This window comes from Emydura macquarii, unplaced genomic scaffold (assembly GCF_026122565.2).
Source record: "Emydura macquarii macquarii isolate MOO-44397 ecotype Brisbane River unplaced genomic scaffold, CSIRO-AGI_Emac_v2 contig_295, whole genome shotgun sequence".
Lineage (NCBI taxonomy): Eukaryota > Metazoa > Chordata > Testudines > Chelidae > Emydura > Emydura macquarii.
The window spans coordinates 7,436,732-7,580,910 of NW_027130432.1; the positions used below are offsets into that span (position 1 = coordinate 7,436,732).

General features: G+C 39.9%; 1 protein-coding gene and 2 long non-coding RNA genes across 7 annotated transcripts; 2 read left to right on the forward strand and 1 right to left on the reverse strand.

The window, feature by feature from the left end:
- Positions 1-2,658: 2,658 nt before the first annotated feature.
- On the reverse strand, positions 2,659-86,216 carry LOC137155228 (uncharacterized). The gene is made up of 3 exons (XR_010920389.1): positions 86,093-86,216; positions 12,880-13,061; positions 2,659-2,921 (listed from the first exon to the last, which is right to left on the reverse strand). It is a non-coding gene; the product is annotated as an uncharacterized lncRNA (long non-coding RNA).
- A 1,452-nt stretch (positions 86,217-87,668) lies between these two features.
- IRX6 (iroquois homeobox 6) lies at positions 87,669-94,062 on the forward strand. 5 transcript variants are annotated; one of them, XM_067551373.1, is made up of 7 exons: positions 87,669-87,778; positions 88,803-89,060; positions 89,450-89,559; positions 90,167-90,474; positions 90,818-91,441; positions 91,871-91,984; positions 92,643-92,780. In XM_067551373.1, the coding sequence occupies exons 1-6, from the start codon at positions 87,734-87,736 to the stop codon at positions 91,981-91,983; spliced, it is 1,458 nt and encodes a 485-aa protein (XP_067407474.1). In that variant the 5' UTR covers positions 87,669-87,733; the 3' UTR covers position 91,984; positions 92,643-92,780. The 5 variants fall into 5 exon arrangements, with proteins under 5 accessions (XP_067407474.1, XP_067407483.1, XP_067407455.1 ...); XM_067551382.1 differs by having other exon boundaries at positions 92,646-92,779; XM_067551354.1 differs by having other exon boundaries at positions 87,678-87,778; positions 91,871-91,979; positions 92,646-94,062.
- A 2,174-nt stretch (positions 94,063-96,236) lies between these two features.
- LOC137154043 (uncharacterized) lies at positions 96,237-97,523 on the forward strand. The gene is made up of 2 exons (XR_010920040.1): positions 96,237-96,517; positions 96,608-97,523. It is a non-coding gene; the product is annotated as an uncharacterized lncRNA (long non-coding RNA).
- The last annotated feature ends 46,656 nt before the right edge of the window (positions 97,524-144,179 follow it).

Here is a 144,179-nt window from a genome sequence, read left to right on the forward strand (position 1 = left end):
ATTTGCAGGACTGAGCCCATCAGAAAGCTGGAATGTCTCATAATAATGAACACAGTGAATACTGTCTGTATGACTGGCGATGAACAAACTAGTACCAATAACATTGTCATCTTTTGCCCCAGAATCCAAGATTAAGCTTCTTTGAGATATTTAGAAAACTTCTCCCCTATTTTTGCCTTTGCACTTCCAGATGCCAGTCACCACCGGAATTGCCAAAACTCCAGTCCATGAGATGAGTTGTTATCACAGCATTTCATGCCAGGATGGGACGTAGAAGTGTCAAATCTAATGTGAGAACAGACTCAAAAGCTCTGGATAGTTTGAATAGGTCCAGGATCCAGATCCAAAGCCTACTGAAGTAAATTGAAAGACTCCTGCTGACATAAGTGAGCTTTCAATTAAGGCTTGAGATGAACACCTTAACTTTTGGATACTTGTTAACATCAAAACAAGACCTAATGAGAGTCATATATTGTTACTTACAATACTGCTGCATTTTACCTTCAAGAACCATACATCATGACTGCCTGAGCTAATTTGAAATCCAGAGTTTACTACCCCTATCATGTACTCCTTTCCATATCTGCACTTCAATCAATGTGATCAAATCCAAGGTGGATAGAGAAGAGAGGGAAAATGGGACTATAAATGCTACTCCATAGCACTCATACCTTGTGGTTAGTTAGTTGATTGTATGCTTCAATTCAGAGTTTTGGCCTGATATTTTCTAAATGTGTCTAAGGGAGTTAGGTACTCAACTTCTTTTGAAAATCTATGGGATTTGAGCAATTAACTCCCTCGGGCTCCTTTGAAAATCCCAGCCTTCTTTTGGGATGCTAATTATATGCTAATACAGTATGTTAGTGCCTTTGTTTTGTTGCTGTGAAGCCTTGGTTTGCTGAGAACTTTAGAGCTTTTGTTATCTTTGGGATGTTCAAATCTGTGTTAAAAAGCCCTGAGCTCTCTCTAGAACAAATTAAAGTAGTAAATACCCAACATACTAACTGAAGGACCACTCACACATGGATTTTAATATCTCCAGACAATTTGTTTTGTTGATTATTGCACTATTTTCCAATACCTTTTAAAAAAATCCAGATTTTTGTTCCAACAGACAAATTTCTTTAGATCCTAGTAGCCTTGACGGTTGATTATTTTATAAAGCCACAGAGAAAGGAGTTTACAAGGAACCCAAATGGCTAATCATTATTCTCCATCAGCAATGAGCTGTGACTTGTGTAAATTGCATAATAAATTAGGTATTTTGAGATAAATGAATTTACAATAAACAATCACAGAGTGAAAAGCTCTACTTCTTGTCTCCAAAGGCACAAGCTCTGGTAAAAATCAGCCACAGGTAGTTAAGTGATTATAAACTGTAAAAATAAATCAACCTGATATAATTGCTCTAAGGAAAAAATTACCAACATATTTAAAATTTCAGCAGTGCACCCTTTTCCATATCCATTCGGCATTATCTAATTACCTTCACATTTCATTTCCATCAATGATATGACCTGCATTTTCCTTTTATAACTGTCAGGGAGGGGTAGGAGGGTGGACTGAGGGACCATGGTGATAAATCAACCTCACCATTAGGACTGAAATGGCTCATCGCTGCAGCTCTAAATCCAGGATTTATAAAGATGTCTAGGCCATATAGCACACTTGTGGACACCATAATAAATTCATGAGCACATTGCCAAGGCAAACTACTTCATTATGTGGCAGGCTGCTGGCCATTAATCTAGCTGAGAGAGATTCCTGGGAAACTGAGACTGCTTGGAAATTTATGCAGGCCTAAAGTTACCCATTTCATTATGGATTTAATCTGCTCTTTCTGCCAGAGTGCATGAAAGGTTTTTACAGTTTAGATCAAGTGCTTGTAACTCCCTATTTTATATTATTTCTTCAACAATAATGTCCTAATTTCCTCCTCAAAAAAGTGTTCATACTGAATGACTTCACGCTTGCCTTCTTCTAATATTACACTAGATAAAATATTTATACAATCAATTGACAAAGAGCAATTTTTTCTTAAATGTTCCATTAACATGTAAATTTTCATATGATCTTTATCTCATATGCAAAATGTGCTTTGCAGTGCTCATCCTCTCCCAGACTGTTAACCCTTTTGTTGGCTATAAAGAATCCAGATGAAAACGGATTCAGTGGTATTATTCATAGAGCTACTATGAAAGAGCTACTATTCATTAAAAGGAAATGTAGCTTATAAAATAATTTGGCTCTCTCTTTTGCTGGCTGATTGTACGTGTGTGTGTGTACGTGAGAGACAGACAGAGCGACAGACACATTTGAGTTGTAAAGTCCTATATTCATGGGATGTAGACTTTATGTCTATGACTTAATAGCATGGCACTATTTAAGCAGAGTGTTTTAGTGAACACTGTGAATCTGAAATATTAGATCATAATAAAGAAAACAACTATAAAATAATCATTTGCACTTGAGGATCTCAAAACTGTTATTTTTAACAAATATTTGTTCAGTCTGAAAATACCACTATTAACAGTTTATCATCATTATACCTACTTTACTAATGGAGAAACTGAGGCACAGTGAACCTAAGTAACTTGTTTAATTAATCATTAGAAGGACACAGGAAGGAGACTAGGACAACAAATAAGTAGAAGAAAATGTAATGATTTTCTGTTTCTTTTTATTTGCGCCATGAGTTACTACTTTTACAATCCCAATAGAAGGACTATATGTCATCCAAAGGGAAAGTGCTCCAACTTTTTGGAGGTGGTTCTGGAAAAGTTTTCATCATTGAAGTTTCGTGGTGCTTTTATTCAAATGCCCGCCGTTATAGTTGATTGACGAGTTTCACATAGGCTTCTTTGACATTTTGACGGCAACATCCTCTGCTTCATTTTTGTTACCAGTCCTGATAACCTGCCCTGTAAGAGAACAACACATAAAATATTTATAGATTAATTATTGATCACCACAGGAGCCAGCAAACAGAGCTGAAAACAGGGGAGTTTGAGTGGGCCTTAGGGGCAGTGGGTGAGTTGTGTGGAGTTGTTGTCTTTGTTTTGTTTTGTTTGGGGTTTCCCCCCCCCTTCAGTTTGCAGGAGCTGATACTGGGAGGTGTATTGAGATCACCTGACCCTATTTAGGGGTCGGGGCTTCCCTAATTAGAGGCCCTATGAAGGCAGCCAATCAATCAGGCAACGGCACAGGAGCCAGCAAACAGAGCTGAAAACATAGGAGTGGGAGTTTGGGGAGGGAGTGTGTGGTGTTCTGGTATTGTTGGGGTGCTCGTTGGGGGTTGTTTTGATGGGTTTTTTTGTTTTTGTGTCTCTCACAGACAGGAACTAGGGGGAAAGGCTATGACAGATACAGAAGTGATAGTGGTAGTCACTCAAGCAATGGAAGAGACAATGAAGACGACTGGATGTGGAATGATCCTGTAGGGGGTACCTCCAAAGAGCTTCATTTGTATGAAGTGCAGCCTCATAGAGCTGATGGAAGAGAAGATTTGAGGGTTGGAGATGCAGGTGGAAACTCTGGTTGAGTTTAGAAGGGGGCTCGAGCAGATGATGGAGCAAAGGAATGAGGAGGCTGAAGAGAAAAACTAGACCTGCAGATGGAAGCAGGACCAAAGAACTCTGAGGAGAGAATGCTGGGTGAGGAAAGTGGCCAGTGGAAGTATGTGACTGCAAGAACCCAGCAGAGGAAAAGATGGGCTAGTGAAGGAGAAAAAGAGCTCAGAAACAGGTTTGCGGAGTTGGAAAGTGAAGAAGGGGCACAGCAGGTGGTTGCTGAAGGTGGGAGAGCAAGGAAGAAGAAAAGAGCAGCTAGTCCTATATAAAGAGTGGATGAGCCAATGGAGATACCACCAAATAAGAGGCTCAGGAGGATACAGGAACGGTTGCAGAGGATTGCTAAGGAGAATAGTAGACAAGATGACTTGCAGCCAGAAAGAACAGGGGATAGGCCGAAGAATCATACCATTACCAGGAAAAGTCATGATTTGGGGACTCCCTGCTGAGAAGAACAGACAGGCCTGTAAACATAGTTGATACGGAGAACAGAAGTGTGTGCTGTGTGCCGGATGCTAAGATATGGGATGTGGACCTGAGGCTGAAGGGGATTCTAATGGGAGTGGAAAAGAATCCACTGATTGTCCTCCATGTGGGTACAAATGAAATAGCTAGATTCTCGCTGAAACATATCAAAGGAGACTATGCTAGGCTGGGGAAAATTCTTAAGGAAACTGAGGCTCAGGTGATCTTCAGGGAGTTTCTGTCCGCCCCTAGAGGAGAACAACAAAGGCATGACAAGATTCTGATGATCAACAGATGGCTCAGGCAGTGGTGCTATAAGGAAGGCTTTGGGATGTATGGTCACTGGGAAGCATTCATGGACAGAGACCTGTTCTCTTGGGATGGACTTCACCTAAATAGGGAGGGAAATGCACTTCTAGGATGGAGGCTGACACAACTGATTAAGAGTGCTTTAAACTAGGGAGTTGGGGGAGATGCTCAGGTAATCTCCACACCTGATTTTAGCATTGAGAGGGAGGGAAATGAAGCAAGAAAGGACACAGCAGTGGGAAGCAGAATGGACATTAAGAGAAAGGATCATGTAGATACCGGTCTAATAGGCGATATTGGCAGTAGAATAACTGTGCCAAATCAGGTAAGGAACATGAGCGAAGCCAAACAGCAAAATTTAAGATGTTTGTATACCAATGTGAGTAGCCTAGGTAACAAAATGGAGGAACTAGAGCTACTGGTAGAGGAAGTGAAACCAGGTATTATAGAGATAACAGAAACATGGTGGAATAGTAGTTACGACTGGTGTACAAGTACTGGAGGGTATGTTCTGTTTAGGAAAGACAGATATAAAGGCAAAGGTGGTGGAGTAGCAATGTACATCATTGATGAGGTAGGCTGTAAAGAAATTAGAAGTGATGGAATTGATAAGACAGAGTCAGTCTGGGTAAAATCACATTGGGGAAGAAAACTACTAGAGTTTCCCCTGGGATAGTGCTTGGTGTGTGCTACAGACCACAGGGATCTGATTTGGACATGGATCAAGATCTCTTTAAGGCTTTTAATGAAGTAAATACTACTGGGAACTGTGTAATTATGGGAGACTTTAACTTCCCAGATATAGACTGGAGGACAAGTGCTAGTAGTAATAATAGGGCCCAGATTTTCCTGGATGTGAGAGCTGACAGATTCCTTTAACAAATAGCTACTGAAGCATCAAGAAGGGATGCCATTTTAAATTTGGCATTGGTGAGTACTGAGGACCTCATAGAAGAACTGATTGTGGGGGACAACTTTGGTTTGAGTGACCATGAGCTAATTCAGTTCAAACTAAATGGAAGTATAAACAAAAATAGATCTGTAACTGAGGTCTTTGACTTCAAAAGGGATAACTTTAAAAAATTAAGGGAATTAGCTGGGATAGTGGACTGGACTGAAGAACTCATGGATCTAAAGGTGGAGGAGTCTTGGAATTACTTCAAGTTAAAGTTGCAGGAACTGTATGAAGCCTTCAGCTCAAGGATGGGGAAAGAATTCATGGGCAAGAGTTGTAGACCAAGCTGGACGAGTAAGCTTCTCAGAGAGGTGATTAAAAGAAAGCAGAAAGCCTACAAGGAGTGGAAGATGGGAGGGATCAGCAAGGAAAGCTACCTCTTGGAGGTCATAACATGTAGAGATAAAGTGAAAAAGGCCAAAAGCCAAGTAGAGTTGGACCTCGCAAAGGGAATTAAAATTAATAGGAAAAGGTTCTATAGCCATATAAATAGGAAGAAAACAAAGAAAGAAGAAGTGGGTCCACTAAGCACTGAGGATAGGGTGGAGGTTAAGAATAATCTAGGCATGGCCGAATATCTAAACAAATATTTTGCCTTCGTTTTTAATGAGGCTAATGATGAGCTTGGGGATAATGGTAGGGTGGCTAACGGGAATGAGGATATGGAGGTAGAAATTGCCACATCCGAGATAGAAGCCAAACTCGAACAGCTTAATGGGACTATATTGGAGGAGGGGGGAGGAGGGGCTGGCTAATCTTCATCCAAGAATATTAAAGGAACTAGCACATGAAATTGAAAGCCCATTAGCAGGAATTTTTAATGAATCTGTAAACTCAGGGGCTGCACTGTATGACTGGAGAATTACTAACATTGTTCCTATTTTTAAGAAAGGGAAAAAACGTGATCTGGGTAACCACAGGCCTGTTAGTTTGACCTCAGTAGTATGCAAGGTCTTGGAAAAATTTTTGAAAGAGAAAGTAGTTAAGGTAGTTAAGGTAATTGGGATAAAATACAATATGGCTTTACAAAAGGTATATCATGCCAGACCAACCTGATCTCCTTTTTTTTTTTTTTTTTTTTGAAGATAACAGCTTTTTTAGACAAAGGGACTGCAGTGGATCTAATTTATTTAGATTTCAGTAAGGCATTTGATACGGTTCCAATGGGGAATTATTAGTTAAATTGGAAAAGATGGGGATTAATATGAAAATTGAAAGGTGGTTAAGGAACTGGTTAAAGGGGAGACTACAACGGGTCAGACTGAAAGGTGAACTGTCAGGCTGGAGGGAGATTACTAGTGGAGTTCCTCAGGGATCAGTCTTGGGACCAATCTTATTTAACCTTTTTATTACTGACCTTGGCACAAAAAGTGGGAATGTGCTAATAAAGTTTGCAAATGACACAAAGTTGGGAGGTATTGCCAATACAGAGAAAGATCTGGATATCATACAGGAAGATCTGGATGACCTTGTAAACTTGAGTAATAGAAATAGGATGAAATTTAATAGTAGAAAGTGCAAGATCATGCATTTAGGGACTAATAACAAGAATTTCTGCTATAAGCTGGGCACATCAGTTGGAGGTGACAGAGGAGGAGAAGGACCTGGATGTTCTGGTTGATCACAGGCTAACTATGAGCCACCAATGTGATGTGGTCATGAAAAAAGCTAATGCAGTCTTTGGATGCATCAGACGAGGTATTTCCAGTAGAGATAGGGAGGTGTTAGTACCGTTATACAAGGCACTGGTGAGACCTCATCTGGAATACTGTGTGCAGTTCCAGTCCCTCATGTTTAAGAAAGATGAATTCAAACCAGAATAGATGCAGAGAAGGGCTACTAGGATGATCCGCGGAATAGAAAACCTGCCTTATGAGAAGAGACTCAAAGAGCTTGGCTTGTTTAGTCTAACCAAAAGAAGGTTGAGGGGAGATATGATTGCTCTCTATAAATACATCAGAGGGATAAATACCAGAGAGGGAGAGGAATTATTTAAATTCAGTGCCAATGTGGACACAAGAACTAATGGACATAAACTGGCCAACAGAAAGTTTAGACTATAAATTAGACGCAGGTTTCTAACCATCAGAGGAGTGAAGTTCTGAAATAGCCTTCCAAAGGGAGTAGTGGGGGCAAAAAACCTAGCTGGTTTCAAAACAGAGCTTGATAAATTTATGGAGGAGGGTAGGATGGGACAGCCTCATTTGGCAATTGACTGATCTTTGACTACTGGTGGTAGATATACCAATGGCCTGTGAAGGGATGTTAGATGGGGTTGGTTCTGAGTTATCATAGAGAATTCTTTCTTGGGTGTCTGGCTGGTGAGTCTTGCCCACATGCTCAGGGTTTAACTGACTGCCATATTAGGGGTCAGAAAGGAATTTTCCCCCAGGGCAGATTGGCAAAGGCTACAGAGGTTTTTTGCCTTCCTCTGTAGCATGGGGCACAGCTCAATTGCTGGTGGATTTTCTGTACCTTAAAGTCTTTAAACTATGGTTTGGGGACTTTAATAACTCAGTCACAGGTCGGGATCTATTACAGGAGTGGATGGGTGAGGTTCTGTGGCCTGTGTTGTGCAGGAGGTCAGACTAGATGATCATATTGGTCTCTTCTGACCATAGAGTCTATGAATCTGTGAAAAATAAACCCATCCACAATTGACAATGCCAACCTAATGCTATGATGTAGATATAAATATTGCATCTTTCTACTTAGCATGGTAGAATGTAAAGAAGTAATCAGGCATTTAGAAAACTTATGTGTCACTAAGAGAACAAAGCACCACGGTTGTTTTGGGTTTTTTTTTATTAAATCCCTTCATTTTTTTTCTGGCTTGTGAGACAAAATAACAGGTGCTCCTGCCCACACAAATACATAAACCGAGAAAGTTAATGCCATGCACACACAGTGATGGTTTACCATGGAATCACTGTAGATCTATGCTATGGAACATGATTTTTAGTGGAGGACATTAGCATTTCTGGCCATCCGATCCCTCAGGTACACAGACTCTCCACCCGACATACTGCCAAGCCTAAAACTAACCCTCAAAACTAAAATATCTATTTGATAAAATCTAACTTCTTGGGGGAAAAAGCTTATCTTATAGAATACACATGGACTGAACAGCCCAGTGAAAAGAAAATAATTCTCTTATTTCTAAACAGTGCAAAAAGTGGACCTAACCATATTGCAAGAAGTCAATCTGAGGCCTGCAAAGCCTGAAAAAATGAAAATTTAGGTGGATCCACATTCCCATACCTTACAAAGAAATCAAGAGGTCACTACAACCACAGACCTTCCAAAGAGAATTTTGGTCCTAGCAATTGTTGAGTCTCCATAGTAATGTATATTTCCGTCCCTCTGCGCAATGAGATAAAGGTTCAGACTCAATAGGATCTGTATCTCTGTGGGTTCCAATGACAGCATAGTCTACTTGAGGTTTGGTCTCATGCTTACTGTAATCTCTTCAGAACTCTTTCATGTGCACTTTTTCTTTCTTATCGCCCCAAAATATTAACTAATCAAAACTTAATAATCGGGGAGGAGACTTCAATATAGGATCCTACTTATCTGTTAAACTGGGTCATAAATTGAATAAACTGACCCTAGGCTATATCATTACTGTACAAGAATCTAATCACACTATAGAACACCAAGAACCACTTAACTGTGAATCAAACTGTTCATTAAAGTTGTATTATCTTTTGTTTATGCTATAAAGAATTAGAATTTTAGATTATAATAGCATATTAGCTACTCAATTAGTAATTACACTCAGATTATATAGTAGATCTGAGTTGTGTAAGGTTAATTTCCCACATGCATGTGTGATGGCCACCATCTTGGCTGACACACCAGTGGATGAATCAGAAACATCTAGAACTAAAAGCATGAACACAGCCGGAGCTGAAGAGCCAAGACTCTGTAACTGGGGACTATGGCAACTCCTATTCCCTGTGGATGGGGCACAGGGTGGACCTTTGACAAAAATCACGGCACTGGGTTACACATGCAACTCGTTGTTGCTTTTATTAATATATTTAGTTAGCTAAAAATGGGGTGAGAGGGGGGGTTGGAAGCTTCTCCTAATACATTTACATGCACTATGATCCAAAAGTTTAACAATTGGCTGGACAAGGTGGGTAGGGTAATATCTTTTATTGACCAACTTCTGTTTGTGAGAGAGAGAAATTTTTGAGCTTACACAGAGCTCTTCTTAAGAGATGGGAAACATACTCCAAGCATCACAGATAAATACAACATGAAATAGATTGTTTAGCAGAAATAGTTAACACATATTTAAAGGGATCATTCAAGATGAAATGAAATGGATGAGCTTGGCGATATGTTTGGGGTAGATATCTGAGGGACCAACCACATAGACACTACATGACACTACATCACTCAGCCATTTCATCCCCACCCATTGCAATTTTATATTTAACAACAAATCCTTTGTACAAGCCATGGGAACAGCCATGGGTACTAGGGTAGCTCCCCAATACGCCAACCTCTTCATGGGCCACCCTGAAGAAGAATTTCTGGACAAATCCAACACAAAACAAATAATATATCTGAGATACATCAACAATATTTTCATCCTTTGGACCGACAACCTAGCCTCTCTCAGATTTCTACTACAATGTCAGTAACCACCACCCATCCATTAAACTCTCTCTAGAACACTCCCACTCTAGTATCAACTTTCTGGACACCACTATCAACTTCAGTAATGGAACCGTACTGACAACTATATACAAGAAACCCATGGATCATCACAATTACTTTCACAGATCCAGTATCCACCCCAAATACAACAAGAAAACTGTTATCTATAGCCAGGCACTCAGATAACACAGAATATGCTCCAAGGAGAAAGTCCAAAATATACATCTTAACACCCTAAAACCCCCTTCAAACAAGGACACTTCGTCAGAGAAGTAGATTGCATCATGGAATAGGTCACCAAAATACCCTGAGAGAACATGCTTCAATGCAAAAATAAACCCCCCTCCGACTGCCTACCTCTAACTGTCATCTACCACCCCACACTGGTACCCATACAGCATATCATTAAACATGCCATACTCAATGGGACCACATCCTGAAATAAATCTTTCCTGAAACCCCTCTTTTGGCCCTCAAACAGCTCATCATCAAAAGCAAGCTCCCCACAGACCAGGACACACCAGCTCCAAGCAGCACCAGACCCTGCCAGAACAACAGATGCAAAACCTGTAGATGTATTTCCGCTGCTAAGATGATCTACACCCTCTCCCCCCATACACCTTTCAAGAGCCATGGGTCCTAGACATGTCTATCACAACATGTGGTGTACCTCATCCAGCACACTAAATGACCCAGTAACAACTATGTGGGTGAAATCAGATAATCATTATGCTCTCAAATGAACTCACACAGCAAAGTGATAAAAGACAAAAGCGCCATATCACCTGTGGATGAACACTTTTTACAAGTTTATCACTCTAACTGTGGAATTCTGAGTACATTTCTCATATATGAAGAAAAGTTCTGAGTAAGCTTGAAAGCTTGTCTCTCTCAATGAGAGGTTGGCCCAATGAAAGATATTACCTCACTCAAGTTGGTATCTTGGGACCAACATAGATACTGCAACACTGCATATAAATGGCTTCCAAACACATTAAACATCTGACAAAATTATTACATTTAAAAATCAGACACATTACAAATTAGACAATCTCTTGCAGCATGAAAACATACAAATGAACAACTGCCTGACAAAATGTATGGAGACTTTGGAGCAATGATTTCAAAGATGGAATTGTTTTCTAAAACATATTCAGAACAGTTTGAGGGACCTCTGCAGGTTCACTCTCATATTGGACACTGTCTAGACTTCACAGAACGGATACTATCTACTCAAGAAGTTGTTGGAAGTGTTCCCAGTACTGATAGACATGCTTTGGGAATGAAAGATAGCAACTCTTTTCTAAGGTAAAACCTAGGGAGAATTAATTTTGCATTGAAGTTAGATCTCACTCCATTCAATCAATTGTACTATATCTAGGGAAATAGCTCATATAATTGTGACGCATCAAATCTGAAGGAAGTGTTTCCTTAGTACTACACTGCCAGCAAAAACAAAACCAGAACAAACACACATCTTAGCTGGATGCTTACATGAGCTTAGCTTACAGAATAATGGATTAACTCCCTGTTGGAGACAGTATAATTTGAAAAAAGTTAACTTCACAAGATTTAATGATCTCTGTATTAGCAGATGGGAGGACTCTTTTCAGATGTATACTGAGTAGAACTTAACATTAGGAAATATATGTACACTATGCTAAAGACAGACATTCTTATTAAAGTATATACTTGAACTTTTATATCTTCTCCAATAATATCCTTTTAATCATGGTCTGCTTGGAAGTCACCTGGATCATCTGTGGTAGCCATCACTAATTCCCTGGTTCTAGCGGGAGAGAGAGATACACCCACATCTTCTTTCTTGCTTTTCTCTTTCACTTTCAATTTCACAATTTCACTTTCAATTTAGATTTTCTAACATCTCTAGTTTTGTTTCTAATCATTTAAGCATGACATATTTTCATTAACAAGAAAGGCACCAAAAGCCTGCTCCAAAGTCCACTGAAGTTAATGGGAGCTTTTAATTTACTTCAGTGAATTTTGGAGCAGTGGCTAAGACAGAAAGCATATTTGTACTAATGCATACGTGTATATTTTCTTCAACTATCTGGAAAGGTAGTTATAGAGTTAACAAATTTAGCTTAGCAATGCATTTCCTACTTTAAAACGTAATAATATTTCATTTTTAAGAAAGGAAGAATCTACAGTCATTTATTATATGTTTTCTTTGAAAAGAACAGAACTTACCTCTCTCAACCGTTCTGTCTTACTGGCTTGGGCCTGTACTTCCTCCTTCAAATTTTCAAGCTTCTGCTCCATATATTGTGTTTGGGTTTCTATAGTTTTCACTTTCTTCAGCAGCTGATCAAACTTGGAGTTCAGGGAGTTCAGCATAGAATTCATTGTCTTCAATAAGGCAGAAATCTGGCGATTTTGAATACTCATGCCAGCAACCTCAGAACTCACAGGCAATTCCGGAAGAGCCTCTCTATCAGGGAAAGGCATTGTTTCATGTGACGGGGAGGAGGCTCTGGCTCTAAGAAAAGTCTTAGTGCAGGCAAATTTCCTTTTTTGTTTTGACATTTTGGTACCTTGCAATAATCTCTCAAATGTCTGTGAAAGTCCAAAAGCTAGCTAATTTCCTGGGGTGGGACAGTGGGTATTATTATTATTGCTATTATTATTAAATCATTTGATTAAGAAATTTCACAGGCACAAAATTTTTGTTAAATCCCAATATCAAATCTTTGTTGAGTCAAATGTTACCAAAAAAGATAGGTCTTCTGAATGAAAGAGGTGCTTTGTGGATGGTTATAATCTTTTTCTTCCTAACTCTTTGGGTGATCCATCAAAGAGCTCAAACACAAACCAGAAACCCACAAATCTAAGACTTAGCTAGACTCTCCCCATCTCCCTGGATTCCAGTGACATCACAGTCTAACTTACCCTTGCTGTGACAAATACCTCATTGGAACCCTATGATGTGCCTTTATTGGATGCAGTGTAGTTTGTGGCTGCATCATTGGATTGGGATTCAGGAGACCTGGGTTCCGTCCTTGGCTCTGCCGCTGGCCTACTGGGTGAACTTGAGCAAGTCACTTCACTTCCCTGTGTCTCAGTTTCCCCATCTGTAAAATGAAGATAATGAGATTTACCTTCCTTTTTAAAGTGCTTTGTAAGCTATAGATGAGAAGCCCTGTGTAAAACAGCTAGGTATTATTATTTATAGCCTCAAACCATTGAAACTCACCTTGCTTTTGGAGTTTCTATGCAAAAAGCAAACATATGCAACGTTCTTAGGAACCTCTAATGCAAGTTAATCAGCCTGGGTCAGATGTCTGCACAAATCTGTTAAAGGATTTTCATGGTAGTAGGCCATGCGGAACCATCCCTTTCCTCTGTGTAATCTACCTTCAGCAAGCTATGTGAACTTGTCCCTCAGGATCCTCCTTCCCTGTAACAGGCTCTCAGATTTTCTCAAACAATTCCCAACCTCTGTCTTTTATTTTGAAGTGCCTCCTGGGAGGGCGGGGGGAGGAAAGGGCTAAAAGCCATCATCAGTCTCACTTCCCAAAGTTTTTGTGACTTAGGACCATGCTTCATGTTGACAGTGTCAGGATATGAACTGTGATACAGATTAGCCAATATGCTGATGGGCAGTCTTGAAAAAGAGAGGGTAGCAGCAAGCACTTTACACTGCCCATAAGGCCATAGTCCTGCAATAAGCTCTATCCTATCGACTCTGATGGGTGCAGGGGTGCACATGTGGTGCTCATTGTAGGATTGGGGTCCAATTCATTTCTTACTTATAGCACTGGCAACACACTCTGTTGCAGAAATGTTATGCCTTTGGGACTAAACCATTTCAAAGCCCTATAACATTGTGTTCCTAATTTGGGATGCCAAAAGCAAGCAAATGATTGATTTCTCTTACCAAACTCTTTATTTTCCAAGGCTTTGTGCACAATACAATAAAAATCAATTCCACCAGAAATGTGAACAAAATCCAAGCATTAGCTATCTTCGATCAATTCAGGCCAATACAAATACAGGGAAAATAATATTGCTCCACAGTATAAAAACATATAAAATATTCCTTGAGGCAGTAGCCCATTCCAAAATGCCAAGAATAATACATACAATAATACACATATTGAGTTTTTATGGAGACAGCACAACCCCTGAAAGACACAATTTTATTTTTAAACCAGTGCCACCAACTGTAGCTATTCTAAAGCATAAGGAGATTAGTTAGATGTCCTGTTGTGTGTACTTTGCCAGCGCAGTTCATCTGAGCAGAGTGGAATGTCTGGAAGTAAGGGAAGACAAGCTCTAAGGTGGGCGATACATAAAGGGTCCACATGAACTCACAAGTCCCAAATAGCCTGAGCCTGGCTAACTCGTGCATTCTTGCAATTCGTTGCATGGGAATCGACTGCTCCCTCTGCACAAAGCCTGATTTAATTGCAGAACCAGGGCCTAAGACTTACCTACCTCCTTACACTGGTGACATCTGGATTGACTGAGCTGGTCAGTCAGTCTTCCACTTAAAAACAAGGGTGATCTAGGTAGGTAGGTGACCTGATTATGGTCATCCTTGGCGCCACTCACCCTATTGCTCTCTTGCTTGTTTGATGGTATCACTTGTTGTTTCATGTCTACTGTCAGGTGAGGCTTCCACACCCTACTTCCCTACACTCCAGGAAAGAACCAGTCACAACCACAGTCCTTGGGCTCAGGGAAAGACAGGGACTGCTTCCTTCTCACACTGAAAACAGGAAGCCTCCTTCTCCACAGCAGCCCACAGAACAGGATGGGCCCTGAGGGGAGCAGTCTGCATCTCCACGTGCACTGCCTGCGCTTTGCTGGTGTCACAATTCCTCTCCATACCCAACACAAGCCCATGACTATTCCTGATTAATTGTGGCCCTTAGAGTGTAAGATCTCCAGGACAGGAAGGGTGTCCATTTGTCTGAAACATACTGAGCATGCTGTGGGTGCCTAGCAAACAACTCAGATGGTCACAGTGTTCATTTCCATTGATTGGTGCTTTGTGGACATTTGCTTGTATCTCCAAACTACTACACAATTCAGTATGACTGGCAGGGTCAGTTGAGAAGAAGCCCCGCTATGCCTAGGGTTGCATGGTGGTCATGGCTGAGGCCTTTGCCGAGCTGTGAGGGCAAACACATACCTTTCCTGTATTTACTAGGTTAAGTCCTGGTTTGCTCTGACCAGTGCTACTAGCCCCTCATCTAAATGAAGTATTAAATTCAGCCAAAGTGATAATGAAATAGCAAAAGAAATGGCACTCTTTAAAGAAATAAATACCCTTCATTTAAAAAAAATTTTTTTAAAGAAGAGCAGGTTGAAGAGGGCACTGTTTGAACTGTGTCCCTGTTTCTCTCTCCTCAGGTTGCCAGAGGTAGAGAGAACTGCTGCAGAGGTAGGTTGCATGGTAATTAGGGAGTGATGCACTTCTTGTTTCACAACAGCAGGCCCGTTAAGAAGTGACTCCGACAAGCTCCAAAGGGAACCCCCTGCATCATGTTTGCCGTGGCCTAGAATCTGTGATGTTAGGAAAACTGAGTAGAGCATCAGGCCTCCAAGGTGGATGCTGCCAACCCTTTCTTACCAGGGGGTAGAAAGCCATACTAATTTAAACATTTCATGTTCGATGAAAGTGGTGCCTTTAAACTGTTGGCAGAAATGGCCTTCCAGGTTGCTGAAGTTAAACTACATTGGCATTGCCAAAAAATAGCAGTAGAGCGTTCCAAGAAGTCTGTCCCTGGGTAGGCTGGTGGAATACAGTGCACATAGTCAGCAATATTAGGGGGGAAAAAGACACTGTTGATTAGATGCGGCAATGAGAATAAGAGTAATAAATTAGAAAGGGTTTATTAAAAAAGGATGCTCCCTTTTTTCAGTTTTGGGTAATTCCTGGAAACCAGGAAACAATTAAGTGTAGGAAATAGATGTACACAACGTGACTGAACACAACAAGACTTCTAGGCTAAGGCAAATGCATGTTAAATGAATGTGAATTCTGAGCCAGATCCTGAGCTGGTGCAAATCGGCTTAACTTCATCAACTTCAGTGGAGCTCAGGGGCACTGGAATGATGGATGCTGGGGGGTGCGGCAGCACCGCCTGGTTTGAAGTGGTTTTCATCATATGCAGGGTTTAGAATTTGTTCAATGGCTCTCACTACACCTACTATAAAAATTATTCCAATGCCACTAATGGAGCTATATATATTTACATCAGCTGAGGATCTCATCCAATATGGCTGAGTGTTGTCATTTGAATACACTTTTTCATCCATCCTCTTCTCTCCATGTTGATTTTAGGAGTCAATCTTTTCTCCAAAGACTGTTGAAAACATTAAAGAATCTCTTCTGCTTTATGGCCAGAATTTGGCCCTTAGGCTCATTCATCTCCCATTAAAGTCAATGGAAGCTGAGCAAGGGAAGAATTTGTATGTAGTTTTTGTTGCCTTCCAGTACTTGATTTGCAATTTTACTTCCATATTTATCTTGTATATGATTACATTGAAAAGTATATGTAAGTTTATCTAATTTCACTGGGACCTTTCAAAATGAGATGCACAGAAGTGCTTTACTAATCCACCTCTGAAACACCCTCACCTTTTGGGTGGAATGCAGTAGCTCTTTACCATTGCACAACATCCCTAGTAGAGCAGAATATTGTATCCCATTGAAGCTACACAGGAAATTTAGGGCTAGATTCCTGGTAGAACTCCATTGAGATCAAGAGAGCTGTGCCAATTTACTCCACTTGAGAATGTGTCCCCATTATCCAAATTAGAATTTGGACAGGACAGGACACTGGGACTAACACTTCACCACTGCTGTACACATGCATCCACGCCCACTCACCCATGAAAAATGCAGGATATTTAATGATTGCATAAATTATATAAATATAGTTAGGACTAGAACAAAAAAATGGGAAGAGAAATTATTAAGAACGTCCTGGAGATTGTTTTTAAGACTTCAACAAAAAATGGAAATTAGATAGAAAAGTTTCTCAATGAAGAGACTCACCCCAGGAGAGTCACACTCCAGTGATTAGCCCACTCCCCTGGAATACGGGAAGACGCAGGTTCAAATCCCTACATCAAATGAGGCAGAGCAGGGTTTTGAAAACCGGTCTTCCACATTCAAGGTGACTGCCCTAACCACTTGACTATTCTGGGGTGAGTCTCTTTTGCACGCATGTGTTTTTTCAAGAAAAAAAATTGGAAGGTTTCAGTTTTGTTCTGATACAGAATGAAAACAAATATTGCAACGCCAAAATTTTTTATAAAACAAAATTCTAATTTTCCAGCTAACCGTAGTCAGGACTTAGTTTTATATCTCATCTGGAAGGAGAAACTTCCATAGTATGGTGTTCAAATGCTATGCTGTGTTACTGCTTCAATACAGAGAGCATAGAGCTACGAAAGGAACCACGAAAACTACTTGCGTTGGGGATCTTCTATTAATAATAATGTAAATTGTTAGCCTGACCCTGCTAAGCCTGGGTGATCTGATAGGATTGGCAGATATGATAACACAATTTTCCTGTCATGGACAATTTTAAAATTTGCCTTGCTACCCTCCATCTCTTTTGAGCAAGTCCAGTCAGGTCCTAATATTTGTCTTCCTCAAGAAATGTTTTAGATGTCAAGCCAATCAAAGAGTTTTGAGCAGAAAACTGTAGATTTTTTTTTAAATAAATCACTTTTTGTCAGCTTCTGCCCCTCTTCACTCTCCTTTAAGTTTTCAGGGTTTTTTTGTTTGTTTGTTGGTATTTATATATTTTTTGTAAATTCTGCTCACCACATTTGGACTTGAAAGCCATAGTAGAGCACTGGCTGCTTTTTCTTGTGCAATCCCATAATACCACAGTTGCCATGAACTAATGATATGTGAAATGTTTCATCCCTGTAGATTTTCCTGCTCAAACATTTTATAAATAAATAAATAATTAAAAACAATGGCGTGCACCATGTTCCAGACCTGAATTCCCGGAGAAGCTCAGGTCCTTAAACTGAATAATTTGCCTCAGCTTGCGTATTGCAAAACCCATTCAGCAAAAGATTATGGGCCTTTAAGTGCCATCCAGGCCTGAAATATGACTCTAGGGCTTTGGGATGTCAGAACTGTTAGTGAATATTCTTTTCTGGCAGCACTAAAACTACCCTTATTTAGCAATCATGGAGCAAGTGAAGGGAGTGGTGGAGAGAAACAATCTGACAGAGGGGATTGAATATAGCTCAGAAGAAACAGAGGTGTACTTTTCATGTTTGGCCACATTAATTCTTTATGGAATAAAATGCATTTGTAAATCAAAAAGCAGATGCAGATTTATATTCCCACTTAAATCTCCCCAAAACACATAAATGATCACTGAGAATTCCTTTTATTTCAGGGAACCATTTATGAGGGTGCGTGAGTGGGTGCAGGTACTATACATGGAGAGTCTCCCGTAGAATGAATGGCTTCTTCTGCACTTTATCGTGAAGAAGAAATAGATTAAACTGAAAATTATTATCATCATCTCATTAAATGCAAAATCATCTCCATAATAATACGTCCATGACTCAATCTCTAAAAAATTCAGAAGGTACTTTGTAACATGAAAGCAAAAGGAGCTTTTGTCATTATTTAGGCCTGAACTGTGACATCCAGCCAAAGCTATGAGATGGAGGCAGTTCTGAGCCACCCATTCCAGTGGGAGCTCCCCCAGAATATTGCGCTTAGCCACCCTTAAAGAGACTGCAGTACCTCTTTCATGCCAAACCCAAACCTCTGCCTCCTTCCCTTCCCTTTAGTGCAAGTTAAGGCCTACACTGAGTTTAGTCCCATTGAGTCGTTGCATTCCCTGAGCACCAGGACTTCTATTGTTTCCAAGTTCCTGCTTGGGGAGTGAAAAAACGGGAAGAGGAAAACTTCTTACACTCTGATCCATCACCAAGAAAACACCAGCACTTCTATTATGTACTTAGGACCTTGCAATGCCTTTGGCTCTAGTTTTAGAAAGGCTGCACTCAGGAACTCAGTCCCTCGAACTGACTCACCGTCTCCACCCCTTTTTCTCTTCTCTTTACTCCATTTTGGCTGTGGGCAGCATTAGCTGTAAGCTATGTGGATTCTTGCAGACTCCTGTCAGGGCAATTTACACTTATACCCATTTACAAATGGATGAGATAGGAGGAGTTTGAGTTAAGATCCTTGTGTGGTCCCCAGCACTGTGATGTAGGCCTGAACCAGAGCCGGCCCAGGCCAGAGATACGTATTTGAAGCTTTAGGGTTAATCCTCACACTGAGAGAATAAAACTAGGCATTATAGATAGGGATGTTCCTGACACATTGATTGTTTGTTCATGCCACCCCAGACTCCATTATGATAATTGACTGCTTGAACATATGAGTGGAAACATCCTGCCTAAACATTTTGTGATTTAACATTTATGACACATTGGGGCCCTGTTTGTGAAGATCTATGTATGAATGTTTGGGGACATCCTGAAATCTAATTGTGATAATTTACAAGTGAAGTAAAGTGCCAATGCATACCAGGAATGTGGTGGATGTGTAAATCATGGGGCAATAAGAGAGAAAATAAGATTTCTTTTATTTCCTTTTAGTAAAATTGGTATTAATAGAATTGGTGTAGGTATAAGGATGTTATTATGTTAGTAAATAAGTATAAGAATGTACCAATGTAATGGGATAAGAATGTAAAGATTTTTAGTAAGTATGAATGCAGAATGAATTCAGTCTGAGTCTGCTGATATAAGATGGCAAGGAAGTAATTGCTGAGGTAATGGTTCTCAGCCTCCAAGGGCAGGAGGGAGAGAAGATGCTTTTGTTTAAAGAACTTTTACAACCCAGATGGCCGAAGATCAAGTTAACCCCAGAAAACAGGGGAGTAAACACCCAAGGACAGGAACAAGACAAAGTGTGAAACAGGAATGAAAGAATAATGGGAAAGCTGTCACACTTGCAATATCAAACGTAATTGACGATTACATGAAACAAGGAGACTATCTGATGTGACAAAATCCATAGACTTGAATGGGGATGGATAAGTATAAAAATAGGGAGAAGAAACCTGGACTTTGGGCTCATTCTACAAACCCCAAGGAGCATCATGTCGCGACCGACAAAGCCTGGCTCCATCCTTGTGTCTCAGTCACCTGGCCACTGATTGAGCTCGAGCAACACAGAAGCTGGTAATTATATCTCTCCTGCAGAACTGTGTGTGTGTTTGTGTGTGTTTTAGACAATTGCTTTTTCAAATATTTTCTGTATTCATAATAAACGCAGCATACTGCCTTGTCCCCTGAATAAGATCCTGCTGTTTATTTCATAAGTGTAACACTTGTGATGCCCGGATCTCCTCCTCATGTTATTCCCCTCCCTCACCCTGACTCTTGTTTAAACAGATTCTAAATGGGGAAAATCTGGACTTCTTAGTTCAAAGAAAGGGGCAAATTGAACTGCTTCAATATTCCTTGAGTATAAGGAAGAGTGAAATATGGTCTTAAACACTTAGCACATTTCCTCTCCATGTATGAGACACACACTGCTTTTGACTCAGGCTTTTAGGATTGTTGGACTGGGTCACGGATACACCCTTTTAAGCATTCTGAAGATCTTGACTATGTATTTTCATTTAACATTGTTTAATGTTTTAGTTACACTGTTGGTATTAGTGATTATTCTGTTGACTTTTTTATTGACCTTTAAGGGGATGTGTCTGATTTTTCACATTGTGCTTCAAGTGTAACAATCCAAAGGATAATAAATAAATTTTGAAACTGTTAAAAAAAATCAGAAAATTTACAACTTAGACCTGAAATTGTATATTACATTTGTCACTATTGCATATTAAATACAATATACACACATTATACCATGTATAAAATACAGTATATTCCCTGTGTCCTTGGAGAGATTCTATCCACTCAGAAGAACTTTAAAAGAGCAATCCACAATTTTAAGGTAATTTTTTAGAATATGAAACATCTGCATTTCCATTTCACAAAGTTGAAAACGGTCTAGCCCAGATAAAGAGTGAAGGGAGTGGTTGGTCTAAGATTAGTTCTGTTTATTTATTTATAACTAAATATTTATTTAGGAATTTTTATTAGTTCTATTTATTAATCTATTTTAGGTCTTGGGCCAAGATTTTCAGAAGGTACTGGTAATTTTAGGTGCCATTTTTGGGTGTCCAACATAAGGCATGTTACAGTGCCTCATTTTGAGAAATTGCTGAGCAACCACCTTCTGAAGCATCAGGACCCTTATAGGTGTCTCAGATTGGGCAAATAAAATGAAAACATCTAGAGTTGCTAATCACATCTGACAGTATATGCCAAGGTGCCAATTAAATATAACTCGCTTGCTGGACAAAGTATATTGGCTGTATGCCAATACAAAGCAAAATATTTGATCGTTTGGAGAAAGGAAATGAAGAAAAATCCCACATACCCCATTAAAAAGGAAGATGGAAATAGGTAGACAGGAAGTGATCACCTCAGAATTTGCTCAAGACACCCAGATTTACACATATATATGATACAAACAGTGCCAGTGAATTTTTAATGCCTACAAGAGCCCAGGTAACATGCACTGGTTCCAGAGGAAGCATGTCACCTGCTAAACCATCGACACCATTTCCTGAACCATGCAGATTTTCCTTGGAGGTCTAATATTCTGCTTAGCTCATGAGATCTAATGGGAATTACCACACAAAGCTACGCTTGACCTAGCCAATTATTAACTGCACAAATAGGAGTTTATCCAGGAAAGGCTGAAAGATACTTAACTATCAAGGATATCTAAGCAGAGAATATAATATGTTTTCCCTCTAATATGAAATTAATCTTCATGAGTGAAAGGTCTGATAAATCATGAGTTTGTGTGTGTATGAGCAGAGAAGCCATCAGATTAGTAGTGGCTGAATACTAAATTGGAAGATGTGGGATTTTCAAGGTTTCCACATTGCCCTGGTTCTCAATTTCTTTTCCAACATTTAAAATAGGTTTCTAAACTAAATTATCCACATCTTGAAGATTTTTTATGCCATTATTTCCTGACATTGATGCATCAAAGAAGTTAATAATCTAGAACAGGCACCAAGGGGAAGGTATGTTTTAAGTTCTCCCAGTCTTTGGCAACAGTTTAAGGGGATAGAGAAAGTCATAGCTGTATCACAGTCTTAACAGAGCAGAATCAAAATATGTGAGTTTATTATAATGTCCACATTAGAGCAAGTCTTGGAGTTTTATGGATTTTTCAGGGTTTTTTGGAAGTGAAATGTCAGTTTGCTATATATTTTTGTGCTGTAAATATGACAAAGCCACTTTCCCCTTTAATAAAAGCTCTAAATAAGTTGTATTTACAAATTGTGAGATGACTCACAGCATAACCCCATACTATGAAACATAAGGAACACAGCTGATCACACCTATTTGTAACAAAGTGAATGTTTTCTAATAAAAAGGAAATTTTCATACATAGCATTGTGTTGAAATAATAGTAAACTGTTTAACTTGTTTAAACTGATATGGTCAGAAAAATCAAAACAGTAATTTAAAACTATCCCTTAAAGGAAGTCTAAAAAAAAATCTTCTAAATATTTCATCCAGCAGTTTAAAAACAAAATCTGGTGACAGACATTTAGGGCCCATTCTTACATATACTTACACTAAAATAAATGAAATACTTACTGTATGTGAGTATGCTCAGATGCATAATTGTTTGCAGGATCAGGCCCTTCACTTGTTAAATTCATAGATACTAGGCCAGAAGGGACCATTATAATCTAATCTGACCTTCTGCATAACACAGGCCATCAAATTTCATATGTAAAATAATTAGGGTTCTCAGGTTTAACTGATAACAACAGCAACTACCCCATGGAGACTTTAAAAATGTGTCAGGCAAATTAACACACAGAAGTTATGCTTTGATGTGTATCACTGAAACATCATCAGAGCTAAACTAATTCATGCCCAGGAATTCCCGGATTTAAAACTCCGTCCATGACATTCTTCCTGCTCCTGCTCTGGGGAAGACTAGGAAGACTGTGCTATTGCTTTTGTCATCTATCTTAATATTCTTAAGCCTCTCTCCAGGCAATGGCCTAAGATATTTTTTGCTTTTTGTTATTTACTTGCCTGAAATGATTGTGATATGGCGCCTGAGGCTTCCACAGGTGCTCTAAGGAGTGAAACTGATGCAGCATTTTTATATATCTAACCCTCACCAGTGGCAATAGCCTCAATTTCTATGTTTTCTTCCATAGTTATTTATTTATTTTAACTGTATGAAGCTTGGAAAAAAATCTGCTGGTTAATTCTTCCTGAGACCCTTTAACCATTGTTACTTTCTAAAGCACAGTTCCACCTGCGTTATTGATAAAACTGGCTGCGTTATTTTTTCCACTCAAAAACTATTCCTCGGTATTTATTAATTCCATCAAATTAAAATTCCCTGGAGATATAGATCAGCAGATGAATATGCACAAAGATTTTATTGTAGAAGAGATGAACAAGCAAGAGACTCTGGATTGGCAGCGCTTTTTAAAAAAATAATAATTTATTTTTTAGTCCAAGTGTGATATTACATCAAACAAACATTGGAAAAGGAAAAAAGGAACATTTCTGGTGATTTCCAAGAAGACTACAATTCACATGGTTGGGCATGCTTTATCAGAGACTCGCCTTAACGGAGTCGATAACAGAAAAGTCACATTGCTTTGGGGCAAATCTGTCGTTCCTTCACAGTCACAAAATTCAAATCTGTGAAGCTGACAAAGATCTAGGCACATGAGCTGGCATGGGCAAAACTGAGGTATGAACTTAATCTAAACCACTCTCTGCATCGGTGAACTTTTCCCTTAGTGTCAACCAGCAACTAAAACTGTCCCACCATCTGGTCACATGTTTGTGTAACACAGAGCGGATAAATATCCATTTTGGAAGTGCCTATGCGCTGGGCCAGAATTTAGGTGCAGCTATCAGGGTTGGCAGTTGGGATCCATGTGAATTCTATTAGCACAAGACCACTGAATATTCATGAACTTCAGCTGAGGTTCATGAATTTGACTCAGACCCCAAGCCAACCTGCATTTGGTTGGGTTCAGGGTTCTAGCCAAACATTTCATACAGCCCTACATGTGACCTGATCTATTTAAATAGATGTCTTAAAAAATGATCTAGTTACTGAGGCCTGATATATCAAATTGCAACTGTTTTTTTTTTTATTTGCCCCAGTTATGAACTCCTGAAAAAAGTGGTTTATGGTGGAAATGCTGAGACACGGCTTCAATTAGACTATAGTGGTGCTGTCAGGTGCTGATACCAATGACCTTAAATGTAAATGTTTTAAGAAAGGCACCACTTTTGTCAGGACCAAAATGATTTCCAGCTTCCAGTTCATCATTTTAAAAATGGGGGGCCATAATTCAATTAAAGACAGAAACATTAAGCATACAGTAAAAACATCACACATTGATGATTTATATGTTTATATTGACTAATACTATCAGTGAAGTATTTCCCTTAATCAATATTAAAAGACCGCTACAATGATTTAAATGTTTAGATGTCAACATTCCAGTCAATATTTGCTTTCATTCATAAGCAGGCATGATAGAATTGGATTTTTGTTTTGTTTTGTTTTTTATAATTTCAACAGATAATACTGATGATTATTTTAAGTATTTTTTCCAGTAATTTAGCCATTTAAATTTTCACAGTTGAAGAAATTATGGGGGATCAGAAAATAATTATTCAATGACAGTAGACACTGAGATTCAAAAAGTTCAAATTTTATAACCATTACACAAATAGTCAACACATGTCAAAATATACAAAGTAAATATCCTTAAATTAAACTCTGAAAAGTTCTCAAGCAGCATTTTGCTTACTTTACCTATCTGTAAATGTTGGTTATTATCAATGGAAATATTTTCCTGTTAGTTTGTGTGTGTATAGTGAAATCAACATTTACTGATAAACTTCCAAGCCTATTCATAAGCATATTCTTATCTGTGAGCCATTCATTTCCAATTTCCTCAACAAATGAACTATTGCAGCAAAATGTTACCTTCTTGCTTATTCTTAGCCCTAATTACATTCAAATGTTCATTTTTTACTAACTAAGAATAAGCATTTTGCAGGGTCTGTGCATTTTTGCATAGGTGAATTTGATAAGATCAGCGGTCCTTCTAGTCCAACATCCTGTCTCTAGCATTGCCCAGCACCAAGTGTTAAGCCGGAAAAAAATTACAAAACTAGATATGGAGTAGCCAGAAAAAAGTTCCTTCTGAACCCCCATAGATTGGTATACGCCCTGAAGCTTACCCTTATGCAACACAAGAATATAATACTATCAAAGGCTTAAGCCAAGGTGATAAACATTGAGTGTATCTGCTGTTTTAGTTTTCTATCAACACTTTCATTATAGAACTAAGCTCCTGATCGTGGCAGGGGCTATTAGAGATAGTATATTTCATAATTAATATTATTTTTGCCATAAATTTGTTTTGTTTCTTCTGTTATTTTATTTGAACCTGGAACCATTAATCACCATAATACATTATTTGAAATAATGATATGAGGAAAAAGACAGATTTACTGAGCTTGTAGGCTATATGGGGCAGAGACTGTCTTTTGGTCTGTGTTTGTACAGCTCCTAGCACAATGGGGTCCTAGTCCATGACTGGAGCTCCCAGGTGCTACTGCAATGCAAATTAAATTATAATTAAATAGTGTAACTCTGATGATTTGTATGGTAAGCTGTATCAGTGTATATTATAACAAACAGAAACATATATAATAAAATATTAAAGAGTTACAATATTCCTATTTGAAATTGTTATTGTTTACATTATATTACAAACAAACAAACAAAAAATATACCCCTATCAAAAGGAAAACATAGTAAACTGTGTGAAGTAATTTCATTGCTTTTTATAGCATTTAATGTTGTCTGTTGCACCAAGGTAATTTTCAGAATTATTGAAACATATTTTTATCTTTTTTGCATTCATTCGTTCCAACATAAATGCATATGCATTTGCATGCCTAATTAGCATGTACAGTTATTATGATGGTAAGTTTAGTCACAAAATCCATACCAATGTGAATTTTAAATGAACCTGCTAAATCCCCAATGTAAGAATTAATCTACTTTGCTTGGAAATCTATAGTAAATCACCTACATTTGCTCCACCTATATTTGTTTCAGTACAAAGTCGGACAGGAAACATAAGTTGAGCAGGCTACTTTCCTTTTGGCACCTACATAGCTCCTGTCATTGGTAATGAATGGTAACGAACATACAGGAAGATAAAAATATCTCTCTACTTTACACCTCAATCTTGAGAAGTGATGAGCACCTGCTATTCCCATTGACATTCACAGGAGGAATTCATTTCTTGTCTATCCCCATAATACAACTTTTGTAATACAATACCAGCCAGATGTTCACCAGGCCCAGCCTTCCTGCTTACAGGTACAGTTTGTGCCTGTAAATTATATACCCATATTTGAACTCCAGCTGTGGAAGCAGTAGCCGCAAGTCAGTTATTGTGCTTTTAGTCAGCCAATTTGCACCTGCAAGACATGCCAAAATTCAAATGCAGAGGAAAATATGGTGGCACAATCTATGCCTGCTAACCAGGAGGATGGGCATTTTTACATTCTGTCCCTCAGTGATCAGCTGAATTGTAGGGACCAGCAAAACCAAACTAATTACTCTTGGGAAGGTTAGTTTTAAATAATGTATTAAAAATGAAGAACATTTACCGTATTTCCCCATGTATAAGACGCACCTTTTTTCGAAAAATTTGGGGTCTAAAAACTGGGTGCGTCTTATACAGTAGTACTTACCGGTGATGTACCGTAATACATTTATTTTCAAATTTTGGGCCCCAAAATTAAGGTGCGTCTTCTACATGGGAGCATCTTATACATGGGGAAATACGGTAACACAGATGTCAAAGATTTGTCCACAACGTTATCTTGGAGCTGTTGTCCCTTGTATAGCTCTGATCCTGAGAGGCAGCCACAGTGGTTTTAGAATAGGTGATGAATGAGTAAAGCTGATGAAGGTTCTGACGAGCTCCAACAAGGAAACTGAGGCTTAAACAAAATGATCTAGAATCAAGTAATTATCTTTTTCTTAAAGTTAGAAATTAATCTGAGGTAGATTGCACTGTACAGCATGTCTCTCCTATATAGTCTGTCTCATCCTTCTGCCTGCATGGAGTCACACTGAAATTAGTGAGGATTTGCAGATCAGATTGCAGCATGTGGGACCTAGTATTTCTATTTATTAATTTATTTATTTACTTTTGGAAATCAGACACAGTACCTTTTAATATTCTCCATTTTCCCCTTCTTTCATCCCCAATAACCTTGTGCTTGTCCAGCTTTTTGTTCCAACCATTTCAGTCCATATTCATCCAGGACTGGCCAAACAAGCTCATTTTCTTCCTCTTTTCCCCTGCACTGAATCTTACTATGGCTGTCTCTGCTAGCCCGAGTAGCAATAGACTATGGCCTGGTCTACACTGACAATGTAGGTCAATATAATGCAGCTTACGTTGACCACATAAAGTATGCATCTCCACTGGCATGTCAGTTCCACCGACCTTAATCGCAGTAAAATTAAACTTAATAAAACCACATCTGCAAGTGGTGTAGCGCTGAAGTCGAATTCTGTGGGTTGAAGGTGCATCAGTGTAAGCAGAATGCAATGTAAATCAATGTCATTGGCCTCTGGGAGGTATCCCTTAATGCTCTGTTGTGACCACTCTGCACATTCGCAGTCTGCTGCACTGTGGCCACGTAAACAGGAAATAGCTCCTCCCAGTAAGCCACAGGAAATTTTGAATTCCCATTTCCTGTTTGGTCAGCCTGGCAAGAACTTGCCAGCACAACTGATAATGGCAACTGCATGCCCCAAACACACTCCAGCCTGGAGTCGACCAGAGGTCTTGGATCTCATTGGTCTGTGGAGTGAAGAGTTTGTTCTGGCTCAGCTCTGAGCAAGCAAAAGAAATTTGGATATCTACGAGAAGATATCTCATGGCATGTTGGAGAAGGGGCACAACAAGGACACGCAGCAGTGCCATGTTAAGATCAAAGAGCTAAGGCTGGCTTATCAGAAAACTAGGGAAGTGAACAGCCATTCTGGCTCCTCACCCAAAACATGCCACTTTTATGAGGAGCTGCATGCAATTTTTGGCAGAGACCCCACCACTGTGCTACCAGGCAATATTGATACCTCGGGGGAATCTGAGGCCAAGATGAATGAAGATGAGTCCATGGATGAGGAGGAGGATGAAGAGAACAGTGGGCAGGCGAGTGGGGTATCCCTTCTCCTGGAAAGCCAGGAACTGTTTGCAACACAGGAGCAGCCCACCCAGATACAGGAAACTGTGACTGACTGGGATGTCAGGGAAGGCACATCTGGTGAGTATGTACTGCAAATTGCATGTCTTTGGTTATATCCCTAGTCCAGAATCTTGTACCATCAGGGAAAAAAGTGATGTGTTTGGTGGTGGGGCTGTGCTTCCTCGTACTTGGTGTGCTTAAGTATTGGGTTCACCCCGGAAAAGATTATTTATGTGCAAAGGGATGCTCTGAGAATCCTCCATGCATATCTCCAGGAAGCTTTCATGTAGGTACTCTGCAATCCTTTGCAAGAGGTTTCTTGGGAGGGCAGCCTTAGTTCTTCCACTGTGATAGGACACTTCCCCCCACCACTCTGTTATTAATTGTGCAGGCATCATCACGGAACACAGCATAGCAGCATAAGGGCCAGGCCTGTAGCTTGCAGCAAATCCTCCCTTTCCACCTGTGAGACCCTCAGCAGGCTGATATTACTCATTGTTACCTACAGAAGATGGCGCACATTTACAGTATCCGCCCAAGAAAATTTTTTAAAGTGTGTGTTATTGCACAGCTGGGGATGGTTCCTTGGTTCAGCATACCACAAGTCCCTAAGCAAGATGTTGTTGCTATGGGGCTTGGTCATTCGCAAACGGGTTCCCATTTTTTTCCTCCAGATGGTTAACCCATACCCACCCCTCACCCTTTCTACTGCCTGTTAAAAGCCTAATCAATTGGCAGCCCAACATCCATGCTGTGCTAGGGAGCATTGACTTGTGCAGCATGGGCCCTGGGGATTTCCCTAACATAGATGCACTTGCCCCTTACTTACCATGGCTGGAACAGCACTCCTATCCCTGCAATAGTCTGATAATGGTATGTGGATGTAGCCTTCCCTTGGGAATGTTCAGGGGACTTATTTTTACATTGTAACATTGCTTTGTGTCCATGAGACGAGTTAACAATGGGTACTTGTGCTTTGCTTCCCTCACAGTGGACAACGTGGCCTTCAACAAACCCTCATCCCATAATCCTGCAGAGCACCTGTCGCAGATAAGAAGGCGAAAAAAAAACCAGATGGGATGACATGTTTAATAAGCAAATGAACACCTCGGCAGCTGCTGACACAGAGCTAAGAGTGTGGAGGATTTCATTATCTGACAAACTGAACATGAACATGGACAACAGGAAGGCAGCACAGAAATACGAGCATTCAACACAAGAAGAGATGTTGCGTATAATGCGTGATCAGTCAGACATGCTGAGGCACCTGGTTGAGCTTCAGGAAGCTCAGTGGCAAGACAGACTCCCTTTGCAGCCCCTGCAAAACTCTGAGCTAACACATTCTTTCCTAGCCCCCACCCCAAAGAAGTCTAGGAGGAGATTGAGCAGGGTGCAGTGCATGCTGCACTCCTCGCCAGTTAAGGGGAGCAGAAAGAGGCGACAGCCCCTTTAAGAAGTGGGGATATGTGATTCTTTCATGTATGCACAGCCAAAATGGGCTCTGTATCCCTAGCCCCACACAATGCATGCAGAAGATTCCATTATCTTCCATTTCCCTCCTCTGCGAAGGACCTATTCTTCAGGAATTTATCTAATTCTTTTTTTAATCCACTTACAGTTTTGGCCTTCGCAGCATCCCCTGGAAATGAATTCCATGGGTTGACTGTGCATTGCTTTTGTTTGTTTTAAACCTGCTGCCTATTCAATTCACTGTGTGACCCCTTAGTTCTTTTGTTATGTGAAAGGGTAACCAACATTTCCGTATTCACTTTCCCCATACCATTTGTGACATTATAGACCTCTACCGTATCACCCCTTAGTATAGCTGTCTCTTTTCTAAGCTGAATAATCAGAGTCTTTTCAATCTCTCCTCATATAGAAACTGTTCCATACCCTTAATCATTTTGTTGTCCTCCTCTGTACCTTTTCCAATATTCTAATATATCTGTTTTGAGATGGAGTGACCAGAACTGCATGCAATATTCAACATGTGGGCATACCATGGATTTATGTCTTGGCATTATGATATTTTGTTTTATTATCTATCCCTTTCCTAATTTTTCCTAACATTGTTAGCTTTTTTTGACTGCCACAACACAGTGAGAGAATGTTTTCAAGACCTATCCACAATCCAAGATCTCTTTCTTGGGTGGTAACAGCTAATTTAAAACCCATCATCTGTATGTACAGTTGGGATTATTGTTTCCAATGCGCACTACTGTGCACTTCTCAACACTGAATTTCATCTGCCATAAGTAGTGGTTTGTAGAATTGCCCCTTGAAACTTATTTTTAATCTACTTTGGCAAACCTTCTTATTTTCCCTTGATTTAGTTGTCTCTGGGTCATGCACTGTAGCTCTCAGATACATTAGCCTGAAAGCAAGGGTAGAAAGGATTGATAAATCACAAAAATGGATTTCACTATGGATAACTTACATAGGAAAAAAAAGTGAGTTCCTTGTTTGTCTTGAGGAAAACACAAAGGGAGCACTTCATAAATCTCCCATATATTTATTTATGAATTAAACTCTAAATTCCACCTGATTTTACAGCTATAAAATGAATATCATTTTACATAATGGGAATTAACTCTTGTAACAGAAAGAAATAGACTAACTTCTTCATAAATGTAAAGTATACCTTAACTTAGCATCACATTACTTGTGAATCAAAACAATTTCCTGCTCAAGAGCAATGCAGGAGCCCATGACCAACCAGACAAAACCAAGTTTGTGGTGGAAAGCAAGAATATCCTCTAAAGAGCCTACAAATATATAGCTAAGTATAGCAATTGGAATACTCTTGACCAAAAGTCAAATGCAGAAGTTAAGTCTCTGTAACGGGTTACAGAAAGTTATGTTTTTGCTGCTTTTTAAACTACAAAACTTTCCTAGATCTCCCTGTCATGGTTTTGTCACTTGTAAATCTTTGGATCTTTTCTCATTCTTATGGTAAAAAACTGAAAAAACAGCTTAACTGGGTGCGTCTACTACATAATCTGTGGGTTCTGATTCCTAGTGAATTCATTGCTACTGGTATGGAATGAAAAGAGGGTATAAAATGCTGTCATATCATCAAGGAAGCATTTTGCATTCATATTGCATAGGTGTAAATGGCTACAGGTAGAAAATCAGGCTTCTGACATTTTAACTAAAAAAGGATAAAAGGTTAAAGTAACTCCCCTCTGCGTAGGGGACAAACTGGCTAAAGATTTTTTAAAACACAACAGGGAAAAATATAATCCTATACTCCCACAGTCAGTAACTGAGAGCTCAGAGGAGGAGCAGTCCTTGCCTGGGATCAGCCAGAGAACCAGTTTTACTAATTTGTGAAGGGAATGGAAAGCGAGAGTAAGAAAAGCGAGAAAAGATCTGGTTAGGTCTGAAGCAGGAAGGGAGCAGTCTAGGATTTGAAGGAAGGAGGAAAACGTAGATAAATTCAGATAAAGCGTGATCAATCAGATCTTTGGGGGCCAAAGGGTAATCTTAGCTGAACCAAACTATAGAACTATTGGAGTTGCACTTAGTGACAATGTATATTACTAACTGTATATTACTTTCCTTTATTTTGGCCCTGATCCTGCACAGACTCAGGCACGTGCTTATCTATATGCACTGTGTGGGTAATCCTATTGACTTCAGTGGGGTTCCCCTCATGCGTAAATGTTTTCGAGACTTGGGGCTTGATTTGCTTGCTTGCTTGTTCATTCATTTACACTCCAGGGTTGATGGGATTGGGACCTCAGAAGCTTTGGAAGTATAATTAAAATCCTTAATATCAAAAGATGTGCTGTGTTGTTTTCAATATCTAGAATTACCATGGAAACATCAGAGATGAATAACAGTCATATTACAGCAATGAACAGGCCTGAAAAAAAGTATGTGCAGTAAGTTTACAGAGTACACAGTGTGAGCATGTAGAGTGCTTTGGAATATATACACAATAAACACCTGAAATTAGAGAAAATGGGGGGGGGAATTAAAAAAAAAAACTATTTGGAAGTAAAAAACAATTACACATTTATAACAGTTACTTAATATGGAAGCAGGTTTTCCTGGCTAATGGAAATTCTATAGTGTTATCTTTCTTCCTTGTCATCATTTTAATATCTATAACTGTTTTTTTAAAAACATTTATCAGAAGTAGTACAGGGCTGTTAAGGATATAAATCAAGTTTGCACAGACATGTAATGTGTTGAACTGCAAGACATGACAAGGCATGTTTTATGGGGCTATTAATACTTGCCTTGGGTGCGCTGTGAGGTATGAAGCCCTGTAAAACACACTCTGGTGTGTGCCAATGCAATTAAAGAACTATTTTGGTTCTTAAAAGTAATTTGGGAATCAGTCTGTTTTGTTTTTCATTGTCACTGACTATCTAGTTGTATTTTCACCTGAGAAGCTAGGTCAGAGTGAAAGGACAGGAGGAAAAAAAAGTACATTAGGGAGGAGACTGGCACCACTCAACTAATGCAGTATTTATTTTAGTATTTTGTGGTCATTAATTTTGTTTTAAAGTGTTCAAATTGTTGGATAGACTCCTCTGTTCTCCAGCCCTTCGGCTTTGAATCTTATTATATTGCCTGCTCACTCAACTACCATTCTCAACAGTACTTCTGTCAGCGTTGGAACATTTCCAAAGTGTAGCCTATCGATGTCATTTATGTAAATGAGGTGTTGAGGATGAGGTTGATGATATTATCCCCATGTTTATTAAAGGTGACAGTTCTGCTAAAATAGCTGAACATACTAGTGGGCTAGTGCTTAGCGGTAGAGCTGTACAAATAATTGAATTTTGGTTCTTTGGCACTTCTGAAAAATGGAAAACATTTTTCATTTCAGGTTGACCTGAAATGAAATGTTTTCAAAATTTTCAGCACACCGAAAAGTTAAAAAAAACCACAAGCTGTTTCAGGTAGAACAGCAAATGTGTTTCAAATTTAAAAAAATCAAAACATCTCCTTTAGAGGATGTTGAAATGAAATGTTTTGACTTTTTCTGAATATTTTTTTTAATGAAAACTATTCCAGTATCAGCACAAATTTGCAAAATGTTTCAATCGTCCAGAACCTGTGTTTTTCAACAAAAAAAGTTTTGGCTGAAAATTTTTGCCCAGCTTTACCATCAGATGCAGCTGCAATTTGGAGGGGGATGGTCTTAGGGTCGAAGAGGGGCCTTTCACTGCCACCATGAAAATCTGCCAAGATTTGACTAGTTTATAAGCCTCTGAAAATCGCATGTGCACAAGCATAGTAGAACTTTTACAACTGTTTAAGTTTCCGGCACATTCCAGCTCTTGCCGTGCTGAACCACACAAGCTCCTGAATCTGCAGTGTTTCAGAACAGCCCTGTGGAGCTGTAGGAACATGTGCAAAATGCCCGTTGCTGACACCACTCCCACCACTATATCCTTTGACCTACCTAATGGCGAAGCAGGTGGCAAGCTGAAATTGCAGTTCTTGATCTGCTTATTATACCTATGATTTGTACACAGCTAGTATATGCAAAACATGTTCATCACACTGTCACCCTCCTCTTCCTTCCCCAGTTTTTTCTTTAATGCCGTAAACTCTTTTGGGCATGAACCATATTTTCCTACACAGTTGTGGAGTGACTAATATAATGGGGTGCTGACTTTCTTCACTGTAATACAAATAATAATAGTAAGAGAAAGAGCACTGGCCTGGAAGCCAGAAGAGCATGAGTTAGACTCCCACTAAATGGCCTTAATAATTCTCTGCCTTTCACAGCTCTTATTACTGAGCAAATTCCCATACTCTAGAAGGGAGAAAAAATAATTCCTCCCATTTTACAGGCTGAGAACCACAGAGATTGTACAAGACCACTTCTGACAGAGCTGTAACTAGAAGTCAAGTCTCTAATATAGTAGAATCAAATCACATCCACTTAGGGAAGGTCTCTATTTATAGCAACATGTAGAGTACAGACATTGCACGCCCAGCTAGCACGGGTATATATAGCGCCGTACACAGCAAAGCTAGTAGAGCACAGACATGCCGGAACTCTAGGCTATATACCCTGCATGGCTCTCTACATGCCCAAGTCATGCCTACTAAGTCTACACTGCTCTTTTTTGCAGCGTAGTGTCCTGCTGCCGGCCAGAGCCTTTCCCCACAGCAGTGAAAGACTGCTGGCAACAGGGAAAAACTTTGGCAGGGGGGAGAGGTGATGATCAAGGGGGTAGAAATGGGGTAACATCATTACACAACAAAAAAAAAAATATCTAGGGCTCCCAATGCAGTCCCCTCTCTAATCATTATACAGACAACACTCTTCTCCCCTAGCTAGGAATCCTAATTCACAGCTTTCTACTGCTGTCTAGCAAACAGATGCAGTATGATTACATTTCTTATTTTCCTTTTTTTTTTTTTTTTTTAAATGGAGGCTATTTCTCCTGCTAAACAGTTCCATACACTGGGGACAAGGAACCCACAGGAATACACTCCTAAATACTCTCCCCACCATATAGATTTCTGCCACTAACCAATAGAGTGGCTGCAAAGATGCTGTCAAAGATCAGTCATTTTGTCTTAATGAAGAAGTCCTTACTCCCTTGTAACCAGTGGTCAGATTTGGCCCTTTTGACACTGAAAACCATACCTCCAAAATGAGAAGTTTTGTGTATACAAAGCCAGAAAAACATTCATCACTTTCAATAAAGAATATGTAATTGCCTTTTGGGTGCACCCTAGATTGGCTGACATTCCTTGGGCTTAGTCAACACGTTGGAAAATCCTTCTAATTCCTAGCAGCTATATTCAAACTCCAGGAGTGGAAAGAATATTTAAATCTTTTATGAATTCCCATCCCACCCACTGTCATTTAAACAACAATAAATGTAATAAAGTACATCAATTTACATCACAGCCTTTTTATTACTTTATAATCAGATGGCAAGTATTTAAAGATTTATAGACAAATGTTGTTAGGAGGGTAATTATATTGTGATTTAATGAACAGTTGTTGTAAAACAAAGTGTAGCGGTTTTATATTGAAGATGTTCTAATAATAGATATTCCATTTTTAAGACTATGGACTTCACTGAATAAAAGGCCATATGAAATCTTGCATTTCCTATTCCTAAAGCTTCCTAAAAGCACAATAACTTCAATACAGTGCAATCCACAATCAGAGATCTCAGACACAGTGAAGCAGTGAGATACTTCCAAGCTGTTGTGGTGCATTACAATAAGCAAATTGAAATGATCAGTACAGAGAAATACAAGGAAGTAAAATAAAATAAATTATATTATCTCCTGTGACTCTAATAAAAATATAACTTAAAAAACCCCTGCATTATAAAAGAGTTATTGTGGATGTTACCTTGACATAAGACACTTTGGGCCAGATTCTCAGCTGGTATAAATTAGCAAAGGTCTATTGAGTTCATTATGTACATTGACTTCAATAGAGCTATACTTACTTACTAATTTACGCTACCTGATGATCTGGTCCTTTATGTCTACAGTCATACTGCTCATGTGCTAACTTTAATAGGATAATTTCAGTACAGCTGGTCAAAATATGCCAGTGGTTTTCTGTGGAAAATCTAATTATTATTTTTCAATTTCCTGCAAAAATTTTGGGTTTTTTGACAAAAAAATTGAACAACAATTTTTCAGTTTTCAAAAACCAAAAAAAGTTACTGAAAATTGAATTGCTTTTGCTTTGTTATTTTTTTTAAATGAAAAAAAATGTTTTGTTTGGTTTCCATTTTTAAATGAAAAAACAGAAATGCTTTTATTGCAAATCCATTTTTCATCTAAAAACAGTTGTGATGGAAAAATGTTGACCATCTTTAAGTACCAGTCATTCCCGTGTCTCATTGATGTTAAATATATGGAATTCCCACTTATCTACTGTTTTAGGAGGAAATTTGTGCTTGAACGGAAGCTGTTTAGGGTAACCAGTACTGTAATGTCTTGTTCCCTTTTGTGGCTGCAATTTCTTGGTTAGTCATGAGAATTCCTACAGTGTGCATTAATGCGAATGCCCATATGTCAGGAGTAAGAAAACATAAACAAGGGTGTGGAGATAAAGGATCTGAGTGCAAAAAAGTATTGTTTTGTTTCTCTCTCTTTGTCTGTTCATTACTCATCTTGACATACTGTGGATCTCTCTGTATATTTACATTTAGATTTTCAACATTTCTTCCCTTTAGCAACATTTAGGTTTCAATGAGTTCACAATCTGAAACAACAGAGAGAGCTTAAATAATTTGTTGGGACTGTCAAGTCATAGAGTTGAGGGTTTTGGGTTTTTTTAATTGTAAAATTGTTTTCTTACCATATATTCTACCAACATGGGAATTAGAAGACTCCATTCCTTTCCTTCTAAAATGTGGCTATGGATACAAATTCTTGAAACTATTATTGAAATTTCCTGCTGAAATCACTGGCGAAAGGAACTTTTGGTTATTTAACAGGGATTGGTGAGCTTCTTTGAAATTCCATTCACTTTTCAGTTTGAAAGCTTTCAGACATGTATATGTTGGCAACACTTTGCTAACTCCTTACTAGTACATGCTTCAATAGCTCCAGAATGAGCTACTTACTGGATTAATTTGCTACAGGTAAGAGTCCTACAAGTGCCACTACAAAGTGAGTTTGTGGGACGGGAGGAGAAAAAAAATAAACAAAGCTCATTATTCCTGCATTGTTGTCTTGGTCCATTAAGATGTAAGGGAACACATTTATTTATTCCCAAGAGAGCACAGGGCCAGTTTTTCAAGAACTTAGTATGTTGTAGTTCCTATTGTGATAATGATGGCCAGATTTCCAAGAAAGCTCATTCCCAATCTAGTCACTTATTTCAATGCTGAATATTTTGGAAATCTGGCCCACCAGCCTAATTATACAATCCTCCTACAGTCACAATACCCTATGGGGCTCAGTAGAGTTTGTGCCTGCCTATGGACTGTAGAATTCAGCTATAAAAAAATTCTTGGATAACATCAGAATTGCTAGTCAATGATACTGCAAATTGTATATCATGCACTACAGATGCTTAATTCAGTAATGATTCCTTAGAGCTACCTCAATTCAACCACTTAGGCTCTCATCATGTGATCACAGGATTCAGTGTAAGTTTTGCCTGAGTGAGGGCTGTAGAATTAAGCCCTTAGTTGAAATTACATGGAAGGTTTAAACAAACAAATAAAAACCTTTCTATCCTCGGAAGCAGTGACTCTGAGAAACATTTGAGGGTCGTGGTGGTTAATCAGCTGAATATGAGCTCCCATTGTGACACTGTGGCCAAAAGGACTAATGCAATCATGGATGTATGAACAGAGGAATCTTGAATAGGAGGAGAAAGGTTATTTTACCTCCCTATTTGTCACTGGAGCAACCGCTGCCGGAATACTGTGTCCAGTTCTGGTACCCACAATTCAAGAAGGATGCTGATAACTTGGAGAGGGTTCAGAGAAGAGCCAAGAGAATGATTAAAGGATTAGAAAACATGCCTTATAGTGATAGACTCAAGGAGCTCAATTTATTTAGCTAAACAAAGAGAAAATTAAGGGATGACTTGATTACAATCTATAAATACCTACTTGGAGAACAAATATTTAATAATGACCTCTTCAATCTAGAAAAGAAAGTTTTAACATGATCCATTGGCTGGAAGTTAAAGCTAGACAAATTCAGACTAGAAATAAGGTGTACATTTTTAACAGTGAGATAAATTAATCATTGGCACAATTTACCAAGGGTTAGAGTGGAGTCTCCATCACTGACAATTTTTAAATCAAGATTGGATGTTTCTTCTGAAACATCTGCTCTAGGAATTATTTTTAATGAAGTTCTATGGCTTGTGTTATACAGTAGATCAGATTAGATGATTACAATGGTCCCTTCTGGCTCTGGAATCTGTAAACATATAAACTGATAAACCAACAACAAAAGATGAAATGTGACTGATAAATCCATATCAATGACCTATTCCCTCTAAATTCAGGTACTGACATCTTTTGCAACAGAAATAGGCAATGTTTTTTGTTTTATTATTCATTTGTTACTGCCCATTGAAAAAGAGGGAAAATGTGCTAATGTGCACCTATTGTTCTTGTCTGTTTCCAGTAAATTTCTACATATTTTTCAGACACATTTTCTTTAGAAAGTTTACTAAGTGAACACTGTTAATTATTATTGCTAAGTTATTTAGTATTAGTTTTACAGTAGCACCTACAGGCCTCAGTGGAGATTGGACCCGTTGTGCACATGCATATGTTATTATACAGGCTGACTCATACTAAGGAGAAAGACAAAGGAAAGGGAAAGATTATCCCCATTTTACAAACAAGGAGCTGAGGCATAAAGAGGTTAAGTGACTTATCTTAGGTTACATAGCTCTGTTGTAGAGCTGGGAACTGAAATCAGTTCCTGAGTGCCACTCCAGTGCCTAAACCACAAGACTGGCCCTTCTGGTACTAATAAGAGAGCTTCTTAAGTATAAATAGGGCCTGCTTCTACCCCAGGAAAGTCAATGGGACTTTTGCTACTGACTTCAACAGAAGCAAAATTGCTACCATACAAATTAAATTTAAACCTGCCTGGACAGGTGTAGGATTGGCTACAAAGCAGTTTACTACTACTTTGCTGAACACCCTACAAGATCCAGAGATGACTGCCTGTTTGGTTATAGTTTTCTTTTCTCAAGTTCATCTCCATTCCCTAGTCAACTAACTCTTTACACCATGTGGGACACCTACATACTCTGGGAACTCTGTACAGTGACCTCTACTGGCATTAGCAAGGTTACAAAGATGTTGCAATTTCCAGATATAGATATTCATCTTCATTAATCTGCCACCACTGCCCACTAATCACAGTCTCATTAAATAGATGTCAAGTAATATCAATTTATTTGATTTCTGAGGTCCAATTAAAACATAAAATGTAGCCATAACAATTATAGTACTTTTTAATAAGAACTTAGCAGCTACACTCTTCCTGCATCCTATTAAGCATCTTTTACACCTATTAAGATGACACAGTGTGCTCTAAGGAGGTCAAAAACTTATAAAGGAAAGCGTCCAAAAGTCCGAGAATAGTGAAAATGTTGTTGGCATTTGACATAATTTATAACACTAAAGAACTAGGGAACAGGAAAAGGTTGATGTAGTAATAACATTAGCAGGAACTATAGTCCATGCAAGCCACTGTTAAATAAAGTGCCAATCAATAGCTCTTTTATTAGTAGGTACAATCAATGTACAGCAGACAGACCTAGCCAATTAAGCTTATCGACTGACCGAAGAGTAGCAGGAAACATTCTTTCCTCGGTTTTGTTTTCCTTTCTGTAAGTGAGAAATGAGTTCCAGTTTTTATCACTGGATTCCCACCAAGCCATCTACAGGAGTTCCTGTAGAAAGGAAACTCTGATAGAAAGCAGGCTTGAGCTATCTTGCTATCCTTTAACCTGAGGTCAACAGAGAGAGCCAATACAGTCAAGGGTCATTCACAAAGTAACATTTTTATTTATTTTTTTTTTTTTTCCCAAAGACTGAATGAAGCAAAAATGTTGTTCTTCTAGCTGAAGGGGAGAAAGGGAAAGACAGCACAATCCTGCAGGAAGGCTTCACCATTAACAGTCTTTTAAGATCTTAGGAAATGAAGCCTATTTGTTCCTAATTCATGTATGCACTATACAAACTCAGTTAATCTCCCAATGGGAGACCTTGAGTAACTTTCTTGGGGGAAGTAAAAAAAAAATGCAGCTCCAGTAAGGATTATACAAAATTTCAATTTCACAATGTAAAGGTTGCTGCAGTAAGCGGGACTTTAATATTCAACAGTGGCTAATTGTGCACAGGGACATAGGGTATTTATCAATTGTATCTCTCTCTCCTGTCAGTATCTCTTTCAAAAGAGAGAAATTAGTAAACCTGATAAGACTTGAATTCTCCAATATGACCAAGTATAAGGCCATGTGGTGTCCACCAAGGAAATATAACCAGAAAGAACAAAAGATGAGGATTGCACTGTACACAAATTCATGCTTAAAATAAAAAAAGTCAGATTCCAATCTCATTTACACTAATGTAAATCGGAAGTGACTATTCAATTTGAGTCAGAACCTCATCTGATGGAAATTGGCATAGATCTGTCGAAGACAATGGAGCTATGGCAATCTATTGAGGATCTCGGCCTCCAATTCTTGCAGGATACCAGTAACTAAAATACAGTCATTTTGGTTTGCATTGATTTAAGTGGGATCGGAATTTGTCACGTTAATAGCTGTGCACATATTTGTCACTTCCAAAATGTTGTTGTGTTGTCTTTCTTTATTTTTCTCAGCACGTTATACTACAGGCATGTGGATAGCTCAATTTGAAACATCATTTCAGACAGTTTCCCCAGTTTGTGTCCAATTCAGGAAATATTTTAACAATCTGAATAATTTGCCTAGATGTCAGTTTGACAAACCCTGACTTTGTGTCCCACTTCTTGTATTTTATGCTGTTTGCTCATTGCTTTATTTTCCTTCCACATGAAAATTTACCCAGAAACCTAAAAAGAGCAAAGTCAAGCAACTTGGTATCTTATCTGAGTCTATTAGGGTTCCCCGTTACCTAATACAATTCGAACTGCATTGTCTGGCTGCTCTGACTGCGACTCCATTGTGTATGCTATGATCTTAGTTTCAGTACCTTGAGCTCTGGTCAAATTCTTCATAGGTCACATTTGCGCAACTTGTTTTAATCCACTTGATCAAAAGCAGCCTGAAATACTTGCTTAATTATTTAAAGTTTTGCTTAGAAGTATAGACTCTTGAGCTACAGATCCCAGCGGGCCAGCAGTCACACAGCTTTGTTAGAGGGTATAACGAGCAGCAGAACACATGGCAGCATCTAAAATAGCAGGCAAACATTGAACTGTCACAGTTTCAGTCTTTCAGGAGTCTTAAAATAAACTCTTCTTTTTTTAAACTGGACAATACTTGTGCATTTTGTAATCAAACAGTGACAGTAGCACAAAGATTAACAACTTGATTTTCAGAAGTGTGGATAAGCCAGCAACCCAGCCAAGTCCATGGGAGTTTAGAGCACTTAGCACCTCTGAAAATCAGACTGTAAACCCACAGTCCTGGCGAGAAGTAACTTAATATAGGATAGAAAGCATATTTCAGTTATTTGGGGGTAACAAACCCTAAATCTGTTTCGCATAATCAGATTTGGATGTAGGGCTTTAAAAAAAAAACATTAAAAAAACTCTCTGGATGGGTGTTTTGTTCTCATGACATGATCCTATACAACTCAAATATGGTTAGTTAGGCCCAGTTGCTCTGCTCTCCTGAAGAAGAAACTAGTGGGAGTGGAAACAGGTCTCCTAACCCATTGACTGATTTGAGAACATGCTGCTCCCAAAGGGAGGGTTTGTAGTCACAATTCACCACTATGATACACCAGAGTAATTAACTTCATGGAGATCAATGGAGTTACACCTGTATGGAGCTGGAGTAACACAATGGTGAATCAAACCCACTGTGTGGAATTCTAGAACTCTGTGCGGAAATCAGTTCCCCACGCTATCCTGTGGCATCCAGGCAGCGTTTTGCTTCCTCAGTGTTGCTCCCTGACCCCTTCCTTCATCTCCATCCTGGCAGGTATCTAATTAGTGTACATATCAGACAGACCCAGTCAAGGCGCTGTTGTAACTGGTTCTTCCTTCATAGCTGATCCCTCTCCCCAAGGGAGGGGACAAAATAGCAGCAAAAACTGCTTTGTGGATTTCCACTTGGAAATCTACCTGTTTGCTAGAGAAACATCACCTATCCAAAAGTGAATCCAGAGCTTCCCCATCCCCACACCCAACATGCCTTGAGCTAGAACCTAATAAACCAGCACATGTGCTGGGGTTCCCATTCATTCCCTAAAGGAAATTCTCATTGAAATCCTTTTTTGTTAAATTTTTTTTTAACAAAAACTGAGTAGAGGCATCAAGATTTGATGCACTGTTTACCGAATGTTTCCTCTAGTTTAGAAGGAGCTTGCCATGGATCCCACCACTCCTCCTCCCTCTTTGTTTTCAGATCCTTTGCACCTTTTTATTTGTATTTATTTATTTATTTGGCACTGTTACATTCCCCTCCCCTCACTGAGCAATAGATGGAAGCATTTGGTTTTTAAAATGGGTTTATTTTCTGATTTCAATTTGTCAGATGTAGTTTGGATCTATCACAATATCATTCTCTAGTGAAGAAGAGACCTTGTGTTAAGCTTAATTATCAAAGGCTGAAACCCAGCAAGCAATCAATCATTTAGTGACATGTTCATGTTTTCGCTGATTTGAAAAAATATTTTTTTGTGGCCACTATAAAAAGAAAAACTGTCAGAAACAAAAACTGAGTCACTTTCCTAGACTATGGGGAGATGAGTGAAGAATGTTCATTTGTTTTTTCTGAAACTAAATCCAACTCCTTTTGGCATATGAGACTGGAAGTCATGTATGATATCTTTCATTGTAAACAATCTTTCTGCCGAGGTTTGCATTATAATTAAGGCTGATTTAAACAATTACAAAACTGTCATTTTTAAACTGCTTTCTTTAAGAGTCAAGTTTTTTTTCCTTTTTCTTTTTTCTTTTTTTCTTACTGCCAGATAAATGTTCTGTCAGCTGCATTCCTGTGGAACACTGCCATCCAGTGGTGAGTTGTGGTCAGTAGAGGGGTGAATTCCCCTTACAGAGTCAAGGAAATTGATCACATATAAGCTTTTCTATTGAAAGAGGAGGGGTCCAATAGTCAGACAATAACATGAACATGCCTTGTATTAAAAAAAGAATAGTGTGTATTTATAACATTCAGAGAACAGCAAACTTCAATGGAGTTTCAAGGAGCCCATGAAGTTGTTACCATATGACCTGGGGTTATATGCCTAGTTATTTTGTCTGCTAAATTCTCATTACAATGATCACTTGTTATTTTTGATGGTTTGCTAGTGAAGCCTAGATGTGTTTTTTAGTTCAGGACATGTTGAAACAATACCCACTTGTATCCACTGATTAGCAAATATACCATACTTTGCTTCTCTTTCTTCAGTGATACAAGATGATTTGTCCCATGTGTTTGGATAGTATAGTATTTCAAATGATAATCTACAGTAAACCAAAACAGTTAACAATTAACCTTGTTTTCATTGGAAAGAAAAGCTCTTTCTAAGGTCATATTGTGTCATCACCGAGCATAAAGGAAACTGATATCACCATATTAGGTCTCCATACGCTCTGTAGATGTACATATGAGCTTCCTTAATGATATCTCCATTAAACATTCATGTAACTTTCTTGAAAATGTGCTTGACTTTCACACAACTTTGATTCTTGTTTATGTTTAATAAAAAAGGATTTTTTGTTGATGAATTGCTTTAATTTTACCTACACCATGTTGTTTAAGAGTATGCTAGATACTGCAACAGAATTACAAGGATGCTAGGATTACTTCAGAGTACTGACTAAATTAAATCTGTAAAACTCTCAGTTGTAAGGCTGGCCAGAAAACAAGAATTCCGTTTCAAAAAAAATTTCAAGGTTTCAAAGTTTGCTTTCATTCCACATTGGAACAAAACCAAGACATGACTCAGAACTGAACCTGTCTCTCCCATATCCCAGGTGAGTGCCTTGACCACCAGGCTCTTGACTCCTACAGAATGCGTAGGCCTCTCTCTCCTTCTCCCCTTCCCTCTCTCCAGAAATTCCATCCTGGACCTGTGAAATCTTCCCATGAAAACAGATACATATTTTGCAAAAAGTATTGGTTTCAACAAATCCGCATTTTCCAATGAAAAAAAAATTAGTCAAAAAATTCCGAGCCACCTCTAATCAGTTATATTTACATTCAGTCTAGGAAACCATGGGCCAAATTCTGATCTTAGTTTCACTGATTTAAATCTGGAGTAATTCCATTTGACTTTAATAAGATTTCTCCAGATTTCCATCAGTGTAACTGAGATCAGATTCTGGCTCTTCATTCCTTACACTGTTACTATACTGGATTTTCCAATTGATGGATAGTATGATTGGCACTGTAGGCCCTTATTCAGGAAAACATTTAGGCACATGCTTAAATCCATCCCTACTCAGGACTGCACTTAAGCATGTCTGACTGATGTAATATTGATTTCAATCGGACTTAAGAACATGCTTACGTTCTGTCCAAAATAGAGAGGGTTTCCTGACTTAGGGCTAGAATGCGTGCAAAAAAACTAACAATTTTTCCTCTGAAAGGCTTCTATTCTGTATGTATTGAAGTCAACAGAAAACGATCTGCTTCACTGAGGCAAGACTGGGCTCTACCTCTATCTGACTTTTAGTATTATTTTTGGCTTTTCCCCCTCCCCCCACAAAAGGATAGGGACGTTTCAATGTAGGTCAACAGAATGTTGTTTGCAGCTTTGTAGTCAATCAATCAGTAATGTGTTGTCCTATTACACCATAATATCCTATTACAGTTTATCCAACTCTTGTTTCACAGGTCAGATGATGAAGAATCACTGTGGTATTTCCCCCACAACAACCACCAAACCTCTGCTCTTCCTGGTGCATCCTTCCAAAGTGAATAGTAGGAAAGGGCTCCAGCTCCTACTGCTAGCAAACTCTGTGGTTTCTTTTATGAGCTAAATGAAAGGAACATACAAAATGATCATTATGGATTTGTATGAAATGACTAGGTATGGAATGCAGTAAATCCTCAAACAAGCTTTAACTATAGCTTGTAAGACATAATAATCAGGTAAAACTGCAGACTCTCCTTTTGTAAGATGCAGTGAAACCTAATATTTTATCGGAAACCTTGATTTATGTTTAATAGCTCTGCTACCTACTAAAAAAGATCTTGTATTAGCAAATGGGTACAGATCCAGTCCATTAGCTTAGGACAACTGAAAAACTCAAGGGTTTTGTGAACTAATGCAATAAAATATCATTAAACACTGTAGCATGACAAGACAGACAGAAGGTTTGAGTTGAAAGTCAGGAGAAGTGTTTGAAATGAAGTAAAATGTACAATAGATATGTTTAGGTACATCTGGCTTACATTTGCACTAGGTCGTCAGAGGACCTTAGTGTCTGTGATGTAAATGAATAACAGAGCCCTTAACAATTTAACTGTCATCAGTATAAATGCTTTAACTGGCACAGTAAAGCAAAGTTCTGGGCCTCTTTTTAAATCTCTGTAAGATCCTGGTCTGAATTATAAACATGGGCTGTATTACCTGAAGATGAAAGCAGCCAGGTCAATTCACTTAAAACCAAAGAATTACCACTGCTAAGCAATGATGAGCAGCAATTGTGTTGGGCCTTTTCACATATATATGTATGTGTGTATATATATATATATACATAAAACAGACAGTTTCATATTCTAGAAGACAAGAAGAGAGCAACATCTGAATGGCTGGTCACTTGAAATCCAGTCTAGGGGAAAGTGAAAGGCACTTAGCAATCTTTTTTTTGGTTTAGTCAAACTTTCTTTGTCCCTTTCAGACAAGATGGTTTCACATTTACCCTTAGGAACTAGAACAATGGCAGGGGAGGATGCCCAAAGCAGACAAATCATTCTGCAGAAAAGTGAAGTGGGAAGCAAGGCCACTGTATAAACTGTATTAAGTCCACTATTTTCCAATAGTTTACCTTTGAGACAGCATGATCTAGTAGATAGGGCACTTGATTGGGCTCTGCCACTGACCTGCTTTATGACCTTGGGCAAATCATTTCACCCTTCTGTACTTAGTTTCCCTTCCCACCTTTTGTCTGTCTTGTCTATTTAGATTGGATGTTATTTGGGCTGAAGACTATTTCTCGCTGTGTATTTATACAATGCCTAACTGTGGGGCCCTGATCTCAGCTGGGGCTTCTACAAGTTACTATAAACATTTTTATTTATTACATGTATTAATCACCCTCCATTCGCCTAGCTTCTTATCTTTGTCATTAATTTTAAGGTCAACATTCACATACAGTAGTCTTACATTTCCTACAGACTGAAAGAAACTGATTCTAGAACTCCTAATGCAGACAGAAAACAAATGGCTATTACTGCTTTGGAAATGTGAGGGTTTTGAAGTAACTGAATCTAGTTTGGTTGGATAAGTAAAGGCAATTAAACTTCAGAAAGATGTGAAAAGCAGATAACACTGCTAACTGTGATCAATCTTTTTTCCTGTGACGTGGCCAAGTTCGCATAATGACACCAAACCTAAAGACCTTCTGGGCTCAAGATGAAATTGTTTTTCCTCAACAATTGCATAGGGTGTTCTCTTTTATAATAAATTCCAAACAAATTAATAGATTCCAACATGCTTCATCAAATTTATATTTCCTCCTCCACAGACTCCTACCCCTGCAAGTAATGCTTAAAATTCGTCATGAAGCTTTCAAAACAATTTATGCAAACAAACATCAAGCGGAGCTATTTGTATTGGCAGCACATTTCACTTAACAACCTACAACAAGGAACAGATGGTCTGAGCTCTGGAATCAGCTACAAAGAAAACAGTAGGAGCAAGTCCATCAGAAGCACTTTTTTCCCCCAATTTTGTGAAGATTACAGACTTGTTCTTGTTTATTTCTTTGATTAGGCTGTTATTTTATGTACTCGTGAATCCTTCCCTTGCATTTCATGGAACAATTCCACCAGAAGCACATTCCCCAACTGTGTACAGTTTACAGAAGCACTGTTTTATGAACTGAGCTATCTGCTCTTCACTGATCCGGCATTCTGTAAAGTGGCAGGGAAGGAAGCAAAACAACATGCAGATGTTGTACAAGGAATTGACAAATTTTCTGAGGCATACATTTAACAATTCATAGTTGCCTTTATGCCCCTGCCCATCCCCTTGTTTCAAATCTTCTTGGTTTTGAATGTTTAAATATTCATACAGTTGCCTTCATTATACATCACTTACAGCAATTATTGATATCACAAAATATGGAGTTGCCTTTACAGATCTAATTCATTACGGGACATATTTTGACATCCTTCCACTGATCAGGACCTTATTCTATACTAAGGATCTACTCAGCATGAGTAAAAGAGGAACAATGTACAAATCAAGGAACAGATTCCACCACCCTTCTTCACATTTAGTAGTACCTCACTCTATGGATAGCTCCACTGATTTCACTGGCATAACTCGAGGAGTAAAGTACTAGCAAATGTGAGTAAGTGTGGCAAAATTAGAACTCAAAGTTTCGATCCTTTTAGTAAAGCAGAACTACCATCTGTTAAACCCCTTAAACCTCTGTTAGCTCCTTTACAAACCTTACAGCATACTCATCGTCCAACCAAAGAACTACTAATATTGTTGATGCACCATGAGAAGGAATACACTATTGCCTTCATAACACATTTTAGAAAAACTTCACTAGGGGATTATGCTGAAAATGGAGAGAACAAAAAGAAATCACAAAAATGTCATGAAAATGAGGCAGAAACCATTGGAATTCTTTGTAAATTAAATAACTAGTAGTTTCCCCATTTTGCTAACATAAAAAACATGGGTGCATGTGCTGTGACACCAGAGAACAGTTCTCAACTGAGCTGATCTTCATAAAACCCATCCTCAGACCTCCAGTTTTTATACATGCCTTTTATTAATCATTAATTTAAATTAAACACTCACTGGGAGACCGCTGCTGGGTATGCTTTCACCATCAGTATTGTTACCAAATTCTTGTTCTCAGAGACTGACATCCAGAATCTAGCGTGCAGTTGCCTATAAAGTTTACACACCTCTATCCATCAAGCCAACCATCCGTTAACAAAAGTCAAAGACAAATTAACCCCTGGTTTTGACACCTCTGGAGTTACACTGGGGATGAATATGGACTATGATGTTTAAAACCCAACAAACATGAAAATCACTGAATCTAGAACTTTTGACAAAAGTCCAACCGCAAGCGTGACATCTTGAAGGTATTAGCTTGGCTAGAGGAAGAGACCAGTATGGAATAGTTTGGCATTATGAGAACTAAAACCATCTTTAGTTTTGATGAACCAAATTCAAGCAGGCGAAGTTGACAGTTTAAAAGCACCTTTTAACGTCTCTATTGAATAAATTCTGTTCCATACAGTACTATGTAATTTCTGTCTCTCTATGGATCAACTAATGAGAATGTGAAAACAGATCTGTACTGGGGATAACAGCCAACAGACTTGTTTTTTTTGGCCGGATCAATGAACCATGATTGCTAACTCTCATATACTGTACTTTTATTCTGTTATATAACTTAATATTGCACAGACTAAAATACTACTCAGAAAAAAAGCACACATATAAAAACATTTCCCCCATATATAAAATAATACATTTAAAACTTTTATACTGCCTAGAGTGAAATATGACAAGATGCAATGGCAAAGGCCCATTGATTCAACTAGAGCATCTACTTTTAACTTAGCTTTACCCATTACTCATCTGTCTACACTACAGGAAGAGGAAAGGCAAATTCAAGCAGATTGATAAACACTAAACTAACAGTCTGGCTGCTGAGTAGAAGATGTCTCAGGAAAAGCAGAAGGAGCACAGAAATGTGAATAAGCTTTGTCCTCTCTTCTTTCACTTTTCTAGGGTTAGTAGGTTTGGGGTTTTTTTGGGGTTTTTTTAAAACACCAAAAACTCAAAAGTTGATTTTTCAAGACCTGTACCATCACTGTGTAGTTTAAACTAATTAGAAGGTAGGTACAATTCCCTTTGAGTTCATGATCTGACCCCTGTAATGTGATATCCAAACTGAACAGCTAGTTTCAAGTTCACTTCAGATTTCTTCATACGGGGGATTAAGATGAAGCCCCTCCTGAGATGTCATGCTTTAAACAGCTAATGTTATGTGACGTCCAAATGCCTTTATATTATACATTCTAACGTTGCAAACTATTGGCTCCCACAATCTAGCAAACACATAACAGCTCCTCAGAGCTTGACATTCAGGATCTGATCTAATGCCCATTGATACCAATGGAAAGATTCTGATGGACTTCAATGGGCAGTGAATCAGAGCCTTATTCTGTATGCTCTGAATAGTGAAAGAGAAAATTAGAGCCAGGTGGGAAACAGTTTTCCCATCCTGAGATAAATTTTCCAGATTTTGAAATATTTTCCTGTCTGGAATTTGGACAAAAAGTAAAAATCTCAAAAATATTCATGAACCAAAAATCCCCCTCCCCCGCAAAAAAAATTTCAGTTTGGATCCATCAAAACATATGTGGGATGTGGAGGTTGGGTAGATAACACAAAAGTCAGGCTGTATCCAAAGCATATCTAAAAAGTTCAGATCTCTTTGGTTTGGAAATCTGGAAGTGCAGAAGTATGCAAAAAGAAAATTAACCAGACTTTACTGAAAAGAAGTAAAGTTTTAGTATGATTTTGATTTCAGTTTTCGCCTAATGTTTGTGGGTTTGTTTTTAATTATTTCTGCACTATTTCATTTATTGCTGCACTTATCTGAGACTTGCATCAAGGAACTTCACAATACTTAAAAAAATGACAAATTATGGTACAGGATAGTAACCAACTTTACTGCTCTATTTCAGTGTTGAATGAAAGTAAACCTGGCTTCTGGTTTTAAATCTGTCTAAACACCAGAACTAAAACTGTTCTCAAGAGCAGTTCAAATGCAGCCTACCTTTTATTAGAACTCAGATTTCCTGTTTCAGCTGAATTTTATGGAACAACAGTAGCATGCAAATGCTGATCAGGTTAACCACAAGGTTGCATTTGCTACGGACATCTCAGGGGCTATCGTCCAAACCCATTTTACTTAAACACTATCCAGATTTGAACTGTTCAACTTTAACCTGAACCTGGAAACAAGAGTGATGTAAACTTTAAAATAGCCTTTGTGTTTGTGAACTGGCAAGGGTTGTACATACACTCAATTATTTCAATATTTCTGAACTGTCTCGCATATCTGACACAGCAGGAAAACAGAATATAGTTAATAAGAGAGACTGGGTTGTAAAAGAAGTTGGGACTTCCACTTTTCAGGCCGATGGACAATCAGCAGTGTGCCATGGAGATTGTTATCCAGGCAAAAGTAAAACCTGAACTACTCACTCAGAGGTGCCCTGTGTCTGTTTGCTCATATCTTCCTGCGACAAAGGATCTAAAGTACTACTGCTGAAGCATATAAATGATAAAGAGGTGACTCCTGATTGTACTTTTCCTCTCCTTCTCCCATGCTCTGCCTAGACCATTTAACACCACATTTTCTACTGACATTTGCAGGTGAAACATACTGGTTAACACAGTATGCACTAGTGACAGAGTACGCCAACCAGTAATGTAGAAAAAGAACGTGAACTGGATTCCAGAAATCATATCAAATGAGTTCTAGACATGCCCCTTCCTCTCTGTTTTCAGAAGCAAGATCAACATCCACAGACTTTGTTGGCCATAGATTGTAATCCATAGAAGATGGTCTCTTTAGTGCTGTGTTTATCAGCCCGGTCCTGCAATAATTCCATGCACAAACCCCACAGATGTCAAAGAGCAGAAGGGCTGTAGGCCCAGGTCCTTTTTAGCTAGCTGGCTGCTCTACTGTTAAGAACCACAGGATACAAAGCTGTGGTTTTCAGCACTAACTAACTACTATAGTTCTCTTGATGACTATTTTTATTCATTCATAAGGAAATTGTAAACTAGTGTTAAAAGTCATTAAATAAATTAATTCACTACACACCAAGAAACTATTTGGTTTTAAAAGGGGGGTGATTTCTACAGGCCGTAAATATAGACAGAGATTACTCTCTCACTACTCCACTCTTAGGATGGTGCAACTCCACTGCAGTCACCAAGTAAGACTGGAGAATAAGTGGTGAATCAGGCCCAGGTATTTGACAACAGCCATAGGCCCTCTGGAAAACCCTCAGGTGCCCATTGAAGAGGATGTAGTGTATACTTCCCTTACCAAGTAAAACCAGATCTGTTGCCAGCACACAGAGCGTGTGAGTCATGGCCTCTTGCTGTCTGGAGAGTCTAGCACCATTAGTGGTGTTAGCCCCAAGTAAGTCCTTATATTAAGAGGACAAGGTGGATAACTGTGCCCAGCACCATTATGGGTGCTCAATGGTGGGGGAGAGTTCCTTTCCCGCTTGTATACTTACAACCTGGCTCTAATTATGTCCAGGACAACAAAACATAAATCCTGACTGATGTTAACCCAGTTCAGTAGATGACAGTAATTTTCACCTTCTCTCTGACTCTCTAACAACGTCCCAGTCATGTTGCTGAACACTCTCCGGTACATTCCTGACCGACTTATATTCTTAATATGTTAATTTTTGTTTTGATTTCAGAACAAAACCATTCTTTTAAAGAAAATTTTAACAGATTTTAAACCAGAAACACTGCACTCCCCTGAGGCATTAAAAAATGCAAACTGAAGACTTCCCATGTGTCAAGGTTATTACTTATTTCCTTCCAAAAACAGAAGAAGTGTTGCAACAGTTGTAATGCTCCAGTTCATTGGGCCAAGGAGGTGTTTTCTTTCTGCACACTCATTAACTGTGGTATGGAACTCAATAACTGTTCTAATTTCCTACTTTAAATGTTTTTCTTTCCTCCACTTTTCATTTTATGCTTTACCTTTACAGAAGAGTATATTCCACCACTTTCCTTGAGAGGCTAGTTGCTGTCAAACACAATAAAAGGAAAAGGGAAAGTGTTTGGAATCACAGTACCCTTAGTGTTGAAAATTGCAATTTTATTTCTAGAAATGAATGTAATCACTTAAAGCTTCCTTTGTCAGCCCTGGATCGGAATTGATAGGCTTTGAAGGCTGGCAAATATTTGCATTTGAACCTCTCAAATAAATATTTGTATTAGATATAATAAGGCAGTTACTCTATACTTCAAATTAAATACCAGCTAGTTATTAAACCCACTTTGACATTTAGAAGCTATATCAGATAGCTATAGTGCCTACAATAAATACTAATTATCTCATGGGTTCAGAAGTTCAAGCCTGGATAAGTATCTAAACTTTGGAATGTTTATCTGAACCTAACCACCAAAATGGTGCACTCCGTCAGTCATTTGTTATAGCTTCAGGTGTCCTTTGTATCTTTCCTGGCTTATAAATTGACTTGCTGTGTGAGAGGGGGCACATCATTTAATTTTTCCATGCCTCAGTTTACCATTCTGCAAAATTCTTCTCTAGCTCAGAAGGAATGTATTTAATCTGGGTCAAATACACAAAACTTAAAGTCAAATGTCTCCAAGCAAAAAAAATGTGTTTGACAATTGTGAGTGCAATTAGTACAATGCTTATGCTAAGTACCTAACCATCTGCTTGCATGTATGTAGTCTTCTTCTGGGCATTTACTCAATTTACACTCAAAAAGTAACAGCAAAACAATTTTAAGTACATCAGAATCAGGAAGCCTGCTAAACAACCACTGGATGATCGAGATCCTAAAGGAGTACTCAAGGAAAATAAGGCTACTGCAGAGAAACTAAATGAATTCTTTGCATCAATTTTCATGGCTGAGGATGTGAGGGAGATTCCCACACCTGAGCCATTCTTTTTAGGTGACAAATCTGAGGAACTGTCCCAAACTGAGGTGTCATTAGAGGAGGATTTGGAACAAACTGATGAATTTAACAGTAATAAATCACCAGAACCAGATGGTATCCACCCAAGAGTTCTGAAAGAACTCAAAAGTGAAATTGCAGAACTACTAACTGCGATATGTAACTTATCAGCTTCTGTACCAGATGACTGGAGGATAGCTAATATGATGAATTTTTTTTTTAAAAAAGGCTCCAGTGGCAATACCAGCATTTAGGTCCGTAAGTCTAACTTCAATACCAGGCAAATTGGTTGAAACTATAGTAAAGAACAGAATTATCAGACACATAGATTAATACGATTTCTTGGGGAATAGTAAAATGGTTTTCATAAAGGGATTTCATGCCTCACCAATCTATTAGAATTCTTTGAGGGGATCAACAAGCATGTGGACAAGGGTGTTCCAGTGGATGTAGTGTACTTGGATTTTCAGAAAGCCTTTGACAAAGTCCCTCACCAAAGGATTTAAAGCAAAGTAAGCAGTCATGGGATAAGAGGGGAAGTCTTCACATGCATCAGCAACTGGTTAAAAGATAGAAAACAAAGGGTAGGAATAAATGGTCAGTTTTTAGAATGGAGAGAGGTAAATAGTCCCCTAGGAGTCTGTACTGGGACCAGTACTGTTTAACATATTCATAAATGACCTGGAAAAAGGGGTAAATAATGAGCTGGCAAAATTTACAGATGATACAAAACTACTCAAGATAGTTAAGTCCAAAGCTGACTGCGAAGAGTTACAAAGGGATCTCACAAGTGGTAACTGGGCAACAAAATGGCAGATTAAATTTAATATTGATAAATGCAAAGTAATACACATTGGAAAACATAATCCCAACTATACATACAAAAATGATGGGGTCTAAATTAGCTGTTACCACTCAAAAAACATCTTGGAGTCATTGTGGAGAGTTTTCTGACAACATCCACCCATGTGCAGCGGCAGTCCAAAAAGCTTACAGAATGTTGGGAATCATTAGGAAAGGGATAGATAATGAAACAGAAAATATTGCATTGCCTCTTTATAAATCCATGGTACACCCACATCTTGAGTACTGCATGCAGATCTGGTTGCTCCATCTCAAAAAAGATATATCCAAATTAGAAAAGGTACAGAAAAGCAGCAACTAAAATAATTAGGGGTATGGAAAAGCTTCCATATGAGGAGACAGTAATAAAACTGGGACTTTTCTGCTTGGAAAAGAGACAACTAAGGGGGATATGATAAAGGTTTATAAAATCATGACTGGAGTGAGGAAGTAAATAAGGAAGTGTTATTTATTCCTTCTCATAACATATAAACTAGGAGTCACTAAATGAAATTAATAGGCAGCAGGTTTAAAACAAACAAAAGGAAATATTTCTTTACATAACACAGAGTCAATCTGCGGAACTCCTTGCCAGAGGATGTTGTGAAGGCCAAGATTATAACAGGGTTCAAAAAGAACTAGATAAGTTCATGGAAGATAGGTCCATCAATGGCTATTAGCCAGGATAGGTAGGGATTGCTGTTTGCTAGAGGCTAGGAATGGCCGACATGATGGATCATTTGATGATTACCTGTTCTATTCATTTTCTCTGAAGCATCTGGCTTTGGACACTGTCGGAAGACAGGATACTGGGCTAGATGGACCATTGGTCTGACCCAGTATGGCCATTCTTATGTTTACACTCTCACACATAATCACAAATAATCATGTGTGCAATCATGGGTCTGAAAAGACTGGGATTCAGAAGACCTGAGCTCTCTTCCCACCTTTTCCACAGATTCCCTGTGTGACATTGGGTCACTAAATCTCTCTGTGCCTCAAATTTTCCATCTGTAAAATGGAAATAATACTGCCTGATCTTACAGGGGTGTCAATTGATCTATGTGACATGGTCAGATACCAAGACGTTGAGCACCGCAGAAAAGCGAATAATTAATTAATCATGCCTGGGAACTCAATAGAACAGCGTGAGTTCAAATGAGCAAATCTAACTTAAATATCAGATTGCCCATTCCCTGTAACCCCTTGAATTGTGTGGCCAAACATCATGTCATCCTTCAGTGCAAATGGCATTCATTCCAGGCTCCATGCACAGCAAGTCTACTGCAGGATCCCTGTAGTACAATATAGCCTTGTACCTGCCATATTTCTCGTCTCCCCAATCTCTCTTGCCACACACTCAGACTCCTTTAGACCACATTATTGTGATTGTTCTTACCCAGAATAAAATTATTCCCAACGCAAAGAAATTATACATGGCCTTAGACAACCTTTAGGACTGCACTGGTGCAAAGACCCCTCTGCTTTGGATTGAATTTCATCCCCACGGAATAAATATATTGAAAAACAAATGACTAATTATGACCCCAATGTACTTTTAAAAAAATCTTTTGTTAGAATCCAGCCTGAGATGATACTCCAGCAGCATTTACAAATCCTGGTTGTTTTGTTTTTATTTGTTATTATCTGTTTGGATAATTTCATGACCACAATGGAAGCATCAGAGCATGCCTAGTAGCGGGATAATAATGCTTCATAGGTGAAAAGGCCTTAGTTTGTTCTTTTCCTCTAATAACTATTGATGATGGACCATTATCCCACCATGTTGCATGCCTTGTTGTGTCTTAATGTGTACACTTAACAAAATTAGTTATAAAAGCGCAGAACAATGGCTCCCTAATGAGGCGAGATCATTAATTTCGGAAGACCAACTTTATCTTTTATTACTGCGATATCATCACATGCTGTCTTGGCAGAGCATGCAGAATGTAAACTAACATTCTGATGAGATATTAGTCCTTTCCAAGGTGCTTTATTGAGTTTAGAATATAGCATTATTGATATGACGTGTTGAAAGCTATTTTGCATATAGTGATCAGATGACATCCCAAAATGTCTAAAAGGAAATGGAAAGAAGTGGACTTGCTTGTAATACTCTGGGGGGATGAGGGGGTTAAAATAGGGTATAGTCTATAGCCTTTACTCAGTCAAAATTCCATTAAAGGCCACAAGATCTGGCTGATTAATATAACTGGAGTATATTTTCAAACCAGTGAATTAAGATTCAACCAATAATGGTCCCTTGTGACCATGCAGAACCTCACTGAAGTCAATGGCAGTCAATCAAGAACCACCTGCAGGATCAGTGCCTGCAGCCTTGGTCCTGCAAACACGTACACATGAGTAACTTTAAACAGAGTAGCTCCATTGAACTCAATGGGACTACTCCTGTGTGCAAGGTCAGGATGGAGGCTTCAGGAAGAGCAATTTATTGTATGTGACAGGATGAATCCGCAAGTCCTTCCTCTAAACAGGAAGGAAAACGTAATCTTCCCGCTGCTCCTGAAAGAGCAAACAGAGGTGTAGGAGCAGAAAGTCATGTTCCTAAACTCTGAGCCAGCACATGGATTCAAGAGCGCAAAGAACTAGAAAACTGATCAGAACTTCCCACACGCAAGTGACATTGCAACAACTAGAAAAACATTGCTAGAACTAGAAAACTGAGCAGAACTTCCCACACGCAAGTGACATTGCAACAATGTCGCTAGTGGCCGGGAAAAGTTACTGAAGCGTCACCAAATCTGGAGATTTTTTTAACAGTGGGAAGACTATTCTGAAAGAGTAAATTAAATTATAGAGGCATTAAAGGAAGTTATAACAGAAGCAATGTTCCTAGCATTGACAGACAAACGTAATATTTTCCTCTGTTCTCCAAGATAATAAAACTGGAAGGGTACAGAGGCCACCAGACATAAAATTAAGAAAGAATTGTAAGAAAAAGGAGGTCAGTGGGAATAGCATTTTATTTCACTAAACACCTACTGTTGAAGTATACCAGCACACATCCTCTAAAGAAACAATGCACCTATAGTTATGTTAAATATGGTAAGTATTAATTATATCTTTATTAGCAATCAAAAATGTAATTTTCTTCTGTCACTTCTTGATATCTTAACTAAAGGCATATTTGCAATACTATTATAACAAGTTACTGTTCTAGCAATGGAACCACACGGCAATAATTCAGAAAAATGTACACTTTCATATGAATATATCATGCCTAACTAATGAGATTGCTCATTTCATAACTTCAGTTCCATTTTTATTATTTCATAAAACTGGAAGTCCTTATCCATTTTATGAAAAACACCAAACCTTTGTGAAATTCATTAAATAAGCATAAAAAATTCATTAAACAAGTGAATTGCATTCATGGCTGCTTTGATGCAAATGCCCTTTAAGCAATGTAAAACTCCATATTGATTTAACCTTTCATGTTCTGATATTTCCATGTGGAGATAGATATATATATATATATATATCAAATCTTTATTCAAGGAATGAAATTAAGTGCTGATCCCTTGATCTCCAGCCAGGGTGAGGTAGATTGGTCAATTTAAATAGTCACTGCTGATCAGCAAACAGCTGAGTTTGTATTAAAGCATAGCATCAATACATTTTATGTAGCATTGCTGACAAATTAAAAAATATATATTATCCCAGACCAATCAATATGATCTCTGAAATCTACTCTGTGGTCAACCAGACATTGTTAATTTCCACTAGGCTAAATTATAGCTAGGGCATGCTCAGGGGCCCAAGTGTAAGGGAACAAAGAAACCTTCCCACCTAGGTGCCCCTGTGGGGGTTAGTCACAAACACATAGATCTTGCATTTCCTGAATTCCTATGCACTGCTTGCTCCAGGTTAGTGGAGACAGTGGAGCTAGCCTGCCCAGGAAGCAGGATGGGGTGAAGAAAAAGCTATAGGCACAAACTTTGCTGCACCAGCCCGCAGAGCTCACTGATCTGACGCACCTCAACACTGCAGGAACCCCTGCTGGTATGAAGCCCTCTGCAATCCCACTGCCATGGGCCTGCAGTTTTCCCTCCGCTATCTAGCCTTCTGCATTTAAAATTCCATTCCAACCACAGTCATCCTCCCTTCCTACTACGTAACCAGAATATGAAATTTATGATGAGATCCATCACCATAACAATTAGACATGAGAAGTCACGTTCTTCTATGCACTTCAAATACTTTACCCAAAAAGAGAGCTAACATGAAAAAGAAAATTACCTACAACAAATAAATGTCCCTAGCACCTGAGATTTGTATCTGAACCAAGTCTGGAATTCTCACTGGCTAACACTGGTATCCCACTGGTATATACACTAACATGTATGAGAACAGTAACTTGTCCGTCAAGATTTCCATAACATTCTAGTTGTTATGAAAGTAGCAGACTGCAAGTAAAGGTGAGAGGGCTCCCGCCAGACGCCAAGAGCACCAGGACCATGAGGTTCATTTTGATCCTTGCACCATAAGAAATCAAGTCTCTGATGACCCATAACCCTAAGCGCCACACATGCCAAATAGCAAGCTGCCAAAGCACAGTTTTAACTCTAAGCTTGAAAGTAGTCCCAGGAAAGTAACAGGACATTAGTGGGACTGCTAGCATACTTAAAAGTTAAGCCCCAGTTCAGCAAGGTACCTAAGTCAGGAACATAGAGGAGATGAGCATTGTCCTCACATAGACCCCTTTTTTAAAAAAAAAAAAGAATGGGGTGGTTTACTATTTGCATCAACGTGCTGCAGTGTACTGGAATTCGTTCTTTTTAATAAGATCAGTTGTTTGTTTTTAATTGTACTTTCCATATGGTGGCTGTATCTGAGAAAGCGAAGTCTAGTGGTGACATTTTTATACTCTGCAGAAGCAGAAAGTCAAGTGCCAGTTTCATGCCCTCTCTCTGCTCCTCTATGATATGGGATCCCTTGCACCACTGGTCACCCCAGCTTCATGCAGTACCAGTTTCCTGCCCACACCATCTGCTCTCAAGATCTGGAAACATGCCTCAATACCTTCTAGCCTTCCATGTGCCTCTTGATCCATGTCCTTCTTGGACCTTCCTCCTAGACTCTAGTCCCACCATATTGCTCTCTCTCCCCATCTACCCTGGCTCAGCTCAGCAACTGGAGTCAGAAGAAGCTCTGTTTATATTTCTAACCACTTAAACTATAAATGATCATTTTTACACGTTAAAAATAGCTTTTTAACTCTGATTCCCACCCCCCTCCCCGCAATACTCAGATTCCCTTCTTGTCAACAAGGCCAGCCAAACAACACAAATCTGGAGTTTCTAGAATAAGCAAAGAGTTCAAAAAAGCATTAAAATGTTTTTTAGAAAGGAAAGAGACAGCAACATTTTCAAAACATCATCATTTTAAAACACTCTTGTCTGATTTTTACCAAACATTACAGAAAAACACCAGGGAAGAGAGGCAGCATGCAAAATCTCAGGAAGATCAGATTATTTCAGAGAAAGATGAAGGGAGTGTTGAAAATTGGTTTTATAGAGGACTTTCTTCATGGGAGGCATATTTGATCAGCAAGCAGGGGGCAGGGAAATTACAAGAGCGAATGAACAGATAAACAAAAAACTTTTTAAATTCCCCCCCCACACACACAAGCTTGCTGATAAAATATGCTTTCCATGATGGATGTCTTTGATTGAACAAGCCTAAAACAGTACTTGAAGGCATTTAACTTAACCATTATTAGATTTTAGTTTAGGTCTCCCTTGATACTGTGGGCCAACGATAAGGCCGTAAGGTGCCTCAGAGATACTTAAGTATAGGCGGTCTTTAGAGACTACCTTTTCACCCAAGGCAAGATTTTAAAAGTAGCGTTGTAATAATTTTAAAAAAATCCTTGGGAGCTTTTTTCGTGATTACTAATTTAACAGACAGAAATTCAACATGTTTTATTGATAGTTCTAATTGTAAATTTGCCTTCTGTACACACTGCTGCCAATGCTTAAAATAAGATGTGCAAGAACACATAATCTTGTGCCTAAGGCTTTTCAGGATAATACACAAAGAATCCTTGTGACAATTCAACCAAGATATATTTAATGGAGAGCTGCACCACAAAGGCACCTTCTTGAGATTTTGGCTCTAAACAAGTGTCTTTTTTTCCCTTCTGTATTGCTGTCAGCTTCACCATGCAAGCAGTTATAAACTTGCAGCATGTTTCACTTTTTCTGATTTGTTAACAAATTAAGTTATCATTAAAAAAAAAAATCCTCCAGTGTAAGAACACTAGCTTCTTCAACTTTACTTTCTGCCTGGAATTAGAGGAGAATGTGCAGCATACAGAGCATTCCTGTCTCACGAGAACTTTTGAGAGTTAAAAAATGTGTTCATCCTTAATTATTTGGATGAAGACTCAGAATATCAAAAATTTTCCCAGCCAGGAAACCTGAAATAAAAAGCTGGTTTGAGTCAATCAGAATGTTTCATTTAGATAATTTCAAACTGTTCTTTTGATTTCAACTTTTTTTTTTTTTTTTTTACATTTTTACTATAAATTAACTTAAATTTCTCAACAAAAAGTAATTTCAAACTGAAAGAAATGGAACTTTTCATTTAAAAAATGTCAAAATGAAGGGTTATGACAATTTTGAAACTCTTTTACAAAAACAGTTCAAAATGGGCAATCCATTGAAAACAACCCTTTCGATGTTGATGAATTAGCATTTTCTGACAAAGAAAATTGTAGTCATAAAATTCCTGACCAGCTCTAATACTGAGAGTTTGCAACCAAAAGAATAGTTTATGCTGCACCATTCATTTGGAGTGATATTTATGCGAAAGAGTCACAGAAGTTATTTTTGTAAAAAAAGAAGGATTTCTGTCAATTACCATGCCAGGGTAAATAAATTGAGCACACTGCATAGAAAGAAATCAGTGGGATGAGGTGAATGGAACTACATCAATGTACACCAGCTGTGGAACAGAGCTAGAATCATTAAAAGTTGCATCCCATAATCTGAATGTTAAAATATCACATTATAATTAAACATATGTATTTTCTCTGTCAAATAGTGAATATGCCATGGATGCCAGCAAACTTTCTTCACTAATGCATTAACTGCATCCTCCTGGGTTGTTTTTTTTTGTACATGATCCTTATCAGAGCTCCTATCATTCTAGAATCGATTACAGCTGCAAATAATTGGTTTTGTTTAGCATTTGTAAATGTAGTTTTATGCATTCTTTTGCTATGCTATAGACTAATAGATATGCTTGTATTTAAATAAATTTGCCTTCAGAGGAAACTCAGTTTGTTTTAGCTAGAGCATCTAGTCAGTGTTATGTTGGGCTAGAAACTTGTTATCTTTTGCTACTTTAGCATGAGCAATTTTCATGTTCAAAGGCTAGTTAAATTATTTACACTATACTTCATACATCTTGTCAAGGCAAGTGTTGTACATGAACAACAGCAACTATGAAGTCAGTCCTCTTAAACCAGTGCTTCAGAATAATAATATTTAATGCCATTCTTTGCAAAGAATGACTCGAAACTTCAGATCTAAATCCCCAGTAATGTGGGAAAAGTTGGACTTGAATTGAGATCTGGATTTGAATTTCTGAGCATCAGTGCACATATAATTCTTTGGGACATTACTCAGTAATAGAATAGCTTAATGCAATGAGCATCACAATGCAATGCAATTAGCAGGTTTCTACTACATATGCACTGCAAGTGGTAAGCATCTGTAAGATGCTTATAACACTGTATCATAATCTAAAACCCGTATTACAGAATAATGTACTCCTGGAGGCTTTGTAGCAATTTTACTATCCTATTCCAATAATTTACATAGTGTGATATATGTTTCATTATAGTAACACTCACTTTTATTCACAAGTTGATTTCCTCCATGTCATATTAATCAGAAACTCAGCTGAATTGCAGCTTCTATATTCAATAGCTACAGAAAAGAAGGTATGAATCAAGAAGCAGTACTGAAAAACTGAGTGGTAACTTTGTGTCTCAGGGGACTGATACCCCCCCTTTCCCCGACACACAAAAGGCCTAAAAACAGGACCCCTTAAATGATCACTTTCATGAAACAAGCGCTGCATGAAATAAACAAGCTCTTGTATGAAACAAAATCACTCATTCATTTGATACACACACCACACTTTTTTAAATCTTAATTTTAACATTATTTTAGAAATTATGAAAGGACTGGAAACTGAAGTCTTCTAAATATAGCAACAAACTAGGGATCGTATTATAGCATTGGCTTCCCTACATTGTACCATAACACTGTTCTGCAGAAGCCTCTTTCTCAGATGCAGAGAGCAGTTCACCTTCTATGCTCATAAGCCTGTCTTGTGAAAATGCCAATTAGTAACAGTTATGATGGCATGGATGGTAAGAGAGGTTTTCACACCTGTCCATAAGATATGTGACTGAGTTTACCAAGTCGTTTCACACAAGCTACTGAACATCCGTCAAGTAATGATGACTTTTGGTCAATAATATCTTGTCCAGGATTTGAAAGAGTAGCCTAGAGATTAAAGATTCTGTATCCTATTGACTGTCCATTGAGTCATCTAATCTGCACACTTACTCTTTCTCCATTTTGCAGTTTCAAGAAATGTATCTTTATTGTTAAAAGTTAGGATTGTTTAACAGAATAAAGGTTTTTTTCTCGTAAATCATGACTGAAACCTCAGGTTTCGAAGCGTGTAATTTACTCCTTCTTAGCAACAGGGATCATTGTTCAATATTTTACTGCAGTATTATGATAACTTTCTATCATACAGCATCTTTCACCTAGAATTCCAAAGTGCTTTATGAACTGTTTTACATACCATACATATAAGAATCCCTTCACTCACTACTGAACTACATCTATCTCCAATTTCATAGCTGTTTAATACTGAACAGCAAAACTGTAAAAAAGTAGAAATTGTGGATCCAACTGAAACTTCAAGGTGGGCGTAGCAAAGTAGATTAGCTGGACAACGATCTGATTTAAAATAGGGCTAAGACATGTAGGCTAACACTGCTATCTTGTGAAAAGTGCCATGGTATTTTCCAATAGTGAGCAAGGCCTTACTTTCACTTCTCACTGCCAACATGGAACCATCAGCAGTACAGGGCACTCCAGTATAGTCCCAGGGCATTTTTTCAATACTGATTCAGAAAGAAAAGCACCAACTGCCAAATCAATACTACCATTTCTTGTTGTATATTGGTTTAGCTTGAAGGTCTCCCACTAAAGTGTTGACCATGTAGAGTGACTCACAACCTGAATGTCAACCTCAGGGAAACCTGTTAAGAAACAGGACACAAAACCCCAACTGGTTCCATGTTTGATAATTAGATTTCATAAACCAATGATTAAGTGTGAACTCTGCAAAGACTACAACATCTTTAATAAGGAGTCATAGACAGTCCCCTTTGGTACTTTAGTCTATCTTGCCACCTAGGCAAACTTGTCTTTGTAATAGATGGTCTCTTACACCACCATTCACAACCATATTCAGGTTAATCCCAGTCCCAAAGGACCTTTCACTTACTCCAGGTCAATTTCACTTTACATCTCTCACCAAAGACAATGCTTGTAATTAATCCTATAATAAACCAACTAAAGATTAACTAAGAAAAAGACACAAGAGCATTATTTACAAGATTACAGATGATAAACATACAAATACAAATGAGTTACAGTTTTAGGTTTCAAAAAGTAATAGGAGCTGCTGTAACACGCAAGCTCTATATGTCCTTTAGCGCGAAAGCCAGGCTAAGCAGTTGGGGATCCCTTGCTTAAGCTTAGAAATAATGTCCTCTCCAAATTTCAAACAGCATAGTGATACATTTCCTTCTGGTCAGGTAGTTTTATTCCCTTCCCCCAGAGTTCAAACTGATGGAACAAGTGTCAGTGCCTGTCTCTTCTTCATGGGTGCATGTGGGTTGGAGGGCAATCAACAAAGTCTTTGTCCTTTGATGTTTGAATGACTCATTTGCTTTCAGTGGGCCTTCTTGTGTGTGGGACCAACACTTTACATTAATTAATGCTTCTTTCCTGTTTGATGAATTACACTGTTACAGTTACAATGGAAACACTCAATATAACTTTATACCAATGGGATGCAGATGTTATAAATGAGATCAATACATGCAGCATCCTACAAGTGTTTCATAAAGTCTAAACACTGAACACATTCTTATCCATCTAACATCTGTTTTAACAACACTAACACATCGATTAGCCAAACTGGTTTCCAGTTATGCATTTGTCAGTGTTCAGTGAGGCCTGGGGCCTTGCCATGAGCTGGCACCAGGGCTACCAGCATCACGGAGCAGACCTAATTTTACTTCTCTGACAAGATCACAGCTCCAAGTACTAGATCAACATGATAGCCACAGCAGTCACAAACACCGAAGTCTTCAATTTTTTTAAACATTATTCAAAGTTATCATTATATATGATCTGTATTGCAAAAGTGCCTAGGGGCACCAATCAAGGATCAGGGATCCTTTGTGCTCAGCACTGCACAGACACACAGTAAAAAGACCGTCACCACCCTTAGGAGTTTCCAGTCTAGGTTATACTACATCCTTTGTCTTTCACTTCACTGAAAACTATCATTGCTATTTATATATTAACTAGAGAAAAACATGTTATAAAAGGAGTTCCTTTGTGATGGAACAATAGCACATTGTTCATATTTCTCATCATTTGAGGCAGGTTGTCTCTGCTGCTGGTATATGCTTTATTGTATATTAATATATTTATGTTTAGTTATTGTGTTCAGTTTGCCCACTTAATGTCTGCAGCCTCAATTCAGTGTGGTGCTTAAGTACATGTCTAACATTACGCATGTGAATAGTTCCTCCAATGGGATTACTCACAAGCTGCATGTTAGGCAGCTGCGTAAGCACTTTGCTGAATCGGGGCCATCCACCATTTCAACCCTTATTATTGCATTGGTCTAGTGAATTGATTCATAGACTTTGAGAAATAATTTAAAATGTCATCAGTCAGATCAAATTTCATAGCCTCAGCACAGCTCAGCAAGTTCCGAGAGCTCATTACCACTTTGTTCCATATACCAGTAGATGTGGGCAACTAAACTAATTTTCCACTACTAAGGCATATGGCCAATGCAGTTCTTAGTGGTATTTTGGCTCTGGCCACACTATATTTTTCTTTGCATGCCATTATAATAGCAGAAAATCTTTCTATCAGATTTAGGACATACATGATGATCTAACTATTGGGGGTATAAAGTTTTGCACCATGTAAATTCATTCCAATTATATAAATGGGTAAATTAAGAAATGAGTTATTTAAAGTACAAAGAGGTTATAATGTAGCCACAAACAACATCACAGAAATTCTTCAATTTCATTTCTTGCCTTGTGTGCTCATTGATGTGCCATATGTTGTTGCAAGTGCTATGAAAATATCATAATAAGATCATAATTATAAGGTTTGTTGAATTATAGAGTAAAGAAAGAAGCCACTTATTTATATTTAAATACTTACACTGGTAATTGAAATGTCACACACTTCTCTGTTCTTGACTCCAGAAAAATATTTATCTACCAGCAGTTTGATGTGCTTTTCAACAATGGGCTGGATTCATGAAAGGGAGTTGCTATTTACATGAATCCCTGCTTTTACTTTTTTTTTTCTCCTGATTTATGAATTTAAACAGTGGCTCATAATGTGTTCACGGGCTAATAATAAACTGGTAGTGATGATGAGCTTATTATGATACAAGTAGCATCACTACTAAACAGGGGCTCAACAGTTCTTGGACTACATTTATAGGAGAATGTTACACCAGTTTAAGTAAATCAATTTTAAATTGATTAGTTAAACTGGTGCGAACCCCTCTTGTAGATGCACTTAAACTGGTTTAACTCTTGCTTAAATAAGTTACCAACAGAAGCCAAACTGATAAACCAATTTAAGCACATCTACATAAGGGGCTTTGCACTGGTTTAACTATTTCAAACTAAAATCAATTTAGTTAAACTAATGTCACTCTTCTCTTACAAACAAGGTCTTGAGGGCAGTGTCCATCCACACATGCCTATAGAAAAGATACCCCTCTAGCACTTCATTTAAAACTACACATAGTCCCCAGTCCTGCAACAGTGCAGGCAAAACCTTAGATACGCATATAGCCCTATGAAATTTAATAGAACTTTGAGTGAGTGAAGAGGTGACCAAATAGCACATTTGAAAAATTGGGATGGGGGTGGTCGGGTAATAGGCACCTATGTAAGGAAAAGCCCCAAATATTGGGACTGTCCCTATAAGATCAAGACATCTGGTCATCCTGGTCCTCGCACATAGATCTCATTGAGGGATTGAAGCCCTAAGTTTCACATAGTTTTTGCCTTACACTGACCTGCACAAGAAGTCTCTGTGGGGCATAGTTCAACATATGTAGCTTGTTTTTACTTTAAAAAATTAGCATTTTAACTTACTGTTTTACCATCCTAAAATACAGCCAAATATCATTTAAAGTGGTGACATGCAGGATGAAAAAAATCCCAACAGAGCAAGTGGATCTCTGTTGGCCAATAGCTGGAAGTCATTTGGGTCGGTGGCTTATAGGCCAGCCTCTTAGAGAAATGAATAGGAGGTTGGACTTCATGGGACTCAGGACCAAATGATTTCCGTGTGTGACTTAGTGTCTCTGTGGGGTACTTGGGATTACATGCATCTGTGGGAGCACGTGCCTTCTAATGAATAATGAATGCTGAGGCTCTGCTTAGGTTTGCCCCAGGCTTTTTTAGCCTTAAAACAATTTTTGTTGTTGTGTTTTGGTGGAGATGTTTCTATTTGGGGAGATTAGTGCTATTGAAACTCCAAGGAGGTGGAATATTAGTGTAAAAACAATTCTACTTTTAGTGATCTAAATTTCTGTATTTTTAATATTTGCTGGTAAAGGGAACTACCAAACATTTGGTATAATTGACCTTTACTTATCTGCAGAAGGGTTTTCTCTGGAAAATAGTGCCATTGCTGTTGCAGCACAGTTGGGGATGGAGGGACTTTCTTATATTAGGGGCGGGAAGAATTATTTCACTTGTAGGAAAGCCAAAGACCACCCCAGTGGGTGGAACTATCAAAAGGGTCAGGGGAAGATGTGCAAGAGCAGAGGCTAGAACGAGTATACTCAAGAGACAAGAGCTCATGGATATTAGTTCTCTGGATCTAGGAGTTAAGAATACCACGTCCGCAGAAATAAATACAGCTTTTCTGAGTTATATCCTTCCGTCTAGTGTTTTAACTCCTGCCTGTTCTTCATTTGGTACTAATAATTCACCAGTCACCTACAGACTGGAGTTCAAACATTTTATTTCCCCTAAATTGGAACATCTCCACTGCCACGCTGAATAAAGATTGAGGGTACAGTTCTCAGCATTAGCCTAACTGTGTTCCACTTGGAGGAAACTAGTGAAAAACAGACATTAAAAAGAATAGTCACAAGAGTGAAATGCCTGCAAGCTGCATGGAAACTGTTTAAAAAGACCATAATACAAACTCAAATTAAATGTATGCCCCAAATTTAAAAGAATAGTAAGAGGACTAAGAAAATGCCACCAGGGCTAAACAACAGAATAAAAGAAGCGGTTAGAGGAGAAAAGGCAACCTTTAAAAATTGGAAGTCAAATCCTATTGAGGAAAACAGAAAGAGCATACATTCTGGCAAGTCAACTGTAAAAGTATAATTAGGCAGACCAAAAAGGAATTTGAAGAGCAACTAGCGAAAGACTAACTAAGAAATTTAAACAAATTTGATAAATGTTTTTTCCTTCTACACAAGGTCCACCCAGGATTAAGCCCACTACTCTCAGTCACCTGCTTTCTCATTGTACTCCCCAAATTGTTCCTTTCTTTTCTCCTTCATTTTTAATAACATCAAAAAAGAAAACATTGAGAGAAAAGAAAACATGAAGGGTTTGAAGAGTGGCTGAAAGCTGGTGATTTTTCACCATTAAATATTTAGGGAAAAATACATTTTTTGTAAAATTCACAATTTTTGCCAACATACATATAACTCCCTGCAATGACATGTATCAAACAACTATAGAGATTAGTTAAAAGGATTTTGTTAGGCAGTGGCACTTACCGTCTGGAATTATGTTGGTTTAATGATGGGAATGCATACTGCAGCACCAGGCTGGAAAGACTCAGATCAGATAGCTATAATAGTACCTCTTAAGTGATGGATCAGTAAACAGCATAATGAAATGTGACAGTAACTTCATTTGTAAAATATACAATAAAGCTATTAGGTCAAAAGTGTTAATAGAAAGGTCAATATTTGCATAATTGCATTGACTTTAAGGATCTGGTTCACAATTGACCTTACAATGACTCTCATTGATGTAAGTCACAATTGGCCATACTGTTATGACAATGTGATGTGCTGACCTGAGCCACAATTAACATTCATGCTGATTCAGAGACCCAAATTTAACTTTCTTGGACTGAGACATATCCTGGATTTGTGATTCTGGACATTGCAGGGTAGAGGGGAAATCCGTAAGCTGCATGGATAACACTATTCCATTCATGGTTAACTTTGGTATATGGTATAAATTCAATAATATGTTTTCATAATTTTTTTTTCAGAGACCCTCCAAGTAACTCCAATTTCCCTGTCATTTCCCCCTTACTCTCAAAGACTTTGCATCATGGTCCAGAGTGATTAATAGGTACTCTGCATAGTGCATGCTGGGAGCAGACAGAAAAAGAGGGCGGTGGTGATAACATGACAAGGATGAGTGACAAATGAAACTTCTACCAAAGGAAGGTCTCCTCTTTTACACTACAGGGGCATTCTTATGGCAGCTTGGACCATCATTCTAGGATTTACTGACACCATATTTAGAGAAGGTGTCATTTTCAAGCTTTGGACCATCTCCTGTCTTTGACATTTGCACATGGCAACATCCATTAATATTAGATAGAGTTGATTGTGCACAGACTAAGTGTAGTATTTAGTCCTTTGGGATGCAATATATTTATTCAATAAAACATGTTCACTTCAAAATCAGTTCAATACCGTTCAGTGCTTACTTTACAAATGTTTATTTTTTTTAGAAGCTAAAGGGATCAAGGGACAAAAAGAGGCTATAGTCTCCACTACAGCACTGAGCCATTTCACCTATTTTTATGCAATTGTTTGGGATATATTAAAGAGCACATTCTACTCTACTGCTACCAATGGGGGTTCTATGTGTGGAAGAAAGGAAAATGTGCCCCTTACATTTGTACATTGAAAGACAATATTGTCCCAGAGGTTTTTTTGTAAGTATCATTGTATTCATGTAGGAATGCATTGGAGGATTTACTAAGAATATTTCCTATCCACAACTCACACAACAATAGCTGAGTCCATCTGGGAGGTTATCAGTTGCGTCACTCACTACCGACCAATTTCCACAACAGCACTGCTGTCGGCTATTCTTTCAGCACAGGGCAAAGGGTTAGAACAGGAGCAACATGAACCAAGTAGATGCATATGGGTGCAGAGATGTGTGGGGAAAACATTTTTATTGAAGAGCATTGTAACAAACTAAATGAAAAGGAATGAGCAGCACAAAAATAGTGCAAAGAATTTGGAGAGCAATACAGTGTTGCTGAATGTCTTCTGTATACTGATTTATACTATTTCATCAGTGGCTTTGGATTCTCGAAGATACATTGGCTGTCCATAGTCATTTGAAGAATGAACCTTCCTTCTTCATTCAGGGCTTAATCCTATAACATGCTGAGTGTTCTCAACTGCCATTAGCTGCACTGGGATCTGAGAGCATGCTACCCTTCCCAAGATCCATCCCTATTATGATACACTTACTAGGCAATGTTGCATATTAGAAAGTAGGATTTTTAAATACCAAAGTGAGGCATTCTTAGTTCATATATATAACTGATGTGGGTACATCAGAGCCTTTCACACGTCTTGACAATACTATTTACTATAATGATTAGGAATATTATTTCTAGGTTTAATCGTAAAAATTCATTTAACTTCTGGAATGTAAATCTCTCAGGCTAAATCCGATTTTTACCAGACTTCTTTATCTATCAACTATCCCAAAAATCAATCCTTGCAGTTCCTTACCACTCTGACATATAGTATGATATATACTGGTATTATATAATGGTCTTTTTTCTGTCTCTATCATAACTAGATTCTTGTACAAAAGAGTATAAGAAAATATGCATCCAAGGTGCAACTGCTAGGCCATGTCAGATCATTCTGGTTGCTGCAAAAGGCATTTCTAGTCTTTTTTATGGATTAAACCTCAAACATTTTCCTTGTGTCCTGCTTTCCTTACACAGGCAAAGCAACAATTGACAAATCAATTCAATTTATTCCTGAATAAGGATGGAATAAATATTGAGTGAGAAGTTCAGGATTCGGCCCTTTCATTTTAAAAATAGCAATTTAATTCTTCACCGCAACCTCTTTTCCCCATCTAACCACACAAAGGAAATTGCTTCTTCATTTTCCCAGGGTTTTTTTTAACCTAATTAACAAATAAAACAAAAATCCCATTCCTTACTATAATTCTACTAAATGCATTGTTGGCACTAAATGTTCCCTCTTATGCAGTATTGCAAGAGAAAATCTGTGTAATTGCATAGTCTGTCAATGATAAGGCGATACTGGAAAAGTTTACAGGCCCCAAAATGAGATTAATTTAATTTAAAATGTCCTGCCAATTTAGGTCACGAGTAATAATGAATTTGTTGGCTGCATCCTAATCTCCACTGGTGACCACCACATAACCATCACATTATTTGAAACAATTCACAATTTTTTCTCGAGAAACTCTGAATAGCTCGGATGCTGTAGGTTACAGGAAGGGTGCCTTGTCAGAGCTGTGAATGAGGTCTGCTTGAACTATGCTTATTACTCTATCACTTTCAGGACCACTAATATGTGACTCACACGTTTTTCATTAAAATGAAAAAACAAGCTAAAAGTCTGTCTCAAAAATGTGAGCTATGACGCCTAGAGCCAATACCACCCCTCGTTCAGTCATGGTAAGGTTGTACTCTCCACTTCCATGTGGCTCTCTGCAGAATAGTCTTACAGAATAAAAAAGAAATTATTCCATTAATCATCCAAACAGCTTGGCCAGGAAGAGAAACAAAATGCATAGTTGTACATGTTACAGGATCCCGTGAACCTTGCCTGCTCATTAGAGTCCTGTTGAATGTGTTGATAGACTAATTCCACCAACCTTGACTCTGAAGCCTCTACAGAATAGACAGTGGTGATGTAAACTTCTCCACTGGGCCTGTCTACAATGGAAAATTACAGCACATTAGCATGTGTGTTAACTAGTACAGTGTTCAATATGATTTAGCACTCAGCATAAGCAAGTTATGTCAGATTTAACATCACATGAGCTGCTTGTGGTGGATTCTAGGACTAATTATGGACAAGCTAACGTAACATTAAACACAACAGTTCCTGTCTACCCTGAGGGTGAAATCTGGTTCTGTTGGACTCAAAGGCAAAACTCCTGTAGATTTCAGTAGGGTCAAGATTTTCACCCTGAGTGTTCAACAACATGTTAGTTAACATGTGCCCTAGCATGATGTAGTTTCCAAGGGTACACAAGGCCTTGATGTGAAAGAGCAGTTTACTCCTAATTACTCACTTGATCTTTGACCTTACTACCAAGCGGAAAGCCAGTTATGATGGTGGTTTTTATTAGAACTGTCCACTTGGAACTGGACTTAGGCAATCAAATTCTTATTGCATAGCCATCGACCAGCCACTAGATGGTAACATCCACTCACCATTGACCTAACCTGGATTTGAACCCATAGAAGCTGGGAATGGGCAATGGGATGGATCACTTGATGATGACCTGTTCTGTTCATTCCCTCTGAAGCACCGGGCATTGGCCACTGTCGGAAGACAGGATATTGGGCTAGACGGACCATGGGTCTGACCCAGTATGGCCGTTCTTATACTGGCTGCAGTACGTTTGCGGTATAAATATTTGCATTATATCCTAACACAAAAGCTGCAGAATGTAACTTTCCTACAGCAGTCATTTTAAGACAGGCACCCAAATAGGAAAGACACTTCCAGGACTGTTGTCAGCTCATATTATCAGTGGGATAGTACATTTCATTCTGTTTTATTTATGCGCAGATTGTATACGCTAACTTATTCACATGCATATAAAAAGCTGCTTTTTGAGTGAGCTGACAAAGGAAGCCATTGAAAAAGTGCATCAGCTCTGAGGCACCTTATCCTCCCTGCAAGCTCCCTGGTAGGACAGCTCCCCTGGTGCTCTCATGTTACGGAGTCAGCCATTGGCCTGGAACCTCATTTAAGAGGTGGAGGAGGGTTCCAGAGTGCAGTGGAGGCTTTGAACAAACATTGCTGTATATCTTGAAGCTGCAGGTGCTGTTTTGGAGATTTACTCCTGATTGAACAGAGTTGACAATACACATCCCTCCATCCTTCTCCTCCTTTCTCCCCTCCTCTTCTTTGACACTGACACATCGCAGGACCAGCAGAGTCTTCTGGGGAGCCAAAAGTGGAGGAAAAGGGCAGGCCTATCAAGAGAAATTTGGGGCCCTGTAGCGGGCTTCACTGGGGGGGCCAGCAGGCCACAGCCAAACAATTTCTACAAGCCTTGAAGTTGCTTTTCCAAGCAGTCCAGGGGCCTAGTAACCAAGCCACAGTTCATCACCCCTCCTCCCCCAGAGTTCTCTGAGATCTCTCAGGAGGCCAAAGGAAAGGAAGAATAGGGGAACCTGGGCCTTCCCTCTCCAACAGGTCCCAGCTTAGGGCCCAAGGAGAGAGAGGCAAGGGGTGGCTCAGACCCTTATGGCTACCACTCCTATCTTCCCTGTTTTCCCTTAAGTTTGGGGTGTGGCTTAGTCTTCTGCTTACTTGGTCTCAGTAGTTCAAGCCTTCAGTTGCCAGGGGATGCTTCCCAGCTCACCCTCAGAGTTCAGCTGTCCCTTCTCAGTCAGGGGGAAGGGGGAAGGGTTGAATCTTACTCACAGTCCCGGTCCCTTCCTTATAGATTGTTCTGCCTCAGTGGCTGCAGTCTGCATTCTTGCAGCCAGTCTCTCCTCCACGATCCCCCAGCCAGAGCTCCTTTTTAAGCAGGTCCACCATAGGCAGCATGCCCGGCAGTCACTGAGGTGCAGGGTCTTGGTCCAACGCTGTTCCACCACTCCTTTTACCTTAGTGGGGGGTCAGTAAACCCCATCACAGGCCCTGGCACATCATGTTTGCTGGGGCCACACCCCCTCCCATTACACCAAATTTTACCCCGATTACAGATGATTTGGGTGCCTCCCTGAGCTTGGGACCCTATTACAATTGTCCCCCTTTCCCTGACTCTCATGGGCCCTGGGTGGGGGTGACAGTGTTAGAGAGGCAGAAGATCTGCCCCTTTGTGAAGATGGAGGGGATCCATACTTGCAAGGTGTCTCACACACATTTATCTTGGAGAAACAATTCACCACCTAACCTGAAACGGACTCTGACAACTCCACCAGTCTATCAAGGACACAACCTTGTACCTCTCTCCTTGGCAAACACCCAAAGTATTAGGGGAGTTCCTTGGTGATGTAGAGCTATCAGAATGGTTCTACATTAAGACACTGGAAGCCCCAGGAATATGGAAGTGGGCTAGGGAGAGAAGTGTGCACTGTGCTCTGTCTATTCTGAGCTACAGCAATGGCATGAAGAGAGATATAGCAGCACAGTGCAAATTAGAGCAGTCCCTAGAACTACTCTAATCTAGGCCCCTGAATTTTGGAAGCCACTTTTGTTCCTTCCCACTGCCATTTCTGACTTGATCGCAGGTCAGCAATAATGGAAAATTGGGACCTAGATGGGGTCTGACTCAGGACCTTTAGCCCAATTCTCCTCTGGCTGAATGTAATGACAAAACTTTGCTCAGACAAATAGTCAGTATAATTTATTTGCATGAAGAAAGAGAGATTTAGCCCATTGACTCCAGCAGAAGTAGGCTTTGCCATTGATAGCTGGATTAGTTATCCTTCTGTTCCCAAACACTTCTTATTGAATGTATATGCTCTGCTACCATCGGAACTGTTGTTAGACTTAACCCTGCTCAAAGGACAGTATCTATTCTGCACAAGGGAGAGGACAAGGCAGATATACAGTGTCCAAAATAGACATGGTAGTGCTAGCACTTCACTACTCGTGATTAAAATGCTAATAGACAACAGATATTGCTCTTAGCCTATTCTGTAAAAATAATAAATCAAAATGTGGTTGATTTCTACTTCCATTTTTATTCCTTTTTTTTTTTCTTTTCATATTTTGCTTTGTCTCCCATTTACAAATCATGAAGAATTCAGAGATGAATAATGGATTGAGGGTAAAAAAAATAGCTGGCATGAATTAATAGGATAGCTCTTGCCAGGCACAGTAAATTAATGACAACAATGTAATAAAACTCTAATAAAACTCATATTGGTGTTATTGAATGTTTAAAATTCTTCCTATCAGCTCTGATTTGTTACTAATGAGCAGACATTATCTGATTCCCTAATAAACTAAGAATCTTACTTTTTGTTTGCCTTATCTATATAGAATGTACATTCTTCAGGGAAAAGACTGTCTCTTCCTATGTGTATATACAGCTCCTAGCACAATTTTGGTTGGGATTTGGCACAAATTTGGTCTAGTTCTTACTGTAATACAAATAATATTTCCCACTAAGCTCTGTTATAGCAGACAAACCTGATACTGCAGCTACAAAAGGTTCCATTTGATTTCTTTAAGAGTTTCATTTGATGAGGTAGCTATGACATCCTGATATTCAATGCTTTCTTAAAACAACAGAACTGATTGTTTTAGATGGCTAGCTCATCTTGTAAAATGAGCAGGATATGAACCAGACTCTCTAAGGGCCCAAAACTACTTAGATCAAAGTAAATTGAAGCTTCCAGTTGAATTCAAGTAGAACAGAATTGGACCCTAGAAGCTAAATTCTTAGAAAGCAAATAACATTTCCTTTAAATGATTTGTAAAATCATTGCAAAAACATACATTGTATTCTCCTTTCCCTGTCTGATGATAGATTTTTTTAAGTTAAAACACCATTTGTTTAGGTAAATATAAATGTGTGTTATCATACCTATGTTGCCTGTAACTAGCAAATACATCTTGTTTGAAATGAATAAATAAGTAGCATTGAACATATTTGACAGTCCTAGTAGTTAGTGTTATTCTGAGTAACATACACAGCGAAGCAAATAATGCAATAAGAAATTTCTGGAGGAGATTTTCAAAACAACTTAAGGAATTACAAGTACCAATTCCAGAGACTTTCAGTGGGACTTGGACATTTTTGAAAGCACCTAAGGGAATTAGGAGTTACTCTTCATAAATATGTGTTCAATTTTTTAAACAGATCCACATCAGTCATAGTACTGCCCCTTACGCATTCACTTTCCATGAACATTTGAGCCACTGAGTGTCTTTTGCATAAATGTTCATGAAATTGAATTTCAGAAGTTGTAGGTACATATAGAAAACCAATTTTAAATCACTGCAGGCAGGTACTACTACTTGTGTCAGAAGTGTTTGCATGGCTCATTCAATAAGAGAACAGAAAAAATACCATTTGACTAATGAGACCCCTCTCAGATAAGTAATGCTTCTTGAATTCTAAATGTTTGCATTCAATCCATAGAGGCTGTAGGTAGCAGAAGTGAAAGGAGAATGTTACAGCAGTGCTGTGTAAATGTAAATAGTTAATAGACAAGAAGCCAGTAGATAATGATCAAGAATATGCAGAATAAGGTCCTGGGTTTTCTAGGGCCAGTAAAATTTGCCGTGCATTGCAGATGATTCCCTCTGTGCAGCTCTTTACATAGGAGAGAAGATCCATGTGCCTGCAAATCCTCCACCCTCTGCCCTCCTCCAAACTCACTGGTTGAGAGGGGGATTCTCTGGAGCTGAGTCCTGCCCTGTAGAGGGCTGCACAACACCTGCACAGCCCCCTGGAATCTCTTCTTACCTTGTGCAGAGGAATCTCACTGGCTTCATTGCAAGAGGTGCCTCCACAGCCACTGAGGCAGGATTTGTCCCTGTTTGCTCAGCTCTACTAACAGATATTGTATGTGCTTGAGTCCTTTGTGCCTAGTATCAGGCGAATGGAGCCACCTTTCTGCCTTTATCCATAAATCCCAATCCTTGTATAACCAAAGCTCCCACTGAAGGCAAAAAGAATTTGAGGAATGTAAGGACTGACATTTCAGGCTATCTCATCTTAGGCTGGTCTACACTGGCAGCAGTGGTCGACAGGAGATACGCAAGCTACATAATGTAGCTTGCGTATCTCCCGTCAACATACTGTGGCGTCTTCACAGTGCTGCATCAATGGGAAACGTCCTCCTGTCGACGTAGCCTTACGCCTTACGGGTGACAGTGGACTAATTGAGTTGACCGGGTAGCGCTCTCTGATCAACTGAGTGGGTCTGATCGACTGATCCCGCTGCATTGATCTGATCGACTGATGCCGCTGCATCAATCCCTGCTGCCGCGGTGGTGTAGACATACCACTTCTCTATTACATTACAGGATATGGGATCCAATATGTTTTTAAACCTTAAAAACATACACGTGAACCATTTATGCAAGGGGTGGGAGAAAACATTAGTTAACTAACCCTACTTCTCAACTTCATATTGGTTTCTTTATTATTCACATTTGAAGAGCTGGTTTAAACCTCTTAGGCTAAATTTTCAGAAGCACCCTTCATGACTTAAGAGTCCAAATCCCACTGACCTTCAGTGAGACTCAGGATACGTCTACATTACAAGCACTATAACTGCACAGCTGCACACTACTACACTGCTGTAGTGTAAACGCTTACTACGGCCACAGAAGGGGTTTTTCCATTGTGGTAGTAAATCCATCCTTTCGAGAGGCAGTAGGTCAATGGAAGAATTCTTCCATCAACCTAATGGTATCTATACAGAGTTTAGGATGACTAATCTACTTCTTTCCGGGGTGTGTGAATTTTTCACAGCTCTGAGCGATGTCACTAGGCCAACCTAAGCTTTAGATGTAGACTACACCTGAGACTCCTATATGCCTAAGTCACTTATGAAAATGAGACCATGGCTCCTACATTACATAGGCACATCTGAAAATTTTACCCATTGCTTTTAAAAAAAAGTGAAATGCATTCTACCAATTCAGTAAATTAACGTAAACTAAATTCATTAATTAAACTTAACATTCTTTTCTGAATTACACAGTATTTTCAATGCTTTTTAAACAATTATTCCCGCTCCTTTGAAATCTGTTTGATGGAATAGCAGTTTTTTTCATGGCAATCTATGCATATATCCTATGGAAACATGCTGTAGTATTGCAGATAAAAGCTTATGAGTTGGAAAGGAAATCTGGAAAGACACAATAGAAAAAAAGTCAGTAAAGAAAAATATTTTAAAAATTAATGATCAAGGGGGAAAATGGAAACTCATTAAAGGCAAATGTGAGAGCTTTTAAATATGTTATTAAAATTGATTTATAAATGAGACCATTTTTTTAAACAAATGCTATATCCTTCACTAGCTGTTTTCTTCTTCTTTCTCTCCCCCATGTATTTGTATCGCAGTGCAGGGTTTTTTTACATTGAAGTGAGAGATCTGGAAAATAGTTATGACAACACTACTATAGGCATGGAAGGGTTAACATGAAGGTATTATAAAATGAGGAGTAACATGAAAAATATATAAAGTCAATTGTCATTAACCAAAGCAAGTGCTCAAATGCTTTTATGAAATCTGCATTGTGGGATTGTAAATGTGTCAGCTGATTGAAAATGGCCACAGATTTGAGCTGGTTAGTCAAGATGTCTGAGAGGTTCTATAAACTCTCACTGTGAGTGGTCAGAAGCCCAAATGGGAATTCAGTGGGGTAGAGAGTCAAGATAAAGAGTTCATTAGGGAAAAAATCAGAAAGACTCGACAAATGCTGCTGCATCCCCATTTGGAAGGGACAACTTAAAATTTCCATTTTTACTGCCCTCCTCTCTTTCTGTCTCACATTGTATTTCCACATTCATCACCGTGGTTGCTGAGCACCAGCGTAAGACGGGGTTTGCACAGTTGATCCACATCCAAAATTGACTGTGATACTTAGAGAATCATGGTGAAGGTTAAAAAAACCTCTGCTACATACAAAAGCATTGCACAACATAGGTCTGAGATATTAATATGTCTGCAACATGAAACAATACCTGCAATCCTCTTTTCTTTCTTCTGGCACACAAGCTCATGTTGATAGAGTATAACTGAATCTCTACAAGCCACAATACATGAGTGACATAGCTCTGACCCATTTTGTAACACTTCTCTGCTTTGGAAAACCTTGGGAGAATACAGTATGCAACATTCTGGCTCCCACGATGATTGAGAGTACAGAACGGTGCATATAGCAAAGAATTTAAAATCTCATAACTACTAGGCCCAGTTTTTCCTGTTTAAAGGGCATGGTAGCAGATCCACAAAGCTAGGGCTGCACAGTTTGCATGTCCTAAACGGTAGTACTCCTCCCAAGGTGGAATGTAGGATTTAATACGTTCTTCTATATTTTTGGGGGAGGAATGGGGGGATTGAATGAGATTTATTTATCATTGACTTCAATTGATTTATAACTGTTTAAAGGAGCAGAAAATCAGACATGTGTATATTCAGTTTTAGCCTTTTATTTCAAAAACACATAATTGTGATGGCCAACAAAGACAATATATATAAATACTAAAAGATAAATAATAAATATAAAACAGTTAGATCTATAGATCTGGTAACTCTGATTTTTCTGAAGAGACTGTTCCACAAAATTCACTCTGAATGTCCTCATAAGATCTTTTTTTACAGCACGTTATGAATCATCACCATGATATCTTTAAATGGATGATCAATACTATATTTTCCCATAAAACGTTTGGTTTGAAATCCAATTTTAAGTGCATTAGAGTTTTTGTGCACTGAATGAGTGAACATCATAATAAATTGTCATCAAATATGATAGAAATACAGCTTAGATTAATTGCCATATTTATTTATGAGTCTATAAAACACATTGTGAAAGTCCTGACACATTTTTGGGATACCAGTTTGAACTTTCAAGAAAGTTAAAAGCATTAAAGGAGACTGAAGGTAGATTTATTATTGGAATGTTTTTAATTGCAGTTTCAACCAGACTCAGGTATTAGAATGGCTATGCCCTTAATGGCCATGTCTCATGTGTTTTTTCTTTAAAAATGATATACTCCCCATATTTTTATTGATTTTGAAGATTTATTGTAGATTAGTGCTGCTCGTGTGTGAAATCACGAGTGGTCCCAGTTTCCCAAGAGTAGTGTGTTGCAGATGGTATTCACCAGAGAGGGTTCTGCCTCTGATGTAACACACAGAATTAAGCACTATATGAAACGACTCTGGAAGGCAAGACCAGAGAAAATATCAGTTACATCAGGAAGAAAATCATACATATGTCATTTGTTGAACTGAGTTACACTATGAACATCTGGTAGAATCATTATCAGAAAGCTACACAATGGGTCCAATTCTGCACTCATCTAAAGAGGTGCAGATTGGGACTAATCAACTGAAGTCAGGGCAATTACACTGTGAATGGAAGGAGAATCAAGTTCAGTATCTTTTTACTTAGGCTTTTGGCTTTTTACTCAGGTAGGGGGCACCTAGGAAAGTCTGATATTTGTGGCGAGGGGCATTGGCTGGGCTTTGATTATGTCTTTGGTAAATTATTTCCTGGTTTGGATGTGAGGAGTAGAGCCTGTATTTTTAGAAGTTATGGCAAAGGCATCTGAAGCCTGTGGTAGGAGTATAGCCTTGGTGTGTACTGTAAATCAAATTCAATAAGGGCCAGATTCCGATACCCTTACATTAAATAGGACACACCGAGATCAATAAGAATGCTTACAGCTATTCAGTGTGAGTAAGCAGCATCAGAATATGGCCCTAAATATAAATAGACCCAGTACATTAGTGCAATTGGGTTGTATAATGGAATAAAGAAACCACAGTTTGTTGTCACATAAAAAAAACATGTATTGTAACTAATATAAGGTGAAGGTTGCAGGCACAACAGCCAAAGGCAGCTTCCTGTGGAACCTCTTTAAGCCAGCATCACTTAGACTTGTGCAGAAGGCTACCAGAGGGGCAGGCCAAACGAGGAGCCATAGATCTGCATGTGTAGGGATAAAAGGTGAGGATGTCCTCACCCCCCTCCGCAAATAGTATGAAGGCGCAATGACCCGTATTCCACTGAATTCTTTCTATTGACTTCAGTGGATGTTGGATCAAAGATAGGCTGGAATATTTGGAGTGAGATTTGGTGCAGATTCAGAGAATTTACAGCCCAGGGAGCTAAGGTGACTTAAAGCCACCCTTGAGCCCTTCCATTCCTAGGCTAAGGGCCTTGAGGTGGCCCACTGGGTGTATCTCTAAATTACAGCAGTCTCCCAGGGCTGCCTTCAGGTCACAATAATGTGTACTGCAGCCCTGCGCCTGGCATCCCTCTCCTACCCTATCATACGCACAGCAACATAGTTTCCAAGGGCATCCTCAGAGGGCAATCTCATGGTTAGCTTTCACAGAGCCTTCCTCTGGACCTTTTTTCCAGTATAAAGTAGCCAGAGTGGAGGTAAGGATCTCACCCACAAACTTTATTCAAGGTCAATGAATTTCATCTTTACTGAACAAAGATCATATTATATGGACTTAAATAAGCAAAACACTTACAAAAATAATACAGAAATGTTGAGGAACTGTTATGCAATGTAAAATTAAGGGAAGAATTCCTCTGAAAGCCAGATATCATATTGAAATCAGGTTTTTAGTGATGAACCCAAACCAAGAACCGCAAATCCAACCACTGAGAACTTTGGGAAAACCCAGACCCCGATCCAACCTGTGTATTTTTTTCTGTGTGTCAGTTGGACCAAACCAAGACCTGAGAGCCAAACAGTCCCCAAATTTGGGAAAGGTTGGTTCCAGGTTTTGACTTTATGGCTTGGGCCCATCTCATGGGTGTAAAACCCATTCCAGCCACCCCTGTGGCACTGTGAGGTATAACAAATCCATAAGGATCTACAGGAGCTGTCACATGGGGTAAAGTCAGGTTCCAAGGTAATCAGAACGATAGAGCCATAGGGGGTACGGGTGAGGTGGTATGGGTTAGAAGGGACATAGGGGACAGGTGGCAAAAAGGGCAGGCTAATAGGAAGGAGCAAATCAGTGTTGTGCAGTGAGGTCTGTGTTGAATTTCTGCTTGGAGGCCATGGGAATATTGCTATGCCTCTGACTATGTCTAGTTTAATTTCTGAAAAAACATTTTAAACAGAAGTCTTCTTAGTAATACATCTGAACATGGGGGTTTAGATGAGGGAAACTATTTTTGAACTACTCAATGCACCTATCAAGTAACAGAGCAGTGTCAGATTGCAGTGACTGTTTCACTCCAGTGCTGTGATTTTTTCATTGTAAGTATTGTTGCATATTGGGATATTCATTGTCAAAAAGTCACCATGCTACCATCTTGGACGTACCCAAAACAGTGCTAAGTTTTGTAACTTACACACTAGCTAAATTGGATGCATAACCTTCAAGGAAATCAGTTACATCTCTTCGGGTGTTCCCTTTTCAAAGCACAAGTGCTTAAAGATATTGAAAGTTAGTTAACCCAACCCAGGATGTTTCAAACTTGAGCTAAAAAAATATACCACCTCCCAACTCTGTACTGGATTTATCCTTGACTGACAAGGTACCACGCTTTATCTCAGCAATTACACCTACCCTAGTAAATCAAGATGTGCTTCATGCTTCACAATATCAATTCTACATCTGTACTGAAGGGAGTTCTTTCTATTTTGTGCTTATGTGCTAAGCAATTAAAATGCTTTAGCTATGACACGATATTAATCCTAATATTGTCCTAATTTTGTCTTGCCTTTTTCCTACTTCTAGTGCAAACATCACCATTCATAATAGCCACTGAGATAAGGAAAGTAACCAGCAAGCTTCACAATAAACCACTATATGCACTACTTTAGTTTGTCAAAACAATTAGTGTTCATTTTGATTTTATTCAGTTAGATCTGCAGTGACTGATCAGTATAAATTATGTATTAGGCTGTCCAGCTGTACGTGTTTATTCATGCATGGTCTTGAAGAATTTTCATTTTCTCAGTACAAAAAAGCTACAACAACAAAAATCTATACTTTAAAATATAAATGTACTTTCTTCTCAGCTATATTTTTGTCCACATTTCATTTGCTTCCCCCCCCCCCCACTCAGATACTTTGTGTTTTCCTTCTCCTCTCTCAATATTACTCTTCTTTTCTGTAAATGACATTCTATGCATGTTTTGGTTAACCTATTATTTTACTCACATAGTTGTCATTAGTGGCATTTGTGTTAGTGGAAAGCACATATTACTTTATCTCTCAGTGATTACTTTTTACGTAAGGCAATGTCAGAGCTAAACCAAATGATGTCGATACCAAAGCACCAAAAATCAAATTATAGACTGCAATTGGGCTCCAGTCATCACACTTCACTGCAATATTGCTCAAAATATTTTCACAACTGAGCCTCATATTCTTCTCTTTAAAAACAGAAATTTTGAACCCATAGGTATCATTTTCTTCTGTTCATGTACAGTACATAGATTTTTCTTCTTCTTCTGGAACAGCTTATTAAACAGAATGCACACAGTGCATATATAATCATAGTTAGTGTGTAGATATAGATGTAGATATATACATGAGAGAGATTTACAACTATCTACCACATCCCAGTAACTTAAGCTCTCCAGTAAAACACTGCCATCAGTGTGAAAGGCAGAATAAAAATACAGTTGCTGAAGTAGTTTTACCATAATCAAAACAATAAAAGCCAATTCTACAATACTTTCTCTCCAAAGCTTCACTGAACCAAAATTAGTTCAAGAATCCATTTACATAAAGTTTATGCCAATGTTTACATATCACAGAAAGAGGATTGAACAGTTTTGACATACTGATTCCAGTTGCCAAGTGAGATGACCAGACAGAATGAATGGTAGCAGCATTTCGGAAGACAGAGGAAGGACAGAACTTCTGACCTCTTGAAAATCTAGTGGGGGAAGGTAAAATTTGTATTGGTTAATGTGAACATAGTCTAATATCCCAGGTTGGAAGGGTAATTTAAAACAGTCATGTGCCTGGCTCTTGTGCACAAAGTATGTTACACAAAGATCTCTAAAGGGCAGGGCAGGGTGCCACAAGTAAAGAGAATTTAGTTGCAAAAGGCCATCTCTCAAAGCTGCACTCAGCTGCAGGAGAGGTAACAGGAAATAGATTTGTTTTAATATTGACTGTGCTGGGGAAAGATTGACAAATATAATGTTTGCATTGATCTGCATTGTGTCTATTATGAGATTGGTTTTGTGCATTGAATATTGCTTGAGGTTTCCGTGTTCATTTATTTTTAAGGTCAAGAGAGAGAGGTAAACATGAACAAAGCATTTCTACAATCAGGCTGGATTTATAAATCAAGTGTAAATCAATAATGCCCTCACAATAGCCCCTATGTATTCTGATCATAAAGAGGCTGAGCAAAATTTTGTTGTTGCTGCTTTTTTCAGATAATTTAAGAAAGCATTTCTGTTAAGAAATACTAAATTGGTAATAACAGTTGCTGAGTCAAGTGATTTAGAAAAATTATGGTTTTATTACTCTATAATTAAAGTATTTTCCCCCTTAGGGAGTCTTGCAATTAAATAATTAGCAATAATGTTACCCCAAACTGTTCTTTAATGAATTTTCTTAAATCATTGCCAGTGTCAACAATGGCTAAAATGGATCAATTGCTTTATTGAAAAGTACAGCCCTGGTCATCATTTCACACAAACAGCATTACTCCAGATCATCAACAATTCAAATTGAAGTCTGTCTTTTTGTCCCCATCCTCCCCCCCAACTTATAATTAAATTGATTTGAAGATTATTTCAGTTCTTTTTCAAGGTAACTGGATGCTGCAGGGTTCAGGAGCTCAGCAGAGAGTAAGCATAAGAGTTCTCCAGAAGATTAAACATTAGCAGTAGCATTGAAATCTGATGGATTAGATTTGCACCCTCTATTCTGGCAAAACTCCCAGGGACAGCCATTTAAATTAGTGTATAGAGTGGCATGCTATTAATTGTTATTTTAATACAGGGAAAAACCAGGTCTCAAAACCAAGCACTTCTTTTATCTTAGATTACTGGATACACCGTGTAATTGTAAACAAACAAGGGAAGGGAGAGAAAGCCCTGGACAGCATTTCACACAAGCAGCACTGCTCCAGATAATCAACAGTTCTTGTTCTGACACTTCTGCCCACGAGTTTCAATACATATGTGTAGTCAATACAAACAATCAAATCCTTCATGAGTATAGTGCTTACTCAAACGCATGAGGTTTTATCAGATACGGTGTCATCAGAGACAAAAAAAAAGGGGGGGGGGGAGAGGTTGTGCTTAAATCCAGACCTTCAAGTAGTCTATACATTTAAATGATTGTTTCAGATTGGACTAGAGTAGTCCAAATAGCCTCTCCCCTCCTCCATCCCTCCCCCCCCTCCCCGACTCGATTTAGATGCAAGTGTTGAAGCTGGCTGAAATATAGTGGAAGCCTAGGTCTATGCATATTACTGGAATATGTAATATGAGTGTGTCTGGATAGAAAGGATTCAGATATTCGTACTGCTACAGTTCCTTTAAGGTGGTGGGAAATAGAATTTAGTATGGTAAACCCGTAGGAGTCCTGCAGTCCAATGTTATACCCGGCTAATGGAAGAGTGGGGTTTTTTCATCAGCTTTTCCCCCCTTTAGTAATTGAAGTAGTGCAACAATCCAGACTCCCTACAACTGTTCTTCTCTACCTTATGTTAGAGCCTCATTTATATCCACAAACTCTGGTTGAAGTACAACAGCCGAAAGTGATTGAAAACTTACTTTCCAGGGTCTTATTTACACTTGGAAAGTGCTTAAAGTTCGTTCCTTTGCTCCATGGAGAGGATTCTTTCTGGAATATTCAATGCAGCTTCCAGCAATAACACTGTATTAACTCCCAAGTGAGAAGCGCTGTTTCTTAATAAAAAACTTTTTAAAGCAGCATTGTGGATTTTTTTATTATTGTTGTTGTTCTGAGAAGAGACTGGGGGGAGGGGGGAGGGAGCGTTTGAGCAATTAATGCTCAGCGTTTCCCAGAATCCGGGCTTCTGTATTCGGAGGGCGATGGGTGTAAAGGAATAGAAATTTGGTTGGGCTCTGCTGAATTGCCGTGTGGGTTTTCACAGGCTCCATGTGTCCATGGCAGAACATTAGCGCCGACCCCAAGTGTGGAGTCACCGGTCTTTGTTCCGAGGGTTTGTGTAATTGCAGCCGAGTAACATTGCATCAACATTGCAAACGAACACCGGGGCTCTTCGGCTAGGGGACAACTTTCCAAGTATCTGCTTTGGTGGGGAGGGAGCCTCGGCGTTTTCGGGCTTGGCTGGCACAGTTTCCGCTTGCAGGCTTTGGAAAGGTTGCAAGCAGAAGGTATTTCTACCTGACTGAGCGCGTTTCATTCCCCGAAGAAACAGATTAACTCTGTTTGTTCTCCTTTGGTGGGGGCATCTTCCCTTTCTCTGTGTCTCAGATCTAGATCTGGTGCCGTTTGATCAGATCCCTGCTTCACGCGCGGCTCTCTAGCGCCACCCTTAGAGAATCCGCGCACCTGCAGACACGGCGAGTTTACGTATTATCTGTCAATTCCTATCTCCAACTTCGGAGTGGGCAACAGAAGGAAAGGAAAGCCAGCTTTCACTTTGACCTCTACCTGTGTTGCATCTGCCATGGTCCCGCTCGTCAGCCAAGGAAGCACAAGCAGCAGTGTTCATTGGTTTGTTCCTCCCCCCGCAAACATACCACAGTTTAGAATACCCCTTCTTGCAAGTCATGCCTGGAACAGTCATTTTCAAGTTGCAGTAAGTGCACCGTTTACACTGGGCATGGGGGGGGGGGGGGGGGTTGAATGCGGACTGGTAACAGAACCCGTAGAGAATACGGATTTGTATAAACTAAATAGGTTGGGAGCCCTTGCAGCAGGCATAGGGAGGCTGGGAGGGGAAAGGGGGCAGGGGACAGAGAAGGCTGTAGGTTGCAATGCTTTTTTGCAATGAGAAAATAAATCCTTTCCCCCAGGAATTTGTCAAATTGGTGGCTCAGGGGGATATTGAGCCTCCTCTCCTACCTCTCTCTTCACTGCACGAGCTAGCAGATCCGATGGGACACTTTTCCTGTCGGGGGAGGGGAAGCTGGCCTTAAAAAGCAGTGTTATTTATCCTGGAGAGAAATCATCTCCCGAGCATTTGCAATAGCACACGCCCCGCAAAACTCCTGATTTCCCCCTCCCCTCCCTGCGAGATCTCACCTCCAAGGCAAATTTGCCATGTGTAAGTTGCTGGTTAAACAAGGGCATTTCCATTTGTTAATTGATGCAATTACGCCTTAGTGGTAATGGGCAGGCTGGTCTCCAGGCAGCCATCAATCACCCTCCCATTGACCTGTCAAAGCCTCCCCTCCATTCATTCCTGTTGGGACCATTTCTGGATCTAATAGAGAAAAATGGATCCCCGGCTCATCTTTACCTAGGAAGGGACCCTGAGCCAGGGAGCGGACTGGCTGCAAGACACAGAGAGGAAAGGCTACCTCGGAGGGCTCTTCTCTTCGCTTCCCTGTTTGATGATCATGCTGTTATCTTCCCCTCCCCCATGTCAGTTCTTCCTCATTTGTGGATTCCAGACGCCTCTCCCTTCCCCGGGAAGCTGCAGACGCCTTGGAAGGGTTTTTTGTCGCCCCCCCCCCCCCCCTCAGGGCCGGTGGAAAGGTCAAGAGAAGGAACTGACATGGATTTCAGGCTTTGCAGCAGGAATAATGGACTCGGCTGCCAAAGTTGGGGCTGAGGAATAGTCAGATCCAGATAATCATGGGGAGGGGATAGGGAGAATTGGAGTATTTAGCACACAGGCAGGCACACATTAGAGAACTTGTTAAACAGCCCAATACATCTGCAGGCACCAGGCAGAGGGTAAGATCTACCCCCCAAGTCAGACTGGAGCAGCACCGTTAACTCCTGTGTACGTCGTTCCCCTGCCCTTAGCTACCTGCAAACGCCATTTCTTTCCCTTTTCTTTCTTTGAAGCTCCAGGGATGGGGGGGGGGGGGAAATGGGCTGTGTTACACTTTAGTGAATGGAATAAGTTTCTTCTCCCCCTCCCCTTTATTTTTCAAAATCAAAATTGGATTGTGTTTTAAAGGGGGGGGGGGGGGAGAAAGAGAGACCAACCGCAAAGCCTTTCAGGTCCCTGCCTTCGACGTGCATCACAGCACAACATTAAAACAACATGAAACAAGTGTTGAGTGCATCTTAGATGTTCGAGATGATTGGCAAAGATTGTTAGAGCCTTGCTGGTGCGGGCGTTTCGGAATTACTATGACGTCACTTTGATACTCTTCCATGGATGAATGCTAAAGAACTATAGAGCAGAAAATAATACAACAAGCAGGCTCCCTATCTTGCCAGCCCTACGTTATCGCCTCCTTTCTTTTAAACTCCCTTTTTCAGTATACATTGGGGTGATTTTTATATATAAACATATAGGTTCCTAAGAAGGATGGGAGGTGGGGGGACGCCTTCTTTCAGGCTCCATGCCTCGTGCCTCAGATGCCTGGCTGCTTTTCTTAAGTGCAATCATCTATAATTGAGGGGGGCAGGGGGGGAAGGAAAATACGTGGAAATGTGTATGTGAGAAGGTACATCTTGAAGCAGGGGGTTTAGTTACAATCGATCCGGGGGGGAAATATTGCTTATGGTTCAAAATAAGGAGCAGCTATGTCCTTCTCTCAGTTCGGATACCCTTACAGCACCACTTCGCAGGTAAGATAAGTCAGCGCTCACTTTTCATCACATTCTGCTGCTGCATTCCAGATGTCTTGTTTCCTTCCCCCACCCCTTACTTAGAGTCTTTGTAAAGGGCACATCTGGAGGCTTTTTTTTTTTTTAAATGTGTGTATGTGTTTGTCGCTTGTGTTATTGCAGGATTTAAAAATATTAACAACCGCCCTCAGTTTGCAGGGCAAGGAACCTGATCTGTCACTCAATTTTAAGTGCAAAAAAATTCGAGATGCAGCTGATTTACAAATCTGTACTGATCTATTAGCTCTGTTACTCACTTAAAGCTTTCATTTGAGAGGCGCAGCTTTTGCAGGAGTTTTCTTCTGAGCCTTTACTCTGTGGTGTTAGCCTCGAAGGCTAGCTGTTGTGCACTCATAGAAAGTATTCGGCCAGAGCTTTTGTTTTCCGGTTTGTTTTACTAGATGTTATTGTTGTGTGATTTATCTGTGACATGCTCCTCGGTGTTTCCTTTAACTGCTTTTTAGTAGAATGTGTCGATTTTTGCCGGGCGACTTCCAAAAGTGCCCCCAAATTAACTAAATTGCTGCTATACCGTAAATTGATCCATAATTTATTTTAGCTGGATTATTTATACACCGTGATCACAGCAAGATTTTCCTCCCTTTCCTTGGGAAGTTGGCTTCGTCTGTGCCTTTAAACATAATGAAATCAGATGCCTTTGACTGCATTATCTGACATGTTTAGTGCTTGGTCTATGGTCAAATTATCTGCAATTGCCACTTCTTGCCTTTAAATCAATGTAAACTGATTTAGGAGTAAGGGGGTGTCACACAGATATTTTGTAATGTTCTGTAGCAAGGGGTTCCCTAAAGTTTTGCTTGCTTTAATCAGTTACCCCACACTACACATGCTCCCCATACTGTTTATTGCCAAGTTTCCTTAATTAGTTGACACTCCTTTGTTTGGATTATTTTTCCATCTCTACCTTCTTTCTGGTGGTGCCGCGTATAAAATAATCGCCCTGCTCGCTCTTTCTTCTCCACAGTTTTTTGTGTCCGCCAACCCCAGTACGACTTGCTGCGAAACTGCCTCCAGATCGGTGCCGGATGTGTCCTCGGCATCTGCCCAGGCAGCTACTATTTGCTGCCCCTCTTACGAAAACAGGCTGCTGGCCAGCACCCGGTCGGAACTCAATGCAGCTCTGGGGATGTACAGCTCTCCCTACTCAGCAGCCGCAGCGAGCCAGAGTTATGCCAACTACCTTCCTTACAGTACAGACCCATCAACTCTTTACACCACACTGGTGAGAAGTCAATGTACCCAGCTTCGTCCAATGCCCAGGAGCCTGTATTATATTGCCACCTCTGGGCATAGGGGGAGGGAGAAGGGGGGGGGGGGTCAGCTGGCCTGCAACAGGCGACAAACTTGTGCTTTAGAACGTGGGGAGCTGAGGGGGGAGGCAGAGTGTCAGAGGAGAAAAATTAGCAAAAAAATAGAAACATAGCATTGCATCGTCCTCCCGGTGTAAAGGCAGCAAAGGGGCCCCTTAAGACATCAGGGATTCAGACAGACAGCAGGGGCGTCAGAAGATTGGAATGCATGGAGACCCCATTGATTAATTCAGAAAAGTGGCGGAATTTCCTATTTTAACACCATCCATGTTAACGTCAAAAGCTGCTACTTCCCTTCCAGAACACTCAGTATGAAATTAAGGATGGCACCAGCAGTTTGCACTCGGGAATCGCACAGCCTGCTGCCTTCTACCCCTACGATCATTCCTTAGGGCAGTACCAGTACGACAGGTAAAACCCCTTTGATCAACTGCGAATAGCATTAATATCCCTCTGTGGTGCAGCAGCAGATATTAAAAAAAAAAAAAAAAAAACCCGGGATTTCCTAGCTGACAAATGTTATACAAAGAATCTAGGCGGCCGGCTAACAGCAGTCAGCCATCTAAAATAAAACTTTGCCGCTCATCTCATTGGTAATTGCGACGGTAATCAAGTGCTAGGGAAAGGCAAATTGGATTGGCAACATCTGCTGCTAAAGCAGTGACACGTGGTACTCAAGATTAAAACTGGGTGTAACACACTGCTTCTGACCTCCCAACACAGGGTGAATTCGCAACGGGACGTGATCGCAACATGGTTACTCCCTCCCCTCCCCTCCCCTCCCCCTGTTTGTACCAGAAAATAAAACCATCAGTTATTTTTTTTTAAAGAGCAAATAAATATTACAAGAAAATACCTAGAGGGTGAAGTAAACTAAGTAATTCTGGCCAACAGAAGCCAGTAATTTTTAGCCTGGGTAACTTTAATCTCAATAGACAGCTTACTAGTCAAGCTAATTTTGTACCACTTCCGCGTATTCCCATTCAGTGATATTTCCTCTCTAAATATTTCATGGCAGGTATGGGACCGTGGATTTCAGTGGCTCATCCAGACGCAAAAACGCAACTCGAGAGACAACCAGCACCCTTAAGACCTGGCTGTATGAACACAGGAAAAACCCTTATCCCACCAAAGGGGAGAAAATCATGCTGGCCATCATCACCAAAATGACTCTGACTCAAGTGTCCACTTGGTTTGCTAACGCCAGACGGAGGCTCAAGAAAGAAAACAAAATGACCTGGTCTCCCAAGAACAAAGCAGGAGAAGAAAGAAAAGATGAAACCAAAAGGGAGGAAGAGGAATATGTCACAGAAAATGAAGGCAAAGGTAGGGGGGGAAGGACATCTAGGACGAGTGACTTTGCATTGGATTGAACTGGCGAGTCTGCTGGTGAAATAAATTCATTTCTTTTTCTTGATAGCAATGCCTTCCTTAGGAAGGGGTTTAAAAAGCAAGACAAGAGACAGACCCGATCTCAAAGACACAGTAGCAAAGCCAGGCTCTGTAGGAAGTTGCATTAAAAGTCTTTAGCTCTACAAAGCATCACCCCCCAGTTATAGCGTCCGCGATTAACATCTCGCATTGCGAACGCAAACCAAAGCGTCCCATGCCCTTTCACACGATCATTAATGTGTTGTCTCCCCTCCCCCGCATTCATTATCTTTAAAAGCAGATCAGAAAAGCTTCAAGGAAGACAAGGAATTAAGACTCAGCGATCTGGACGATTTAGACGAGGATGAAGCAGAGAAGGTGGGAAGTGAGCGAAAGCACGAGCCCCGGGTGGCTGCTTCCAGCGGCGGCACCGCTCTGGCCGAGTCCGAGACCAGTGACTGCAGCATGACCCCACCAGGCCATTTCCACACTCTCCCCTGTAACAAAATCACGTCGGGGGCGGAAGGAGGCTTCTTAGAGACCCTGGGGCAAAAGGCAGCCCATGTGGCGGGCGACATGAGTCAAGCGCAGCCCTACGAAACCCCAGACAAGCCCCGAATCTGGTCTTTAGCTCGCACAGCAGGTGCCAATGTCATAGCTGGGCCCCCCCACCCAGAGCAAAGGACAGCGAGCCCGGACTGTGCGCTCGGCAGGGCAAGGCTCTCTGCCTCTGGACACTGCCCCGAGGTGCGGCCTCTCCCGGGCCTGAGAGCCCAGCCCCTCCCGGACCGGGCGTTCCCAGAACTACCCCAGGCCAGCAAGATTTTCAGAAACTCCGCTTTCAACCTGCAGTCTCTACAACTCAGCTGCGCTGCCTACCCGGTGCTGGCGGAGACGTGCCAGTATGCGTCCGGAGCGGAAGGTACTGCCATATTTCTCTGCTGGTGATGGGGGGCGGGGGGGGAGAGACACCCTCTCCAATGCTAAACCCTAAACAAATGACTCCTTCCCCAGGAATGCAATTGGCTGCCTGTTTCTCTTCCAACCCGTTTGTTTACACCACCGGTCCCTTAAGAAACAGACAACGCCTCCTGCTAATTTGATGCAGCCCAGAGCTGGCTGCTGGGCCTGACCCGTTTCTGTGACGTTATAAACTTATGGCTTTATATGTATTCTAGCACAGCCAACTCCTGGCTGGGGTGGGGGAGGAGGACGCGGGCAGGCCCAAAAAGTCAAAGAGGCTGGAAGGATTTCAGAGAGCTGGAAAGCCCTTTTGGCCTGGGTTAAGACCAAGCGACTGTATGTTGTGACGCTTCAACATTTATCATCAACTGGTTGTGTCTATACGCAGGGTTTGGGAGACATGTGAAATCCAGTCAAGGAGCCATAGATCTCACGGAAGGTTGTGTAGCGCAGCATAAAGATAAACTGAGAACAGCTTTTAGGCCAGTGCTGAAGAGGTGAGGTAGGTGACTAACTTTCCTGCACCCTAAACCATTGTATGGGCTCGCCCGCGGGTCAGTAAAAGATCTATATTTCAGGGAGAATCCGTGCTGGGGCTTAGAGGGTACTGTTTGGGTTTCAAAGTATTACAAACAGATTATACAAAACACACGATCCCCTCGTCTAGCCTAACTTTCTGGGCGCTAATGACTGATGTGACCTATTAAAACAGCCTACCTGTAACAAACGAGATGGTTTTATTGGAGTGCTTAGTTCAGAGGTTTTATTGAATCTTCTGAAACGTTTGCGGGAGAGAAAGAACCAGATGCTGGCTACAATGTATAGACAGGGAAGAGATAGTCACAAATAATGGTACCTGTGTTCTGCTTTTCAGGGAAATTTCTCCCAGGACCAACATCTATTCTAGCAAATTAGTTTAAAATGTTATTTGAGCGCACAGATAATTAGGTCCAAATGTTCCTTTTCAACAAGCAAATTGCCCCGAGACATTTACTGTGCCTTTCCCCCAAATGTTGCACCTAAATTTAGTTCTGGGAGAAGCTCCATCATTTTAAATGCGATTAATTGGGATGTTTTCACAGTTTTTTAGTCTCTGAAGGCGCGGCGCGCACATTTTAACACTGCCAGTGCGATTTTCATCACCTTTCTTTCCCTCTCAGCAGGTTAGCCCAGCGCCTGTGTGAGAATCCTGAAGATGGGTCTGAGCATCAAGGCTCTTGGCTTGAAAAATACTGCGCCAACAATGAACTCTGCGCCTTGAAAGCTTTAAATGTGACTCCGGCTCCTCTTCTCCTTGCGTGGAGAAGCGGTCATAACATATGCACAACTTGCTTTTTAAAAATGGATGAGACTAATCCCCCCTTGGAAAAAGAGCGAAGGAACTGTAATAAAGTATAGACCTTGTCTCATGCACTGGATCATTGTAGTTTCGCACAAGTTTACAAACCAGTTCTCCCTTTCCACTCACCCACCTATATCAGTCCAAGTTTGAACAGACCCACCTCAAGAATCAGCGTGTTCCATGTACAACTTTGTAATTTGTTAAATACCAGTGATCAGCGTGTTTACCCAAAGGCCAATCTCTTCATTTGATCACATTTTACCTTGTCTTTTTTTAAAAAGTACTTTAATCTCTCCCCTCTTCTTTCTCTGGTAAAATATGTCTGTAAATCATATTGTCGGTGTTGTGCTGAGGAGGCAAAAGAGAAGAGTATTGTTTAAGCAAATTTGCCGGGCTGTTTATTTTCTGTCATTGTACAAAGATATTGCTGAACGTATTTTTAAGAGTCTCTAATTAAAACGAATCAGCTGAATGTTGTAAAGTCGTCTTGCAAACTCGAGGAACTTTTGATGTCTGAGCTGCTCAAAGGCATGACAAATGGGACAACTGAACGATTTCCCCTGTTTTTAAAATATACACCCCTCGTCCCAGACGTCCATGCTGGGAAAAAAACATTGGGTGCCCCTGCAAGTTTAAAGTCTAGCCACTGGTCTGCAGTGGCAAAATAGGACATTGTTAGGGGGTCATCACCATAATTCAGTTAAAAGAGCAGCGTTGAACTTTACAAGGCAGACAAGAAAAGGAAACCGCATCTCTGCATTATTTCTGTTTAATTAAAAGTGTCATCAAACACTTTCTGTTCAGACTAATAAACCAAGCAGGGAGGAGGAAAGAATGTTTCTTTGTTCCCTGGTTCTAGAAGCAGTGGCAATAATTTAAATTAATAACTGTGGTAATTAAGAGGTCATCTATAGATCAACCCGATACCAGCTATTTCCAAGTTCACCAGGGTCAACATTTACATTAAGTCATTTGTGGTCAATAGAGTCCAATGAATTCTGCCTTAATAAATCAGGGAAATCAATTCTGAATATCGAGTAGAGTTCTATATGTTTACCAAAGGCTACTAAGACAAGTGGGTCTGCTGAGGGGGAGATCCTATAGTTTTGTGAGCGAGAAGAACTGAAGTGTTTCATGGGATGAGAAACTGAAGATCAATGAGAAGGGATCAGGGAGAGTGATTGGAAGTGGTTTGTGTAACACACCCACGCTCTCTCTGTAAATCTGTAGGGTGAGATGATGTCTATGATGATCATAGACTCACACCTCCATAACGTCGTAGCTGTTTTCCTTCTTTAGAGTGTTTCATACTTGAAAAGCATAACAATTGGAGTAAATAACTCTCTCTAAGATGTACACACTCTGTTTGTCACGAGTTAATTATCATGCCTTCCAAGTATGAAACACACAAATTCAGTTTTTATGCTGAGAAGCAGCACGGGATTTTGTGAAGACCATAAGTAAAAAAGGTTGCCATAATTTTCCAATTTCGTGGTCCAATCAGTTAATTCCTTACAACATTCCCATTGGACTCAGTGGGAGATTTGCTTAAGTGAAGACCGCTGGGCATGCCCCTGAAAGTTTCCTTGCAGTTTAACAACAATCCCTGAGGGATTCTAACTGAAACCATTTCAAGTGGCCTATGCAGAGGACAGTGAGTGGGCTCCTGTACATGGAACTTTAAAGCTCTAATTAGAAGTCACACACAGATCATTCGGAAGTATTTACTGATCACACATTAACCTTAATAGGAATTAACACTCAATATCCATACAGTTCCTCATTCAGACCTTCATGTCCACTAGAACGCGGATCAAACTGCTTTCTTTCACTTTTAATTACCAGATAGGAGAAAAATGGACAGATTTTGCACCTTTCCAGGTTTGAACTGACCTCTTGAGACTTTTAAAAAACAGCCTGTAAAGCTTTATCACCCTGATTAAGATCTGCAGAACTATTCTATCCCCTTTCCCCTCGATACGAATTTCTGCACTGATTGCCTCTACGCTGATTTGCATGAACCCTCCTTTACCTCAGGGTTTTATCTTTCAGAGCATTTTTCGCTTTATTGAGAGATTTTGCATTTTGTGGGAAATGGTAAATTTTTTAAATTTCAGGATGCCCAGAAATTATGTATTTTGATGCCCACAGTAAAGCAATAACCAAAAGGAACGTACAAACAGGTTCATTGCATATCTGGAGGGATTCAAACAAACTAGCGATCAAACAGGTAGCACTGGATTTAGAATAGAAAAAGTCTGTTAGAAAGAGACAACCCATTTCCTACTTTATTTCCTTGAAGGACAAAGATTACTCGACTGAGACTTATACTACTCCCTCTTCCCCCATGCACGTTGCTTTTACACTTTCTTAGGCATTCTTGGGAAACCCCAGCACTGCAGGAGCAGCAGGCTGTTGCGGTGACCTACAGCTTAGAGGCAGGGAAATTAAGCTGCGAGAAGATAAACATTATTTCAAGTCGGATTTCAAGGATTAGTGCTTGTAATAAAGAGTATTAGGCCCATTCGGAGGGTTCTCGCAAGTCGACGTTTCAGTCCCTCCCATCCCATCACCCGCAGCAAAGGGGACAGGTATTTCCTGCACTGGGACGCGCAGCAGAGGGGTTCCCTTACGTTTCTGTCCAAAGTTAGGCATTTATTCAAACCCAGGAAACTTTTTGGGGGAGTTTCCCCCGCCCTTAAAATGTCAGCCCCGTCTTCTCACGCTGGGCTCTTTATTTCCTTTCCTTTCGGAGCACTCTAGGCCCAGCCCGCACACACCTGAGCTGCAGCTCCCACTGAAGCAGAAAGGAGAAGTAGGGGTACAATCTATTCCCAGTCTGTTCACTCCGACCATTAGGGTGAGGGTTAAAGGTGGGGGGAGGGAAGGACCCTGGCTAGCTGATCTCATGATACAAAGCGGCCTTCAGATCTTCTCCTGAGAATACAAAAGCGGTGTACTCCCAGAAGTCCTCTCCTCCTGCCCTAGCTGCCCAGAAAGGCGCTTCTCCGCCTCGTGTGGCACAGACGCCTTCCCCAGAAGGCCAGAGGCCGTTCTCCCCACTCCGAACCCAGCCGGGACCATCAGGGCGGCCTTGCCGGTTGCTGTTGCCTGCTAGTGAAAAGGGGCCTCTGGCCTTCTCGTTGGAAGCCAGTTTTTGACGCGCGTCCTAGTTTCGCTTGAATTTTAATGGTTTCCTACTCTGCCGTCCAAGGCAGTAGGGAGTTGGCTAATTGTAGCTTGCCGGTGGACAACCAGAGCAAGGGCGCTGCGCAAGAAACTGGGACTTCACAGCAAGCAGGCTACGATGCACAAAGCAGCCCAACTTCCACGGCATGCCCATGAAAGATGTCTGGGCTCTTGGCTCCTCGGACTCCTGGCAGTCAAGGGCGCCATGTTGCGGGGTGATACACGCAACCCCTGATAATCCCAGCCCTTGAAACGCTTCTGCAAAACAGAAGCAGTGGGGAATGGTGACCTAGCATAGGAGCAAAACGTACAGCCCCATCAGGACAAGGAACCACGGGACCGTGCCACGCCTAGGTCCTTCCCTGGAGACACCCCCATCTTCTGAAGACTCATTTGTACCCAACCACTCCAGCGATGCCCCTACTAAATACAGACACGTCCATATCTATTTGTTTGGGAAAGATGAGTGCGGAACTAGTGATGAAGGGATACTTAAACACGTTGGTATGTTTTTTTAAAGGCAGGCGACTGCATTAAGGTGACCTGCTGCGAGTCTTAAGATTTTTTTTTAATTTTACTCTCCTTTTATTAAAGGTCAAGGCAGTCCGATGCAGATTATCCAGGCAGCTCAGAACTCCCCGCAATCTGTCAGACCGGCAAGATATGTATCGCAAATCTCTCAAAATATAATCTTGGGGAATCATATTCTGAATACTGTTTTGATTAAAAAAATCAGAGCAGGGATTGATGCAGAACTAATATGAAAAGGATGGAGCACAGGCTGGAGAGCGCCTTCACATCTAATAAAAAAATAAAATAATGGGCTCGCCCAGATTTTAAAAGAGCAAATTCAAAGCATTAAGCACGATAATAAATATATCTATCTTTTGGATGAGCTTTATTATGAACCAGATTTTTGATAAGCAGCAGCACAGGAAAGTGAACTCTATGGATTTCCCCCTCCCAACTTGTTTACTGTGGAAACACGGATTTCAGACGAGGCTATCACAAAAAAACAGAAACAAGTTGAAATTGTAGGGCCCAATCCTGCCAGGTACTAAGAGCCTTCAACTCTCTCCGATTTTAACACTGGACAAGGTCTCGGCATTAAGCAGGATTGGGCTCTTGGAGAACAGCACCCTAGGTACCAGATGGGAGTTGAGACAAGCCCAACTCAGATTTACTTCAAAAGATCGGCTGGCCGATCTAACCCAAATACACCATTAAATAGTGATATGAACCATGACCAGAGGAATACCCTCAAATATATTTGACAGCCAAGGAAAGAAACAGGGGAAAGAAGAAAAAGTCAGATGCCTTCTATGGATGCAGAATCCTTGATTAAAGACCTCTTGCTAAAGGGTGGTTTGTCTGCAAGATGGATGAGACTCCCAAGTTGCAGCCTGTTTTAGAGGAAAAGTAAATGCTGTCCTTTGTTCCAGATCACTTCTATTTAGGACACTTGTGTAACTGCGGCTTTCCTAATATTTACCATGGCGTCCCCTACAGGCAACATCCTGTGATGAATATGGTGTGGTTCCATTCTACCTACGGTTACAAATGTCATTCATGCTACACAGCAACACCAGTGGGTAAATTCACCCCAGCAAAATTGTTATATTGTCCAGAACGTCATGGAGCATCACATCCTGGCACTATTACGTCACTGTCTAGAAATCTGTGACGCTCATAATTTAGCACAATTGCTGTACCCTATAACAACGCCATAATGTAGATGCTAGCACAGTTATAGTTACTAGGGGAATGCATTACAAGACCACAGAAATAAAGACAAGTTATTTCAAAGAGTGTGGGATGATGAGATACCTTTAATTTATGGCCTATTTAAATAATATACAGTGATAACCTATTGAAGTGCTATTCCTTTTTGTTACGCATATAATACGTTCTGGTGACAAATAGCTCCTTCCTGGGCCTGGTTTTAGAGACAAATTGTCCGTGAGGCTGTGGACAACTTGCCTCACCTACTATATTAACCCCTCCCCTCCAAAAAAGTGATGCTGTAATAGAAAGAGCACCTAAATCAGTACAATGGCCGCAGTAGAGGAGAACAGCTTAGCTGTTCAGTTTTCAGCTACTCGTCATAGTGAGAATGCCTTGGAAAGACAGACATCAACCCTTTATGCTTCAATGTCAAATCTTATTAATAAGCAGCGTCTCCCAATTTAAATAAACCTTTCAGCTAAGGAATGGTTGGAAGCAAGATCTCTGAACAACAGCAGCAATCGATATATAATTTGAAGGTTGCCACTTAAAGGAGACCAGTTGTTTAAATCCCAGGCTTGCCTTTAGATGAGTTGCAAGTTCATTTTAGGGTTAGGTGGGTTTTTTTAAATAATAGTAATTTTGAGGCGTGTCAGGGATAAGGAAACCTGCAACAAGCAACTAGCTGCAGCTTAGTAGTAAGCCACCCTAATGACTTTCTCTCCCCTTATTTAGTTTCCTTTCTGTGCAGAGATCGAGTTCACAGAGGTGTTGGAGTCACTCTCCGAAATCAAAACAACAACGAGAACTTGGTTTAAAAGCGATGATGCAAAGGCTATAAAACCAGTGAGCGCAGGAAGTCCCCACCCCTGCCTAGAGAGAGATCCAATGCAGTTCAGCCAAGCTGGGGGAACCCACCACCAGCATAGTCAATGTCAGTCTTTTCTCCCCCGGGAGGTACCGAGTACAAGAAATCAACCCTAAATCTGGAGCAGAACATTTCCCCTGCGTCCCTTCCTCCGGCTCTGCCCCTCCAAGGCCGGTTTCATTAGGGAGGGCTCCAAGGTCTAACAAAGAGGAAGTTCTGGGGCCCGGTGTGACAGGTCTATCTCCCTTGTCAAGATATGAAACGCCATATCACTTGGCTCTAAACATTGGCAGATTGGGGGTGTGGGTGTGTGTGTGGGGGGTGGGGGGAATCTAATCTTATCTTCCCAACGTCAGGCCGAGGGAAAGGGTTCCGGATGTCACACCGCCTTCCATGGTGTCCCGATTAGATACAATGGTTCGCAGGTTTGTAGCCTGTCACTGCGCATTGTTCCCCAATTAGTCAACACGCAGACGCTCCGTGCCGGGCCCGGGGTTATTTCTCTCCTGTGCCCCGCTGATGGATGCGTCCCACGCTGGGCGAGGAAGTCTATACAACAACGTTTTTATGCTAATGGCTCCGAGTTCAAATGCGGCTGAGGCGAGGCGGCGTGCACACTTCATTACGCGCAGTCAAAGAGAGCGCAGCGCCGTGGGCCGGGCATTGTTCGGGATCATGGCCCGGCCCGGCCCGCCGCACCGTGTCCCCCCCCCCCGGAATTTGCGGGACGTTGGTGGCTCCACCAGCCCCGCTAATGAATTTGTTTGTCAGAGACAATTACCGGTTCCATCGAGCCCGGAGGCCGCCGCTGAAAAGCGGGCTTTGTGTGGCCCCCCCCCCCCCCCCCCCCCGCGCCTTCTCGTGCCCTCTGGGTGACCCAGCCTGCGTGCGCGCCGAGACCACTGGGGCAGCTGAGCTGCCAGGGGATTGCCCCACGACCTACTTCTGCAACCTGCCCGCGGACCGCCCCCACCCCGTCTCCCTAGCCGGCCAGGCCAGGACAGGGGGGGCGGCGGCGCGCTGCTGCTCTCCCCCACCCCGGGAGCTGCTGCCGGTGGAGGGCGGAATGCGGCTACCCTGGAAAGAGACCCAGCGCTCATGTCTACACTGGGATGTGCTGTCCTTTAACCCGCGTAGACTAACACAGCAGTACGTTCTGGGGTGACAGGTTGTGACTAGGGTTCAACACACCTGGAAACAGCCTTTTGCACCCGCGGTTTTTACCTTCGATGTAATTTGGGGAGGTCAACACGGTTACCCACTGTGACCTCCACTCACCCGCGGGTTTCCCGCCACTAGCTCTAGCCAGGTGGAAACTGCACAGTCAGTGCCTTGTCTCCAGCTAACTCCAAGTAGCCATGCCAATTGAAAACCGAGCCTTTTCCAGGGAAGACAAAGCCTTTGTATATGGAACAGATCTGAGCCGCGTCTACACTAGAGTTTACAATCACGTCCCATGTAAAACACCACTAGTCAAATATAAACAGCAATTTGCAGGTCAGGCCTTAACGCCAACAATTCGGCTAAAGAAGCATCAGGCTAATACAAAAACCAAAGAATCAGTGGCAACCATCAAGCTGAATTTTCTTTTCCAAAAGAAAACAATACTCCTGTTCTTTCAAGTTGCCGCAGGCCAATTATTGCTTTAATGGTTCTGTCTGCACTAGATAGATGGGGAAAGACTTTTTAATTGTATAAAAATGGCGGGTTATGTCAGCAAATTAGTTCAACAAACAATACTAGTCATCACCAATAAGATCCAACCTCAGACCAGTTTCACTTGTGTGGCCAGTGCAGGAGAGGATGGGGGAAGAGAAAGAGTTGAAAGTCTCTCTCTCTCTGGGCTTGTCTACATTACAATATTTTCATCTTCACACATGACTGTAAATAGTCAAGATGGGTGCCAGGATGCTAACTCTAACCTGCTCTGGTTGAGTCTTACTGCCCAATGGTGATCAGCAACCTGACAGTTAACTCCACTTTGCATAGTCATATGGTACATTTCCTAGGTAGACATGCCTTAGGTGGGTGTAACTAAAAAAGTAGAACAGAACAAGCTAAGGCGGCTGATCTGAGTTTGACACCATATTTGTAGCCTTTAGTGATAAATGAAGAAACCAGCTTGCTAACTCAGTGTTCCATTTTTATATTACAAACTCTTTTCCTATTAACCGAGCTAAATGCACAAATAAACTGCCGGTGGTTGGTGGTGGGGCGGGAGGAATTGCCACACACTGCAGCCTCTGTAGGCTGTGCACATCACACACACCTGAGGCTCCTCACTTTCCTCCAGTCCCACCACTCCTCCCCAAGCTCCCTGTGTGGCACCGTCCCCTTGCAGGAACTTCCTGCAACTGACCCCTACCAATATCAGGGGGCTCAGTGTCCCTCCATATCCCTTTCTTCCATAGCATGGTCTCTGTGTACCCCCATTCCCACTCCCCATCTACCTTCCATGCCTCTAGGTCCCTGCTTTATTCTCCCTATCTACTCCCCTGATTTTGGATCCTTGCTTCTATGTCCACCCACTCACCTATTTCTGGCCCCATCTCTGCTTCCCCCATCACCACCACTCTGCCCATCCCTGTTCCCTTGTCCCTGCTTTATCACCCTTCCCCTTTCCTTTCCCCTGCTGCCCCTCCACCACCATCACCACCACCAACTACACTTTCCCACTCTCCACTCACCTCTGTCCCTGCTTCCCCTACTACTTGCTGCCAGTCTTCACTGGTCCTCTAGTTCCTTCTTCCCTCTACTTCCCCTCCAGCTTCTTGCTTCCTCACACCTACTGCTGTCCCATCCCTGTAGTCTCTGCTGCTTCCCCCCTCCGCCTTGGTCCTTACTCAACTTTGATCTTTCCTCCACAAACTCTGCCTGTAGGGCTCTTATTTCTGACTGAGTTCAGGCTACAGACAATGCCCCACAGCAGGGCAGGCTGCTACCTCCCACATGTGAAAGCAATGGCCTGGGACAGCAGCAAGATTCCTCTTCCTACAGCACCAGGCAGGCAATCTGGGGTCCCTTGATTTCCCTTTCTATCAAGCTTTTCTGGTGTTCCCGTTTGCACCAAAAACCAATAGGGTTGTGTAATTTTGGAATTGAGCAGACGTGGCATTCCAAAATGATCGTGTCATAGACAAACTGAAAAATGACATGAAGTGGAGGGTCGGGTCTTGCTTTGCTCAGCCAATGCATAAAAACCACCAATTTTCAAGCAAGTTACAATCACCTGAAAACAAGTAACTCCCATGAACACCTTACAGCGAGCTGCTGATTCTGAAAAGCCCTATCAAACCCTTCAAAGCTCCAACTCCATGTGATTATAAACAACCCAGTGGCAGTATTATGTGGACATGTCTGATGGCTAAGTTAATGACACCCAAGTACAATAGGGCAAAGTCTCTTTCCTGGTGTTTGGTCAAGTTAGCTACACTTGTTAACTCCTCTTAGGTTAGCCTAGCTGGAGAGCTGGAGCTGAGAAATAACACATGAGATACATAGTATGATTGTAGTAACAGCACAGAGGGCTGAACCCCCCACTGGCATCACTAGCTCTGATATTAGAAGCACTCAAGCTTCAATGCCACCCACCTCCCACATGAGCCAGCTAACTCCAGTTTAAAGCACCACTCAACCTGAGCTAGATTTGTGTGTGGGGCCAGGAGTCAGGTTAAGGACAATACTTGAGTAATACTTCCAGCTAGCAATGCAGTGAAGACAAGCCCTTTAAATCTAGATTGTGTCTCTCTCTCAAGATCTCTCTTCACTTCAAAAAAAAAAAAAAAAAAGGAGGGGGATTCTTAAACTGAGTTATCTAAAGGAACAATAAAGACAACTCAGGTTTTAACTTGGGTAAGCTTTTTTAGTTAAAGCCTATAAGGGATCCTGAGGTTTAGCTCCAGCTGCTAACCCCCAGCAAAAACTAAAGTGGCCTTGTCTACACTGTTTTTTTAATCTGGAGTTAACTAATCCAGATTTAAAAGATATTTTTTTTCTTTTTGCACACACAGTGAAGACATTGAGAAATGCTCTAGTTCCACTACACGTTACTGGGCATGCCTGAAGAATTACTGGATGAAGTATTATGATCCAAAATACTGCGGTAATAAGGTGGTAGTACTGCTAAAAAGGATCTAAGGTTTATAGTGGATCACAAATTAAATATGAGTCAACAAAGTGATGCAACTGCAAAAAAAAGGCTAATCTCATTCTGGGGTATGTTAACAGGAGTGTGGAATAAAAGACGCAGGAGGTAATTGTCCCACTCTCTTTGGCACGGGTGACGCCCCAGCTGTACCTAATTTTGGGTGCCACACTTTAAGAAAGATGTGGACGAATTGGAGAGAGTCCAGAGAAGAGCAACAAAAAATGACAAAAGCTTTAGAAAACCTGACCTATGAGGAAAGGTTTAAAATACTTCTTTAGAAAAGAAAACTAAGGGGAGGGGGGAGAGACTTAATAACAGTCTTCAAATACATTAAGTGCTGTTTTAAAGAGGACTATGATCAATTATTCTCCATGTCCATTGAAGGTAGGACAAAAAGTAATGGGCTTAATCTGCAACAAGGGAGATTTAAGTGAGATAGTGGGAAAAGCTGTCTAATTAAAAGGGTAATTAAGCTCTGGAATAGGATTCCAAGGGAGGTTGTGGAATCTTCATCGTTAGATGTTTTTAAGAACAGGTCAGACAAACACTTGTCAGGGGTGATGTAGGTTTGCTTGGTCTCGCCTTAGTGCAAGGGGCTGGACTTGACTTCTCAAGGTCTCTTCCAGTCCTACATTTCTATGATTCTATACCATGCAGGTGATCAGACTAAATCGCACTTCCCAACCTTTGGAAAGATGAAGCCCGTGTCAGGAAAATGAAAAACTGGAGCCCCCTATGACACTTGCCATATTAGCAGGGTCACCATGGATGAACTTGCCCTGCTACTGGTCTGCGCCCCCTCAGCTAGCCTTTCACTCTCCTTTTTAGAAAGTCTTGCCCCACACTTTGGAAGACAGGGAACTAGAGGGATCATATTCATAATGGCACCATTCTGGGCTTAGAATACATGATTCTAGGAGACTGGAAGTCAGGAGTCCAGGATTCTCTCTCTGCCACTGATGCATAGCAAATCCTGCTCACCTTATTCAAGTCCATAGTTTTATTAATTGCACATGCTCAAGTTTCCCCAAATACGTTTTATGGGGATAATACTTACCTGCCTTTCAAGGCTGTGGTGCTGTCTAACTGAAGCTTTGAAAGTACTTTGATGACCTCACATGGAAGTTGCTAGATTAGAAATAATTATTATTCGTGGCTGCAGTTGTTGTTATGAAGCACTGTGTTATGGTGAGTGATTATTTCAAGCTGATCTAAACCGTTGTAGGCTGCTCCTTGTGCCAGGTGTCATTTCAGGACCAATGCATCTGTTACTGTGATTTCTTTTTTTTTTTTTTTTTTAAACCTACTGTTCATCTGAAAATAAATCACAGACCTGGACAGGTGGATAACATTCTGGAAACGTTTCATTATTTATTTAATCTGGATTCTTTTTTCAATCTACTTAGCAGGACAAATACTTTTTTTTAGCTGGAGTCTGAAAGCTGGAATTTTCATCTGAAGAGGAGAAAATATCCTGATGCACTGTTCTACTTACATCAAGGTGTCATCTCAATTATCTTTAGCAACATATTGGTAGTTGCTGGCCTTCTGAAAGACTTTAAGAAAGAGGAAAAAGTTCTCAAGAAGAAATCCAACTAGAAGATTCTCTCTCTTTCTGTGTAGTAAAATGCCTAATGTTTTATATCATGTTTTCTACACTTTTTGGGAGACTCTTTGGGTAATAAACTGATATATATTCAGAGTAGAGACCATATATATATATGCACATCTCAAAGTCATTAAATCTATCATCTGGATTTTTCAGAGACATAAAGCAGCCCTAAATATGGCTCAGCTAGCCAGTGGAAAATTCCCCCAGATTTCCCCTACGCTCAGGTGCTGCCAGGCCACCATAGCAGATGCTATGGACCCTCCCAGCCACTCAAGTAGACTGCATATGAGTGATCCCCAGATTACAGAATCACCTCTTGAGGCTGTGGATGAGCTGGTGTCACAATGGGTCTCTAGGATCTGGCAAGGGAAATGGTGCCTTAAAGATGTCTTTTCTTTTCCCCGTCCCTAGTTCTATACTGAGATCAATTTTACCAGATCAGCATATCCAGCCCTTTTATTTGCAGAATAGTATTTTCACTTGTGGGCTGAAGCAGTGGGTAATCTTGAAAATTTGCTAGCCTTTTGCTCACCTGTTGGTTTCCTTAATGACTACTATCTCTCATAAATAAGGATTGCACACTAAATTAAGTGACTGCTTTTGGGAGTTATAAAATGGAAAAGGTATCCTACAGGAAATTGAAATCATCCCTTTATCTATAGCATGAATACATGTGGATAAATTTATTATATTGTTGATACATACAATCTGACAATTTCATATAAGTAATAGAATAATCTCTTCAAAAAAGTATGCACCATTGAAGCCCATGAAAGCATCAGCCTTCAAACATGCTACTCGGAGCTCCCACAGATGTCAGGAGTTACTAAGACCTAAATCATCACTTTGAACATGTTATCATCAAGCTTGTCACAATACATCCCCTCAAAGAGCTGATCAAGAAAAAGAAGCAATAGAGTTGGATGGAAAAGTATCTTCACTCAAAAAACAACACTGAAGGCATATCAAAGTTGTTCCCTAATTTGACTCAGAAGAGAAACTTGGCTTATTCTAGATGCCAGTTCTGTTCGACTCAGATGTTTTAATGGAGAAGTATTCTCAAGACTTCAGCATTCTGCATTTCATGGGAGGTTCACATATTGGGGTCCCTTTTCCATAGCATTGGCAATCCAGATGATAACCAGAGACATAAGTGAGCACAAATGCATGGGGTCTAGGCTTACTTCTTTCATAATGACTGCTGTTTATATTTCTGTCCAGTTTAGCATAATGCACTTAATCAGTTTAAAATGACTTACCCTAGTTTAAAGTGTATCTGTATTAGGGATTTGCACCAGTGTAACTGGATTGATTTAAAAAATTGATTGAGTTATATTGGTGTAAGTTTTCTAATATAGACATGCTGTAAGGTTGATGACATTTCATCCATTGATTTTCACTCAGTTGATGACTGGAAAGGCACAAGAGCTAGAAGTTTAAATTTAAAACAAAACCAAGAAGTTTAGTTTCTGTGCTAAGTGGCAAATTCCATGGATGTAGCATTGCAGATTATTCAGGACCTTTCTTTCACTAAAATTTGTCATAATTTTGTTCAGCCTCATCTTCGTAATCAATTATAAACAGCTTTAAACTGCATCAAGCTGAAAATCTAGGTCTACTGAGAGATCTTTCAGTCAGAAAAAATCCTGCTGGCTACAATGTACTGTTGTCTATCCTATTCTCATCGGATACATAATGTGGGGGAAAAGACTTTCCATGTGGGGAAAAGACTTCATTTTCAAAGAAGTTATGGCATTGTAGGATTTTAATGTGGGGCCAAATTTACTAGCCCCCTGCCTTACCAGAATGTAGAATTTTTTAGACAGTTACTGCTTAGTACTTCTGATATTCTTTGTGGAGCAAAACCAGCACCACATTCGCCACGTGACTAGAGCCTCCAGGCTGATGCAAATGCAAATGCGACTCCTGCTCCTCTTCTCTCCATCATGCCATCATACAGGAGCACACAGTGTGTGGTTCAGCCCAGAAAAGTTACTCCAGCCTCTGATGAGGAATACCACACAACACAACCACAGACTCTGACAAGAGCTGCCCATCTTGCTAGAGGAGATGGTTCATCCAACTGGATAGAGTTCATGCACATGCTGCTGACAGCAATGAGGTCAGTGCTCTCCATGACAAATTACCCCCAGTGTGAGTATTAGCCTCGCTAAACAGCTATAAAATGGATGGATATAGCTACTTCCTGATACCCCAGATGTCTGTGATTCATTGGGGTCAAATATTATTGATCCCACTATTGTGCACTGTACATTACGTTGAGAACCAAATTTGGTAGCTGTAATAACAGCAAGCTCATTTAGTGCTTTTTCATCAGTCGATCTCAAAGCACTTTGCAAAGGAGATAAGCATTATCCTATTTTACAGGTGGCAAAACTGAGGCCTGGGTGTGCAGTTACTTACCCAAGGTCACTCAGCAGGTCAGTGGCCAAGCCATGACTAGAAGCCAGTCACCTGAGTGCCAGTCCAGTGCTCTATCCTCTAGCTCACGCTACCTCATGTTCAGATTTGCACCACACCTATGATGGGAACCACACTGTTGTTGATACTGGTTTTGGTAGATAATAGATGGGAAAACAGAGACTTTTGTGTCACCTGTTTTCCAAGGATTTACACTTCAGAGCGAGCTGCTGTTCATTTAGCCAGGTGTTTCTCAGCTCTATTTCTAGGAGCTATGATTTATGTAGGGTGTGATGCCTGCCAACCTGCTAGCCACAATTATTGAAGTGAGAGCAAATGCCTGTGCATCACATACAAGGACAGCTCACCACTCTCACACAGAAGTAGGTCCTCCTACTGACCCCCTCCTCACTGACCAAGTTAAGCAGAGTTGTATGATTTCTTAACCTTGCTGGTACGCATAGAGCATGATTTCCACATCACTATTTATTTGGAGCCTGCATAACAGCTTCCTTTTGAGCTCTCTACCATAATAGACAGTTACATACTTAGGCCAACAGTGCAGATCAAGCAATTCTGAGACACTATCATCAGCAGCAAAGTTGAAGACTGACTGCTCATAGTAAAACCAGATTATTTTACCAAGCCAAAATGACTGCCATTTTCAAGACACTGCCACAGATGGCAAACTATCTGCTAACCCATGAGCCAAAGTCAGCACTGACTAACGGAGGGCATCTGATCTTTTTTCCCCTGCAGTAGTGAATGATGATCCTACAAGATTAATGGAAGCAGGGACAGAAACAGTCACTCAAGCTAAAGCTGTGATATTCAGTCTAGAAAAGTGTTTCGTGATAGAAAGGTACTGTGCCCTCATAGTTATGTCACTGACATCATAATTCACAACGGCCTTTCTACTGGCACTGCTTTGTATTTGCAGGGTCTCTCTGCTTCATGTCCGGGAAGATAACTAAAATGGCCCAAAAGCCAATGGTGGAGTTAAGAGATTAGTGAAGATCTTGAAGGAATTTCTGTGAATCACTGTGGTGGAAAGGAAAGACCTGAAACAAGAGCTGCAGAAACTCCTAAGAAATTAGAATTCTCAAAAGTCTACTGGAACTTCACCAGCAACATCCAGCTACTTAACAGGCTCCCTAAGTAATTAACTCACTCTCCCCTGAAGACTGAGACACCAAAAATGGCCAGAGAAACAGAGCTGTCAAAGGGAAAAGAAAACGATTCTATAGACTAAAATGTTACATGCTTACACCAGTCTTCTTCTGGTGTTACTACATTGATTGCAATGATTTACACCAGCTTGAGACAAGAATCAAGCCTGCTGTGTTTTTCACAACACCAGAGATCACACAATAATCTCTGAACGTCATATTACCCAGAATCCTAACATGCTGTCATTGTGCATGGGAAACGTGATGTACCGTAACTTTCCATGACTATGGAGTTGACTACTATGGCTTGTTTATTATTGTCCAGTATTGGTAGGAACATGCAAGGTGGTGGAATGATTTAGCAAAGAGAGCATTTCCATCAAGGGATGAGGTTTATAAAAAAAGAAAACAATAATTTAACATAAGTACAAATGGAAATAGAAGACTCCTCAGTTTGGGATTCAGTCCATTCCTCTGACCCTGGGATTGGAGCCCGGCCTTTCCAAAGCCGTTTCTCCCTTCTGTCTCTAAAGTAGCATATTTACTGTCTGTCCCAGCTATCCTCTTTAATTGTATACAAATGTCCTACTGGCAAAAAAAACCCCAAAGGGCTCAGCTTTGCATTCAGATATATCCCTAAAAGTGTGCGCACCAGCGGTACTTGGACTAGTCCATCTACATTTAAATGTAGTGGAAGGCTTTTCTATAGGGGATCAGAAATTCAGCAGCATTTTCTACCATTGGAGACCAAACGTCCTCTGTAGCAGTGAAGATTCAATCTTCTTTCTTTTGTTGCAGTTGTCAAGACTCGGGAGGATAAGGATCCATAAAACCTAACAGAACTAGGAAATTGGTAGCACAATGGTAGGTGAAATTTGACATAGACAAGTACAAAGTAATACATAGTGGGGGAAAAGCAATTCCTCCAAACCATTCCCATTTATTTTCACATACTCTCATTCCAAGTACTTGTACAAATCATCAACATTCAGATTAATTTGGATAACACTAATAGCCATCTCATCTGTTGAAATGGCAGATTTTCAAAGCAAGTTTTTAATCTGTCTCCTCAATGGTTGACTAGCAGACAGCTCATCTTTTCTTTCTTACCCGCACTTTCAGTGTGTCCTCAATTTGTATTTATTTATTTAGAAATACACCAGTCTAATTACATGATGGGGAATTTTTGTGATTTAAGACATAATTTACCTATAAAAATCAACTGCCAATAAGATTTTTCAGCATTCATAGGAGTCAAGAATTTAACATGCATTACCCTTCTTCCTGAACTTTGACATAAAATCCTGTCTGACTCAGGCAATTATGCCACAAGTGTCTAAACAGAAAATGAAAAAGGTTTTCCTTGTTTCCTTTCATTTACATTATATACGTATATATCCTTTATATTCATTTACAAACCTTAGCTAGAATTATAAAAAATGCTAATAGATAGTATTTAATAAATGAATCAGACTTAATTATAACATTATAATTTGGGCCTTATTCTCAGATCTGACTGAGCTGTGCTTAGTGCAGAACGCAGAAAGGGTGAAACTAAGGTGGTTTCATGTCACCTTTTCAATGCCAATCCTGGGACTAGCTGGTGACTGGACTGATCCCCAGTGCAATTTAGAGCAACCATTCTAAGAGCCAGGGATAACCAGAACACAAGCAATGTTCCAAACTCCTGGTTTGGCCAAACCACACACTCTCCATGCTCCCTTTGCATAGAGCCCCCTCTGGCCCATAATGTTTACTCTTTTGCAGTATTTTTATTATAAGCTCATTTCTTACTTCAGTTTGTGAATAGCCAAACCAGTCAGGCACAGATGCCAAAAAAAGCGGGTAATACTGGTTGCAAGGCTAGAACCATGTGAACTATTTGGTTGTGAAGTTGAAACCACTTGAAATCTGCCTTTTTTGGAGTTTGCAAAGCTTCCGTGAAATGCAGAGTTTCCTGCATAATTTTTCTGACAGGAAAAGATATTTTGAAATTGGGTGTATTTTCCTCGCACTAGCTGGATGTCAGCAAAGCCTTTAATGCAGTTTTTCCTGGTATGTTTTCCAAGTTCTTTACTATCTAGGTTCTTATACCACCTTCACTGTAATATCAGAGCACCTTCTAGCAGGGCTGTTTTAAGACATTCGTAGGCCCTAGGCACACTTGCCTTTGCAGGCCCCCCGACCGAGATAACTAATTTGATTTTAAGCTATTAATAAATAGTTTTTAAAATAAAAATAAAAAATTATATATACAATTTTTTTTCGTAGGCCCTGAAAGTTTCGTAGGCCCTGGGCACTGTACCTATTGTGCCTAATGGATAATACAGACCTGCCTTCTAGTAGTTCATTAACCAATGTGAGTAACTTCTGTCATCCGTGGCTTGTTCTCTCATCCTGTTTCCCAGCAGAGAAATCCAGGTTCATTATAGTGTTTCATTTTAGTCATTTTTTTTTAAATGTAATGTTTTTAAGTTTGAAGCTGAAATATTTACATTTTTCATGTAGTCCAAGTCACATGATCCCCCATCAGGGTCCCCAAATGTCTGCCTAAAGAATCCTCTCCAATAAGGTCAAATATAGAGGCAAATACTTGATCACGTCAATGTCTATGTTACGCCGCTTTAGACTTACAAAGCCAAATTCAAAAGTTAGATCCCTTCACACTAACTCAGACTTTGAGAACTGTTTATATCCACTTCCTGTGTGCTCCTTGGAGCTCAGGAGTGAAGATTCTGGGCAGGTTCTTAGGCAGATCATAAAAAGCGAGGAGGTTCCTTACTCCCTGCATGGCCACATAAGAACTAGCCACAACCTAGTCCAATATGAATGATAACACTGTTGTGAGATAGCTGAGCATTAATGTACCCATTTTATAGATGGGTACACTGAAGCAAAAAGAAATTAAGTGACTTGTCCAAGGTCACACGGGAAATCTGTGGAAGGGAGCAGAATATAACCCAGATCTCCTAGATATATAAACTCTGTGCCTGAACTTCAAAACTCTTCTTTTCCCCTGCAACAGCCTTTCCCACGCTCCGTTAAAGTCAACGAAAGAATTCCTACTGACATCAGTGGGTGCTGAATCAGGCCTTAAACCATCCAAGGCCTTATTTTTTGAAGTGTTCACATGGGACTATGTACTTTTGTTTTTCTTCCTATGCAAAGTTCCTGTGATTGGGTGCACCAATCAGGCCGGTTGAATGCATAATCTGAAGCACAACTGGACATGGATTTTATATGCACATGTACACGTGCAAATCAGACCATAAAAGATTAAATTACAATTTCAATAAACATGAACAATCAACCACCTCAGCATGCCCACTCTTAAATCTCAGCTACTGAGCTTATCTTTCCAGACTTACACACCTAACTGATAATGATGTTGTGCTGTACCATTTGTTGGTGATGGACATTAGTCAGAATCTCAGTATTAGATTCCAACCTATGTAGAATGGATAGAAAGTCCAGCATGTGTTTTCACATAGCCTTTCACAAGACGCTAGCAAAATCCCTTGATTTTTTTCCTCCCTGTGGCTCACAGTGGATTAAGTTGCACACTGGCAATTCTGAGTCCAGGTTCACAGCCTAGAAGAAATGTGTATAGAGGGGAATCCTAGTTAATACATTACAGAGTAAAGGGACCATTTGCTATGACACATGAGTGTAATAGAACTACAGAGCTGGGTTTTATGAATTGGTAAACCCGTTTCCTACAGTGATAAATGATACTTTTTTTCTTCTCAAACACAATGACTTAGCAACAAAACCAACTTGATATTCCCATTTACCTCTTATTATTTTGCTTTGCTGTCCATCTTTTACTGGCACACAGGCCAGAATATTTTCACACATGAGAAACAGACAAAAATCTATTCTTCAGCAGCACAGAGGGGAATTGCATGGGCAATTTCGATTAACACTGATGGATGTTGCATGCATTCCACCACATATCAAGCTGAGAACAGCTTTCACCCTCTAAATATTTATAGACATAACTGTATTCAATCTGAATTCCACATACTACATTCATCTGATGCACTTTTGAAAGGGTCTTTAGTGTTTACTCACTCTCTTTACAATAGTTTGACTCTTGACATATGAGACATCTGTGGTACTTAATGACCTAAAGTTAAAATGTGAATCATCATTAATCATTCAAATCAATCAAATACCAATTTGTCTATTCATAAATACCAATACAGTGAAGCCTCTGATGTGGGAGGAACAGCCTTGAACAATTGTTTATTAACAAGGGTGTAAGTAAGTTTCAACACATCCCATGGCTTAAAATATTTTTGTCACATGACTGTTTTAAACATTATCTTACCATATTTTCTAAAACTGCACAAACAAAAATCCCAGTGAATGCATGTGAATCAGGTATATCTCTGACTAGGGAACATGCATGAGGATGCACATACAGAAGTATGTCTGCTTTTAGAGGAGAAAAAAAAAGAAAAAAAAAAAAAGCAAACAACCACCAACCAAAACCCAGGCTTTTGTTTATTCCTTACAAACAGCCTCCATTTATTGCAGGTGGGGAGAAGGGACAAATTTTAAAATTAAATTTAATTCAGACAATAATACCTAGCTCTTGTAAAACACTTTTCACCTGTAGATAGCAAATCTTTTTGTGAAGATAGTAACAAATGTTGTTATTCCCCTTTTACAGATAGGGAAACTGAGGCACAGAAAGGCAAAGTGAACTTTCCAAGGACATCCAGCCGGCCAGTGGCAGAACAGGGAACAGAATGCTGGTCTCCTGATCTCTAGTGAAATGCACTAATCACTAGGCTACAAGACGTATGCAAAACCAAATATGAACAAATAAAAAAATTAGGCTGAGTTACTCTATCATTGTCTTAAGCCCTTTGTGTTCTGAATTATCCAGATGAAACAGCTGAGGTGGTTTTTATGATAGGCACAGCTTGTAGCACCACATATTAAGGTTGCCCAACACTTTCCATTACAAGACCCTGTTTTCAGTTACTTATAACTGCCAAATTTTAGCCATTTGGGCTGAAATTTCTCATAGTGGGTGTCTGACCCAGGCTGTTTAAAAAAAAAAAAAAAAAAAGTTTTCAAGCAAAACAGTTTGGTCATTTCCAAGAACAAGATTAGGGGAAAATATGTTGTTCTGTCCATGTTTAAAAAAACTTCAGAGTATTTCTTTGAGCAGCTCTAGTGTCCACATGCTTTGGAGCAGGAGTGTACACCCAGGGATTTGCACTGGTTTAACTAAGCCCAGTGGAAGTTTATAATAACCTATAATAAATGGCAAAGTGCTAATTGTTAATAGTTTGGATGCCCACGTCTGCCTGTGTAATAAGATAGTTTCTTTTGTCTATGTATCACCCACCCATTATTAACACAACTTCCTTTTACCCTGGCTGGTTCACACATTATGACTCCTTCTGTGAAAGAATTAAGCCAGGATCATACCAGACTCTTGTGAGAGCCCTGCCCAGGAGCTGAACACCATCATACAATTCCAGAATTTGACCCTGAATGCCCCGAAAGTCAAGATGTTTGGGATTCAAGTCCATAGTACCCCCTTTCCCCTTTACAGAAACTCCTGTAGAATCTAACTGAAGATGAAGCCAACAGGGATTTATAGAAATTACTCTGAAAACCTACAGGATTTTTAGCAGTCCTATTTAATTCTACAGAAGAGTTATACTTTTCTAGAAGACATTTGAACCATCTGATAGGACTTTAATAGAAAAGTTATCATTTTCAATTCCATGGGACTTTTCTCATAAGGAATTTCTCTCTCTCTATAGGTTCATGCTTTGGGAGGAATGCAAATAATACAAAGCAATGTTGCTGCACAGAAAATCTGCTCCCCCCCCCCACTCCTCAAGAGATTGCTGCAAAAACAACACAAAAAGAAATGAAGACAATCAGGAGAAAGCACTATAAGTGGCTGCCAAGGTGGGAAGGAGTGAATGAGTGCATAGTTTTCTGCTTTTAGGGGAAAAGAGAAAAGAAAAAAAAATTTGCTCATCTTTTCTGATAACCAGAAAACAACTGTTTTACTATTTCTTTCAATTAATTTCCTTTCTTCAAGGAATCCTTTCTTTGTTTTCTATCTGGATTTGGAGCCAATTTATTCTTTATTATTTGCCGAGTGCTGCTCTGGGACTTGGGGGACGTAAGATCTTCTAGCACTAAGAGGAGCAATGGTGAGGATTTTGGCTGCTTGTCCTGGATAACGCAAAGAACTAGGAGTTTTTTCTGTTTTTTAAAAAAGAAACAAAACAAACCCGAAAAGCAGAAGTATACCTTTTTCTGAGATGTAAGCTGTATCATGACCTATTTCTCTACGTCTCTGCATCACTCATTTATGGGTTGGGTGGGTAATGAGCACAATGACCTATAAAATAGCAGAAGAAAAGAAAAGAAAATTGCATATACCCAAGATCTTTGAGGACAGGTAATTTAATAGGATTTATGGATCAAAGAAAAAAAGGCCAGGAGAGTTATGCATATTTCAATTACTTCCTTGAAAAGTTTGCATGTAAATGAAGAAACCTTTAGAAAGATTTAGAAGATGAGAGCATTCCCCATCAGACAGCCCTGGAGACGTCTCTTTGCACCTGCTAGGAGCAGGACACAATGTAATGACGGGTTGAGTTAAAGCCACGTTGAGATTGGTAGGTGTGAACTCACCATTCAGTTAACAAAACCACGAGCGTAAGCCCTGCTTAAGACAAAAGATGTGGGAACCCGCCCAGGAGCTGTTGGCAGAATATTGTATTTAACATGGGCGCCTGTTTGTGGGAAGAGAGCACCCTCAGAAACTGAGGTCAGACAAGAACTGAAGGTGCAACTAAAAGCACGTGACTGAGCGGGGAAGAAACCTGGGAAGAGGTTTTTGTGTCCAGGCTGCAGGCTGAAGAGAGAGCTCCTGGTGCTCTGAGCAGAAGAAGCTGTTGCCTGGTGTTGGATTCCTTCAGAGACACGAGACTTCGTACCTTCTTTGTAAGTCAACAATACTGTATCAGAGAAATACCAGACTACAACTAATTTCTACTCCCAACTGGAACACCCAGGGCCCAAACTGTTTATATAGACCTTCCAGGCTACATCTAGATGCTGGTGTGACAGCACTATAAGAAGAAAGAGAAGGATAGTATCTTGACAGAGTATTCTCTCTCTCTCTCTCTCTGGGTAAGGAACCCCCTGGTGATAATCAGAAGCAGATTTGCACTGTTCAGCTTGGAAGAGAGACGACTGAGGGGGATATGATAGAAGGCTATAAAAATCAATAATGGTGTAGAGAAAGTGAATCCAGAAGTGTTATTTGCCCTTCACAGAACACGCACACGAGGGTTCACCCAATGAAATTAATAGGCAGCAAGTTTAAAACAAACATAAGGAAGTACATCTTGACACATTGCACAGTCAACCTGTGGAACTCATTGCCAGGGGATGCTATGAAAACCAAAAGTATAACGGGGTTCAAAAACAAATTAGATAAATTCAAGGAGGATAGTTCCATCAATGGCTATTAGCCAAGATGGTCGGGGATGCAACCCCATGCTCTGGCTGTCCCTAAACCTCTGACTGTAGAAGCTGGGACTGGATGACATGGGATGGATCACTTGATAAATTGCAATGTTCTGTTCACTGCCTCTGAAGCATCTGCCACCGGCCACTATCAGAAGACAGGATACTGGGCTAAATACACCAGTGATCTGACCCAATATGGCTTTTTTTGAAAGGTGACTTGAGTACAGTGTATTAGTACTGTCATGGAGAGAAAATATCAGGTACTAAATGCCACTAACATAGCATGAAAAGCATAACAGGAACCAGTGACTAGAAGTTAACACCAGACAAATTGAAATTAAAAACCAGGTACAAATTTTTAACAGTGAGGGTGATTAACCATTGGAACAAACTACCAAGGAAAACAGTTTTTCCATCTCTTGATGTCTTAAAAAATCATGACTGGATGACTTTCTGGAAGATATTCTTTTGTCAGAAACGAGTGTATTTGTTGCTGGGTGAAATACTATGACCTATATTATGCAGGAGGTAAGACTAGATGATCTAATGGTCTCATCTAGCCTTAAATATCTATGGAGAGCATTATTCTTGTTTCCCCTTTGAAAATATACACTTTCTTCAATCATGTCTCCATCTTTCCAGGAGATAATATGTTTTCACTTAAAGGACCTTTCATCCATGAATTAGGATTCCACACTAGAGCTGTTTTGGAATTTTTCAGCACAACAGATTTTCATCAATAAAAGGGCTGGTTTTCATGATACTTTCACTGCGAAGGTTTCTCAAATCCAGAGAGAGAGAAAAAGACTCACTTCAGAGTAGCCAGTAGCCTGGTGGGGTCTGGCCACTTACCTTGGATCTGGGAAATCCAGGTTCAAGTCCCTCCTGACTGGCTATTCTGGAACAGGTCTCTTCCTTTCTGATATTTTTGTGGAAAAAGGAGATCTCAGTTTCAGAACAGGAAAATTTTAGTGGGACAGAAAAACTGTTCCCCACACAGCTATACTCTGCACCCCTGTGCGCCAAGTAAAGATTATTATTGTGGGGGAATACAGCAAAATATTTCTTGCAAATATTTACTTGAATTGTTAACAGGTTTACCTGAATTGTGTTCTGTTATGTTTATGCCCCTTTTGTGTGCACATTTTACCAATACGCTAGTAAGTGAGATTACTCTCATATTTTTGGAAAAAGTCAACCTTAAACACAGAGGAGAAAACTTGAGAAAATAAAGCTTTGAATTCATATTCTCGAGCATTAGTGCTGGCCATTCAGAGAACAGAATGATTTGCATTAACTGTTCACTGTTCAAACAGCCTGTTAAAAATAGTCCCGGCTATAGTACTGATAGTATATATTTACATGGGTTGTGGCCAGGCCTGAATCCATTTAAAAATGATTATTTAAGAGTCTGATCATATTTTAAGTGTCTATGAAATTATGCCAATGGATTCGTACCAGAAAATCAAGTTGCCAGATAACTGATGATCAATCTTTGATAAAAGTTTTAAAAAATTAAATCAATCAGAAATCAGCTTAGCATACAGTCTCTTGGGCCTTATTTTGGTTCTGTAAGTCTGTACGCTAAGCTGATTTCTGATTACTTTAAGTTGCAAAAATTGCTTTTTAACCAATGCAAATCCATGGAAATCAATGAGATTGCACCTGGTGTAACTGTGGGCAGACCTTTTGTGCATTTCAATCACAGTATTTTTATTAAAACTCAGTATGTGTGTGGATACTTTGGGTTCTGATTTGTTCATGCTCTCAATAATCTCTTTTCTAAACCAGTCAAAATACAGCAGGTTAATACTAATGCTGTAAGTAGAATCCAATTTATTCATAAAAATACAGTACTGTTTTAAACAAACTGTTCTTTTATGGAAAATACTATCCCTGATTGGCTTATGAAACAGACCTTTGTCTGTTTCAGCCAATCAGAATGGAGCAGGTCAACAATAGTGCAGTTAGTATCTGTCACTCTGCACTAACATCCATCAGACAAAACGATTATATCTCCATCCATCATTTAGCATAATAAACATAAAATCACTATAATACCATGTCCCAGAATCCGTGTTCCCTGGTTTGAAACTAAACACAGCTTCACCTCTAACATTTATTTTCCTTATGCCCAACATTTTTTGTAGCAGCAGGAGACCATAATCCTGTGACAACATTCTATTTCATTAACACTATCTCTTAATTAGCATATATAGCACTTCCTCAATGTTTATCTGAATTTAAAGAGCACATGCTCTAAAACTTTTGTTCCTCTGCAACCAATGTAACAAAAGTAAATCAAAACCCAGCTAATTTAAACAGCAAGTTAGACAGATTTTGTGTACCAAGGAAAAAGAAGATAATGTTTTCTGCTTAAGGCTTCCCTATTAAATCACAGACTATGGTAATTTGAAACTCTTCTAAATTGTTTATTGTTATTCTATATTATTTGTATTGTGGTAGTGGCTAGGAGCTCTAGTCATGTTCCCTATAGTGCTAAATGCGATACAAACACATAACTAGACACAATCCCTGCCTCAAAGAGCTTACAATCAAAGCAAGCAGGAGGCGATAACAGATTTATAGACAGCTGGAAAGCACAAGGAAACAACGACACAATATTAGACAGCATGACAATGCTCTCAGCACACATTGGCCTTGTCAAGTTTTTTGTAGCTATCATGGCAAAGGAGAGTTTTGAAGGAAGATAATGATGTCATTTTCCAGATGCTTACAGGGAGCTCCTCCCAAGCATAAGGGGCAGAATGGGAGACAGTACCAAGGTTCTTGTCTGAAAATTTAACAGGTGGGTGATGGAGGCTGACATCATGAGCGGATCAGGGATGGGAGTTGACATCTCAATATTGAATGAGAGATGAGATGTAGTGAGGGGAGAGACTTGATGGTGAAGACAAGTAGAAATACAAGAAAAAGGGGAGCCAGTGGAAGGATGCAAAGCGAGGGATGGCATGGTCCAAGGAACGGGCTAGGAAATTATCTTTGCAATAGCATTCTGAATGGATATGAGATCAAGGCTGCATTTGTCAAGGCCACAGAAAAGAATGTTGCAGTAATCATGACAGAGGATGGGGCTTGGACAAGAGTTTTAAGTTGTGTGGATACATAGCAAATTTAGTATTTTAAAGATACTAAGCAGAAAAAGCATGCAAGACTTAGACATAGCCTGATGTGAGACTTAGTGAGAGGTCTGAGTTGCAGAGGACACTCGGGTTATAGGGTCTAAGGGTATTTCTACATTGCAGTCGGGAGGTATGATTGCAGTACACATAGACATACCTGAAGTTAGCTTTGATTAAAGCTAGCTCGAGTAACAACAGTAATGAAGTTGCAGCAGCTACTCAAATATGTACCCAGGGTCCGAGATGGGGGTGGCAGGCTAGTCCATGCAGCAATAACATATGCTGCAATGACACGTCCTCATTGCAGTACAGACATAACCTCAATGATATGCAGGATGGTGGTGTATTACAAAGCTGGGATTCTAGGATATTACTCAAACATACATTTGCAATTGTGCACCTTATTTATATGTGCAAATACCATAATTGCATGTGCATTGTGGCTATTTGTTTTCATAAATGGCCAGACACATACATGTCTAGTAACTAGAAAGTGCAAAGGCCCAGTCTGCAGGTGCATTCACTGTAACTGAACATATGAATAGGCACACAATTGTGCTTGTGCATAGCACTCTGACTGATCTTTTTAAAAAAATAAAATAAAATAAAAAAATCAGTTCTTCAATTGCACAAAAGAAAAAAGTCCTCAGTGAGGATAATTAACCATTGAATCAGACTACCAAGAATGTGGCAAATTCTCCAGCACTTGAAATCTTTACATCAGGATTGAGTGTCTTTCTAAAAGACATTCTCTAATTCAACTCTTAGTTAACGGAGGCAGAAATCAATGGATGAAATTCTATGCTCTATGTTATGCAGGAGCCCAACCTAGATGATCACTGTGATCACTTTTTATCTAATAATCCATGAAAAATATTTTGCTGAAGTTCTTTACATTAAAACACAACATTTTAACCTTAGTAAATTATTCAATATTCATAAAACTATTGGTTATGAAACTACTATTCCATTAAAGTCAAAAATACCTTTTAAAATAAAAATATACCAGCCTTTACTGAAAAACTGTACCCAAATACCTCAGATTCATGCAGAAGGAGTTACAAATGGAAAGCTCGTCCATCTCACACTATAATCAAGTCAATGTTTCCTGCAGTCAGCTTCAGAACAAAACACCATTTCATTGAGATGTATATTTTCTACATGAAAGTGGTTTCTTAGACACTTTCTGCAAGTCATGAAAACACACACAGTTCCATAGGTTTATTGTGAACAGCAGCATTTCAATCCTTCCTTATGCTTCCTTAAGCCAGCCTTGGTGGTGCAAACAGCCATAAAGCTGTCCTAGCCATCCTCCTCAGGATTATCTTTGTGTAAGGAGAATCCCCAAAGTGACAGAAAGCTGGTATAGCAGCTCTATGCCTCGCTCCAGTACCTGGAGTGGTGTCCATGTGAAAAGGGATGTGGTCAGAGCATTCCAGTTATACCTACTCTTGGGGCTGTGGGCAGCTAGACAAAATTTAGGGCCTGTCTACATGACGCAGCAAAGTGCTCCGGAGGGGTATGATTTGTGAAGTGCTCTAATGTGTTGCACTCTAACTGTCCTGGGTAGACCCAGCTCTGCACTCTAAAAGGTACCTAGTTTGTGTTATTTGTGAGTGGGACAAGAGACCATATTGCTTATTCATAATGAAATGTTTGACTGGTTCTATTCCTAAGTGGACCTGGGTGTAAAGCAACACCACTCATTGGCTGTTTATGCTGTGAGTCATGTTTCTTTGGACACACACCACACTTAAGGGCCTTCAGTCATGACTGTGTTGAGGGAAAGCACCACTTGAGGAATTATGATACTAGCATTGACCAAATGCAGGAAACACAAATTCACATGGAAACACAAAAGCACATTGATCACACTATTTAGTGACATTATTTTGATCATTTCTTCCCTCCCTTTCTCTTGTGCTAAATCTTTTCCAAACAAAATACATCAGAATGGGCTGCTTTCAGCTTTATGAACTAGTGCATCCCAAGAAGCTGGTTAACGCTTTCATTCCCTATAGATTTTGGTGACCGATATTAGTGCTTAGATACTATGTTGATAGGTGCCATACAGTCTCCTGGAATAGATTAACAAGTATGCAAGAAAACATGGCAATGGGCAAACTTCAACAGGTTGATCTGGGTTCAGGCTTGGTTTGGAGGAAAACTAAGCAGCCACAATTTTGAGATTATCTGTCCTTCTTAATAGATGGGGTGAAAATCTTAGGGATACAGGACATCTCAGGACACTCTCAGTGCTTTACAGGTTTTTGGGTGGAGTAGAAATATTAAAAACAGCTTTTCTGAGGAATTTAGATACATCTCAGAGGAGTGCTGAAATGAAGAATAAGAGGGAAAAATGTTATTGAACATTTCTCAGTCCTCAAAAACAGTTGCAATTTAGGACTATGGCTTGTTTTTGAGGGGTTTTTTTCCCCATCATGTGAACCACTTTCTCCATTCTTAACATACTTAAATAATGCTCTGAGATACTTCTCCTTTATGGTAGTGCAAAGTATTCCTCTCCCCAGCAGTGGTACAGTGAGTGCTCATTTAAGTCAGTGGTCTGACTGCTGGTTCACATGTCTATTAGAGAAGTGAACTCTTGTCCACACAGATCCCCAAGTGAACCAAAATGAGCAGCTGCAAATCAAATGCCAGCATAGTTAAGCATTAAATAAGATGGCCCAGGTGGTGAATGCAAGAGAATGTCAAATGGGGTCAGGTAGGGAACAGGAGAAAACCCATCAAGCCCTGAAGCAAGCAGGAGAGCATCATCTTCAGGAACAGCAGCAAAACTGGCCTGCTCCCAGCGAGGGTACTAAAATCACTAAGGGTTCCTATGAGCTATGACCTGCACAGGATGACAGGAGTGAAGAAGATATTCTATATCAAGGAACCCTGGCAGAAGCCTCTCCTTGGTCGTTTCACTTTTGTAAATATCCAATCAAAGCATCACTAAATCTAGCCTCAGGGATGCAAATCGAGTTCCCTAAATGGCTACTGCCTGAAGCCTAGGGGATTTGGGAGATCACAGTGTGTGACTCTTGTGAGTGGTTGCTAGGGTCAGCCTAGGGCTTAGGCTCGGGGGAAGGTAAATGATAATAGATTTTTCTGCTTAGCTCAGAAAAAGCACATCCTATGCAGCTACTCCATCTGAGAACAGATGTCAAAGTGGTGTCTCAAATGGCATCCTTAGTCACAATGCAGCCTCTGCCAATTTGAAAGCAAGAACACTGCACACCTCCATCTTTTCCTTGGATTTCCATCATGTGCAATCCCACTTTAAGAGTCAATACTCAGTCCAAGAAAATCGATCTTCACTTTCCCAAATATCCAGATAGTGCAGAAATACTTTTGCCCAACTTGTATGCACATTTTGCTGATGCTAAAAACTTGAGGCTGCTCTAATTTACACTTAGTGACCCACAGCCCCTAGGGTTGTTTTAGTCATTTGAAATCAGCTAAAGTAGAGGCCAACAGCTACACCTCCTATTGCTTAGATGTATTCCCTACGCCTATGAGTGACTACATCAACCCTACATCATTGACGATTCCCCATTGATTCCTCATTGCCCAGATCCAATGCTGCTTTCTGCTGACAGATTAGTGCAAAACAGCTGTTGTGAGGTTTAAACTGTGGGTGGAGATTACACACACACACACACACACACACACACACACACACGGTTGGAAAATCATTCTTCATATGAAAACTAGATTTGGTCTAAATATTTCAAATTCTCATGAAAAATCTGCACCATGTGTTCTAGTGAAGATGCTTGATTGGTTGTGAACACCTGCAGTCACAGACGGGCACATGCATTTGCAAGCAATATATGGTTCTGCAGGATAAAAAGTCTCCCCAAACATTGGTGCAAATAAAGAGTGTTGGCAATATAGCTGCAGAAAATATAAAAAGAAAAGGATGAAAACATGGTTTAGTAATTTAAAAAAAAAAAAAAAAAAAAAATCAACCCAAAATGGATTATGCATCCACATGAAAAGCTTCCCAATATTCACTCAAATCTGAAAATGAAGGGGTTAAATGATGTCCATAAGTGTTTGAAAAGAAATAAGCAGCTAGGATGTTGGCAGTAAATATATGATTTTTATTCTGTTTGTAACATGTCAAGTCTTTTCTTCCCCCCCTCTGAACAGCATTTAGATAAATGCCAACATTTTAACATGAAGTGGCCCCAACATTATTAATTCATTTGGTATTCATTGCAACAGCATTAAATCATCATAAACCACAGCAACATTACTACACATGTAATGTGTACTTTCCTAGGAATTTCACTGTAAAGCCCCTGACATTACTAACAATGTAAAAACAATAAGGCATTACAGCTAAGCAAAACAATAACAAACACACAACTTAATAGATCATTATTCTGCCCACAAGTATGCTAAAAAATAAACTCATTTCAAAAGTGGGAGAGGAAAAAAACAACATGCAGTAAGTGACATCAGCAAGTCTGAGGCTTTTGGTTGCAACAAAGAAACAAAATAGCATGCTAATATGACATTTACAAATAATACCTAACCGCAGCCTAATTAACTTATTGTGTGCTTACTAAACTAGCATACATATTATATTAGAAGAAAAACACTTATTTGTACTGTTGCTAAGAAACTTAAGACATTTGCATATTTAACAAATTGTTAGAGTGTTTTTAACCAGAAACCATCACTATTTATAAAAGACAAATTTAAAACATGAGATCAAAGACACAACATTAATTTTTCTTTTGTCAACTGTCTTTGTTGAATCGCTCAAAGAAGCTGTTTTATAGCTGGCTGATACATAATGAAACATCTGGTATTATTCTGAATTACAGTGGAACCCTTTAACAGTCAAATTGCCCCTACTCCCTCCCCCCATTTCTCTTACACCAGTCCATGTATTATGGGCCAAATCCTGAAGTACCCTGGGAAGTCAAGGAAAGCATTGCTTGAATAAGAACTGCAGGATCTGACCCTATAACAGGAATGTCACTGTAACTGGGACCTCCTTGTCAAAAGGCTGAAGATTTCAGTGCTTGGTAATCAGGCCCCTGAGGCTGTGCAGGGAAAGGAGAGGGAAGCTCACCCTCCCCCGCCCAGTCCAGAATGCAGAGGGGAATCCCCAGCTAGCCTTGAACAAGCATAACTGGCCCTACACCATTGCATGGTAGAAGTGGTAAGACAGTGGTGCAGCACCAGAGATTTGCACTTTCATGATCCATGGCTGCAGAATGGATCCTTGGGAGTGGTTGCACCCAGTTGTAATTTAGAGCAGTGCTAAGGCTGCTCTGCATTTCACTGAGAGCTGGACCATCTCCCAGCAGCCTAGAGGTGAAGGGAGCACAGAGGTGGTTTAAACATTCCCCTCCCATCACAAGTGGGGCTCTTTAACAGATGAGGATCTGGACCAATACACTTTAGTTCAGTTTAACTTCATTATGAGTGACATTTCAAGACAAATACGTATCCTTCAGAAAGTGGGAACCCAGCCTAAATGATGCCAAAGGAAAAGCATATAAATGATGACAAGCAAAATGTAAGAGGGATGTTACAAGGGACTCGGAGGGAATTTGAAATCCCAGTAGCCCAACACGAACAAGCTATTCTTTACATATACCAGAGGAACGAAACATGACAATAAGTGAGTCTGCTAGATTACCTGGGAAAGCACAGGGCAATCAGACAATGCAGGGAAGTTAAACAACTCCTTTGCATCAGTCTTCCCCACAGACTGTTGGTAATATCCACCTCAGACCTGCTCTTTTGAGGTAATAAAGATGAGGTGGTGCAAAGACAAATTCAAACTCAAGATCAAGGAGTTCACTGGGACAGGCCAGTATTCATAAAAAAAGATGAACAAGCTCTTAAGAATGAAGTGGTGGAGCTAACAGAACTGTGCAATCTCTCTCTAACATCTGCTAACAATATTTATTTAGAATGAACATTTAAAACAAACAACAGCCATGCAAATCTTTGAGTGCTGTGACAATTAAAAATCATCCACCACCACCCAGCAGTGTAAACACTAACAAAAAATAAAATTGGTCTAGGCAGCAGCCTGAAATAATCAAAGAGCGATAATCTACCTCAGCCAGCCAACACTAGAAACCTTGAGACTCTCCTTATGCCCAAATCAAACCTGATACCAGAGGAAAGCAGGATCGCTCATGCTGTATCAATCTTTAAAATGGCAGGAGGGGGAGAGAGGTGTGAGCCTTGTAACCGCTCACTGAGTAGCCAGTAAATGAGATGAAAAATTAAATGAGGTCTTCTATTGTCTAATGGGAGTCTTACTATCGACAAATGGGACTAGGCTCAGCCCCTACATGAATATAAAGAAGCAAAAACTCAGCTGGTGTAAATCAGCATACTCCATTGGAGCTCCACTGACATACACCATCCATGAATGCAGCCCAACATAGAGTTAGGGACAAATTAAGCAAAAAAGGTTTTGGTAAAGTGAAATCCTGCATCTCTTTGAGGTAGCCAATAAGCAAGTGGGTGAAGTTGAACAAAAAGACGCAATTCATTCGGACTTGGAAAAAGCCTCAGAAGAGGCTGTTTGGGAAATTGAATTGTCATGGAGTTAGAGGTAAATGTCAGTCTTGGGTTCAAAACTGATCAAAAGAAAATGAAAATTAGGCATGAATGGTCAATTTTGAATGTATAAAGGAAGTTAGTCAAGGAGTTCCCTAAATATGTGCAATTAAATGTAATATTAATTAAGTCACAATATGCATTCATGTATTTAATAATACTGCTCTTATGGAGGAGATTTTTGAAAACATCAGAATTTAGGAGTTCAATGCCCATTAAGGACCACAATCCTCTGTAACACTGAATAGGGCTTGGGTGCCTAAATCCCTTACTTTTTTCAAAATATCCCTGCCAGTCAGTATTATGCAATATTGCAGGTGACATTTATTTAGGTCAGCCAAATCCAACAGGGATTCTGTCATCAATGACTGTTTTTGATATTTCAGCACTGGTCTTTGGTTCTGGATCTGATTAACCATAGCTTTTCTTGTCTATAGATCTCTCATCTACTGTGTACAATGAGAAGGCTGCTGAAAAGCTTTTACAGTGAGAATCTCAAGATCCTGGGAGATCTCTTCCCACCCACCCCCGCAAAGGAGAGAAACAATGAATTGTAATGCCAGTTCTCCACAGTTCCCTGCAGCATCTCACAAATCTGCTCTCGGCAGGGATTTCGCTTTTCAATGGTCTCCACTGGAGACGTGTTTCACTTCACTCAGGGGGGTAGAGTTGGAAGAACATGTTCAGGGAAAATGCCTACATCCTAAAAGGCTTTGTGAGTTCAAAAACATGCAGTTCCATGTTCCACTGCTACATCTCTCTTTTCAAATTTTTAGGCAGAGGCTGTGTACAACATGGGCAAGTAACAGTGTTGCTTCAGCTCCAGCTACTCAGCTGGAAGCCTTCTGCTGAGAGAATGTGGAAAAGGTTGGTGTGTGGAACACACAAGCTCCAATCTTGGCCTCAGGTTGTTGGCGGGTTCGCTTTGGTTGATTGTTAAGTACCAACAAACATCAGCCTGTGCACTGGGTGGAGCTAGAGCATATTGACCTTTGGGGTGCAGGAGGAGTCTTGCTTTCCTGATTTCCTTAATGCTAGCTGCGTGAACCCACCTCCTGGACACAGTGGGTATTTGTAAGCAGCTTAACTTTGGGGGCGATGTTAATCCTGCTTTGGTTATTGCTAGGCTGACAGGCCTGTCCCTGTCAGGCAGGGAAACCATTTTAAGACAGCCATTATCCCTTCCTCCACATTATAGGAAGTGTCTGGAACAAAAAAAAAACAAAAAACAAAAAAACAAACAAACAAACAAAAACCAGGTCCTTCCTGGCTGACTGGTGTGTCAGCCAAGGAAATGCTCAATCATGTATTATACAGCAGACCACGGAGGACCTAACTGATAAAGAGGCCCCAATATGCTAGGCGCTGCACAAACGCATAATCTGAGGCCCTGAAGAGTTTACAGTCTAAATAGATAAAGGGTAGGAGAAAAATGGTAGACAGGGAGAGCAAAGGGAAACTGCCCACAACTCTCTAGTTACAGTTAAACAACAGTTAAAGCTTGGCAAAGTCATTCACACAGAGTTTTATAACAGGACATGTTGGGCAACCTTAACATGAAGCAGTGCTAGCAGCCCTGCCTCTAATTAGCAAAATCCTCACATATAAAGCTCTGAGTAAAGGCCCAATCCCAGCAACCAAAGGCTACAGCTTCAATTAAGAAGAAGCTTTCTTGTGCACCTCTGGGATGGAAAAGGGGAACCGGTGGTAGGGGTGAGGGAGGGGGGAGGGAATGATGGACCACTTTAAATGTTTTCTTTGGGAGATATGTTCAAGCAATTGAGAAAACTGTCCCATGTTTGTACGTCAAGAGACTCCCAAGAGACACCATAACTCAATGGTGTCGTCTATCATTATCCTCGAAGGTTCCAAAGTCATATTGTATAGGGATGGGCCAAATCACAGTCAACTCTGGATTCAGCACAAGGAAGCTGAATGGAATGACTAAATCAGTACTTCATAGTTGAAAGTAAGGAGATATTTTATCTCAGAGAATTACCATCTGTGGCTGTATAAACCATCAAGCTCTCAGAGAACACACAGCCCACTAAACACATAAGCTGTTTCCAGGTAACCAGAGAAATGAATTTGTAGTTTGGTCTAATTTCTTTGTAAGCTTTTCTCTTGTTTTTGTGGTAACATTTCAACTTTGGAGCAGTAGGGCACTTAGAACTCATTGATCTTCTCCCTTCCTTAAGTAGCTCACAACAATGAACCAAAAATGCAGATTATGTTTGACGCGACACCATGTCTGATAGCTGCATACTACCGAAATGGAAATGATTTTAAACAGACGAGAACTATCAACTTGGAGAATAAACTAAAAAGAATAAAAAGTCGATATTCAAAAGAAAGTTCCTGATATTAATTTAGTTTTGGATTTTCATGCAACAAAAAAAATTAATAACATTTTATAAAAGTTTTTGCAAAAAATTGAAGATGGGTTCATTACAAACATGTAAAGAAATAGAAACAATATTTTTTGCAAAAATAAGTTTTAATTTTTCAACTAGCTTTACTTTCCACTAGCTTCTGTATAACACACTCAGTAATTAAATAGGTTTCATAATATATTCTTATATACAAGCTTTCTGAAGCAGTGCCTTTCCCTTACAAACCAAGGAAACAGGGTGAAAGACATGTGGTCTCTGTCTACATACTGAAGAATAGTGGTTCAAACTTACATACAGAGTAGACAGTTTTCCAGGACGCGTGATCTTTACATCTAGCTTACACAAAAATTTTCAAATGCATTTTTAAAACACTTTCCTGTAGTACATTTTACTTACCTGACTTTCATCTCTACCTTATATACCTGACTATGAAAATAATTTTATCCAACCAATTAATCCATACTGTACCCTTATCAAAATCAATCATTTGAATTTGGAAAAATGGCTACTGTAGTCCGTATATATGGTTATTATGCTTCAAGAAGTTTCTCCCTCAGAGATAGGTGATATGTTTTACAACCTATTTACAATTCAGTCTAATATATAACATGCACTGTAAAAAAAGTGTTGTAGATCCTATTTTCTGCATGTAGACTATAATAGCTCAGACTGAGTTATGACTATTCATTTTTAAAACTCACTAAATTTTGTGTGTATATTATAATCCAGTTTGGATCAATGGTTGCCAATGATGAAATTTAATGATAGAAACAGCCTATGGCTTTGCATGTCACTAACCCACATTATAAAATGCTTGGGTACAGAATATATACTTATGCATTTTGCAAAGCCTGTAAATATACATTTTCTTTATTGACCATAATGGCACCATTATGATGGGTAATTCATCATGGTTCATGCTATCTTGTCAGCATTCAGTTCTTCCAATGAGACATTATTTAGTTACTTTTTGAAAAGGTAGCACTCAGCCACAGGAAATTAACAGCAATACCCATAAGAAACTACAATTCAGTAAATACACTAATAACTGCATGAGAAAGCAACTTCAGGCTAAGATTCTGTTCTTAGCTCAGCCTTGTGACTCAATAAATCACGGGCATGCCTGATCAGCCTTACATTGGGTCTAGCCAGTTTTTTGTACATCTATTTCATTAAGAGGTGTGATTTTTTTAAAAAAAATCAAAATAGTTATACTAGTACAGCCCCTAACATGGACAGAGTGATACTAGTATAAAGGTATCTAAGCACTGGTCTACACTTAAAACTTAGGTTAACATAGCTACGGTGCTCAGGTATGTGAAAAATCCACAGCCCTGAGCGCCGCAGCTATGCTGACCTAAACCTTTGGTGTAACACAGGTAGGTAGACAAAAGCATTCCCCCATTGACCTTTGCTAAGGGAAGGCCAAGACAGGGACATACTACTTCTGTCACTAGCGTGTGCTTCTATACTATAGAATTATAGTAGCGTAGCTGTGCATAGTAGCTATGCAGTTTTATACCCATAGTGTAGACAAGTCCTTGCAGCGGTATAACTTATTCCCTTTCCCATGAGGGTGACCTGATCTACACTACAAAGTTTTGCTGGAATAGTTATGTTGGCTAGGAGCATGGGGAAAAAATCATACCCCCTGGCTGACTTAGCTATGCCAGGAAAACCCCTGAGATAGACAACTATGCCAAAAGAAAAGTTCTTCTATCAGCATAGCTCATGTCATTCAGCTATGACAGCAGAAGAACTTGTGCTGCATCTTAACTCAGGGACTCTGCCAGCATAGCTATGTGGGCTAAGGCTCTGTGGTATAGACAAGCTCCTTTATATCAGTATAACTGAATCCACACTCGGGGGATTGCACCACTTTAACTATATCAATCCAGTCAAAGCAGTACAATTTGTATGTAGAGCAGTTGCTTTACCACATCGGTTGTGATACCAAGATACAGGGAGACAAAGTAAAGGAAAAATGTCAATTATTTCTTTGTCTTATTATGTCACAACCTATCTAGCTTTTGCAAGTTAATGGCTACTATCGCTTTGGACTGATTCAGTCAAATAATAGCCAGCTTCTGCACTCCTCATACAGGATCATAGCTTAGCACTAATTCTGTTGCATCAGTAAAAGAAACTTCGTTTGATTGAAGGTTGCTCCCATTGTGCAGTATATTGTTTCCTGAGACAGACTATATTTAATCAGCTTTAAATGAAAATCAAAACCAAATGCCTCTAAGATTACCGTCTAAGAGGCTGATCATCCTCAGAGTAAAATGACACACAGCAGAGAAAGTTCTCTCAGAGAATGCACTGAAATTGAGGGCCACCCACGGCATGTGATTGAACCCTTTAGCAGCATGTTGTCTACCTACTGCATAAGCAAAGAACGGGCAGAGTCTACCGGGGCTCAGCTTATCCGTAAGAAGGCAAAAGGTTTATTGTTAGACTTGTTGTAAAAGGTCCTTTTCCTATTGCTCTACTCACTCTTAGAAGGAAGCAGCATGGAAAGAGTTTGTTAAGACAAGGCATGGTATGCACCACTGCACCCACTGCTGGATGAAATGGACACTGCATAGAGCAGCAATACAATGGAAAACACAGGAACTCAGTTGGATAGAAGGTGACTGGCACTATACATCAAGAAGAGCAAGAGAACAAATACAAACAAAAAAACCTCCGCAGGTTCAGCATCATGGGCTCTGAGTTAGTATTATACAAGTCTACACATACTTAACATAGCACATACAGCCAGAGAAAGCACAGCTCTCCACCAGATGGGTTCAACACAACTGCATACAATTAGAACTGTCTGGGCTGGTTTTAATTTATACTCTCCTAAGTGCCAGCACACAATGCATTTTTTTTTTTGGGAGGGGGTGGGGAGAGGGAAGGGTAAGTGACACAGAGGAAGACAAGGTAGTTTGGTTTTCCGTAAACCTATGCCCACTTTTTGCTAGCTACAGAAGTAGTTTTCAGTTAGGATGATCAGACAGCAAGTGTGAAAAATCAGGACAGGGGGTGCAGGGATAATAGCTGCTTATATAAGGAAAAGCCCTGAATATCAGGACTATCTCTATAAAATCTGGACATCTGGTCACCCTATGTTCAGTAGGACTGTGCAAAATGTTTACAGTGAAATTCAAACTGCTATGGAAATTTATCACATTTCAATGTACATACAAAACCGGAGTGTTTCAAAGCATTTTTACTCTGAAAGAGAAACATTTTCAATGACAATGGGACAGTTTGGAGAAAAAAAGTCTCTTAAAATATTTCAGTGGTTACATTTTTCACATTTTCAAAACCAAATTCAGGGTCTGGGGACATTTAGCGTAATTCAGAACAGAGATGGAGAGGAAAAATTGGGAAAATCTGAAATGAGAAATGTTTGGAAATTTCACATAATATTAGCACATGCTGTTAAATGCATTTATTGCTACCCTTCTCAATGCACTACACATAGTACATTACTCATTTCTACGTACACTGCATTATTCTCCTGCTCAGTTACAATTTTCTGGCCAATTGGCTGTTTTTTAATCCATAGGATATTGAAGCAGTAGATATTTTTGTAGCATCTTGTCATACCTGCAAACCTATGTATATGAGAAAGAAAGGCTTTTGTTTATACATGAATAATTTTGCATACAGGCACTCAAGATTTCCTGGTAATGAGTTTTGGTTTAACCAGCTTGCTCTGTAGCACACTAAAGTCAGTTGAAATGTTTCCATTCACTTCAAATAGGTATTGAATCAGGCTGAAGGTTTAGATTAGGTAGATTATATAAATTCCAGAGGGGTAGCCGTGTTAGTCTGTATACAGCAAAAACAACAAGAGTCCTGTAGCACTTTAAAGACTAACAAATTTAATTTCTGCAGGCTAAGCTTTCGTGGGCTGTAACCCACTTCGTCAGATGTAAGGAATAGAAATCACATTGGAGGTGTGTGTGTGTATACACACACACACACACACTCAAGGGTAAGTAACAACAATGGGGAAGGTAGATAAAAGCAAAGTCCATTCAGTTGGAGTACTTGAGGCCTATTCACAACCATTGATTAGGAGGTGAGAATGTGTGAACAGTGACTTTTATCTACCTTCCCCATTGTTGTTACTTACCCTTGGATATGTATATATATACACACCTCCAATGTGATTTCTATTCCTTACATCTGACGAAGTGGGTTATAGCCCACGAAAGCTTATACCTGCAGAAATTAAATTTGTTAGTCTTTAAAGTGCTACAGGACTCTCGTTGTTTTTGCTGTAGATTATATAGTTATAACTCCATAAATAGAATATTACAAATGTTTGTATACAAACATTGACTTATGCATACACTACAGTAAAAGTTAATTCTTGCTGTAATTGGAAAAATAATTTACAGTCAATTTATAACTAATTCAAGTATTAATTTAGTCTCTTTTCCTGCTCACACAATACCCACAAGCCAACTGTAATTTCTTCAGATGTATTCATATATTCAACAAGTAGCTTTTTGAAACATTTTACTCTATGGCTCAAGAAAAGTATTTAAAATCTGAGCTGTGTAGTTTAGCTGTGATTGTGCTGATGAAATTACAGGGCATTGTTTTTGTTCAGAGCTGGATAAACACAAGCATTTCTTGCAAGAATTTGGGAGTATGTTACTGTCAAGTTTGGTTTCCACTCACATTTGGACATTTGCTACTGGAAATTCACTTTTTGTGAACATTTGTGCAAGTTCAACTTGATCGCTTGAGTGTTCATGGAGAAACGACAGGGTGCAAAAGCAGACTGAAGCTAACTTATTGACAACTTCAGATGAATATTTATTTGCAATAAAAAACATACTGGTATGCACCCAGCCCTAAATCCTACCACCTACCAGTATCCAAAACATACCTAAATTTTCCCTAAAGAAATGATTTTCTAACTATTTCAGTCTTTTATGAGGTTTACTCTGTAGTTCACTCTTTTAAAAGCCACACAGCATCAGTGAAGCAAACATAACTTTACAATAAATCAAGCATATTCAGTGGTTATTCAATCACTGTTAGCTCAAAGCCTTGCACATATGTATTCAACCCAAGAGCTATGAGTAAAAGAATGACACTTCTTGTTTGGAAAATAATAGCCGTGTTGTGTGTTTAAAATTATTTGTAATGAAAACTTCATTATAGATACATATAACTCACCATCCATCATCTATAAACATGCAATCTTGGGAATGAAAAACTGTCTGTATTTAATTTGATGGACTCACTGTGTATTGTTCTTAACCTGTAGGGGCTAGAGAAGCTACAATTTATTGGTTCACACATTCTTGAAAATCGGCAGGTAAGTTGAGGAGCATCCCCATACCTTTAAATCCTGGAAACACTTATTTTAAAATGACTCCAAATAAGATAGGACTATTTCCCAGAAAACTAAAGATTCCATTGTTCAGTCCAATTAGCAGGACTTGGTGGTCTTTTTGTACTGCCTCTTGCATTCCAAGCCTTGAAGCATCTGCTACATATTTTTAATTTCCTTTTATATTTATTTATTTCCCCAATTTGGTTTCTAAATTCCATTTTTTTTTTTTTTTTTTTTTGTTTCCCGGAGTCCTGATGACAAAGCCACATATTCTGTTCCTGTGTTTTATGGCACTGGAGGGCACTACAGAACACATGAAATTTGTTTATAATTTTACATCTGCCAAAAAACATTCCTGGATTAACAATACACTCCAGCAAAACTGGTAGGCCCTCTCCCAGTAATGCCACAAAACAAACAAAACCAAAAAGGAAATCAAATAGACTAAAATACAGCGTAAATATTTTTGCACTTCTTTTAGCTTGCTTAACTTAAAAACAAGGTTTCACTGTCTGCCATTGTGTATTTATCTGTTTATATTTAGAATTAAAAAATTATGATACAAACAAATGGGAAGGAAAAGTTCAGTCTTTTTCTTTTTGCTGTTCATTGATGTTATGAAAATATGGTAAATATCTCTGAAGACATTGAGGAAGCACGTAGCATATAATTTCCTCACTCACACATCTGACTTGCTTATTTACCCAAATGCTACAAATGATGGATCAAAATCCTGATGTCCTGCATCAGTGTTTACTAAAGGACATTCCTGTCAACCTCCACTGTTCCTCCTCCATTTAAAGATGATACATTTTACAATTGATATTTTGTACTGATGTTGTAGTCATATCAATTTTTTAGGATAGTTTATGTAATCTTCTCAAATTTTGCAGCCATGCCAGTGTGAGCCCAAGATATTATTAACTCACATTGAAACTGCATCAACTCAGAGAATAAAGGCCTTAGTCCAAAGAAGTACTGAGGCAGATGGTTAACTACAGTAGTCCCACTAAAATCAACGGGCCATTGCCCTCATTGAATTCGAAGTGTATATTCACCTGTTTAAAGTTAAGCACATCATTGGATCAGGGCCCCAGCTGATGGTAGCAGAGCTACGTTTTTAACGTTTACATGGTGCAGCAGGTCACAGTCTGGCCCTGAATGTAGAAAGCTAAGCAATATAGACAGACATGGGACAGAACTCCAGATCTGAACCCCACCTACCTTCTGAATTTTGTGAAGGTCCATGATCATCAGTGGTAGCAATATGGTAGTGCCAAGATGACCCAAGAAGGAACTTCTTACTGCTCTACAGACACAAGATATAGTCCCTGCCTTAAAACCTTGTAAGATGGAGAAATACCCAAGCTGCAAAGTTAGGCTCTGGAAGTGTAATGACTGTGCATCAACGCTGGGTAAACCTGAGGGTGGAATCCTGCAATCCTATCACATGTAGAACTAGTTTTGCAAATAGAAGGATCAGGTCCCAACAGAGTCTCTTCCTCAGAATGCATCCTGAGTCGGGGCCTAAGCTATGCAAACCTCATCAGCATGTGCATGGTTTTCACTCAGATCATGGCTCAGTTTTACAAACATTTCCCTAGCATTAGAACATGTGGCCAGAGCTTTGAGTTTCGAATACAACCCAAAAGTTTTGCTGCTTTTCAGGTTCCATTATGAAAGTTTTACAACTGAGAGCACATAGCTTTTTAAACCTTTGCTTGGTCCATCACAATCCCTGGTAATTTCTCTTCACTTTTGACTGTTTAGGAATCTGTTGGCAAGCAATTTTAGCTATACAGACTTCTAGAGACTAATCTGCCCATGTTCACACATGCACAACATATATTGTAATGCATACTTTTCCAGTATAGCTGGAGTGCTAATGCTATATGGTTCTACAAATGTTTCTGGCCTTTACTTTTTAGTTGTTATATAAGAGTCATATTTCCTAGGAAGAGAAACATGTGGATTGTATCTATCAAGCACTAGATGGTAACAGTGCTGTTGAAATGCATTTGGAAAAAAACAAACCTATTGACAATAAAAAGAATTTAAAACTTTTTTGAATAAATGCAAGACAATACCATATGGCTGCATTTTCATTAGACCTGATCCATTATAAGGGAAATGCATCTGTGAAAGCCACTGTGGTTTAGCAAAATGAGCACAGAGCAATAATCCTAGCTCTGCCACTGATTTTTGTGTGTCCTTATGCAACTCACTTCAACTTTCTATCCCAATTCTCCTGTCTGGAAAATGAGGATCACATTAACCAGACCTGACTCAAAGAGCGTAGTTAGATAATATCGATACAGCATCCTGACCATGTAAAGCAATACGATAGTTATTTGAGAGTTAGCAATCCAGTCATAAACCATATGACATGGGTGAAAACCTTCAAGAGTGTCACAGGACTTTTGGTCACATAACTCAGAAAAAACTTTGGTATTAAAATGGATTTGAAGGGCAACAACCCACGCTATGAACTCTCATATGGAGCATGTCAAAAGGAAAAGGAAATGGCAAGTAGTGAAGTTTGCAAAGTGACTAATGTAATGCATAGAAAGCGCCTCATGGAAAGGGTCTTAGATTACATGCTCAGATACATGCATGCACTGCTACGGATCCTGAGCAACCTGATAGCTCAGTACCACCCTGAGATACAAAACATTTGTTGCATATCAGAGACTTCAATTTGTCCCCTTGTTTGCATTTCTATCTGGAGGACAAGCATATTTTAGAATCACACTTACTTCCCCATCCTCTTTACCAAAGGAAAGTTTGGTTTTCCCCACTCCCAGCCCTGACAACCACCCATGGCAATTCCACTGTCTTTCAAAAGAATTTGCCTTTTCACACATGTGCAAGACAGAGCACCGGTCTCAGCTCTGAATCTGCTGGCCCTTTGACACAGATAAACATGATTTGCAAGATGAGTCAAATTAACAATCGATTACATATTAATGGGCTCCAATCAATAAGTTAATTTGACTAAAAGGAGGGGGAGAGGGAAGATGGAGGACTGTAATTTAAACAAAAGGGCTATTTGGCTGCAAAGAAACTGCTGGTGTATAAAAGAAAACTGAGCAGCCCTTTGTGGAAGAGGGCGATTTTCCCTCTCCCCCACCTTCCTTGTTTTTGTAAGATGTAGAGTGTGTTTATTAAAGAATAAAGCAGAACAATTATTACATTCACAGCAGACTGGGTCCCTTCAGACAGCTGTATGCTTGAACTGTATCCATAATAGTTGTGTCAGCCTGCTCCCTAGCGTTGCTAGTGGTGTGTAGCATCTGAAAGGAGCTAATGCAAACCTGACACACAGATTGTGTGTCCGAAGACAACAGCACGCCGCTGCAGCTGCGCCCAGTTAGAAAAAGATATGAAGCGCCCAGAATATTCTTGCTATCTTCTGGGTGGCAAGGGAAACTCAATTATACACATAAGGGATGTGGTTAGGGGAAAAAGGAGAAAGAATGTTTAAATTGTATACGTAAATTGTTTTGTTTTACAAGCTGGAGTAAATCAGCACATTTGCAGGCCATATTTATCTGATCCACTCAATAATACACTTTTTGAATGAACACCACTGATGTGGTATTTATGTCTTTGCAAAACATAACCAATCCCCTCAATTCAATTAAGGCATTAGTGAAAAATATGAACTTTTGCTCCTGGGCTAGTCACTACTGCCAGAGAGTCAGATGAATATCTATTCTGCTGCCATCAAAGATTGAAACTGAAGAATACATTTGACAGTTGAGAAACTCAGAAACATTCACTGATTTCTGCCTACTCTGTGCCCAGTTGCAACCTCATCCACACTTGTGGAAAGTCAATGGAGTTACAGTGATGCAAAATTAGGGGAACAGAAGAGAACCAGATTTTCTGTTTATCTAGCATAGGTTTCCAAGTAATGGGCCCAGTCCTTCAGTCTTTACTCAGGAAAAGCTTCCATCGACTTTAGTGGGAATTTGCCTGAATCAAGATGGCAGGATCATGTCCAAAGTTCTATCATCGGGTTTTGCTTCAAGTTCTAGGAGTTCAAGGTGTTCCTCCCCATTTCTGTTTGCATAAGGCTGGGTTTAGGGGGCCCTGGTGTTATTTATGTATGGAGAGAGAAGGGAGATGGTAACAATCTCTGCCCCTCTATAGGTGTCTTAGCCTAACTTCACCAGAAGTGGATCTGTTACAGATATAGAACCTAGACACAAACTGAAATTGCTTTCCCCAGCAGAATGCCCCAGGGAGCGGGTGATGGGGCAAGCACCTTCCCTGGCCTTGCTGGTGGATCTATCACAATCTTTGAACCAAATCTCAGTTACACTCATGTCAATCAGAATCAACGTCAGTAGAGATGCTCAAGCTCAATTACAGCAGAATCTGATGCCTACATTTTCAGTGAAATCAACATAGGACAGTTTCCTCATGCTTACAGACCAGGGAGAAAAAAAATAGTATCAGAAGAGCACTCCTAAGACTTATTTGAAACGTTCTGCTGAATTATTTTGAAATGTCATCTTCTGGAAAAGTCAACACCACTAAAAACAGGAAAACCATTCTAAAGGGTACATCTACCCATAGGAAAAAAACCAAAACATTTTGTTAGTTACAGGCAAAGATCCAGGTTTGGTTTTCAGTAGGGGCCTGTAAGACCCTGCTCAGAGAGTATGCTGATGAGAATTCATCTATGACCATGCAAACTAGGGAGTGCACTGATAAAAGATGTACTATTTAACCAACACTCTCCACTGTTGTGGGCATTTACAACAAGATAATTGACACCAGTGAGAGTTATGGCCCTGGAGCCGAAGGTCAGGGTCCATAACAGAAGGCAAGGTCACATATATCACAGAAATGTCCATAACCAAAAGGGCTATTGTGATCAGAGCACTTATAAAAGTGTTGTGGTAATCCCCACACTCTTTTTATACAATAAATTGGAAATCAGCTGATTTGCTACTGCAGATTAATGCAGATGTCATTCTGTCCTTAAAAAGAAATTATAGCAAATCTGGACATTCCAACTGGCATTTTAGATGAGTTAGAGACAACTGGAAATGCAATCTCAATGAAAGAGTATTATTAAATACAATTTAATATCATTTGATGTAAGATGTACCTGAAATTGGTACAGTCTTGGGACACTATTGCTGAGTTGTGTATGGCATTTAGAGATGGGAAAAACTGTCTATGATTTTTCTTAAATAAAAAAATGTAATTCACTTGGTCTGTGTTTTTGTCCTTTCTACAAATACTTCAGCCAATAATTTTGCTAGCAGGAATGCTCACAGAAACAGCAAATCTTAAATGAGCATTGGAGAATATCCATGAAAAATGAGTGTTGAATCACTAAATGTGAGTATTAACAAGATAACCTATTTCTAGAAATAATAAAATTACATGAATCCAGTTGGGGAATAGAGAAAATATGATGTGAATCCCATGTATCTAATCAAAACTAACATCTTGAATATCCAATAGCAAACATTCACAACTAACTGTATAAGAACAATCTACAGAGCAAAAATTATTTGGTAAAACAATCCTCAATATTGAATACTGCATATTCGAGAAACCCTTATCCTGCTTGTTGACAACTAACGATCAGTTTAAGGTGCTGCATAATGCATTTGCTAAATTCACTATGAATTAGTTCCTCAGCTCCAATGGCTACTCCAACAGCAATCAACATGGATTTACAACCACACAGTAACAGGGGCAAATGGTCTTTCCCTTGTCATGTTTACAGCACATCCATGTTTGTTTGAACTGGATAATATTATCTCATACCTACCTAACTAAGCCGCTTCACTGGGCAAGTTCTACACAAATTTGTTTGCACAACTAAAACTCAGGGTATTTTAAAAACACAAAAGGGACACTCTGTATGTTTGCACCATTTGTTTTACAGTTGGACAAACTGGGGCTTATTCTCATTTCTCTTGCACCAGATGAACTCTCCTGAAGTCAATGAATGACACTGGTGTGAATCGGAGGAGAATCTGGCCTTATTTCTTGAATACTTTTTTTGTTTAGTAAAAAGGTTGGTTTGTTGGATCCTGGATATGCTGTTACAACTTTTCCCTAACCTCCTTTACATTCATACTTGTTAAAAAATATACTCCCACATTCTAGAGTGGTGGCCTCACACACTCCAGTGATAAAATGTTAGACCCTGACCCTTGCAAGGTCATACGTGCACATGGACCCTTGTGCCCATGCAGAGTTCCAGTCCTTGAGGAGCAGCTTGCCTAATCAGAGTCATGAGCTGCAGTATTAGGGACCACCGGGGCCCAAAACGATAATAGCTTTAAAAAGAGGTAAAAGCAACTGCTTTGTTAATTAATCTTGTGTGATTTCTACAATGATCTTAGCCTTATGAGCCAGATTGTCACAAGAGCTCAGCTTTCATTTAGGTACTAGCACTGGCCAGGTTTTCAAGAGAGTTCCTTTGAAAATCGAGCCATAAGTGCCATAATGGCAGCTGCTGGGTGCTGAGCAATTTGGACAATCTGGCCCTTCTATGACGGGAGCAGAGCTCTGTTGAAAAGCTGGCCTCAACTGTGGGCACTGACCTCTTGAAAATGAGGCCCCACATACCCATATCTGTGAGCTATGTGCATTAACTCTGCAGTACATAGGACATTAAAATCATCCTCCACTGCCAATCCTTCATGAGGTTTTATTTTCAAACAGAGAAGCAAAAGACTAGGCTCCTGTATGTTTTTGGTTTTAGAGAAGTATTGGAAATCTAAATTGCAGGCCGCAATTGATCCTCGCTCATCTCAACCAGGCACAGAGGGTAGGCTGACAATCAGTTCTCAATCAATTCATTATTCTAGCATGATGTAGGTATCACTTTAAAAATACATCTTTCCTAATGATTTTTTTTTATTGGTTTCCCTCTTCCGTATTGTGTAGTCTAAACCTCTATGTCCTCTGCAAGTGTTTTTTTAAGTGCAAAAGGCCCCTACAACCTCTGGAATTATATACAAGCACTGTAGTATGTCTTTGCATGGCGTTTGTTATCAAGCTCTCTAATTCCACCTTTTATTAGACTGTGTTGAGCTAAGGTCAGGTCCAGACCCCCAAGCAGAGATTGGAGGGGCAATGGATCTAATTTACTAAACTTTGGCTAAAGAAAGGCAGCTGCTTTATTCTGCAGCGCACTCTACTTCCTGCATCCCATCATGGCAATATGACACCTTGCCTCTATAACCTGCAATCACTCTTTCATTAGTCAGACCATAAGATCAATATAAACAAGGAAAAAAAGGACATGTGATGTTGTAAGGAAAGCCAAAGCATTCAAAGTTATAACAGACAGTCTGTACTTAACTCCGACTAATTTGGAAAACAAAACAAAACAGCAACGGCATGAATTAAGGATTAAGTGTCAAGCTGTGAAGCTCTTGGATTTTTATCATTCTATGTCAGAGCCTTGAAATGATTAAACCTGAATTTCTCAGATTACTTAAAAAAGAAATAGTGGAAAGTTGCATGAACGTTTAGACAATGAATATTTAAATGAGAGACCTACGCAGCTCTGAAATGAGTCCATTTGTACATTTAAAAATAAAATTAAAAAATAGTGCATTTTCTACTCCAGTGACTGCTGTTTTCAGTGGGGAAGCACTACACAGACAATGTCACTAATACCAGTAGCAGATAGAACAGAACTTCCCATAGGACTCTGCACCTACAATGTATATTTGAGCTAACAGGTAACAAAACAACAACAACAACAACAAAACCAACTTAGGAAAAGAGCAAATCCATGTAGCAAGGCAGCCATGTCAGGGAAGATTTAACTGGGCTGTTTGAAAAGCTAGACAAGACATAGCTGGTGCTAACTTGGGTCCTCCCACTAGGTTTGATAAACTCTCTCGAGGTAGAACAGTTTTCTAAAGTGGCTGTGCTGACCTGATGGTTTAGGCTTGAATCTGTATGTACACCTCGGACTTAGTGGAAAGAGTTATTGACTTCCCTGGGCTTTGAATCAGATTTCCATTTGCAAAATAGGGCCTGCAAAATTGTGCAAATCACATCTGAAAAATCAACCCGTTTTGCATCATTATTTGTGTTGTGGTAGCATCTAGGAGCCCCAGCCATGGACCAGGGCCCCCCTGAGGTAAGTGCCGCACAGACACAGCACAAAATGATGGTGCCTGCCCCCAAAGAGCTGACAATCTCAAACTGATCATTTGTGCACAAATTGCCATAACTGTGAGCACCAACATGCAACAAAACTGCCTAGAATTTCATGCTTAGCCCTCTGAAAATAGAGTTTCAAATCTTTATAGCTGCCCCTTACTTATTTTTGCCTTAGAAACATGGTAAGAATTATTCATTTTTACAATATTGATGGGGAAATGTTAACAGAAGTTTTTGTAGATGATACAGCAACATCAAAAATACTTCCACAGAGTTAAAATTAACCTCTTGAATTAGTCCATTAAGTTTCATGAATGCAATGTGTATTTATATTGTTATATGTAAAAAGAAAAATTAAAGACTTATTTGCAGTATCAGGTCATAAATGTGTTGTTTCAAGTTAATAATTACAGCCTAATCCTGCCAATTCTTATTGATGTGGTTACTTGTCCTACGTGCTACTTATGAGAGCAAAAGCGACTCATATGAGTAAAAATTTGCAGAATACAGCTGACAATCCCTAGGTGAACCCATTTTGCTTAATTTTTTATCCATTTGACCGTTGTGGGTTTGAAAGTTCAGCTAAAAAATATCAAACATTATTGGATTAATTTTCCATTTAGAAAAGACAGGGAAAAAGTAGTAGAAAACATTCAGTGAAAAAAATCAAGATGAAAAATGCAATAGAACCTGGAATCAGTGGTAAAGAGTAATACAAACAGAATTTGATCTTTTTTGCTTTGCTCCTTTAATAAAGTGCATGTATCTATCTCCCTATATTTAAACCCAGACTATCTACCCAGCAAGCAGTTGTTGACTCTCAGGATGTTTTGCCAACAGCTTTCAGCCCCACCATCTTACCTGACATTCTCCTGCTGTGGCTGCAGATTACAGCCATCTCGGTGGGCAATTAATACAGTGGTGAAGGAAATAATGCTGCCCCAATTGGCATTCAACTCTAGGAACTTTCTCTGCAGAATTTTAGGCTAATGCAGATAGGGAAGAAAGGGTAACCACAGAACCAATCTTTGGCTGTATTGCTTCCTTCCCCAGTCCATAAGCGGTCACAGAGCTCTAAATATACAATGTTGCAGTGAAAGGGCTTCCATGGCGGCAGATGGACGGGGGAATACATGCCACAGACAGCTACTTCCTCTGCCTTCTCTCTTCCATGGACCTGCAGAAGCTCTTTACCTCTTCACTCACTCCTAGCCCCTCTGGTAAAAGCTATGCTGACAGACACAGTCCCACCTGCTATTTTCCTCAGCAAACCCTGTAAGTGGGAGTTCCACAGCAGAAAGGGGAAAGGATCAATTTACTGGCAAGAGCTCTGTGGAACTGGGGGCAATGCCATCACTGAAGCAACCCAGGACACCCTCATTCTGCATCCTCACAGGAAGGCCTTGACCCTCAAGGCTCCCTCAAGGTTAGGAGAAAAAGCAGAATGATGCCAATCTAGGAACTCCTTCTATCTCCCTGCCAGGATTCTTTGTAGCCCCATAGTCCCTGTCCCTGGGAGCCAAGGTTGCAATTAGATTTTTTTTTTTTAATTCCTGAGGGGAAAAAGTGATAAAATTAGAGGGATATTAGCAGAAGTTAAGAATTCTTACCAGCTGGAAGGAAGGGAGCAGCCGCAGCTGATGATAGCAAAATGGCTGCATTAGGGCTGCAGCGCTCTGTCTCTGCCAAATTTAAAGGGCCTAAGCACAGAAAAGCATGCTGGGAAAAAAAGTTCCTATAAGAGGGTAACCTTGCACAAGGAAATGTTAACAGAGTCCAAGTAATCACTATGATGGTTTATGTACTGCTATTATGTAACAGATCCCTAGTTACTTATGTTTGTAATCCTCATACACGTTTTGAGAGTTAACAATTCTGGGGGGCTGTGATTAAAACAAAGATTTGTTTGATCAAAACTCTTCTTTTATATGTTGCTTCAGTAAAGCTATAATAATATTGCCCAGTTAGATGTGTTTATGGAGGACTTTACATCTTCCATTTTATATGAGTAGTTAAATTATTGGGGTCAGATATTCAGTTGGTGTCCTCTCTCTAATGAAATCATTGGAGCTATGACAATTTACATCAGCTGAAGAAGAGCTCTTTGCTGTGCTTCACTTTAAGAGGACTTCTGATGTTACTTAGCCAGGAATGAAGAAACAGTTTGAATGTATGACATAATCAGTCCCGTGTCACCAACCACACTATAATGAGGGCAGCTGGGTCACCAGGGGAGCTGCACTAACTAAAATACACAGCAGATTGCTATTGATATTGTTCATTTGTTGGTTGGCATTGTACAAAGCAGTCAGTAACATCAATGACAGAAAGGAAAGAGGGCAAAACCTGCCCTCTCCATTGCAGATGCATTGGAGGGGAAAAAAGAGAGGGAGTTTCTTTTTCACTGCACAAATACAGGCAAGGTTAGGGAACTAACGTGTCATGACACATTAGGCAGGAGTCCAGCTAACAAGTCTCCTGTTGCTCCAAGGGGGCATGGTCAGTCAGAGGCAAAGGGGATAGATGGCTTGCATGGAGGCCACTCTTTAACAGCAGGTGCTAAAGGGAGCACAAAACTGTTCCTTTTTGAAAGAGGAGCAGAGCATGCTGCAGAGAACCTTGCCTCAGCCTTCTCTGAGCTGTCCTGCTGATAGAAGCAGAAACCATTCCAGTCAGCTGCTGCTGCTGCTCCCTTCTCATGTAGTTCTGAGGAACGAGGGAAGAATTTTGCCTCCAGCCTTTATGTATAAATATGGTTTCTTCACTGTTTGATTCAATAGTGCGAAATTCTCTCTATAAGCCTTCCCTTGTAATGAACGTAGGATTTTACTTTTAAAGCCACATTTTCTCTTTAAATAGGTGAGTGAAAAAAATGCTGATTAACTGAGAACTTACATACAAAGTACTAGCGCAAGGTGAGCTTTAACTGCGGCCCTCTAAACTCATGCAAATTTGGGGGTGTAATGGAAATAAGGCAAGCTCCATCAATGTGACACTGTACAACCTGTATAGTGACTAGTTATGCTCTGAAACAGATGAAAAGGGTTAATTAGA

What these genes read in the sequence shown, in the direction of transcription:
- IRX6 (XM_067551351.1), top strand. Translation starts at nt 87,734, where the DNA reads ATGTCCTTCTCTCAGTTCGGATACCCTTACAGCACCACTTCGCAG. An exon ending in CAACTCTTTACACCACACTG is followed by an intron (nt 89,061 to 89,449) that starts GTGAGAAGTCAA and finishes CTTCCCTTCCAG; the next exon opens with AACACTCAGTATGAAATTAA. An exon ending in CACAGAAAATGAAGGCAAAG is followed by an intron (nt 90,475 to 90,817) that starts GTAGGGGGGGAA and finishes TATCTTTAAAAG; the next exon opens with CAGATCAGAAAAGCTTCAAG.